Here is a 121,896-nt window from a genome sequence, read left to right on the forward strand (position 1 = left end):
AAGCAAAATAACAAACTGTGAAGTTAATGGGGGAAATGCAGGTTGCATCTTTAGAACAGGGGCATTTTTATCTCCACTTTCTCTCTACCAGTCTTCTGCTATTCACAGGTCCCCCGAGGTTTTGTGGCCTGAAAAAACAAAGATTTGGGGCAAAATGAGCCAAATATCGTGCCTGGGTTCCCTTTCCCCTCCCTCTCCTCCATGAATTTGTCAATCCTCTTTTAAAGCCATCCAAGTTTGTGGCTCTGACTGCTTTTTGTGGGAGCAAATCCCATCATTTAACTATGCACTGTGTAAAGAAGAACTTTATGTTGTCTGTCCTGAATCATTCATGGGATGATCCTAAGTTCTAGTCTCACAAGAGAGGAAGAATAACCCTAACCCTAAGACAGGAAGATCCGGCACTTCCTTATGACCCTGGGACATCTTCCAAGATCTCATAGGGTTGTAGGGTATATGTGTGCCATTATCCATCTTGACATTTTGTAAAATGATTACTATAAAGAAATAATGTAATAAACTTTTCCCCTGAGCCCCCTCCTGACTCTAGAGAACGTGGAAAGGAAAATAAAATAATGGCAGAAGTCTGATGCCCCACGCAACGCAATTCTACAGTCATAAGAAGGAAGAGAAAGTAATGTGCAGATATCGCATGCCAAATTAGTATCTTGAACACCACATTTTGGCCCTTTGAGACTAGACGAGCTTCCATTCCCTTTATGCAGAAAATAGCTTGTGTTTTACTCCCAGTTTTTGATTGATTGCCTTTGTTAATGAATGAAGCCTTTGAATGTAATTCAATTACCCCCAAAATGCTTGATTTGTAATAAGCAGCATCTGGTTTTCAGCAAATACCCACTTTTGAACCCAGGGTCATCCCCAGGGCACAGAAAACATGAGGCCTATCAATGTCCTCCTGTTGATGAGAAACATTGGGACACCATCCACCTGCTTGCTTGTGGAGAGAAAGATAACTGCGTTGTTTCTCTAACCTTCAACCCTCTAGTTATATGGGACATGGTTAAGAAATGGGTTCGTCCTTAGTAGCCACTGCTGTCATCAGAAGCAGGAATTGTTCACTCCTCAAAATCCCCAGAGTGATCCAGTGCAGAGGTGGAGAAACATCAGTCCTGGGGGCTGACTGTGCCTCTGTCAGGCTCTTGGGGGGCTCCACAGGCCACACAACCCTCATCAGGCCTGCTTGGGGCCATTGCAAGGCGCTCTTACCTGGAATGGGTCAGCAGCCAATAGGTTGCCCCAACAGTTGGCAGTTTTTCTGGAACACATACAAAATTTCATTTTACTCCCTTTTCACATTTTTAGACATTCGTCCCCCAAAAAATATGCATTCCTAGAAGTTATTCAAAGCATTTCCTCTAAAATGCACACCACCGTATGCCTCCCCCCCCCCCTTATAAAATATGCAGTTTCATGTGTGTGTGGTGTTTTTTTTGGGGGGGGGGTTGGCAATAAAACTGCTTCAGGAAATTTGGAGAGATAGGTCATCTGATTGACGGCTATGTTCCAGTTGGTATACGAATCCAGAATAGGCAGATCAGGTGGGTCCACTTTGATGCTGATAGTTCTTTGATCTTGACTATTGGCTTCTTTGCCGAACCCGTTTCCCCTTCAACCCTGATTACTCTTCAGTCCTGACTCCTGGTTCCTGATTTGCTCCAGACTGCTGTTCATTGCTCACCCTTGACACCTGCCTCTGATACCACCAACCTTCAAAGGAGTGGTGTTTGTGTGTGACAGGATCTCATATCTCCTTGCTTCAATTTAGAGCGTGTCGGTTCAGATTACTTCACATGGGAACCAAACCTGGCCTGACACAATGTAATTCCAGGTAACTTGATATGGAACGGCATTACACGATGCTGCATGTCACAACATTCAAACATTTTCTTCTCTGAATGAATCAAGTGCTATCAGATTAGGCGTGGGGAAGATACTTTCTACCTTCTCCTGGCCTGCACCGCCCCCTTTTCAATCATATTATTAAGGTAAAGGTAAAGGTACCCCTGCCCGTACGGGCCAGTCTTGACAGACTCTGGGGTTGTGCGCCCATCTCACTTAAGAGGCCAGGGGCCAGCGCTGTCCGGAGACACTTCCAGGTCACGTGGCCAGCGTGACATTGCTGCTCTGGCGAGCCAGAGCCGCACACGGAAACGCCGTTTACCTTCCCGCTGGTAAGCGGTCCCTATTTATCTACTTGCACCTGGAGGTGCTTTCGAACTGCTAGGTTGGCAGGCGCTGGGACCGAGCAGCGGGAGCGCACCCCGCCGCAGGGATTCGAACCGCCGACCTTTCGATCGGCAAGCCCTAGGCGCTGAGGCTTTAACCCACAGCGCCACCTGCGTCCCAATCATATTATTGCATGGCCTCAAATCTCCAAATGATGAGAGATTTCAGGGGGACAGCACACTTTCCCCTTTTTGTTTCCTTGGAATCATAGAATCGCAAAGTCATCTAGTCCAACCCCCTGCAATGCAGGGAACGATGGCTGCTGAAGAATGCGATTAGGGAAGGGTGATCTAAGCCAGCGGAGTAATTTAAAAAAGGGGGAAGTTGAATCATTATGTTCAACCCACTCTAGTTAAGCATACTTTAAAACAGTACAGTGGTGCCTCGGTTTTTGAACGTAATCCATTCTGGAAGACCGTTCAAATTCTGAAACGTTTTAAAACCGAAAACTCAATAGCCGACAGCTAGGCCTCAGGATCTTGGACTCAGTGGAAGCCACGTGGCATGTTCAACCTCCGAGGCATGTTCGAAAACTGAAGCATTTACTTCCAGGTTTAGGGCATTCAAAAACTGAAATGTTCATCGACGGAGATGCTTGAAAACCGAGGTTAATTTTAATTAATGCAACATTCAAGAGAATGCTTTTACAGAAGCACTTAGCTTGCAAAGGAATATCAAGTGAACTGATGGTTCATTTTGTTATAATAACCACCAAATGAATAGTAATCAATGTGTTATTTCCACCATTACCCCATAAACTTTATACAGCTGGCCTGTCCAACTTACAACCTACCAAGCAGAATGGAGCTGACCAGGAATGTGGGGTGGCTGCTGTAATTCTGAGATGTCTCTATCAAATTGGGACAGTGGAGGGGAATACATTAGGGCGGCTGGGACATGGAAGAGGGCATTCTCTGTACAGTGTTGGGATTATGGAGCTCCCTGGGTCAAGAGGTCCATTTTGCCCCTTTTCTCCTAGCTTTCCACAACCTACCCAAGACAACTCTGTTCTGATCATTATTTGGCTTGGCAGGCTAACAATATTTCACTGAACTGATTGCTTATTCTTAGGCTTAAAAGAAACTCCTTACAATCCCCTGTGGGTTTGGAACTGTCATTCAGGTACTTCTTGATCTAAAGGACACTACAAAGGAAATTAGGGAAGATGCAGAGGTGTCCCATCTTGCCATATGGCATATAATGTGGGGCGGGGCCTGGGAAGAGTCCCCAGGGCCAGATAGATGGAGGGCCAGAATTTAGCTCCAGGTCTGAAGTTCTTCACCACTGCTAGATTCTCTCAAAGCTTTATAATGTGTAGCCTACATTGAATACTCTTCCACAGCTCTCAGTGGATTAATGGAGAAATATCCAAGGTCTATACTCCCAGAGGCCATTCTGTTTAATTTTAATTAAGGAACATTTTAATAAAAGGAATCAGGCTACCTTAAAAAAAAAAAACCAGAGCTTTGTATCACAGCCAAATCCAAGAGTAAACATAATAAAATGGACCATGTGGTTGTTTACAACATCCCCCGTTCATTGTTAATATGCAAGCTTCAAGTGTAACTGCACCTCTAATTCCATAAAATGTTTAATATAACAGCTGAAGTCCTCCAATTATACAATGGGAATTGCAAGTAATTATAAAAAAGGCCTATTTAATGACACTCTGCAAGTCTCTGTTCATGTATGCTATATAAACAACACCATCTGTAGAAAACAGAAGACATTCAGCTACTGTATGATGACAAACACTCTAAACTGGGCTTGGAACACACACACACACACACACACACACACACACACATTTAGCCCTATTTAAATCCTGCAAGCTAATAATTATGATGATGGGAATCATTTACCCAGGTCAATGTAGAGTCCTGCTTCGTCACTTGACCGAATGCAGATTTCGCTTGGTGCCGTGTTTAAAGCTCTAGGCCTGCATCTTGGAAACAGTGCCACGAACTTGCCACAGCCTTTGTTTCTCCCCTGTGTTAAACCTTCTAATTTTCACCTGTGTATTGTGTTCCACACCATCCACTTTTGTGTTAATGATGATTTTAGCCCAGGAGAAGTTGACAAGGGGAGAGGTGGCCCTTGCATTTATTTACTGTACTTCCCAAAAATATTGCAGAGGCTTTCTTAGAATCGGCTGCCACTCTTGAATTCTGTCAAAGTGCCATTCATTCCACGGAGGGCCCCCTAAAGTCTAAAATGGCGAAAAAGAAAAGTGATAAAAATTGAAGGGCAGAAGAAAGAGAGAAGAGACTTGGAGCCTTAATGCTTTTTAGAATCAGGCAGTAAAACTTCACTTGATGGCTATACAACTTCTGCTTGTTCTCCTCAAGAACCTTGGAACTCGAGGGAGGAACAGAACAGTATGTGTATTTTGCTTTACTGTTAGACAAACACATTGTTCCAGCACATACACCAAACATAAACACAAAACACAACTTCAGATAATGGGCACAAAAATATCCACGACTTTTCCATGAAAACTTTGCCAAAAAAAAAAAACCCATGTGCATGCATGCATCCACCCCCACCCCCGGTTTTGCATGAATTTGCCTTCATATCTAAGCCTGAGGCAAAAGGTTAATCAAATAGGAACACTGGTGTCACTCCTCAGTTATTGATTAGCAAATGCCAGATCACATCATCATCTGACTTAATGTGTTTCAGTCATGAATATTTCCCCAGATGTCACTCCCTTCCCCTCGATTCCATTTCTTTATTTAGGCACTACTATTGTTCAGTAACAATACTTTTCATTTGAAACCTATGTTATAAAGTGAAAGCTTCTCCTTTAAAAAAAGTTATAAAAAGAAAGCTTTTCTTAGCAACTGGAAGGAAAACCAAATAAGAATTCTACCTATGTTTCTGGAACATTCCAGAACTTTCATGCCTCATGCTGATTTGCCACGTTAATGGATTGCATGAGAAAACTAACTGAATCATAGAATTGTAGAGTTGGTAAGGGATACATCTAGCCCAAACCCCTGCAATACAGTGGTACTTCGGGTTAAGAACTTAATTCATTCCAAAGTTTCATTCTTAACCTGAAACTGTTCTTAACCTCAGGTACCACTTTAGCTAATGGGGCCTCCCACTGCCGCCGTGCTGCCAGAGCATGATTTCTGTTCTCACCCTGAAGCAAAGTTCTTAACCCGCGGTACTATTTCTGGGTTAGCGGAGTCTGTAACCTGAAGCGTATGTAACCTGAAACGTCTGTAACCCAAGGTGCCACTGTACAGGAATCACAACCAAAACAGCCATGACAGTCAGCCATCTAACTTCTGCTTAAAAACCTCCAAGGAAGGGGAGTTCACCACCTTCCATGTGATTCCATTCCACTGTCGAACAGCTCTTGCAGTCAGAAAGTTCTTATAACTTGAAACCCTTACTTCAGGTCCACACTGGCAGTTGTAGCTCTGTGGGGGGAACAAAGGGGTCTCCTAACAACTCTCAGAATTCTTTGGGGGGAACCCAAGTGTTTTTAAAGTGGTACAGTGGTATGACACAAACACAGCCTTTGTTCCTGTTTGATCTGGGGCTGTGTCTGTGTGTGTGTGTGTGTGTGTGTGTGTGTGTGTTTATTTTAAAGTATGGTTACATGTTGATTATTTTTTTAAAAAAAATAAATGCATTTTCTTCCTTGCTTTTTTGTACGCTGCATTGAGGGTCGGAGGTGCGGTTCATAGATATAAATTAATGATATAAATACGTGTATAAAAATGCGTCACGAGGCCAGCTAAAATGACATTTGCTTAAGCCGACATTCTCTCATGTTGCTCCTGTCTCCTCTGTTAATTAATGCACATTGTTACAGATTCACATGTTCCTGTGACAGGGGGGGAAATCCCCATAGCGTACCAGACGACTACAGTGATAGATTACATGCGCACGCTGTGTCATATCCAATTAATTCAAATTGACTGTGCACCACATTATGTTGTTAGTGCATGGAAGATCAATAAATATGGAGAAAACCCAACAAGGCTCTCTTCATTCCCCCTCTGATGCGGGTTGGTCTGAGACAGATCATACTTCTGTGATCTGCGCTGCTGCTGTTGAAGGAGGCAGGTGGTGCATAGACACCATTCAGACTTGGCCTATTCAATCCAGGCTCCTCTGACTTGCCATTCATGCATCGCAAAACACCATCTGGTCCTCTTTTGCCTGCAGCAATCACAGCTGACCAAAAAACGATAATAACAGCTGTTGCGAAACAAAAGACAAACAAAGCAGGGAGGGAAAGGGTTAGAATGAAGTCCAGGGCTGCAGAAATACTCCATGAAGTGAGAAATGGGGAAGGGTGCTATTCATAAGTCTAAAAAACCCCATTGTGTGGCATCTCCCTGGTTAAACTTGAAATATTTAATCCATCTGTCTCCAAAAGGGGGGGGGAGGTAAGTAGACCCCTTCCAGCTACAATGGTCAGGTGATAGATAATATATCATGGAAACTTTGCCCGATAAAGGTATTTAAAGCTTTTGTTTGTGGTTGGATACTAATGACCCCGTTTCAGCTAAAAATGAAAACTCCTTATGTTCTTTCATCATATGTCAGCCTAGGTTATGTGGGAGCAGAATGTAGTTAACTGGGGTGATAAAGTGAAGAAACCCTGGGAAAAGGGGGGGAGTACTTATAAATGATAGGACGGAAAACATGATTTCACAGGTGTCGGGCAAAGAGAGAAAAAGAGAGAAATCACTTACGCACTGCACTGTTCCACCACAACATTGCGCATCAATAGAGTTTAAGGCTATGTTATGATCTCTCCATAGAGTTGCAGCACTGAACTATGGTGAAATCCACAGTGGCAGAGGGAGAATGGTGTGCAGGATTGCACCCCCAGTTCGTTGGGATATTTCTGATCTCTAGCAGGTGAAAAGGGCAAAGGGTACCATACTGCAGCCAAGCAAAGGCCCATTACCAGAAGAACACCTATACCATCGAAGGCGCCCTGGTCCATTCATGGGAAGTTCCAGTAGCATGAATGTCTTGCCAGCTGTGTTCAATCAGCTGTGGGGACCAAAGCAGGTCATTCTTGAAGAGGGGGGAGTTGGTGTGTCTGTGGATTCACAGGATCTGAAGGCCCCTCACCTCCCTTCCAAAAAGGTCATAATACTATACAGCCCTGGGAATCTCTTCTATACACACAGGGCCATGCCCAATGTTAACTATGCTCTAAGTCAACCCATTGAAATCAATGCACATAATGAACTCAGGTCTATCCAACATACAAACCATAAGGTAAAGGTAAAGGTACCCCTGCCCGTACGGGTCAGTCTTGACAGACTCTGGGGTTGTGCGCCCATCTCACTTAAGAGGCCAGGGGCCAGCGCTGTCCGGAGACACTTCCGGGTCACGTGGCCAGCGTGACATCGCTGCTCTGGCGAGCCAGAGCCGCACACGGAAACGCCGTTTACCTTCCCGCTGGTAAGCGGTCCCTATTTATCTACTTGCACCCAGAGGTGCTTTCGAACTGCTAGGTTGGCAGGCGCTGGGACCGAGCAGCGGGAGCGCACCCCGCCGCAGGGATTCGAACCGCCGACCTTTCGATCGGCAAGCCCTAGGCGCTGAGGCTTTAACCCACAGCGCCACCTGCGTCCCTTGCGCCACCTGCGTCCCTTGCGCCACCTGCGTCCCTTATACAAACCATAGTTGGATACAAAACATATTTGGATTGCTGAGTTAATGAAACAGAAAAGATGCAACATGGGTATCTATGATGCAAGTGAGCATGTATGTGTGCCATAATGGCACATATTAACCAAGATAAGGTTAAGAAACTGGCTCTGTTCACACAATAAAGTTAAAGCACTATGAAAGCACAGCTACTATTCCCCAGTTTCCCTGAGACTGATTCCCTGAGATTGGCAATTGCAGCTGCATGAGGGGAATAGGGGTTTTCTAACAACTCTCAGCACCCATAACAAACCACAGCTCCCAGAATTCCTCAAGGGAAGCCACGGCTGTTTAAAGTGCTATCACTGTGCTTTAAATGTTTGCCGTGAAAGAGGCCAGGCTGTTCCAAGAGAGGGGAAAAGCTTGATTTTAAACGTACACATCCACGTCAATGTTTACTACTTTAAAAGGGCAATCCTATGTATGTTTACTCAGATGTGACTCCCACCATGTTCAATGCGCTTAACTGTGTTTAGGATCACAGCCTATGTTCAGCTGCTTTGGTGATTACTATTTCCCCTGTCTCAGAACTGATCAACAGATCTCCAGCCCTTCATCACGTGTGATAAAACCCGGGATTTATTAAATCCTTTAATGAATAGACTTGCACCTGCTTCTTCCTCCAAACTGTAGAAAACAGACTTCTGTTGGCATTAACCCTTATCACTTGTGACATTTTCCCAAAGATGCATCCTGGCTCTTCAAGAACACAATTACAGGCCATATACACAATTCCTGTCACTTGCGGTTTAGCTTTTCTTTGTTGAAGAGGTTGGTTAAGAGATTTCAGAAGCTCCAAGAAGGGCACTGATTGCTACATTAAGTTAGTTGAAACTGACACATGGGTTAAAAACTAAATTGGACACAATCCCATGGAGAGTTCTCCCATGCAGGCTCCATTAAAATAAATGGGAGCTTCAGAACGCAAGTGCTTCTGCACCACCCTCATTCATTTCAATGGCTCTTGGCGTGCTTCACTTGATTGTTTTTCTTGTTGCAATTAAGTATTATCCTCCTCCAAATTTATTAGACAGCATGGTAAAATGAGCACTGTTCTGGTGTTGGGTTTAGCTACATGCCATGTGCACTGAGGAACAGCTCAGGGCATCACCTGCCGACCACATCTCAATATCTCCATTCCTATCATTCCTCTTCTGACATTTAAACCTGCCATGTGAAGGTTGGAAGAGGGATTCTAAGCATGTTCACCTGACTGTGCTTAGAATCTTCCTTGCAATTACAGTATTTTTCCAGGTATTTTGGGGGACTCAAAATTAAGAAAATGCACTATGCACTATCCGTGCATAAGACGGCCCTTTATTTTGAACTTCAGAAATTTAGGAAAACAAATAGTCTTATACACGGAAAAACACAGTATATATTGCTCCAGGTTCTAACTTGTGGGGAGGATTCTAAGAGCGTCCTACCTGAAAGCGAGATGAGCGCCGTAACCCCATAATTGCCTTTGACTGGACTTAACCATCCATGGGTCCTTTACCTTTTACCCTTTACTTGAATGCTCACTTCAAAGCTTTTTACTTTGGGAGTAGAGAGGACAGGAAGACTTTGGTGCATGCCCCTACTCCTTTTTTTCCATGTCCTCGGATTGTGAGTAGACCCAACACCCGAATAGGGCTGCTATTGCAAACATTGGCTTTTGTGAAATACTGTCTATTTGATCTTGGAATCCTTATGGGCCTTCCTGAATACTGAGTCAGAAAAGTAACTTTGGTTCACACCCCCATCAGAGGTCAAGTGGGTGACGACTGAAATTAGGACCTATTCAGTGGTGATGCCCTATCTTTACAAATTCAACTCAGTCTGCATTGAAACACAAACTTACCTAATTCGTACTTTCCCAAAATAATATGTAAATTGAAACACAGCCATTCTTTGAAATTTGCAGTTCTCTGAATTTTGTAACACAGTTCTCCAGCCAAGTACTGTGTTAAAAAAAAAGAGGAAATAAACTTAGGTGAAATGTGTGTATATATTAGTGAAACTAGTATACAAAATGCGTTATATTTGGAGAAGTTGTTCTGCAAACATGTATATAGTGCCAAATCTCATAAAAAAATATGTAGATTGGGGAAAATTCACACTAAAGTGCTGATAAATTTGTGTGGGAACTTAAAAATATATATCACAAATGGATGTGGAAATGTGGGAAATAAAATTTAAAATTGGTGGCAAATGAGGAACCGAGAGGAGCCAAAATGGACTCGTCCACCTGTCCAACTTGAAGCAAGCACTCCTTCAAGTTCCATGGGAGCAAAAAGGGGAACAGGAATGGACTTTTCTCTCTCTCCGTGGATTGCAGCTTTGAATGGAAAACCGGGTGGATTTGTATTTCTCTCCCCCCCCCAACCCCCTGGTTTGTGTGTCTCATGAACAGTAGCCATGGACACCACCTCGGCTCAGCCTCATTCTTTTTCAGATTAGGATTCGGCTCAGGCTCCTCGCTTGCTGTTTTTAATTTTCATTTTATCATAAGCAGTTTTAAGATTGTTGCCAGTGGTAATTTGCAATTTTTATCAAGACCTCTTCATTATAGCTTCTGACAGGACAGATGCTGTAATTAATCATGCAAGACAACTGGGGATAGTGGTCAAACTGCTCTCCTAGTGCAGGGGGAGGGAGTGGGGGGAGGGAGGGAGGGAGAAATGTGAATACAACAGAATCCTCGAGATCCTTTGGAACATGAATGCATAATGCATGCTGGCGCGTTGGCAGCAAAGGCACAGACTCTGAAGCAGGAGAGTGGGAAATATCTGTTCTCCCTCCATGATTTGTTAAAATAAGTACAACAAGTGAAAATAAGTGAGCGTGCTGGTGCTAACAACCACCACCAACACCACCAATGGTTACGAGGCAGGATGACTATGTTCTACCTCCATTGTTGGAGGCAGTAAGCCTCAGAAGAACAGTTGTTGGGAATCGCAAGAGGGGAGAGCAGTGCTTCACTCAGATGCTGCCCGAGGGTTTCTGGTGATTATCATGCTGCTACAAGACAAATTCACGGGGCATAAGACTTAATGGCAACTAGCAGCCATGGCTATGCATTGCCTCCACCAGAGGCGTACCTAGGGTCCCATGTGCCCTTGGCAAGGAACTGTATTGGCACCCACTCCCCCCAAAATCACTTCATGGCATGCCTTTGTGTCGTGGTGTGAAAAGGAAGCTTCTCCCGCATTTGATCTTGCTGCAACAGTGGCGTTGTGTTGCCGCACGGATATACGTCATACGCTCCATAGTCTGAGAGGTGATATTGTGCCCCCAGCCCCAGCCTGCACCTCTGGCGGGGGATGTTTTTTCCAACCCCTAGGCCTGCCTCTGGCCTTTCCTGTCATGCCTCTGAATTGCAAGTGGGGAGAGTGCTGTTGTACTTCCCACAGGCACATGGCTGGCCACTGTGAGAACAGGATGCTGGACTAGGTGGGTTTTGACCTCATCCAATAGGGTTCTTCTTGTGTTTAAATAATAACAGCATCAGAATCATATTAAGGCTGCAACCTCATACAGACTAAATTGGGATCAGTAGCAGCTATACTGGTGGCGTAGAGCTCTGGAACCACTTTTCCAACACCGCCAATGCTGTAGCTTCCCTAGATGGAGCTGGGTTGGGGCAATGTGCTAGCAAGAACAGGACTGCATGGATTCTCCAGTAAAGTCAATCTAGTGCTCCTACCGGTGGTTCCTCACAGCCCTGAAATTACTAACTTTCCGCCCCACCCCAGCTGTAGTGATGGTGGCATTGAGAGGGTAGCTATGTGGCTTTGCCCCACCACACCAAACACTACATTTTGGGAGGAAGCTATCTTGAAGTCAATGGAATATAGAGCCAGGGTGATATTGACCATAGGGTCAATCCAGGTTCTTATACCCGCACAGCCATGGAACTTGTTTACTGACCTTGGGTTTGTCACCATCTCTCAGCCCAATCTACCTCACAAGGTTGTCAGGTGGATAAACTGCACATATACTGGTGGATGAGCATGGTCTGGGGCAGGGAGTAGTCATCTGACACACCACTGCCAATTGCCAGGATATTAGGATTGAAACCTGATTCATGACAGACAATGGGATTAGTTCTTCACATTGCACATAATTTATGGGATGTGCTGTTGCAAGATAGCAAATGGTTTCAGTGCTTTTAAAAGGAAGAAAAGTCTGTTAGGATGCAATCCTATGCACACTTACCTGGGAGTAATCTGCTCATTTCAGCTCTCTCCATTTCTCATTTTCCCAGTCTTACAACTCAGTTCTCTACATATTGCAACAAGTGCAGATGGTTTCTTTTAAAAATCCTTATGAAAATCCACCATCATTTTAGTGCAAAAGCGCTCATGAAAGCTCATCATTTTGGACTTCCGGTCGGCGCCAGCGCTTAATGGCGGTCCTCTCTTCGATCTCCGGAGGAGGACTGCTTCACGAGTTCGGGTCTGACCGCTACGGCGAAGCGGGGACCCCTAAAATCACAGGCGCGGAAGCCTGTGAACAAGGAGACTCGGTGGGCACCATTTGCGCCCCCCTTACTGTTAAGGAGCCTTTTTAAAGGCTCCGGAGTGGCATCGGGGGTGCGTGCGGTGCTGAGAGTCGCTACCCAGCCCGTGGAGTGAAGCCGCGTCGCCATAGGCGGAGAGCGCCGATTCCTTCCTGAAATTTGGACTGAAATTGAATACCCGTAAGTAGGATTGGAAACCTTACTGGGACTATAAAAATTTCTTGAAATTTGGCCGAAATCGGGGACGGTAAATAAAGGAAGTCTGCCTCCCCCGGATTGCATGATTCTTAAAGCAACGGAACTAGAAAGCTGCAATTGAAGGAAAAGTAACTTTGAACTTTTTGAACTGTTTAACTTTGACATTGAACTTTAACTCCCCCCCCCCAGCAAGCAGGAGCAGGGGGGGAAGAAAAGGGAATTTGGCTTAACCTGCATGAGAGAAAATTTAATGGAAAAATTTCTGCTGTCTCTGACTCTGGGAACAGACTGCCTGGGTGAAGCACTTTGACAGGGGACTGTCAGATAAGACCTGCTGCAAAGCGGAGACTTTATTGGATATAATTTTTGGGACTCTACAGAAATAACATTGTTGCAATTAGAAGATTGAAAGATTGTTGTTAAAAACTTTTTCCCTCTGAGGGCTTTTGGTTTCTTTGTTTCTTCTGCTTATTGGATATACTGAATTGCTCCCTCTAGAGGGTTGAAAGGTAACAGTTGTAACATAGACTGTCAAAAAACAAGTCACTGGATTTTTCCACTTAAGAGCTGTTCCTGTGGGAACGACCTTGGGACATGAGCGGCTCCGCAGAAGAGATAGCAACAAGATCTAAAGCTAAAGCTGCACAAAAGAAAAGGGGCTCAATATCAGGCTTATTGCCAACAGGCGCAGCTGGACAGGAGAAAGGAATAAGTGTATTCATGGATTCAGTGACACAAGCACTACTTAAAATAAATGAATCTTTAGAAAACTTGACAAAGCAGAGCACGGAAAATACCAAACAACTGACAGAACTTACAACAAAATTAGATTTAAATACCAAAAGCATCACATCTAATACAGAAACTATAAATAAATTGGTTCAAGAAAACGCTACAATCCGAAAAATTGCGGAAGAAGCTAAATTTACTGCAGAAACCACACAGGAAAACTTAATACCAGTTTGTAAGAAGCTTGACCAACATGAGGCGGCCTTGTCTTTGTGGGAGATGCAGAGGAAGGAGAGGAATTTAAGACTTAGATTGGTCCCTGAAAGTGAAGGGGACAACCTAGTGGACTTTCTCACAAAAGAACTTTCAGAATTTTGGCAGGTAAACCCAGAGGAAGAAGAATTCAAGATAATAACCACCTTCAGATTGGGCAGAAGGCAAGGCAGGAAGATTCCAAGGGATTGTCTGATAACTTTGAGATCTAAAGAGGAAAGAGATAAAATACTAAACTTGCATTACCAGAGAACTCTTCAGATTGAAAATGCTTCTGTGCAAATTTACAAGGACATCCCAAAATACATTCTGGAGGTAAGAACTTATTATAAGAATCTGGTCAACCTGCTGAAGAAGAACAACATACCTTTTAGGTGGGAATTTCCACAAGGTTTGTCTTTTAATTTCAAAGGAAAGAAAGTTAAAATAAGAACAGTGCAAGATAAAGAACAATTCCTGGACAGAAACGAGGAGGACCTTTTGAAAGGAGTGCTAGAATCGACCTCTGAAACAGATCTTGGAAACCTGACATTTGGACTTAAGTCACCAACGGAAGAAGAACAGCTGCAGGGAGCAGCTGGAGGTAACTAATTAATAATGTCTCTGCAATTTCTAACTTGGAACTGTAATGGACTGAATCTTCCCAGAAAAAGGCGTGAGGTTTTTCACATTTTGAAAAGAGAACAATTGGATTTGATTTGTTTACAAGAAACCCACGTGACAAGGGCACATAGAAGATTGCTTATAAATAAAAGATTAGGACAGGAATTTATTTCATCAGACAAAGTTAAGAAAAGAGGAGTGGTGATCTATGCAAAGGAGAAATTGGCCCCAAAACTGATTTTTAAAGATGAACATGGAAGAATTTTGGCAATTGAGATACAAATCCAAGGAGAAAAATTTTTGACAGTTGGCATTTATGCACCAAATGAAGGGAAGGCAGAATTTTACAAGAAATTGCATGATATATTAATGGATTACTTGGACTATAAGGTGATTTTGTTAGGAGATATGAATGGCGTGGTTTCTACTAATATGGACAAAGCACAAAGACAGGTGGTTTCTAAGGACGGGAGACTACCTAAGACTTTCTTTGAAATGACTGAAAATATGGACTTGATTGATATCTGGAGAACAAGAAACCCTCTTGAGAGAGAGGGAACATTCTTTTCAGAGGCACAGATGACATGGACAAGAATAGATCAAATATGGACTACTAGTGGAATGGCTCCAAAGATAAAAAAAGTGGAAATCTTCCCAAAGACATGCTCCGACCACAATGCAGTAAAGATGGAAATGAAATTAACAACAGCTGGTTCCTTCAGATGGAGAATGAATGACACCCTATTCAGAGATGTGGAGATTTACAAAAAGGCCCAAAAAACTTTGAGGGACTATTTTGAGATAAATCTGAGGACAGATGTTGAGAAAAGAGTGATTTGGGACGCAAGCAAGGCCGTGATGCGAGGTTTCCTAATACAACAGAATTCTTTAAAGAGGAAGAAACAAAATGAGAAGAAAGATAAGATTCTGGAAAAAATAAAAGAAGGAGAAAAGAAATTGAGGTCTAAACCAAAGCCTCATGAGATTTTGAGAGAAATTAAGTTTTATCAGATGCAGTATATGGAATTGATGAACCAGAAGATAGAATGGAAAATTAAGCAAATGAGACAGAGGACATTCGAATCAGCGGACAAATGTGGGAAACTTCTAGCATGGCAATTGAAGAAGAGACAGAAATTGAACACAGTCACAAACTTGGAAGTGGATGGAAAGAACATTTTTAAACCAAATGAGATCAGCAACTGTTTTCAGAGCTATTTCAGAAGATTATATGCACAGGGGCCGGAAAACGAAGGAGATATAGAAGATTTCTTACAAAAAATTTCGCAACAAAGTATGTTGGTTTTAAATGAGAAAATAACAGATCAAGAAATAGAGGGTGCCATTCAAAATATGCAACTAGGGAAATCTCCAGGACCAGATGGACTAACCTCCAGATACTATAAAGCATTGAAGGAATGGTTAATACAGCCGCTTAAGGAGGTTTGTAACGAGATATTAGAAGGGAAAAAGGCACCTGAATCATGGAAAGAAGCTTTTATTACACTTATACCAAAGACTGAAACTGAAAAAAATCAGATCAAGAACTACCGCCCTATATCATTGCTTAATGTGGATTATAAAATATTTGCTGACATATTAGCAAAAAGACTGAAGAGGGTGTTGGTGGAGGAGATTCACAAGGACCAGGCAGGCTTTCTCCCAGGAAGACATTTATCAGACAATGTAAGGAATATAATTGACATTATGGAACTGTTGACTGTAAATATTAATACAAAGGCAGTTTTAATTTTTGTGGACGCGGAGAAAGCCTTTGATAATATTTCTTGGAACTTCATGAAGAAGAATCTCCATGGGATGGGGGTAGGCCAAAGGTTTGAAAATGGTATAGGTGCAATATATTCTGAACAAAAGGCAAAGTTAATTGTAAATAATGTGGTTACTGATGAACTTTCTATAGAAAAAGGGACACGGCAGGGGTGCCCAATATCCCCATTACTTTTTATATCAGTCCTGGAGGTTTTGTTGAATATGATCAGGGGGGACCAGCTGGTAAAAGGAGTACAGGTCGGAGCCAAACATTACAAATTGAAGGCATTTGCAGATGATCTAGTATTGACTTTACAAGAGCCAGACACTAGTACAAAAAGAGTTTTAGAGTTAATTCAAGTTTTTGGTCAGGTGGCAGGATTTAAGTTGAACAAACAAAAAACTAAAGTTTTGGGAAAAAATCTAACAAATGTTGAAAGAGAGAGTTTTCAAAATGAAACTGGGTTAACGGTGGCAAAGAAAGTAAAATATTTGGGGATTAACATGACATCTAAAAATGTGAATTTATTTAAAGACAATTATGACAAATGTTGGACAGAGGTAAAGAAAGATCTAGAAATATGGTCGAACTTGAAGCTTTCCTTGTTAGGCCGAATCGCAGTGATCAAAATGAATGTATTGCCTAGAATGTTATTTTTGTTTCAGACATTACAAATTGTGGATAAACTAGACTGTTTCAAGAAGTGGCAGAAAGACATATCTAAATTTGTCTGGCAGGGCAAAAAGCCCAGAATAAAATTTAAGATATTTACTGATGCAAAAGAAAGAGGGGGGTTTGCCCTGCCAGACTTAAGACTGTACTATGAATCGGCAGCTTTCTGCTGGTTGAAAGATTGGCTACCTCTTGAGAATGCAGACATTCTGGACTTGGAAGGATTCGACAATAGGTTTGGTTGGCATGCATATATATGGTATGACAAGGTTAAAGTTCACAAGGGTTTTAAAAACCATATTGTTAGGAAAGCATTATACAATGTTTGGATTCAATATAAGGATTTGTTGGAAAATAAAACTCCTAGGTGGTTATCACCAATGGAGGCTAAGGAGGTGAAGAAACTTAATATGGAATCTAAATGGCCAAAATATTTTGAAATCTTAGAACAAGAAAGTGGCAAATTCAAATTACAGAGCTTTGAGAAAATAAAGTCCAAGGTACGAGACTGGCTCCATTATTACCAAATAATGGAGACTTTTAAACAAGACAGGAAAATTGGCTTCCAGGTGGAGAAATCGAAATTAGAAACAGAATTGTTAGAACCCAGTACTAAGAATTTATCAAGAATGTATAACCTGTTGCTGAGGTGGAATACAATAGATGAGACAGTCAAGTCAGCTATGATTAAATGGGCACAGGACATAGGTCATGACATTATGTTTGCTGACTGGGAACAGTTATGGACCACCGGTATCAAATTTACGGCATGTAATGCCCTAAGAGAAAATATTATGAAAATGATTTACAGGTGGTACATGACCCCAGTCAAGCTTGCGAAGATTTATCATCTGCCCAATAATAAATGTTGGAAATGCAATGAGACTGAAGGCACCTTCTTTCACCTTTGGTGGACCTGCCCAAAGATTAAAGCCTTTTGGGAAATGATTTATAATGAAATTAAGAAGGTACTTAAATGTACTTTCCATAAGAAACCAGAGGCATTTCTCTTGGGCATGGTCGGCCAATTGGTGTCAAGGAAGGACAAGACTTTTTTTATGTACGCCACTACAGCAGCAAGGATTCTTCTAGCAAAGTATTGGAAGACACAAGAACTACCCACACTGGAAGAATGGCAGACGAAAGTGATCGACTTTATGGGACTGGCAGAAATGACTGGCAGAATCCGTGACCAAGAGAAAGAGACGGTGGAGGAAGACTGGAAGAAGTATAAAGTATATCTTAAATTGAGGAGTGCTAAAATGTCAAGGGGAAGGAAGATGCAGAATTACAGCTGAAATTGTTTGATGATTTAAGGTGAAATTGAGAAAGATAATAAGTTTAAATTTAATTGGCAAAAAGGGTTGCTGAAAAACTGTAAAATAAGGATGCAAAAAGGGTGAGGTATGGGGAAGTCTGAGAAAGGAGGTTTATGAAAATGAGGTTAAGAAACTACATTTGTATGTTTGTTTGTATTTGTTGATGTTTGCATGTTGTTGTTGACTTGTTTTAAAATTGGAAAACTAATAAAAATTTTAAATAAAAAAAAAATGAAAGTTCATCATTTTGGTGCCAGTTTCTCTGAACACATTTTTATATGCAGTTTTGACTAACGTACACATTTTTTGCAAGCAACTTTTTCTAATATAATGCATTTTTGAATGTTATTTTCACTAATGCCTTCATTTCTATGCACATTTCTGTAAACATTAGTCCATCTAGCTCATTATTGCCTACATTGACTAGTAGAAAGTCAAAGTTTGACATGGAGAATCTTTCTCAGACCTACCAGGAGAAGCTGGGGCTTGCACCTGGGTCCTTTTGCATGTGATCTGCCTCTGCCACTGAACTATGGCCTTTCCCCTTGTTTGTTTTCAGGTACTTCCCAAATCCACAGCCACTCTGTATTTCCTCCACTGACAGCAAAATATTATTGAGTCCCATCAGGTGCAAATCTGGCCTCAAAATTACCCCGTACCCCCAGCTGAGACATTAAGAAAGACTACGAACTAAAAATTGTTACTGAAATTAATTAAATGGTTTATTGAAGCAATTAAAGTGGCAGTCGTGATGGATATATGTCACTGAGTACCAGCATGCCTGCTGTGGAACAATGGGAGATGGTTACTAGTTCCATGCCTGTTTATGGACATCACTGAGGCTTTTGACTGGGCACTACAGTTCTGGACTAGATAAATGCAGGAGGGAGGGTTGAGCACCATTTGGGCCCCTTCCAACTCTGCAGTTCTATGACTCTAGGAATGTTTGAATGCATCCAGTGGAGGTTTTCTTACATGCTTATGCTTTTGGTGAATAATAATAATAATAATAAGTGCCCAAGCTGATAATCCAAAACTCCAGTTAACATAATTGGACTTCTTTCCAAGTAGGCATACATAGGAGGGTTTTTCGTTCTTGTTTTTAAAGGAATTAATTAACTAACTGAATGTTGCATCCCTGCAAAGCAGTCAAAATTAGGCCAAAGAATTCATATGCAAGACCAATTTTCCCATGTATGAAAGTATACGAAGCAATCCAGTGGGGATAACCTGTTAGCATGAGCTGCTATGAGGCACCATCCCAGCTTATTTGTGCATTTATCTATTCAAAAGCATTTATAAAGCGCTTAATATCTCTTCCTGGCTTTAGCCACCATGCCTAAGGCAAATACACCAATTCATGTGCAGCTTCAGAGGCTAGGAGAGGCTAGCACTTTAAATGTCCCCCATTGCCTTAACATTTAAGGGTAGCAGAGATCAATGCCCTCCCAGCTTACCCCCACTTCCTTCATGGGAAACCTCTTTTGTCAGAGGCTTGAGAAGCCATTTTACAATGTGAAGTGCAGCTGAATGGGAAGATAGGCAGAAGCCACATATATATAACTACAGGGGTTAGAAGCAGGCGAGAGATTTTACATTGCAGCAAGAAAAAGAGGGCAAAGTTGCTGCCACCCTGGACCTCCACTTATTGCTTCATCTTAGGATGATATGGGTGATGAAGGGCACAAGCTTGAGCCCTATGCAAAATCAAGAGACAGACAGGAAGCATTGGGAATTTACTACAAGTTTCCAGCGTCTTTCAGCAGATGTCAAGGGGTCAAGAGTGCTTCAGTAAAATTCCATTTCACTTGCAAGGTTAACCCTAAAGGGCAGATCAGCCGGAGATTTCTTCCTTGGAGAAGCATCTCCAGTGCAAAACTTCCCAGAGAGACCAACATATTTTCTTTAAGCTCTTTTTTCAGACTGTAATATGCCTTAACAATCATTTCTGATATATAAGACAAGTGTTCCAATGTGCTAGTGGCCATGACAAAATATTAAACCCACATCTCCTTCCCCGCACCTCCAAAACAAATTCTAAACACAGCAGCATCCTGAATAGATACCGGTAATTTATCAGATGCCAAAGAAGCTCTGACACAGGCAGTTATAAGATCATAGGAAGAGCCTGCTGAGTCAGGCCAATGACCCAGCTAGGGCATTATCCTGTGCTCACAGTGGCCAACCAGATGCCTGCGAGAAACCAGTAAGCAGGATTGAAGCACATGCGCATGCTCTCCTTCTGTGGTTTCCAGCAACTGGTATTCAGAAGCATTACCACCTCCAGTAGTAAGGCTGCAACCATAATAGATATTGATAGCCTTCTCTTCCATGCATTTGTCCAGTCCTCTTTGGAAGCCGTCAAGGTTGGTGACCATCTCTGCCTCCTGTGGGAATGAGCTCCATAGTTTTACTACACACTGCATGAAGGGCTTTCTTGTATCCGCCCCAAATCTTAGAACATGCAGGTTCATTGGATGTCCACAAATTCTAGTGTTATGAGAACCTTCACCATGTCATGATTGATGACTGAAACTTCTATCATGTTGCCTCTTACTTGCCTTTTTTCTTAAAAGTTCCAAATGCTGCAACCTTTTGAGGCAAGTTGCTCCATCCCCTAGATCAGTTTGGTTGCCCTCAACCTTTCCCAACTCTACAATACCCGTTTTGAGATGAGGCAAGCAGAATAGCCACCCAGCGAAGTCTGCAGTCCCCGTCTTGAGACTCTCCCCCTCTGGAAAACTTCTGCATTCCCCGTTCATGATTTGTGGTTGCTGCTCACTCAGTCATCCTCCTGCACCTCAAATGCAGTCTATTGCCCTTTCCTAGCTGTAAGGACCCTCCATTGAAGTGACAGGAGTTGGGACTTCGACTTCCCTTTTGCTGGTGGTGGCAAAAGGGCTTAATACAGACCATCGCTCCCCAGTGTTTTTGGATTACACTTTCCATTGTCCCTGACCATTGGTCATGTGCTGGCTGATGCTAATAATATTAGAACCCAATAACAACCACAGGGCAACCAACTTGAGAAAGGCTGATGCAGACCATGTTAAATAGACTCTCGCACATCCAACTTCCGGCATATGCAAGTGCTTCTGGCTTCATCCAGATCTTTCCAGATTCCAGGTAAAGCCTGCAATGCTGCACAGAAAGACTGCGGCCTCCATATGATTTCAAGTTTGTTTATATCTTAAGCTTGCCTCGTTTAAGCTGAACCTGCCATGGTGGAGGTATACTAACAGAGCAATTCTAGCTAGGACGCTGGCAGAACTTACACCCACTTAGCATAAACTGGCATGTGCCAAACCCCATTCAGGAGCAGGACAGCTGCTGGCTAAGACAACTCAAACCTGGCTGAGGGAAAACAAGCCTTTGAAGTAAAGTTTGAACTTTCACCATCCTTTTTGCCAGTGTCAAGTTCTGCTGAGTCGACAGGGATTTTGAACAGATGCAAGTCTGCCCCTACTACACCCTCCAGAATGCCCCTTTGCAAGATTACCCTACTTTTGGTTCTGCTGGCTTTGGTAGAACCCTGGCTAAGAGACTTATCCTGGTGAATCTCCAGCTGGGCTGCAATGAGGGGCTTCATGGCCCAGGCTCACTCAGCTATCCACCTATTCTAAACTCACTCATCCCAGTGGATCTTGGGTTTGGATGACACTGTATTAGTGAAAGCAGCCTTGGATGCCAGTGTAAATGTTAGAGCTGTGATCCAGGTCTGGAATAAATCCCAACTTGAATCAGGCCAATTGTTCTGGGTTCGATCAGGTGCACCCTGAGCAATCTTAAGAGTAGTGGTGGTTTGGCAACCACGTTTAATTAGGGTAATAATAATAATAATAATAATAATAATAATAATAATAATAAACCCTAATTAAACATGGGAGTAGTGCCAAGGTGAAGGGGGTGGGTGGGAGATGTAGATAGAAACTCTCACCTGGCCTACTTTTAACCCCTTTGCCACCACAAACATTAGGATTTAAAATACCAATTAAACTTAGAGCTAGATCAGGACATACTAGGTTGAATCAGGCGCCAAACCAGATTAGAGGTGGGCATGTACAGCCCTGCTTAATGTTATGGTATGAGGAGGAGGTGTAGCACAGGCAAGCTGGTATTTTGTTCAAAGGGTTAAGGATTAGCTGATTTCAGTTTTGCAAAACACTGGGGGTATGTGGTTGGATTTTTTTCTTCTTTTTTACTGAAATGTGTTTATTCTATAGCAAGATAAAAGCATTTGTTTTAGATAAGCAAAATACAAACAACTCAATTGCTGCTATTATAACTCATAAAAAAGTATAAAAACAGCATAAAAACACAGTAAGCAATATTGCAGTTAAATCATTCATGTTACCAGTGTTTACATTAAAGCCTCATTTATGAAAACTTTACAACACATGATATGAAAAACTTACAATTTTTTAAAGGAAATATTTACACTGATTATTCAGATGTAGCAATTCTTTTAAATAGTCTACTGGTATTACAGCATATATTTTTTAAAAACTCACATTTTTCCTTCTTACCTATTTTTTTTTTTGTAATAACAGTGCATTTAAGTGCATTTCCTTTTTTAAAAAATACAGTGTATTAAATCTGAAAGTTGTCACCCAAACACAGGATAGATTATTCACATCTTTTTTAAAAAAAACAACAACAACTTGGAATGAACAGAACAGGGTAAGAATATATTTTGTAACAAAGCACTGTAAGTGTTTAGAGAAATTATAGCTTTGATGGTAAAGATGGGCTCTGATATTTAAGAACTTTCACTTGCAGGTTCCCCCCCCCCTTTCTGGAGACATATTAAAAAGAGAAAAAGGAGCTTTGGCAAAAGTCTATGATTTTTACATTAATCTTTATATATATATTTATATTTATATATATATGACAGAGAAAAACACCGTCAACTACTCATGTCATACGAGTGTGATTGCATGGAATCCAATCAACATTTTACAGGTAGTTACAACTGTGCTTTTTAGGACTTCATGAACAAAAAAACACAAAAAAACCCAAACTGGTTTGAAGTGCATTCACTAATCAGTTTTAATCTGGAACTGTGAAAAAGGCCAAAACTTTTTCGTTTCACTGCCCAGGCATATCCAAGACTATGTAGTTCACATATTATGGGTAAAGCTCAAAATAAATAAAGAAAACAAGAGAGCACAGCATTTTCTTTAAAAAGATCGGAAAGAGAGAGGTGGGAAACAAATATTTATAGTCGGCTAAATGAATATACACAGCTACATTGTAGTTCTTTATTGCCTATCTAATAGACAGCTTAGAGGCTCACTCATCTGTTATGCATCCCTGCATAACTACCATCAGCAATGTACAGTTTCCAGCCGTAAACAGTTCCCCTTTGCTTAACTCACAATGCAAAGCAGCTTTGCAACATGTGTCTTCAGAAAATACTGGCCTGTGATAATAGCTGAGTCTGTGTCTGGGTTTGTATTTGGGACTGGTGTTGTTGGGGCGCTGGCGGGGGGCTCCCGATGCTGGGGATCGGAGAGGTGATCTGTGAGGCCACTGGGGAATGTTGCTGAGGTGAAGGCTGCGACTGGTGCTGCTGCTGCTGCTGCTGCTGCTGCTGTTGCTGCAGGTGCTGCATCTGCTGCTGCTGCATCTGCTGGAGCTGGTGCTGCAACTGATGCTGAATTTGCTGCTGGCTCAGCTGCTGCTGCAGGTGCTGCTGCTGCTGCAGGTGCTGCTGCATGTGGTGCTGGAAATGCTGCTGCTGCATCTGCTGCTGGATCTGCTGATGCATGTGCTGCTGGTGGAGCTGCTGCTGCTGCATCTGCTGCTGCTGCATCTGCTGCATCTGCTGCAACTGGTGCTGCTGGCTCTGCAAGGAAGGGCTGACCTGGGAGGGCACCGACGCCGACGTGCCCACCATGCTGCTTCCCATGGAGCTTATCAGTGAGGTGGAAATGTTTGTGGGCATGTTGGGTGCAATGGTGACCGAGGCAACTATCTGATTCATGGGCAGCCGCATTGCTAGAGGCTTGGGGGCGATTGCCCTGGGGAGCGACTGCTGGAGAGTCTGTGGAGAAGTGGCCACGGCCGCGTGCTGGGAGAGAGGGGCGTTCAGAAGGAGGGACGAGGACAGGTTTGTAGACGCCAGCGTTTGCTGAACAGAACGGATTGTTTGGGCTTCAGCTGACTCAGCAGCAGCCTGCATTTAAGAAAGAGAAGTTCATGAGAGTTAATACAGGGGCCGCCTCTTATGTTTCTATATTTATACGTTTATATTTATATTTGTCACATTTGCATTTCTCTCGCACCCGAGGAGCTTGTAACAGCATCCTTGGCATCTTCCCCTTTTTCTTCCTTTCTCTTTATTAATAATTAAAAAAAAAAACACTTTAACACAATTTTAATAACAAAGAACAATCCCCTTCCCACCTCAGGGAGGACACAAGGGGTGCCTAAACTAAAACAAAAGGCAAACAAAAATAAATAAATTAATCCATCAGTAAAACCCATCAGGAAGTAACAAGATTCAAGTCCATTGTGTTCATTGCAGCCAAAAAGTTTTCTATACTGTGGGAAGGCATCTTTTTACTTCAGCTTTGCTTTCCTAAACAGTTCCAGTTTGTGAAAAAAAGCATTTTGTTCCTTTAGCCAGTCACAGATTATTTGTTAATTTTTTCATCAAGGCAACTCACCAAACCACCTTATACTCATAAGGCAACATCCTTTAAGTCATATCAATAACTGGTCAGGCAACTCCCCATTTTAGGAACATCAGAAGAGCATTAGGCCAAAGGTACATCTAGTGCTGGGTTCTGTTCTTACAATGGCCAACCAGTAGCCAACAGGATGCAGGACATGAGTGCGATAGCACTGTTCCCCCCTCATGTTTTTCATAAAATAGCATTTGGAGGCATATGCTGATGCTGGATTTAATTATGCACTGTGTGAAGAAGAACATTATTATTTTTCTATTCTGAATCTCCAACCCTTTCAGGTTCCATTTTTATGAGGGAAGGAGATAAGACTTCTATCCACCTTCATGCATCCATATGAACTGACCCAGACCCTGTGATTATGATCAGAGGCCCTTCTTTGTGTACCTCCTCCACAAGAGGTCCAAAAGGTGGTAACACACGAATGCCCCTTTTCTGCAGTGGCTCCTCTTTTGTGGAATGCTCTCTCCAGGGTCAGTTGCCTGGCACCATCTTTAGATATCTTTAGGACCTCAGAGAAAACTTCCCCTCTATAACCAGGCCTTTGGCCTTTAACTATCTGAGGCCTTTTAGAAGTGGGTGCGGTGTCTTAAATGTACACATACGCCCATTTTAATGTATCTATGTAGGTTTTTGTTGGCTTGCTTGCTTGTAAGTTGCTTTGGGTTGCCATGGGCAAGATAAAGAGACTAACAAAGTAAATGAAGAACAGTAATAATAATGCATCATTTAATACACCTTTATCACACACATCCTTTATCCATATAACCACTGCTAGAGCCTTTTTGGGACATTTGGAGGGGAAGGACTGGATGTTTTTAAGGCATCAAGGAGGAGCCTGTTGCCAAGTTTCAATTTCCTTGCAAATATTAATTGGTAGAGTGGAGGAGCCCTCAAATATCTGAAGATAGCTTAGCTGATCAGGGATATGAAACCCACAGGCAAAGTCCAAGACAACCTATTACACCTCACAGACACGCTCTGCATCGGGTTCTGATTTCTGCAGATACCAAATTGCTTCTGCAAAAGAATAAATTGCCAACAGTCTCATACTGCTGTTTACTATAAGAGCTTTCACAAGAGCTTTATTCAATAAATAATGCAGCATATACAGTACCTTGATATTACACCGCCTTGTAACATGCTCTATGGTTTTGCAGTGCTTTACTTAAAGACCATTTCTCTTCTTTTTCCAAATGGATAGTGCCCAGTTATATTTATAGTACTGAAATTTTGCTGTTTTCTGGTATGTTGTTATATTTGTTATTATGTTGTTGTTCTGTTATGAAGCTGTGATTTGCAATGATTGATTTTGAGACCTATTCCTGTCTTCTTTGATGTAAGTCACTTTGGACATGATTCTTTTGTGGAAAAGTGGCATACAAATAAAATTATGAATGAATGAATCTGCAAGATGTCCTGGTTGCACAGAGAGCAAAGCAACCTGATTTTTGTAAGTGGAATAATGCAATTGTAGAGTTGCAAGGGCCTAAAGAGTCATCTAATCCAAACCTCTACAACACAGGAATAAAAGATGGATATACCAGGGACTTAGTCTCAGTCCGTCTGCATGCAAAGCAAGAGCCTCTAGATTACTGTCCTTCCCCAAAGATAAGGCTGGTTAAAAAAACAAATTCTCTGCTTATTTATTTATAAGGTGAAAAGAATCCACACTGAAGGCATTGCACTACTGGATGCGTAACTGAAGTCAGACTCGAGCTCACCTTGGAAACCAAACTTGCTCTGTAGGCAGCAAGTGCCTTAAGGTATTCTTTCTTGGCAGCTTCTGTTTTCCTTTTATATACCTGTTAAAAGACATTGCAATTAACACCACCTTCAGTGCTTAAATTTCACACCATAAAGTAGCTCTTGCCCGAAGAGGGATGTTATGGTCTTGTAAAACGAAGAAAGTCAAAAGGGACAATGCCAACTCTGCAACAAAAAGGTTCACAAAAGTATGTGACTCTCATCCCTTCTCTCCTTTAAAACAACGAGCCAAAACTGCTACTTTGTACATTTTCAGAATTAAAATGGGAAGGAGTTGGAGCTGAGATGATTTTTAAAAAATCTCCTGAATTCATCCTCCTCCCTCCAAAGGTTACCTCTTCCATTTCTGTTTGCATTCACATCACCCATCGGTTACTTCTTTGACTCCATTTATTATACAGTGGTGCCTCGCAAGACGAAATTAATTCGTTCCGCGAGTTGCTTCGTCTTGTGATTTTTTCGTCTTGCGGAGCGCGGATTCCCAGGGTATTAACGGCTTTAAGAAAAAGGAAGCAAACCTGCAAGACGTTTTCGTCTTGCGAAGCAAGCCCATAGGGAAAATCGTCTTGCGAAGCAACTCAAGAAACGAAAAACCCTTTCGTCTTGCACGTTTTTCGTCTAGCGAGGCATTCGTCTTGCGAGGTACCACTGTATCGCTTCCTGGAAGCAGTTTCATAGCCAATTAGAAATGACTATGTGATGATGTCACAGAGCATAAATTAAGCCAACACAGAGTAAGGGAACAGGCCTTGTGCTGAATGGGTTTTGTTTGCTCCCAGTGATGTCATCACAATTACAATATGTACTTGCTATATAAAAGCAGTAGCCTCTCAAGGGAGAACATTTCACAAGCAAGTTCACCTCGTTTTCATTGATGTTCTGAACTTGCTTGTGAAATGTTTTCTCTTGAGTTCCATTCAGCCCTCACTGAGATTTTAAGAACATGGACGTATGAAGTTGCCTTAAACCAGGCCACTGGTCCAGTTCAGTACTGTCTTCACTAACTTGCAGCAGGTCTCCAGGGTTTTAGACAGAAGTCCTAACTGGAGACAGCCAGGATTTAACCTGGGACCATCCACATGCAAGGTTAGTGCTCTGCCTCTGAGCCTTGTCATTAAAGGGGTAAACCCTTTAAATGCCTCTTAAGACGGTTCTTGCATTTTTAGTAAGTACTTACATTCAAAGCAATATTTTGCAGTGCAATGCTCCACCGTCCAATAAATCGGGAACTGTTTAGCCAGTCAAAAGTGTTTTTCATTGATTAATTGATCAATCAAGTCAATTAAAATATTGCAACCTTACTACTACCACTGCAATCAGAGAATGACAAGGGGATGATATGAAGCCAGATCCTTAGCTGGGTTGATAGGAAGCATAACTGTGCTCCAACCCGTTCTGCTGCATTTCTAATTAATGAAGTCAAAAGGACCAGCCCACTAGTGTTTAATTAGGACTTTGGCATCTTTCAGTGCATCACCCCTTTCTCCCCCAAAACTCCAAAGGGTCCCTTGGTTACCTGCTTCTGCTCTTCTCCTAGGCTATCCCACATAGACGCTACAATTTTTGAAACCTCTCCAAAGGTAGCATTGGGGTTCTGCCCTTTAATTGCTGCTTGTGTATCCCTGAAGAACAGGGCATATGCTGACACTGGCTTCTGTGGCTCATTGGGGTCTTTCTTTTTCTTCTTCTTTGGAGTCTTGGGCTTCTTGCCAGAATCTGGGGCAGCTCTCTTTTCTCCTGCAGCCTTGATAAAGAGCAACAAAACCAAAATCAGTGTCCAGCATGGGATATTAATTATAAAAATCAGCTATGCATACACAAAGCTATTTATGCTCTACTTGAAAAGAAGTATGCCAAAAGACCACAACATAGGGGAAATAAAAAGAAGACCTTTGCAGCAGGCATTAAAAAACAATTCAAAATCATAAGACATGGAATATATTTCTGATCATGAGGGCGGGAAACTTACATTTCTAGTTTATTTTTTAAAGTATCCATCAGAGGTATCACATTCACCATATCAGGTGCTCATGCACAACTGGAAATGCAGAAACAGTCTTGTCTATGGGAAGCATTATACAAAGTATTTGAGGCCATTATCTAAAGCTTGTTTCTGACAAACGTTTCACAGTGCAACACCAGCTCCCACTTAAACCATATACCAAGCTTGTAGCCCTCCAGCCACTCACTTAGAATGCTCTCAAAGAAGAAGCATAGGTCACTGATTTCCATTTTAAACAAGAGGTGTTTGTTTGTTTGTTTGTTGAAGCCTATCAAATGAGCTTCACATTTCTTCATAGCCCACCTACTGGCCCTGCCAAATGAGCCTATTTCCTCCACTAGCTCCTTCACCCTGTGTTGTCCCACAAGCAAGACTAGCCAGCATTAGAGGTTTGCATAGTTCCATATGGAAGCCAACAGCCTATCAGATGAGTTACAGAAATAAGATACTCAGTATGAAAGGAGGAGGAAACCACTCGTCATTCTTCTTTCAGCCTTTTTGTTAAGGCTGCTTACTATGGCTTTTGTTCCTTTTTCCGGGTCACAGAACAATTAATAGAGTCATTATTCAATCACGACTGAGCTCCAATGAGTCCCTCTGCAGCTGCCCTGCATAGCCTGTAGGCAGAGTTCTGGTGGAAATGGCATTTGATGGATCCATGCGATTAATTTCAGGCCTTCCACATGCTCAACTCCCATGGTCTTCATCAAAAATTCTGCATACATAACCTGCACAACCAATCTCTTTATTTAGCTTTCTATAACCTGCTCTCTATCCCTCAGGCTCAAGGCTAATAACTGCAAAGTAACAAAACAAATAAATGCAAAACTGTGCTATGTTAGACATAGATATTCCAGCCATCGGGCATCTGCTCTTTGTTTATATCCCAAAATAGGCTGTCATTGTTCAGAGATATTTCTCAGTTGGCTGTCTATCCTTTGCAAACCTATTTAATCTAATATGAAAAGGAATTTGAGAGCACACTCAAGGCTTTCCCAAAGAGGTGAAGGTATTTTTTATTGATTTTTTTATTGAAGAATGCTTAGGTTTTTGGTTTTGTAAAATGAAAATTAATTTGCAAGCAGGTATGTCAGTCAGAATTGCTGCATCTAGAAAATGAGGAAGTTGCTATAAAGAACCCTAGACCAGCAACTTTTTCTTTCATTTATTTCTCGCTTTTTTCTTCAAGGGGCTCCAGGTGCCATATACATGGTTTTCTCCCCTCCTCATTTAATCCGCACAAGAACCCTGCGAGGCTGGTGAGGCTGAGAGGCAGTGGCTGGCCCAAGCTCACCCACTGAGCTTCATGGCTGAGAAGGGATTTGACCCTCCTCCCCCAGTTCCTACAGTTAAGTCCCACACTCAAACCATTACACCACATTAACACACACCAAAAGCCACAGAATAGCAGCATAGCATCATTATGGTAAGCAACTAAATAAAGCTACTGGGTGATACTCAACTAAGTTTTATTCAGAGCAGACTCACTGAAATATTGTATTTAATTACGGGGTATAAGAGTTTTTAGGGGGTTAACCAGGCTGGGAGAGCTGGGATAGCAGGCTTGTTGGTTTTTTAATGTCTGATGTAGATTTTTTCAATTTCGTTGTTCTGTATGGGACAATGACAATAAAGATGATCGTATCGTATGAAATGATTCTACTCTGAGTAAAACTTACCTGAATTCCACTCACTCTTTTTTGCCCTTACTGAACTCCTCTTAAAAACAAAAACAAAAGTTTGGTGGTGGGAAAGAGATTATCTTTTTACAACACATGATAGAACTTACCCTGTTTGAGTCCTCCGCGTCTTCCTCATTTATAGAACTGGATGGAGAAGGGGTTGCCGATTTGCTCGCAGGAGGGGATGGGGAAGTGTGTGGCACATTGGTCCCACCCAAGTTCAGCCCCAGTTGAGCACTGAGCTGGGATTGGTTAATAGTGGTCAGCTGGTTAGGTGACATAATTCCCGAACGAGCAGCGTCTGTCATATGGACAATGGATCTCATAATCAAAGAGTGGTCCTGGCGATACTGAGGCACATCTGCATGACTATGATCCTAGAAAGAAAGAAAAAGGTGGGGAAATATGATATTAAGCTGCTAGAATTATCGTCAATTCCTGTGCCCTACTCCAACTCAACATAACTCAGCCTAAGGATGTGCAATGTAATCACTAGGTGTTATTTTCCGGTTTACTGTTCCACCCACTTCTCTCTCCATCACTTACTGTTTCTTAAATCTCCAATTCTAGATTGCATTCCCCTCAGGGAAGGGATCTGTTCTACTGCACTCTTGTAAAACACCATTCACCCTCATGGTGCTATATAAATTCAAAATAATAATCAGGATTGGCAGCAAGCGTTGGCATACTAAGGCATCTGCCAGGAGCCCACAGCCCAGCAGAGGGCCCACCAGCATGAGCCCCCTGGAGCTGCTCCTGCTCTTCACAACCACCTCCCAAATTTATGTATTTATAAAATTTCTATCCCATCATTCCTCCCCAACGAGCCCAGGGGAGCAAACTATAAGTGGGGAAATAATGAAAAGCTCTTAAAAAACAATTCCAATACAGATGCAGACCAGGGAAGATCAGAACGCAAAAGCCTTGCTGAAGAGGAAGGTATTTAATAGGTGCCATAAAGATGCTGCCTGTCTAATATTCAAGAGGAGGGAATTCCAAAAGGAAGGTGCCACAATGATAAAGAGCAGATTCCTACATTATGCAGACAGATTTCCTGATAAGATGGTATTTTCAGGAGGCCCTCACCTACAGAGCGCGGTGATCAGTTAGGTATATAAGAGTTGAGGCAATCTTTCAGGTATCACTAATAATAATAATAATAATAATAATAATAATAATAATAATAATAATTTATTATTTGTACCCTGCCCATCTGGCTGGGTTTCCCCAGCCACTCTGGGCGGCTTCCAACAAAGATTAAAAATACATTAAAATGTCACACATTAAAAACTTCCCTAAACAGGGCTGCCTTCAGATGTCTTCTAAATGTCAGGTGGTTGTTTATCTCTTTGACATCTGATGGGAGGGCGTTCCATCGGGTGGGTGCCACTACTGGGAAGACCCTCTGCCTGGTTCCCTGTAGCCTTGCTTCTCGCAGTGAGAAACTGCCAGAAGGCCCCCAGCGCTGGACCTCAGTGTCTGGGCAGAATGATGGGGGTGAAGATGCTCCTTCAGGTATACTGGGCCGAGGCCGTTTAGGGATTTAAAGGTCAGCACCAACACTTTGAATTGTGCTTGGAAATGTACTGGGAGCCAGTGTAGGTCTTTCAGGACCAGTGTTATATGGTCTGGTGGCCACTCCCAGTAACCAGTCTAGCTGCCGCATTCTGGATTAGTTGTAGTTTCTGGGTCACCTTCAAATGTAGCCCCACATAGAGCACATTGAGTAGTCCAAGCGGGAGATAACTATAGCATGCACCACTCTGGTGAGGCAGTCCGCAGGCAGGTAGGGTCTCAGCCTACAAAGCTGTATATGACTTTGTACATCAAAACTAGCCCCTTGAAATTTCCTATGTCCCAATGTTATAATGCAATAATTCTGATACATGATTACAGTAATCCTTGATTGCCTTGAGCTCTATTTATATTTCCAGAATGTTTTGCTTCTGGTTTCCCAGTGTTAAATTCACAAACTAAATAAACAAAGAAAGCTTGTAATACAAATGTATCTGAACCAGACAGGAGCTGAAGTTGCCTAATTCCTTCTGGATAACTTTCCTGTGAATTCTTACTGCTGCTTATAATAAAGGAACTCTCACCTAGGATTATTATTATTGTCGTTATTGTTAATTTGTGTATACTGCCCTTCATCCGAAGACCCCAGGATGGTTCACAACAGAAAAATACAAAATGAGAATACAAAATACATAATGAAACAAAGGCAAGCCAATAACTCCCACAAACACATTTAAAAAGCCACAGACTGTTAATCAGCTGAACACCTGGTTAAAGATAAATGTTTTTGCCTGGCACCTAAAGATGCCTAATGAAGGAGCCAGGTGAGCCTCCCTGGGAAAGCATTCCACAAATAGGGAGCCACTGCAGAAAAGGCCCATTCTCATGCTGCCACCCTCCGATGGTTATTGTAGGGTTTGGATTAGTTCATATGGGGAGAGGTGGTCCTTGAGGTATTGCGGTCCCCAGCTATTTAGGGTTCAATAGGTCAAAACCAGCACTATGACTTTGGCTCAGAAACTAATTGAAAGTCAGTGCAGTTGGGCCAGGATTGGTGTTATATGCTCAAACCATCTTGCCCCAGTGCCAAAACTGGACCTAAACCCTGATTGAACTGGATCTAGAAAATCAGTTTCCTCCAAGAGCATCTGGATCTGGTCTGCGACCATCCACTCAAGAACATTTCCCCAAAAGGGGAGACGGGCTGGTCTCAGGTTTTCTGAATCCAGGGAGGGTTTCTTGAGGAGTAGTTTTACCCCTGCCTCCTTCAAGCAGGCAGGGACCACCCCTTCTCACAAGGAGGCATTAATCACCTCCCTCGCCCAGCCAGCTGTCCCCTCCCTGCTGGTTTTTATCAGCCAAGAGGGTCAAGGGTCCAGTCACTCTGGCTGATCCAAGCACCTTGTCCACAACCTTGAGCCTAAAGAACTGAAATTCATCCGACACAACAGGACCAGACAATGCTCTGGACACCCCTTGAGATTCATCTGCTATAATGGCAGATTATATTGGCAGGGGTATCTGGAAGTCATTCAGAATCTTTTTAAGGATATCACTTTCCACAAATTAAATCACCCCACCCAAATCCTGCAATGCCACTGCCAATTCTGCAGACAGTGTCTTACTGCCTTAAGGAAGAGTTTTTTAATGTTAGAAAATAAAAAGACTTGAAGAGAATAATAATTTGCTGGGGGGGGGGGAGATAGGGTGTCAAGGCATACAGAGAGCTATTTCCTGGTGGTTTCTCACCTATAAAAAGCTGCTCTTTTCTCTGCCACAAAAAGAGGTTTCCCTTAGTCCTTATTCAAATAAATCATAATATAAAGACATGGTTTAACAAATGCTTTACTCTAAATCTTGTCATTTTGGTTCAGTTTGAGGCTTTTATTGAAGCTAAGTTCTGCTGACTTAAACAGGCCCAGAAACCAATTTCATAGGCAAGTCTATGAATTCTTAACCATTTCATCTAAGATGAAATGCATGGTACTGCTTTTGCCTCCTGTTCATACTTCCCTTCTCTACTTTTTTCTTGCAGTGGGAAGCTTAAGAACGTCCTGAATTCATTACGTTAGAGGTGGGGGACTTGTGGCCCTCCAGATGTTGTTAGACTCTAAATCCCATCATCCTTAACCACTGGCTCTGCTGGCTGAGACTAATGAGGCTTGGAATCCAAGAAAAACTGGAGGGTTGTAGGTTCCCCATCACAGATGCAGATGTAGATGCTTGTACATCTGCAGCAATGCATTTGCCCATGGCAACATGCAGACAAAACCCCAGTAGCCTAATACATAATTACAAGAGAGAAAAGTTACAGAGGGCTGCAAAAAGGAGATTTTTACAGAGGTGGAAATATGAGGGCACATAATACAGTATAGTAAATCAGTGTTTTGATATAATATTTGATATAAAAGCTGAACATACTTAACATAATTAGCATAATGCTAGCCCACTCACACATATACAGATAAGGCTTTAACTTACACATTGTTATGCCAAAAATTAATGAACAAAGACTGTTTTTCAATAAATCTATTCATTTTCTTGAATAAGGTCTAGAAAAATAAATCAATTTAATTACAGTGCCATATCCCTTTTTTCTTTTTAGCCAATTTGCAGTGCACATCCTGACAGCAACAAATAAGTTAAGTGATAGTTTTAGATCACTGTTTCTACCTCTCTTTTCAGATACTCAAAAGTCATTTTGTTTAGGTCAAGTGGGGTATTGCATTATGGCACTTCATTAATTTTATCTGAACCTATCATATGTTAAAGTTGTATTTAAGTATTTATTAAATTTGTTACATTTGCTCCCCAAAGCGTTCAGAGTGATTTTACACTTGAGTTTGCCACCCTAAGAAAAAAAACAAAAAGTCCTCTCAAAAATCCTGTGAGGTAAAATTGGCATGAGGCCACACTGAGGGAGGAACTAGAAGTTTCCGTAAAGGTGCCTTCTCATCCTCTTGCAAAGAGAAGAAAATGTACAGGATTACAGGACACAGCTTTATACCAAAGCCAGACCATCTTGGGTCCCTTCAAATTCAGGAGCTGAATCTTCAAACATTCAGCAGATGTGCTACCACTGAGCTACAGCTCTTCACCATGCACAATTCCATACACCTCTAACATGTCTCCTCACCTCACGAACTTCATATCATCCAACTTTTTCTAATCAAAAACTGGAATATGTTACCATGCAAGTTATGTGATCTGTACTGTGCTCTCGCTCCCCCAAAAGTGGGGGGGTTTTGCGGGGCCTGTTTTTGGGCACTACATGAGATCACGGTCCCCCTAAAAGCATTTTGCGGGGGGGGGGGGGGAGAGAGATCACAGCAGCCAAAAGAGCTGCCACAATCTCATGAGAAAAAAATGGAACGTCCCATTTTTTCCAGGGCACTTGGCAAGTAAGTCACTATCCTTTGCTAAACTAAAAAGCCCAAGTCTTTCCTCACACTCCCCTATTTTTTACCTATTCATGGGCTTGGGCTTGGATCTCATGCCTTAGGCAAGTACACTGCACCAGTCTTTAGGTGGCAACATAGCAAGTTGTGATTTTACAGCAGATCTAGCCCTGCACATTTGGATACAAGCAACCTGATGTACCGTAAATATCTAACACGATGCCAAGAAAAGTAATATAAAATATTTACAAATCATGTATTTGTCTTGTTAAATGTGCCGAGATTTAGGCTCCTGAAAAAGCCTGAAGCCACTGGAAGATTGGTTGTTAACTGCCTAAAACTTTCCAGTAGCACCTTAAAGACCAACTAAGTTAGTTCTTGGTATGAGCTTTCGTGTGCATGCACACTTCTTCAGATACACTGAAACAGAAGTTTCCAGACCCTTCTATATAGTGAGAAGGTGGGGAGGGGTATTACTCAGAAGGGTGGTGGGAATGGGTGATTGGCAGATAGCTGTGATGAGCCTGTTGATGACTCTTAACGACTGCAATGGGTCTTACAGGAAAAAGCAAGGGGTGAGAAGGTGAAAAATGGCTTTGTCATGTATAATGAGATAAGAATCCAAGGTCTTTGTTCAGACCAGGACTATGGCAGACCAACACGGCTACCTATCTGCCTAAAACTTGCAGTTCTGGAAGTATGGGGGCTTCTGGGACCCTGTTGCCATAAGTAATTGGAGAATTATGATTCAGGGCTATCATGAAACAATTCTCCATGTTGACACTGAAAAGGCTCCTGAAGCCATTGACTGATTTTGAAACTGGAGAGGTGGAAAAGGACAGGGTGGCAGAATGCCCAGGATCCTGAATATATGAAACTGTCTTATAATGAATCATGATGATTAATTTATCTGTACAGTACTGTGTGTAGCAATGTCTTTCCCCAGTAGCAGATCTCCAGGATTTCAAGCAGATATTTTTTCCCCCAGGTGTACCACCTGATATCCTTTTAAGTAGAGATGCAGAGTGTGTCTCTGCCACACAACCACAGATACTGACACTGCACCCAGATTTTTTTAAAAAAACATCAGTTCACTTTGTGCCAGAATCTAGTGCACAGTTTGATGCTAGCTAAAATGTACCTACAATTTTGCTTTAGAAACCCACTTTAAACTTTGTCTCCTTACAATCCTGCAAGCTCTGATATACATGGAATCCTAAGAACATAAGGAAATCCTCAATGGCCCATCTAGTCTGGCATTCTGTTTTTACAGTGCCCAATCATATGCCCTAATGGGAAGTCTAAAGGCAGGATAATCCCCTATGTTTAGACTAAAAAACCATGGCTGCAGAAATTATTTGGGACCAGAATAAAATGCAGTTTCTTTGAATCCTGACTTTTTGAACCTGTGTGGGTTATCTTTAAACAAACTGTTTAGGGGGCCTGGATTAGCAGATTTCTGTGGTGGTTTTTTTACTCTAAATAGCTGGCAAAATCAAATCAATCAATTTAAAAGTATTGCTTAACATGATAGGTAAATCACAGTATAGAATAATAAAACAAGAGAGACCTATATAATACAACAAACGTGCCAAGAAATGAAACATTAAGAATTAAGCATAAATCAATAAAAAGCACCTTAATTAAAACTTGGTAATTGATCTTTCAAATGGAGTAAATCACCGAGTTCGGCTCAGCCCATTATTTACCTAGATTTAAATTTCTTTCATACCATTTTCTAATTTTATTTTGGCCACGAAACATGCAGAAGTAAAACAGATACAAGAACCCCAGTTTCCCCAGTAGTATATTTTACATTTGCCTTCTAAAATTTGGTTTGTGCCTTGACTGCTTCCATTAAAAAAAAATGGCTACTCCGTATTGTCACATACTTTTTAAAAAGCAAGAATTCTATGTTCTGGCAAAATCTAATAATACAACACTGCTCTGTTCAGTTGGACTATCACCAAAAGCAACAACAATCCCCAAATAAAAGGAAAAACCATTGCCATAAAGACACATGTGAATCGAAAGCCGAGAAAGAAATGCCTCTCTGGGCACAATGTATGCATCTCAGTGTTCTGAGAACGTTTCAACTCTCATGCGGTTCTGCAGAAGGAAACCAGCAATTGCTTTCCCTTGACCCTTTCAAGTGCACCTCTGAGTGGGGCAAACCAATATTTGGCCCTGAATAAAATTGCCTACAAGGTTCTCACCTCTCCAAATGTCAGAATGATATTTTGGGAATAGGCTCACTGTGTGTGCAAATCTATGGGTCAATGCTCCCCCCCCCCCATTTTTTCATGTTCTACAATACTGAAGATTCGAATTACTGCATAATACACAGGTGACAGAAATGAGAGTAACCTCAAGGAACAGGAACCGTTGGAATGGCTTCCTGATTTCCCAATGCTTATTCCACAGCTTTCATTTTTTGCTACCCTTTTACACGGTTAAACTTCCACTTGCTGTTCTGCAAAAAGAGCAGCATCCTGCTGCCAGTGACAACTAACTTAGAAGCACAGGGAGGTTCGCCTGGTGCCATTTTTGTGGTCTTTTTGGTGCCAGGTGAAGACTTTGTTACTCACTCGCCTTTTAACATAGGGTATCTAATCTTTAAATCTGTTTTTAATGGGGGCGCGGGGTGTACAGAAAGTTCTGTTTTGCCACCTTTATATAGGTCTCCCATTTTTAAACAGGTTTGTGCTTCAGTTTTTATTTCAGTTGGGTTTATTTACTCATTGCAAACTGCTCAGAGAACTTCTACATTATGTGGCAGCGCAGAAGTGCCATAAATCAAACCAAATAAATAACAGGCTGCTTTTTTCTTTTTTTTAAGAACCAGAGCAATTTAGCAAGGACAGTATGCACACTGTCCAGCAAATCCCCGCAGCAAGGCCAACTGAAAGTATCTTGGCAGATACGCTTCTTTTGGCTCCACCGGTGCAGTCAAGGGAGGTAAGTAGGAGTCTCATTATCCTATCAGTGTGATGGCATCCGGAGTTAACTCTGGTAGGACACCACCCTTGTCTTCAGTCTAGAGATATGCCAAATATCCATTTTGCTCTGATGGTTACCAAAGACTGATGGTTACCAAATACATGGTATGCAAATGAGAGAGGAAATATGTAGGTGTTCCTACTATAGATATATGGTTTTATGATGTATTGTTGAATTCATCTGCCAAAAAATGTGTCAGAGATGTACAGTAGTACCTCTGGTTATGTAACCCTCTGGTTACATAAACTTTGGGATGCAGAAGTATTTTACCGGGTTTTGCCGTGCACGCATGCGCAGAAGTGGTCTACCACTGCATGCACATGCGCAGAAGAGGTCCTCAGGTTGTGGAAACCTCAGGATCCAACTGAACCTCTGGAACGGATCCCATCCGCAACCAGAGGTACCACTGTATATTCCTTTTGTGGCATGTTATATGTCCAATAAAAGTTTTCCTGGACAACCAGCTTGATAGGGATAAGTTCCACAAAAGTGTGTGGCTCACTGTTCTCAGAAGAACTGTGCACATGACATTTTCTGAAGCTTTTCCTCAGACCATTCTAATCCAGTGACTAAAAACCACATCTCATTTTTGTTTGTTCGCTGTGGGTAAGGGTGGGAAAGAAAAGTGGCACCAGGTGAGAATTGAGTATTTTGTTATGAGAACAAAAATAATCACCAATAGATTTTATATGTGCAATGTTTAAAAAGCTCTTGTTGTAAAACAATGATACTGACTTTTTTAAAAAAAAATGCATTATTTATGTTATTACATTTTTATTATGACTTTCCCTGAAGTACCTCAGGGGAATGTGCACAGCTCTCACCCATTTCCTTCTCGTAACCATTCTCCATAATCTATTGAACTTCATAGCTAAGTGAGGCTTTTAATCAGAATCTTTCTGTTCACCTGTAATTCCCAGCAACTGGTATTCAGAGATGTACTACCTCCAACAAAGGAAGTTGAACTCAGCCTTCATGGCCAGTAGATGTTGATAGCCTTCTCCTCCATAGATTTGTCTAATCCTCTTTTAAAGGCATCCAGGTTGGAGGCCATCATCACTGCCTCCTTTGGAAGTGATTTCCATAGTTTTAAGTATGTGCCATGTGAGAAAGTACTCTTATTTTATCTGCCCTAAACCTTCCATCATACAGCTTCATTGTATGTTCATGAGAAAGAGAGAACTTCTCTCTACTCACTTTCTCCATGGCATGCATTAGTTTTTAAACATCTATCATGTCACTTCTTTCTCTAAACAACAAAACTAAACTGATTGGTGTCTGATGATAAAATGCCACACTGAGCTGTTAAGTGCCTCCTCAGGTGAGAAACCGCCATCCTTATAAATGAACAAATGATTGAATTCAGTAATTAGTTGGGTTTCCCCCTCTTAATGATGACAATAAACATGTTCTTAACAACAAGAAAGGCTTCTTTTAATAAAGAGTTCCAGACACTAAACACATTAATGAACCATGAAATAACTGTTTTATTTGTAATATAGTAAACAATACTGCTGTAACTCTGTTGTAATCACAGTCCCTCTCTTTTCCCCTATTCATATCAAGATTGTAATGTGGATATTAAAAATAAATTGTGGGAGTTTCCTTGTAAATAAAATTAGAATGAATAAAACACACATTTTATGAAGGAAAATAACCTGAAACCATGCCTATCAGCCAGATTTGACATAACATATTGGTAATTTTCAATTCCTTGCTTTATTGAAAGGCTAAATCAAGAATCTGGATTATAAATGTCTATATTTAAATTGCCTTTTAAATAAAATTAAAAATCTTTCCTTCATATGATTATATCTATGTGAAATACTAAAGGTTGTTTACAGCAGTGTAATCCTATGCATTCCTACTCAGCGGTAACTCCTACTGGATTTAATAGGACTTACTCCCATGTGAACAGTGTGTTCCATGTGTACAGTGATATGGGGTGTAAATGCTCCAATACGTTATTTCATCATGTAACAGATTCCATTTCATAAGTTCATTAGTTAACAATGAATGGATGCCAATTGCAAATGTAATATTTGATAAGTTTTGCAGTTTCAAAGTTTTAGGTTTGTTGGCTGAATACAAATAAAATAAGCATACAAAATTAAATGGGTCTCTAGAGCATCAAAAATTTCCCAATGCAAACTGAAAATTTCCCAGTGCAAACTTCCATTTGCTAATTAGCCTAATTTGCATGAGAACGTTTTTCAGAAAATGTTCCAAATGTTATTATTCTTTCCTGAAAAACCCACATCATTGCATGTATATAAGATTTCAGTTGCTGAAATCCTATCCACATTTGCATGGGAATAAGCCTTGTTGAACTCAGTGGGACTGATGACTAGGCATGGACTGCATTGTGAGTGACTGATGCTAGCAATCCTTTAATCTTATATACCATTTATGTTAGCAATTTTTGTCCCATGGCATTGTGATAAATATATCAACCAGGATCCACAAAATCAAAAAACAATGAGCTCCAGGGAGCATCAGATTTGTTTTCTTCAGTTGTTCAATGCACATGGCCAAGAACAGAACAAACCCATTGGAATGAATGGTCTTATTACTCATGTGCATTTATTTCAGTGGAAATGCATTAGATGCAACCCATCATTAAGAATTTTATTTAAGAATCTTTATGCATTCAGCATTGACTCTAGGGAGGTTTACATGTTAAAACAATAAAAATTAGTAAACTGTACCATTAAGCAAGGAGGCTGCAGAGTTCCCAAATTTGTTTAAGATACCTGCAGGGTCTGGGAGAATTTAGAACAAAAACAAAACATTTACTGGGAACTTTCTCTGAAGGGCAGACAACAACTACTACTACTACAACAGAGAGCAATGTAGGCACTAGGTAAGCTTTTGTGGGGATAGAAGGCTAACACTCTGCCACAGGTGAAAAAGTCCTCTACTGGGTCACCATCCATCTCACCTCTGATCAAGGAGAACATCAATAGATGACAGCAGTGCCCTAGCAGGTTCTTTGTGATAGGATGTAAGAGAGAGTTGTTCAAAGTAGTGGGAGCAGGAACTAAAAATTTCCAGTGCACAATTACAGTCATGTGTTCAAGAATAAAAAAAAGGTGTGGGTGGAATCAAATCTAATCTAAACATTTTGAACACAAAGCGAAGTTCTGCTATACATTTTTGTGGCAGAATAATGATTATCACATTTTCATATAGGAACTTCTTTACACAGAGATATACCAAAAAATGATGCACTTACAGTTAACTCTATTTTTGTAGAGTTAACCAGAGGTATTTTTTTAAGGCAGTGAAAAATAAATGCAGGCTGAAAAGAGACAATTATTTTACCGTCTGTTTCTTAGATATCAGAAAGGGAATTTCGAAATTCATCAAAGCTAACCTTCTGTTATGTACAACAGGCTAAGCTGAAAAGAATGTTAACAAGTTCAATTTTCATTCAATCAGCACCACTGCTCTCTGAAATGTTTCATTGCAGGAAAGAAATAAAAAATAATCTATATGGTAATTATTAGGATGAATCCCCCAGTAACTTTCAGCAACATGAAAGGTCAGTTCTATTCAAGATATTTTATCAGTCCCTTGCACATACTCCTGTCCTGTCATTTTAAATCTGAACAGCATTTTATTTTCCCATTTACAGCTACCTGCAGAATTAAGTACTTAAGCCAAATAAGGAAGAAAAAAAAGAAGGAGAAAATGTTGAATGCTGGCAAAGGCTATAATAGCATGGAGATAAATCGTTCAGCTGCTCTCTCTCAAGCCTCTAGGGCTACAGATTTTTCTTCTCCTGATGCACTGTGGGTATTCAAAACTTGTTCAACATGATTTCATTTCATTTCAGGCAGTGCCTGAGAAAACTAAATTACAGAATCAATCATACAGAAGGTCAGAGTGAGACTTCATTACAAGTATTGCATGCTTGCATGAATATCTTTCATTTATGACTGACCCAATATGTCACAATAGCTGTCTAGTAAAAATAATCCACTTTCTGAAATTGATGTACTACTGATGTCAGTGCTACTCAGCAGGCTGGGTAGATTATAGAGAGATGTTTAAAGGGGAGAGGGGGGGAGAGAAAAGAATAAAAAGGAACCCTATAGAGCACAGGCAACAGCGCTATGGAATTGCCACCCTTTGTAGATTAAAATAATTTCTCAGGTGATCATCTAAACAGTCAACTGTGCTTTAGTCTGTAATGACTTTTGATAGCATATAGCAATTGATTTCCATCTATTTATGTGTAGGTCTATATATTTTCTCACATCTTGTTAAGTCCCAGGTGTTTTTCTGAACTCAAGCTAGAACTCGTTCATTCCCTGCCAGTAATTCATTTATGAAGCTTGATTTTTTTGGTATTAGCATATTATTAAAATGCTAATGCGAATCACAGTGCACTTCTTTTATCTTTCATTTTCTGTTGTGCTTCCTCATTTTGGGGTGGGGGAGTGTGAGGGAAATCCCAACGTAATAGCATACATTTAAACTAAGATAAATGTCCCTTTGTATCCTGTCAATAATAATGAAGCTAATCAGCAACATGACAAATTGTCACTTTTTCTATAAACAAAAGCAATAACAGGCTGGGTAAGAAATGTAGGACAATACATCAGGAGGTCTTTTTTTTTTTCTTTTTTTTTTACTGGTAGGAAGAATTGTTAATCCATCAATACATTCATTTTTAATAACCGCTGGGCTACATATACTTTGGTAATAAAACAGCTTGCTTGCACTTAAAATGGATTGCTGAATATAGCAATCCTAAGTCAGAAATGGAATGGAAAGTATTATTTATTATTCCAGCAGTCATCCTGCAGCAAATCTAAGAGAAGCCTGCGAAAGTACTGTTATGTAGCTGGCCAACTCCGCACCCTGAGGGAAACATCGGAGAACCTTGACATAACCTATTTCTACCCGTGCCTCTGGCGATTTTGCATTCAAGTTTATAGGTGAACATGTCAGGTACTGCTCAGAACAAAGCCAGAGACACACTGTATTAATCATAGCTCTGCCCAAGTACATTTCATTTCTTCTGTTTGTGCTTGAAAATTTCATGACATTTTCTTCAAGGTGAAATTCTACTGGACATTTCAACAGGGTCAATCTATAAATCCAATTAAAATAGCTATCATTTGCAGTGAAGCTGTCTAACACAGTAATGTTTCCAAAAGTGGCTGGGATTTCATTTGGTATCTTAAAAACAGAAAAAAAGGGCTGTGTTATTCTAATGGTTTCGGTTTGGAAAAAGTATTACTTGCCTCTATAGACATCTAGGTCTTGTCTATCATTACCGATTAGCAACTTCTCAACAATGCAGTAAGATTTGACAAGCTGAATGCTGCTTCGTGCAGGCATTGTTCAAGAGTGTAGATGAATATCATAATTATTTTATGGCTCCATATTTAGTTCTTTTAGATACAGTAAGCCCAATTGACCATGAAATGAAATTTCATAGTTAAAATGCCTCTTTTACGTTTTTTTTATTGCGGTAATAAAAAAAAAGTTATGGCTCTAAAGAAAGGTAATTCACGAAATATACAATCTAAAGATGGATTCTATTATTAATAAATATTTATCAGTTTAATAAAGTGCACATTTTCAATAAATGATGAGAGACATTTACTGCCACATCTATGGAATTTAGATTAGATGTTCAGACTGAAAGAGGGAACAGAATGAAATGGGGGAGAATTTAGAAGAGCTTTTCAAGTCACCACCCACTCACCACAACACCTCAAGCTTTTGCTGCTTTGAAATATCCAGGACTACATTCAATGCTAGTTTTTGCTGCCTTGAAATATCCAGGACTACATTCAATGCTAGTCCTACTCAGAGTAGACCCATTGAAATTAATGGTCATAAGTAACAAGCCCATTAATTACTAAGTAAAACTAACACAGCCCTTAAGCTTCACCTAGCTCTTTACATTATTTATTTATTTAGTTAGTTAGTTAGTTCGACTTCATTACAGCTGATACTGGGGAAACAGTAAGTATTTAGCACTGAGTGTTTACACTACAAAGCCTTCTGCTCCACAGAAAAAGCTACGAGGATAAGAAATTAACTATCAGGGTGTACCTTACAGTAATGCTATTACACCTATTAACCTGTGAAGCAGGTGTAATCTCTGCAAATGAAGATTACATCATACAACCAAATACACACATTACTGTGCCTTGCAAATGGGTTGAACGCAAATTCAGCTGCATTGCTAAAACACTGTCCTGGTTTGCACATTACACTAAGTACAGTGGCACCTTGGGTTATAGACGCTTCAGGTTACAGACTCCGCTAACCCAGAAATAGTACCTTGGGTTAAGAACTTTGCTTTAGGATGAGAACAGAAATCATGCTCCAGAGGCGCAGCGGCAGTGGGAGGCCCCATTAGCTAAAGTGGTGCTTCAGGTTAAGAACAGTATCAGGTTAAGAACGGACCTCCAGAACGAATTAAGTTCTTAACCTGAGGTACCACTGTAAAGCTAAACAGTGGCTTACTATGAATGTGCAGGCTCCCAGAGAGGAGACTGTGGCTATCAATCCCTTCCCCAATTCCTCCTGTTGCTGCGCTACTCAGGACTAAACTATTTATTGTTTGGCTTCATGCGTCATCTGAATTTGGGCTCGCTGGTTTCCTTGCTCCAGATTCATGCTCTGCCACCAGCTCATGACCCTGAATCTGCAGTCTGCAACTTTCTCCTTTCTCTCTACCGCCAGGAGCCTTCCGAGCAATGAAATGAGTCAGGGATGGGGAACTTGTGACCCTCCAGATGTTGTTGAACATCCACCCCCATTATCCCTGACCATTGGCCCTGCTGGCTGGGACAAGTGAGGGCTGGAGTCCAACAAAATCTGAAGGGCCGAAGGATCTCACCATCCCTGAAATAAGCGAATGCACATTATGGTGCCCACTGAAAATTTATGAAAATATCCAGCCACAAGACACTAGCGATATCGACTGTGCGTCACTACAACAAAAGACAACAAATAAGGATGCTGTATTGAGTGCAAGGAGTACAATCTTTTAGCAGCTGGATGTTATTTTCATGTGCTTGCCATATAAGTTATTGGAGGGGGTGGCAGGGGAGCATAAATGTTTGGCTCAGTACACAACACTGCAATTCTATGCAGCAGTAAGAGAAGTTATGCAGTCAAATGGAAAGGAAAGGAAAAATCCGTACCATATGTAACCCATTGCTTTGGATGATACCATCTTGTTCCACAAGATTTCGAGATATTGTAATGGAAGGAAGATCCAAGCTCTGCGGTGGAAACTGTGGCGTGAACTCATTCCCTTGTGCAGCCAACTGATCACTTAGACCTTGAAATGGCAACAGTATATCTGCCATCCCTAAGTTGGTGGGATCCAGTTCAGGTGGTGGAGTAATTGGTGGGATCTCAAACTCTTCATCTCCAAGACTTGGAGTGTGGAATGTTTGCTAAATGAAGAAAAAGAAGAAAGAACAGCAACTTCACTGCAACGAAACACTGCTAAATAAATGACTGCAGCGTGTGTAATAAAAGGGAGTTGTTTACACCCTGTAAGATTTAGCTCACAAGCAAACCATTTTATTTTACTTTATTTTGTAAATCACAAGTGTAGCAATATTCACATATGCCCAGCTTTTATGGATCCTTCAGATTAAAGATTTAAGTCTCATTATCATATGGCTTTAATGGTGTATCAGTATTAACTGTTTTTTAATGCACCCTTAATTAGCAACATCTGTCTTTGTTGTTGGTGTGAGCATCAGCTACATTGGGTTGTGGTTTTGGGTTGCTTGTTTTTTTGGCTGTATAACAAATTGCCAGTTTATTGATATGTTAGTAAAACAGCACAAACAGCCTAACCATTATTCTGATGCATCAAATAAAATGCTGGCAACTTTGGTAGTACACACACAACATTAATCTGGTAGTGAATACTTCAAAATTCTTTTACAACCCATAAATGTGAAATATTAGAATCCTGCTTTTAAGCTCCCTCCATAAGAGGAATAGGAGTATGATAGAGCCTTTGATATGAAGGTGGTTGTGAGAGACATGGACTTTTGGGGGGAAATGGCTTATAAATGGAGGAATTTTGGTTTGATTCAGAGCAAGGATTGTGGTGGGGAAAGGTAGGTTTCTTCTGAAAAACTTTATGAAACTTTTATTTCTAATTTTCTTCAAGGTATCTACACATACTTTTAACCCCTTTAGAAAAAAATCAAGGTCATTTGATGCTGAAATGCTGCTTATATCTGGCACAGAAATGAACACTTTTTGCTATCATTCCCTGCAAAACAATGAATAAATTATTCTGGGATACAGCTCTTTCTGGATTAAAAGTGGGGACATGTTTACATTCAAAAGTGTGTCTGTTCATGGGTGCTTATAACACCTCCACCCCTTTAATGGAGAAGGGTAGCAGGATCATGCCCACTAGGCATGCCTCCCTCTATACCAATACACAGCTATGCCCCTGGTGGCATGTACCTGTGTAGGGCTCTTCCACTTTAATGAGACCCCTGGCCAATCAGGCTGCCTGTGTGCAGTCGTAGTAGTCCTATGCATGCGTGCAGACCCATTCACCCTAAGGCCAAATGTGCAGTCACATGGAGTGCGTAAGCATGGAGGCGGTGTAGCTAGTGGGTGCCATTTTGTTACTCCATCACACATTCATTGTGCATGTGTGGATCTTCTGAACATCCCTTGTATTTCCATCATATTCCTGACTTTCTTCCTAATGCATCCTCCTTGCAACTGTTATCTCCACCTTCCAGCTTCTTATATTCCCTTTGCCCAGTTAGTTGGGGTTCGTGAACAAACCTGCACTCTCTGAGAAATTGTAATGATTCTGGATGTGTGCTTGTTTCAGAGGCTGAAGATTAAATTCACTTGTGTGTCTGTCTGAAATTCAAAGAGTTTGCTTGTGTGTATGTGGAGGGGGTTACTTTTAAATACATTTTGGCTTAAGGTTTCTCATTTTACTCAAAATAAAATGTAAAAAATCCTTGGCACCATGTCAGACACTGGCTTGGGTGCTCCTGGGACCATCAACCACCTTGTATTTATATGTAACTTGAACCTGGATAACCTTGGAATTTCACTGTCACCATCTCAATGTCTGTGGGGGACAATCTGTAGTGAGCTTATGTATGCTGGGAAGCACTTACTTCCTCACTTGGGGTGAAGTCACTGCAGAGAGACCAGGGAACCAGGTGCATGTGCCTCTATTGCTCTAAGAGCCACTCAGTGATAGAAATATCCAAAATGGTGGCTTAGTTTTTTAAGAGGTGGTGAAACTGTGCACCTCCAAATGTTGCTGGACTACAACTCCCAGCACCTCTAGCCATTGGCCATGTTGTCTGGGTCTGATGGGAAATGGAGTCCAACAACAACCCACGGTTTTCCCACTCTTGTTTTAGCCCCTTTGGTGGCACAGTAGTCTGGGAATTGCTAAACTGGTCACATTTTCATAAGCAATTACCAGCTGCTTGGGATCAACAGCAGGAGAAAGTTATCGCCTTCATGATTGTACATTTGCCAGAAATATCTGGTTGGCCACTGGGGGGTGCAGAACACTAGTGTATATGGCTCTCATCTATAAGGGTTCTTCTCATTATATTCTTAAGACATAATTAACCTATAGAACAATAACCTCAGTCTAAAGACCACTTGATCATCTCCACGTGTTCTGTGAGTTTTCATAACATGCCATGGCTACTGAAGCAGTCTGCAGGGTACAGCTGCTGTCTGGCAACAGAGAGGGAAGAGGGATTCCTACTATTCCAGTGCTGGGAGGCAGCAGCTGAGGAGGAAGATGCCACAGCTGAGTAGATAGTTGCCTCTACTGGCATCAGCAGCCTGTGATCACACCAATACAACTGTCAAGTGGAACCATGTGATTTCACAGAGTGGCCTGTGGCACTGCCCACTTCACTACTGCGGAAAGGTAAAGCTGGGAATTCCGTCACCACAGCCATAGTGGCCACTTGTGGCTTAGGGGAAGAGTAATAGCTTTGCAAATAGAAAGTCCCAGGTTCAATCCCTGGCATCTTCTGGTAGGGCTTGGAAAGGCCCCTCCCTGTCTGAAACCCTAGCAGTGCTTAATAATATGGGCTAATGGTCTGATTCCCTCATGCAGTTGGTATAATCCTGTGTTCCTATGCCTACAAACCACCTTGCCAGCTTCCATTGCTTCTGCCCACTGTCCCATTCCATAAACACTAACAAGCTACTGTGGAAATAAGCAGAAAACTCCAAACTTCTAAAAAGTAATTTGTATGGCAGACAATGTGTTGCTTTCAAGCACACAGGGGTGGGTGGATCTGTCAATTTAAGGTTTTCTCCATTTCTCATTTTTCCAATCTTACATCCAGTTCTCCACATTTCCATATCCAGTTTGCATTTTAAAAAAAAAAGTTATCATGAACATCCATCAGCATTTTAAGTGCACATTTCTTCCAACATACAGATTTTTTTGCAAAGCAATTTCCCCTAATATAATGCATTTTTGTGTGTTATTTTTATATTCTCAGCCCTGTACAGTGAGGTTTTTAATGTTTGAGGTGAGTTTTTTGTTTTAATACTTTGTTGGAAGCTACCCAGAATGGCTGGGGCAACCCAGTCAGATGGGTGGCATATTATTATTATTATTATTATTATTATTATTATTATTATTACTACTACTACTACTACTACTACTGCTACTATAATATGTGCATTACTTGGGCATTGCAAAATTCAGAGAAATCCACATTTTGAAGGATGGCTGTGTTTCGGTTTGCATATCGCTTCCGAATTAGGTAGTTCTGCCTTTAAAAGCGAAACAAATCAGATTTCTCCCCCAACCCTGCAAGCGTGCAATACTACTTTGTGATTTGTCTGCCTACACTGGCTTAAATTTTTACTGCAAAAGTGGAGGCTTGGGGTGCAGGAGAGGGGGGGGGACCCTTCCTTTAATGCATTATTTACATTGTCTGAAAGAATGACTTAATGCCAGTTAATTTAAAAATGATATGTTCAGTGAAAGATCTCATTAAGTGCTGGAAATTGTCATCCTTCAAACTGTTAATGATGATATAAATTAATAACCGCTTGAGAGAAAATGGAAACTGAAACACACACACACACACACACACAAAGAGAGGGGGGTGGAACCTTTGCTTGCATATAAAACCTGTCAGCTGTCATTATTGGTCTCACACCAGAAATGATGAGGTAACACACAGCTACAGTCTGCAGGAGTAATACTGACAGAGTCTTAAGAGACTTAAGCAGTCTTTCCTCAGTGCACAGTGAGCAAAGTGAGCACACACACGTTCAGAGATTGCAACTTAATTCTGGTTGCGAAAGCTTTCTCTTACATTAGGGATGCATTTACTGACGCTTCGTAGGAAGAGGGGGCATCTTCATAGAGGGAGGTGTGAAGTTCACCAACACAAAAGGATGGATTGGCCATGGAAGGCGGATGGCTAATGAACATAACCCTATGGCTACATTTGCCGTTACGTTTGGCACTAATGTGGTCTAGTAACAGATGCAATGGTAATTTGCGAGTCATTTGCTACCCCATTACTGCTTAATGAAATCTAACATATCACATTAACAATATGGATAAACACTCATTCCTGATATGTGGCATTTGGCTGTTTTCATTACTGCAGTAATTAACACTTGAAATATTATTTCAATAAATATTTAAGGTGCTTCAGGAATTAATGGTGGGGGGAAGCGTGGGTCACTGCCATCACGACACAGAAGCAAGTTGCAACAAAAAGGTGACATGTCAATTTCTCATCTTAGATGGTCTTGTAATGCTAATTCCACAATGACTGCTGCATGCATGGCATTATATTAAAAGCAGCAGCAGCACCAGCACGGATTTTCAGATTTGAGATGTCCACACTCAAAATACTGATGTTCACCTAAAAGTAAAAGCTGTGTAATTGAATTTGCTTATAGGGCAGTAATTGCAGAGTTATCCTCATGCTGCAGTGCAAATATTAACACTCAATCTTATTCCACTCCTTCAGTGTAATTAAACCAATAGTATAAGCTTTAAGCATGACATGGAGGAGGCAGCTGGATTAATTTTGAGAAGGGAACATTCCATGTTAAAAAAGAGAGAGAAATAAATCCATAATGCTTCCAGACATGTACAACCAAACTATACAATATCACAGCGTTTTCTCAAAAAATATATTTATCACGTTAGTAATATCTTCTTACAAGCATGTGGGGTGGGGAGCAGTATCTTGTATGCTAGTAAGGATTTATTTAGGTTTTTTAAAAAAGAAGAATTCAAAACATCAAACTGTATCTCATGCCATGATTGCTGAAAGTAATGTATGAATAAGTGGGTAAAATGAATGCAATCTAAATGGGGGGAAACCTCATAGTGAAGTAGTCTTATTCCAAATCACAGGGACTATTCACATTGTAAGAAGTGCCTGAATGGCATGTAATTTGATGGTGGAGAAAGGTACCATTATGTCCAGAACAGTATAATGTTTTTAAGGGGTCATGTTACCAATCACAATTTTAAGAGCTATTAACTTTTCATACATTTCTCTCTTAGATTTCTTTAGGAGAGCTAGGGCTTGGGTGGGGGGGATAACTCCACCAACCCTCAACAAAAACTGTGTGTGTGGTTAAATGCCATCTGCACTGAAATGTTCAAAACATTTGTTCCTTTTGATAAAAATGCAAATCTGGAGAGCTGTTGTATCAACATATAACAGCCAATGTCTGACACGGTGAATTATCACAGCTGGAATTAAATTGTCTTTGAACAGCTGCTGGCAGTAGAGCTTTCATCAATGTTTGATTCAAATGGAGGAATGAAATTCTACAGAATGAAACATCATGTTGTCATTACAGATGGGGGTTTGTGTTCATTATCACAACTAACACTGGAGCTGGTGCCAAGCAATCTTCCCTTATCTAAGCAGTCTTGTTGGAAGGAGAAAGAGAGACAGAGAAAGAGGCAGAAGGCAGCCATTGTTTTAAAAAGCTGCTCATAAAAATACTATTTGGAATATAACCACAGTTACTGTAGCATTGCCCCCACCAATAATTTTTCCTCCTTATACCCTCACTCCCAATGGGGAGGGGGCACATTCACTGGGGAGAATGCTGTTTTGGACTCAAAATCGTCAACCCACTCCACATTTTATTAATCTCAAGACTTTTTTTGCCCACGGTGTTGACCTCAAGCAGAATTCAGATGCTGCCTACTACTCGCTGTCACCTTCATTCTCTACCATGTGCAATCTCTATATTTCTGTAAATAAGAAAAGGAGAAGGAGGGGCAGGCACATCCATGGGGTAATGGCTACATATGCTTTTGTCCTGGTTGCAAAGGCATTTGCTTTGGCCAAAAACAGTACAGTCTGGAACTGATGTCACTACCACTGCACTGACATCCTTTAACTGGCTGTCATGGGGGTGGGTGGGAGAGAGAGAGAGAGAGAGAGAGTAAGAAGAACTACAAGAACAAAGTGGTTGGCATCCCTTTCTGCTTACTACCCCGCTCCCACCTCTCGCCCTCCCAGGCTAGAGGCCAAATTCATCACCTCTATGACCTAGTCAGGCCCCATCAATTCAGATCTATGGTTTCTTCTTAAGCCTGCTGTTGAACACTTTCCACTGAAAGACTCTTCCTCATTTCCCCAGGAAACAAATGATGCCACCAACTGTGCTGCTTTCCTTTTGTTTTCGTAATAGTGTTAAGAACCCAAATTAAAAATAAAATGTTTGTATCCATGACCATAATTAGCGCATTAGCTTCTAATGACTGCTACTCTGTTTGCTTTAAAGATGTACACCTACTGTGCCTTTCATTTGTTTCCTTCTGGTTACATTTTTAGGGCGAGGGAGGTGTTGTTTTTCCTGTGTGTGTGTGTGTGTGTGTGTGTAGCAGATTTGCTTCTATTGACATGCTATGTAAGTAACAGTCTAACAGACAAGTAAATTGACTGGTAATGGAGAGCTGTCAGGTTATTTTCTCTCTCATTAAAGTCTGTATTTTGTGCTCCATAAAACACATACCCAAAAATCAGCACTTTGCCCGTCATCCACTGAAAAGTCTGTAAAAATTATCAAAGCAAATGTCAGGGTTTGAGCATTAGGTGGAAAACGGGGGGAGAGAGAGAAATTCAACGCCTACCTCGTTTGCAGTGAGAAATGCATTGTTGGCCTCGGCCATGTTCATGTAGTTATTGTTGTTGCCGAACTGAAAAAAGAAAAAGAGACGCCTACATTTTAACAACATATGCCACAACAAAAACAGTCAAGTTCTGAATGCATAGAAGACTTTAAACACAAAGGACATTAGGACTTAATCTGCAATACCCTAACAATATCAGACAACCCCCATTCACTCTAAAACATAAATGTTACATGGACAACTGAAATTGTAAACTGGGTGATTTATAAAATTACATTGCCATACTCTTGACACTTCTTATATTTCCAAGCAGTGCCATGTGCCACTTAGGTGGACTGGAGCTGGGTGTAGAAAACTGGTTCTTAGAATTATTGGCACACAAACATAGTGGTCATTGGACCTCCACAGGAGTTGCTGGGGAGTTATGGTAGCTACATATGCATCACCAAAAGAGAGGAAAGGAAATTATGCAGATATCAATAAATTTTACACGTGCTGATAATGAGTATGACTATGCCAATTTAAAAATAATTCCTACAACTTAAAGAGAAATACAGTGCATCCCACTATAATGTCAATCTGCCCAGGTGCTAACCGTTGATGGGCCACTTCAGGGCCCCTCCTGCTCTCCCTTCGTGGTGGTTATCTTTAAACTAGACTTTGAATAGGCATCTCTTCAAATAGAGGACACCTCCAAATAGAGGGCTGTCTTCTGTGAAATGGGGCTTATGGTTACCCTACAGAGAGGGAACACTGAGACATAGGAAATTGTATCAATCCAGAGCAGATCGTTGGGTCAATACATAATTGGTTGACACTGGCTCAAGACAGTTTCAGATAGGAATATTTGCCACCACAGACGTATGGTGTCTGCGGCCAGTGCAGGGAAGACTGAGGAAATCTGCACAGGAGATTGTTATTGGGCTGAATCAGGCCACAATTTTATTGATTACAGGTAAGAGTAGGCATTGGACATGTATCCAGCATCAGGCAGCCTGCATGCTGGCTGATAGGAACCCAGTGGGTCAACCCTGTGTGGGGAATCGCACCCCACATGGATCAGGTGCCACAACCCCCCACAGGCCTGTCATTGGGAGAAGTGTTTTGGCGCATTGGTCCCCGTGTGGACTCCTGGACAGAGTCACCCATTCCTACACCCCTTTAATGGGATACCCACATGACTAAACATCCAGCCCAATGTGTTATCCACTAATGTTGTGGCAGTTGCTAAGAGGTAGGTAAAAACCTGCAAGGCATCCAATTCCTCTCTGGCCCCAAATATGGTGACCAATTAATCACAGAAAGGTCCTTACACCAACTTACCCGCTCCCCCACTGAGCAGGCCCCAACAGTACTGTTGGGTGGGAGGTAAATCCCACATTGAATAGGCAGGAGGGTGGGTTGCTTCATGTTGCCCTCCTAAATACACCAGGGATGGACAGATCACAGCCCTCATGCCCATGCCTGGCCATGAAGAACAAAGGCAATCATTCCCGGATCCAGTTGTGGCCATGCCGTTCAGCTGACACTGCCCCCCACCAAGCCCAAGTGAGCAGATATTCTCAACCCTATTGGAAGAAGAGGCAGACTGAAAACTCGGGGCTTCCAGCATAACTCTTCCTCTGAGCTACAGCCCCATGTCCTTGGGCAGAGCCTAAGCAAATTATTGTGCAGGCTATTCATATGGCCAAGCCACAAATACTGTGGCCTGTCTTTCTTTTGAAATGAAATTTGAAAATTTTGTCAACCTTTCGCTGGCAGTACATAAGAACTTGCTTGCCAAAGTTAATCTAGTCCATTGTGCAGCCCAATAATAATAATAATGGTGGCTGAGATATTTTCATTCCATACTTCTGCAGTCACATTCGGAGTGGGGTACAAAAACAGAGCTAAATACCTATATCCCATAATACAAAAAGTCCATACATACATACAATACAACAATAATGCAAGTTAAAAGAAACAATTCCACTCCATGTCAATCAATCTTACTGAAACAAATGGGGTTTCAATTTTTGTCTTAAGCTACATGAAACTCACTTGGAAAGGCATTCCAGAACCACAGTGCCACTACTGAAAAGACCCTGTCTCTTGTTCTAATATGCCAAATCGCACAAAATGGCAGAAAGGACCTCTGAAGCTGATTTTAGGGCTTGGGCAGGCAGTTATAGGAGTGAGGTGGTAACTGCAACTGACAGACCCACATACTACCCTTTCTGGCTAACTCTTTCAAGACACTGTTTGCCTGTTGATAGAGATGGTAGAAGAGATGTTTGTTATGTCATTCATTAGCTGGGCTGAGCCAGTTTGGCATACTGGTCAAAGTGCCTAAGCACAAGCCTCTCCCAACCCTAGTCAATACTCTAACGATGACCACTTCCATCTTTTGGAAGACTTACCAGCTAAGAAACAGCAACATACTAACATGCAATCTCTAGTCAGCCATGCCACTCAGTTACTTTTGGAAGACAGTGTGGTAAAGTGGTTAGAGTATCAGAGTAGGGTTTGGGAGACCTAGGCTCAAATCGCTGCTAAGTCATGAAACTCACTAGGCAATCCTGGACACACACACCCTCTCTCAACCTGACCTACCTCATATGGGTGTGAGGATAACATAGTTGGAGAGAAAACCATATATGCTACCCTGAGTTCCTTCAATGAACAGCAGGATAAAAATGTACTAAACTATCAGACAAAACTCCTTAGAAAAACTTCTGTATCACTTCAAACCACTTGACACATTCATGTCTTCACCATGTGATTATTCAACAGATATGAATTCACTGAAAGGCGGTATTTGGAACGACACACAAATTCTGCCTCCAAGTCTCTTGGATGCTAAGATCAGCAGAGGGGAGCCCCTTGATAGTTCCTCCACCATCAGAGGTTTGAGGAGTGGTGGCCTATGAGAAGGCATTCTCTGAGGCAGTCCCTAAGTTGTGGTACTCCCTCCTCACAGATGTGTGCCTGTCACCTTCATTACACAGCTTCTAGCGAATGCTGAAGATGCACATTTTTACCCTTGCTTTTGACACTGGATGTGAATTATTTTTAGGAGCCACATTATTTTTGTGCTTGCCAGCTATTTTAAACAGTTTTTTAATATTGTGCTTTACTGTTTTAACCTGCCCAGGGACCTTAGGGTGAAGGGTGGGTAATTAATTATAATTTGGACATGCAAGCCAATCCTTGATTCTGTAACCAGTGACAAATTGACAAAAATGCAGACTGATCCTTTGAAAACAAGGGATCAAGTGCCCTGGACTATCACTTTCCTTCCTATGGAGGGGCCATATCTCTCTTAGAGGTAGCTACAGGCAGTTGCCTCTATAATCTAGAAGTGCCTCTTCTTCTACTCCTGCCCTCTCTATCCTGACAAATGTAATCACTGCAAATCATGAAAAGTCTTCCTTCCATAGCTCATAGGACTGAATGATAGGAGAGGAGAAACACACTCTGCCTCATTTGAGATATGCATTGCACAGGAAAGCTCAATTTACCAGTTAGGAGCCAAATTGCAAGGTATAAAAATCTTGAACATATATGGATGTATCTTTATATTTGTTCCGAAAGCCATATTGTCATTTCACAAGCTTTGATTTTCAGGAATAGAACCTACTAGCAGGTGATTCTCCCACCAGCTAGAACAATAAGCCAGGAAGTTTCAAGCAAAGCCAAATAAACTGTCGTTCCAATTTCACAAGAAGATAGATAGGCTTTACTTGGCATTAATTGTTGACAGAGGCTTTAAAAAATGGGAGTTTAATATTAATATTTTAGGAATCATTAAAATAACTTGTTGATTGTTATCACTAGATGAAGAACTGCTCCTTTATACCAACTGAGATCGGTGGTCCATCTTGCTAAGTGTGGTTTACAAAGACGGGTGTCAGCAATTCAGAGGTTCAGACCGTCTTCCCCAGCCCTGCCTGGAGATGCTGGGGATAGAACCCAGGGCTTTGTGCAGGCAAGCTTTCATCAAAAGACTACATCAGGAGCCCTTCCTCTCTTGGTTGTGTGACTCAAACATATGCTTTGCTTTGGTTAATCTTGTTTAACAAATTTAGCCAGAGGGCAACCATGTTAAGATGTTTTTCAAACACTTTTTTTTTTTTTGCAACAACAACAACAAAATCTCCCAAAGGAATTTGCAAGCAGCTGCTTACTCCTTCACAGACTCTTCTAAGTTGTGAACAGTGAAGATGATTCACAGGACTACAACGTTATTGGAAAGTGCTGTGCATGTTAGCTCATTATCACTGCCCTACAACCACCACCATATACTGGAGGATAGTGCATGCTGCAGCAGGGTACCTTTTTCAGATCCAGGGCCGCATTTCCTTCTGTGCCACCTTCCAAGTGATGGGTGGAGAAACAAATGCAAATTTGACCTCTGTACAGTGTTATGTATGCCAGGGACGGCATTAGGTTTGGGGCCTCTTGAGTGCCTGTAGTTTGCATGCCTGTATACAGCAATTTCAAACAGCCACCAGAAGATCAATTGTTACGTGAATTGCTCTTGAGATCTTAGATAGTGTCTACCCGGGAGCACTGGAAATCTCCTGACATATGTTTCAGGTATTTGTTTGTTTGTGTGTGTGTGTGTGTGTGTGTGTGTGTGTGTGTGTTTAAGATACATGTTAAGTACAATCAGGAGAAAGCTGCAAGGCAGCACATACTTCTCTGTGTTACACGAGGCAGAATCATAATCCTTTTTGGTATCACAAAGTGCTTTCCCATGAAGACTTTTCTGTCATGGGAAAGCCCAAACCCAACACTTGCAAAGCCTTTAAAACTGGACAGGTTGATCTCAAATTCCCTTGTATATCCACTGCAAAATGACATCAGTCTTGCAGTAGGTGCAGTATTTGCAAGTTTACAAATGATCCAGAGACTGGATTAGAAGAGACAAACTTTACTGAGCAGATTCCTGCTACCAAACTATATACAAAACTACAACTAGTCAGATCTTGGCATCCTCTCCCTGCTGGTCTCATCCAGAACCGATTTCCCTCCAATATTAGTACCTGCTCACATTATACTGGGAGTGATAATTGTATGAACTTACCCAAAACACTTTCCACCACAATGCCAAAGTAGCAAAACACTGAAAATATAAGTTCTCCTAAACTCTGGTTGGAGTAAATTGCAACAGTTTTTTTAACACAGAGAGACCTCTCTGAAGTAAATGAATGCTACAGTGATTCTATGTTTGCAGGAACTCAAATTTATTGCAAGTGCATAATTCACAAGTAGTCCAAAATACAGTGGTACCTCTGGTTAAGACCTTAATTCATTCCGGAGGTCCGTTCTTAACCTGAAACTGTTCTTAATGTGAGGTACCACTTTAGTTAATGGGGCCTCCCGCTGCCACCGCGCCGCTCGATTTCTGTTCTCATCCTGAGGTAAAGTTCTTAACCCGAGGTTTGTAACCTGAAACGTTTGTAACCCGAGGTACCACTGTACAAGATTATGAACTGGGAATACATAATATTCTGTGGTTTTAATTTATGTTTTTAATGTAAACTGCACTTGCTTTAAGTATGTTTTTTGGTGGCCTGTTCTGGGGCCATTTGATAAATAAACATAGCCTACAAAAATTCCTGAGGGCCAGAGAGGTCTGTATCTGAGGTTCCCCATCTCAGAGTTAACCAATGGCATTCAAACAGTGTATTTAATTACTCTTATTAGATACACAGTGATGACTCCTATCAGTTCTACAAACAACTACTACTGGTGATTTTTAATTAATTATCCCAGTGGGATTTTTGTTGGTTATATGTGGCCTCTTTCTACAGGAAATTAAGCCTACCATAGTAAGACCAGGGCAGGGAACTTTTGGCTCTACAGATGCTGCTGAACTACAACTCCCCAGCAAAGATGGCCAATGAGATGTATACTGCAGTTCAGCAACATCTAGAGGGCCCAAGGGTGTCCACACCTAATCTACAGAATAATCTGCTCTGATCAGCTTCCTAGGGTCTTGGGCAGAGGCCTTTTCCAATACTGCTAAATGATATCCTTTTAACTGAGTTGTTGCAAATTAAACCTGAGATCTTCCTGTACACAAAGTATGTGCTTTACTACTGAGATACAGCCTATTTAATTATTTTTGTAAGAAGCACTCTCCTTCTACAGGCACAAAGAAAGAAAAACAAAAGAAGAACTAAGTTCTGGGCCAAACCTTTAGCAGCGGCTAGATAGACTATCTATCTAGGCTAGTATTGTCAACTCAGGTTGGCAGCAGCTCTCCAGGGTCTCAGAGGAGGAGTCTTTTCTAACCTTTTCTGGAGATGCTGGGGATTGGATTTGGGACCTTCTGCAAGGCACACATATGCTCTGTCACATTACCTCCCAGTTACAGGTAGGTAGCCATGTTGGTCTGCCATAGTCAAAACAAAATAAAAAAATTCCTTCCAGTAGCATCTTAGAGACCAACTAAATTTATTATCGGTATGAGCTTTCTTGTGCATGCACACTTATCTGAAGAAGTGTGCATGCACACAAAAGCTCATACCGATAACAAACTTAGTTGGTCTCTAAGGTGCTACTGGAAGGAATTTCTTTACATTACCTCCCACTTATGCTCCACTGATTCGGTGCTTCCCGTAGGATCATGCAGACTGTGCCTCTGGGATCTGATGCTCACATGGAAGACCCAGTTCACACTGTTGGGTTAAGGGAAGATATTGCACTGCCTCTCTACCACAATAATAGTGCCTATCCAAAAGAAATCATAACCTTCCCTGATGGATCATCATCATGCTAATGATTTTTAGTAGTAATGTTTTATTTGACTTCCTCTCTGTGGTTTTATCTGCTGATATATCTGTATATCTTCATTGTTTTCTTGTATGTTTAGAGCAGGGGTGGGGAATCTCAAACCCACGGGTCAAATGCGGCCCTCTAGGCCTCTTTGTCTGGCCCTCGGGACACTCCCTTTCTCTAGGCCACAGTCCCTCTCCTGAAGCCACACCTTTCCCCAGCCTTGCTCCATGCTTTCTTGTGTTTTTGCCTGTCCATAAAGTATCCTTGAAAAGTGTTAATATCACCCTCATTTTACAGTCTCTAACTCCTTATTGTGAAATATATATCTATATTGAATGTGGTCTATAAGTTTGAATAAATAAATGAACTAACCAGGGAAAACTAAAACCAGCATTTGCTGCAAAGATCCATTGTGTCTCAGGTTACATCTACAAAGATTTATATTTAACAAACAAACATATATATATATATATATAAACACGGTATAAAAATGCCATTGATTCTTTTCATGTTTCAAAGCACCTACTCCACACATTCACAGTAATTTATTCCATCCCCCAAATCAAGATTTCATGGTGACTTTTTGCACACAGTCTTATTACTCATTACTCATTCAGGTGCTGCAAAAAGTGACACGATAGACTTTTGCGTGTCACTGAACTGAGAACAAAGTAGGATTTACATGGAAAACACTAATGGTTCTTAAAAGAGCTGTTCTCTCAAACACTGCTTTTTTATATAAAAACACACACACACACACACACACTCTAAAATGAATGAAAGAAAAGATAGATGAATTGGGGGGAAAGCATCAGCACAGCCTGTATATAAGCTAAAATCCCAGAGAAATGCAGTAAAGTGCAGAATGTAGTACTGGCAACAGAGTTCAGCTTCCCAAGAACTATTATCCATTCAAGACTGGATTACTGCAATGCGCTCTGTATGGACCTTCCCTTGCGCTTGACATGAAAGCCACAGTTAGTGCAGAATGCTGCAGCAAATTACTGACAGGAATGAGATATTGTCAGCATATAACACCTTCACTCACAGATCTGCACTGGTTGCTGACTTGCTACCAGGCCAAGTTCGAAGTGTTACTATTAGTATATAAAGCCCTTACTGACAAGGCCACTTTATCTGCAAGATTGCCCTATTCCATATATGCCCACTCAACCACTTTAACCTTGAGAACTGGCACTCTTACAATAGATGTCACATATTACTTATTCCACATTGGTAAGAAGCCAATAAATTAGTATGGCAGCATCTACACTTTGGAACTCCCTGCCTAAGGATATCATGCAGGCCCCTTTACTGTACTCTTTTTGGTGCCTGGTAAAAACATTTTTCCTTAGATAGGGCTACCCAGGTATGTAGAATGTTGGTGCGTGTTTTGATCTGGTTTTAGTTTTGCTGATTTTTTTGAAGGTTTCGTATGATTGTTTTTAACTGTTTTTACTGATAATTGTACTGTTTTATTCTCTTTGTAAAATTACCTAGTGATTTATTTATTTTTACAATCAAGCAGTGTATAAATTTTATGAAATAAATAAATGTTAACTAAAAAACCATCCAAGTGCACTGTAGAACTATGAAATAGGACAGGAGAGCCTAACCACGTGGTTTAGGGCAACTGGAGAGCCAGGTGCCATTGGACTCCAATTCCCATCCGCCTCAGCCATCATGGCCAATGGTCAGGGATGATGGGACTATAGTGGAAGGCAACAGGTTCTCCACACTTGCCTTAGTGGAGGATAACATTGTCCCAAAGGAAACTTGCAGTCTGAATAGAAAGAACATGCTGCCAACGTCTAGAGAGGTAGGTGATGCAGAGGGCCACATGGAATTAGACCAAGGGCCTATGCAGCTCTCAAACTGCATGTTTCCAACCCCAAATCTAGACAATAAATAATAATAAAAACCAGAGTGAAATAAGGACTGGGTAAGAAATCATTCTCTGAACTGTTAGCACATGAATGTAATTACTGTAGAGTCTACGGCTAATCAGCTGTGAATTGTATCCATTAATTAGTATTGGCCCTGGAGAAATGAAGGGAAGGAATCAGTAACAATGTTAACACTGAAAAGCTCTGCTGCCCTGCCGAAATGTGGGTCTCCTGGCACCTGAAGTCGAGCAGGTAGCTCGAGTGGTCCTCACCTGAAGCAGGAATTACAAACTGCTTCTTGCACATCTTTTGTATCTATACAAGGTTTACATTTAATGGCTTTTAATTTAAAGAACTCTTGGTGATCAGCTGGGAACAGCTATAAATCATGCTAAGTGGAACAAAAGGTTCCCATGTTTTACTCCTAGTAAAATATTTGATTTTAGAGAGATAAAAAAGCTTAGCACAAAATGGTTCTTACACTGCAACCCACTATTTGCTGCTTTTCATTTTAGTGGATTGCACACAGGGGAAGAAACTCAATGGATTACAATTGTATTTCCCTACCCCACACCCCACTCACAAGTTTTGACCATCATTTAGCCAGATCACTGAACAAATAATTGGGAGCAGATGCGGCAGAAGACCAAGAATTGCATGCCACTGACCAGAATCACAGTCTTTAACATAGAGCCAGTGCAGTATAGTGGTTAGATTGCTAGACCTGGGAGAGTTCAAATCGCCACTTGGCCCATGCATCTCACTAGGTAACTCTCAGCCTAACCTACCTCACAGGGTGGTTGTGGGGATTAAATAAGGAGAGGGAGAACTATGTACACCACCTTGAGCTCCTTGGAGAATAAAGGTGCAATATAAATGCAAAGAATAAAATAAATAAGCAAACATGGGCTAAACCAGTTGTTCCTAATTGTTCATCAGGGCATTGCTTTGAACAGATGAAAGCTAATGATCACTCAGCGGTAATCTACTGCAAGAATTAAAAGCAGTCAAAATCAGTAAATTATTTAAAAGGCTATGGTCAGTTCTGGAGGAAAGGTGATTTACCGTAAGTGTCACAGTCAGCACCTTTGCTGTGAGGAAAATGGAAGTGGAGTGGCTTCGAAGGAAGAAGGAGCAGGGGGAAAGGAAGTTCAGAATTAGGCCTTTTAGTTAAACAATTGATGGCCTTTTAAACTGTGGAGAGGGTATTGTTTTTGTTTGTTACTATGTTATGTATTTTATTTTGTGAAATATAAATATGTGATCCTCAGATGAAGGGCGGTATAGAACTTTTATTAACAAAAGTGTGATGATTAGGCCAGACTCAGATTTTTTTTCTGCTTGAAAATAAATAGGATGGTTATAGGTCTGCCTGAAATGAAATGGGGTGGCACACCACCCCACAATGAACAATGGGGACCATGATCCACAAAGCAAACTGCTAATTTCAGTCCATCACAAAGCTGTAAAGTTCTTTAATACCAAGTGAATCACAGGATTTCAACTCCCCATCCTACCACTTCCAAGACTGAGATCCTAATGAGCCTTTCTATTATAATAATAAAATAATAATAACAATTTAATTCTTATACCCCACCCATCTGACTGGGTTGCCCCAGCCACTCTATTCTATTCAGCAGAGGAGATAGGAGTCATGAACCCAGCCATTAACCATCAAATAACTCTTCCATATTTTCACAGCTAGGTTTGTAAGCAACATCTACAACTGAGGTGGGGGATCCTTTTAGCCAAAGAGCCACATTTTCCTCTGGGCAAATTTCAGTGCTGGGTGGGGCCTGAGGCAAAAGTGGGAGGAGCAACAAAATGCAATCTTGTTCCTTGACCTTTGCATGATAGGCTAGTTTCCACACACACTCAAAACACCCCTCTCTATCCACCGTGCAAACCAGTGATGTATTTACTGTACTGGAGTTCAAGGACGAATTGCAGCCAAACAAAAACACGTAACATGTGAAGCAAGGCCAGCCAGGGGTGTGGCCTGGAGAGAGGGAGTGTGGTCTAGGGAGAATTCCAAAGGCCAAATGGAGAGGCCTGGAGTAGATGCACTCACAATGCACTCACAATTGGCCCATGGGCCTGAAGTTTCTCACACCTGATCAACAACATTCCTCAATAGGTTCCTAATATTTGCAATGCACTCACAAGCTTAATCAACATAACCTGTTGCCCTTCCCTTCTCAGAGCCAGGGGTTTACACTTTCAGGGAGCCTGGTTGGCATTTTCAAGGGAGATTTGGAGAGCTAACATAAGTGGGAGCTCTTGCCTCCACATTTACAATCATCCATTTGTGTGTGTGTGTGTGTGTGTGTGTGTGTGTGGTTTTTCTCTCATCTTTCACCATGAAGACCTGTTTCTACTGATTATCACATTATAATAGCTTTCACCCAAGCACAGCTGCCTTCTATCAGCAATGCAAGCCATTCTCAATGGTAATAGCCACTGATTTCTCAATGACTGATGCACAGTAGTGCTCCAAACCTGCAGCTTCTTTCAGCTGTAAGAAGTCTAATGTACACAAGGATTCCCTACATTCATAGCCTTCCTTACTCACCCACTCCAACAAAGGAGAAAGCTCCACAAAACCTGCTTTCATAAATGTAAAGCTGCTGGCTCCCACTTAAGTGAATAAGTGAAAAAACTCTGGATGTGTGTCAGAGGTCACATGGAGCTGTGCACTGGAGTATGGGAGTGCCGTTCAGTGCTGTATATAATACAAATATTTCCTACTATTTGTGCCATTAGGTGTCAAACCCACAACTGGCTCATTAGTGTATAACTTCCTTTGAAAAGGACAATAGGCGGCAAGGGGTTATTATGTTAATCTGTCTGGCCCAGGCACCATTAGTTGCAATATCACAATTTAGAGACGCTATATAACAGAAAAGGGGGAGGGGGGGACAGCACCAGCCATAACAACTGTATTTACATTGCATCTGATTATAAATATCCAAATAGGTATTTTGAGGATTAAGGCTGGTGGCTCTGCCATACTGGTTTCAACAAGGCTGTAAGAATGATTAAGCACTTTGCAAGTGATTGAGGGTGATTAAATTGACAAAGATGCTAATGGAGTGTTACATGATAGCAAGTTAACTTTTTTAAAAAAACAACACCCACATGCAATCCTAATAGCAAGTTTTTATTATCTTTATCTTCTTATTAAGTTATTTATGTAGGATCATATATTGCTATTACGTTGTGACCCATTTAGCAATGTTTGGGTGAAGGGTGGGATGTAAACACTGAAAATAATTTTTCAAAAATTGGGCCCTAATTTGAGACATTTCATATAATTTCTTTTAAGCAACAAGCAATTCATCCATTTCTTTGTGCCCCCCCCCTCCCCCTGCTTAACTGTTCTTAGATTGTAGAGCTATGAATAGAGACTGGTTATTTGTATAAATATGTATCTTCCTGATGTATCAATTGTGTAAAATTGCAGTGAGGATCAATTGTATCCATAGAATTATTGAGGTGGGGAAAACTAGAATTCGGTGCTTTAAAAAAAAACACTAAAAAAATATAAATGGTATATTTAATATTACTCCAAAAAATACCTTCTTTGAAAGCATTCATGCTCATAATATGTTTCTGTCTCCATTTTGTTAAACTCAAGTCATAAGAGGTTGATCTATCCTTATGGGTAAAGGAAACATAATGATCCCAAAAGATGTAATTAAAGACCAGAACTAAATTACTTTACAGGTTTAACTACTGTATCTTAATAACTCCAGTAGATAACATCTTTTCCAGCATTCGAGTGGGTTTCATTACGTTGCTGGATGTCTGATAAGGGCATGAATTAAGGATGAGTATTAGGGTTTTTTATTTTTGTTTGTTAGCTCACCATGTTCATTCTGATTGAATGAAATGCCAAATTAAATTAATGGAGATGGTTAAGTCTAGTTTGCTGGTGGGAAGCCACATGGAAAGTGGGACAGCCTAGACAATAAACTGTCTGTAATTAGAAGATGAGAAGCTGAATGCTGCTTCAATAAGATTATCCCAAACAACTACAACATACACTAACATTTTCATGCCTACAATAACAAAAAAAGGCAAGCAAATCAAATGGAAAGTTTGCTTCAGTTGAGCATCTTAGTCACTGCAGTAGGTTTAGATAAAATATATTTTGTGCACTGTACAGCTTTCACTAGTCTTCACAATACAGTGGCCCAGTTCCCATGTGATGCTAAGCCAAACCATGGCTAAGCATGAATGAGCAAGTGTGTGGATAACCACAGCAAAAAACTGCAGGCACTTCACTCTTTCACATAGTCCTGCTGCTGCCATGCTACCTGGAGCCAGGGCCAGCCCAAGACATTTTGGCACATGAGGTGAACCACAAAATGGTGCTAGAGTCATGTTCCAGGAATAGTGTGCAAAACCAAAATCACATATCAAAACTCATGGGGGTCAATGGCAGGTGGGATTGAAAAAACAGATTTCCCAGCTGTCCGCTCCTGTTTTACCCCCCTTTAAGTAGCAAAGTGCGTAAAGCTGAATGTGCACAAGTTAAATGTGTGTAAGTTGTGTTACCTGCATATATAATGGAAAGTCATTCATTAGAGCAAATGGGGCACGGCCCCACCAACCCCAGTCTACCCTCAGTTAGTCCACATCTGCTTTCCATGGGGTGGCACTGGCTGTCAGCTTCCTTCTTCTTTGTCTCACTGTTGCTATTGCAAAAGGTAGCAGGGAGGAAGATGGAGGCATAACCAGAATTTGTTGGCTCCACCTGTAATTAGCGCTGGCTCCCTTCTTTTCCACCCAACCAGTCCCAATGAATACCAATCAGCAATGAATACATGCCACAGATATGGATGGCTAATGAGCTTTGCTGAGAGTTTCAAGATATGGGAGAGATGGGTATATTTACAAGTCCTTTTGGCCATGAATCATTGTCTTTACCAAATGTGGTGTCCTACATTCTGAGGAAATGGGGATAGTCACTTCCAGCATTTTACAGAAGCTTGCGGCTAGTCTTAAACTCCAGAGGCCTAAACCAGGGGTGAGCAGCCTTTAAAGATCAAATCCCCTCAGCAGGGGGATAAACCTGTGATCCTCCATTTCTTGTGGTACTCCAATTCCCACCATCCTCAGTTAGCACTGGTCAATGTTCAGGGAGGATGGGAGCTGGAGTCCAGCAACATTTGGAGGGCCTAGGTTCCCTAGCCCTGAAATAAATAAGTGTATGCACTATTGTATTTATGAATGGAATCTTTAATTTCACAGTATTTCTCACAGATGTGATCATAAAAGAAGTTGATATAGGGTTGTAGCCAATGCCAGCCGAACTCAGAGTAGGCCCACTGAAATTAATAACCAATTTAGGTCCCTTAATTTCAATAGGTCTACTCTGAATGAAACTTAGTTGGAAACAACCCATAGTACTTAGTGTGGAAGCAGAATATGTGGGTCTGGTGTATACACTGACTTGGGCCTATAGTAGGCTGTCCCCTGTTCGGATCTTATATTGATGAAGGTGGCAGAGAAAGTGAAAGAATGAAAGAAGCATGGAAAGTTGAAGGTTTTGACTTTGGCAATGCTGATTTTCTTAAGCAAGTTTCTTACAGTTTCTTATAAACTGGGTTGTGACAACTTTCTGATCCCCATAAAAAAGCTTTTAGCGACATATGCAAGCAGAATGTGAACCCTGTTGATCAATTCAGAATATATTCTGGTGGATGGGGATGTTCTCCAACACAGTTGCTTTGTCTTAATAAACAAAGTCTTAAACAAAGTTTCACTCTAATCGTAGTGTGAAGGCTTTGTTTTCTTCAGCATTAGGTACTGCCATAATATTGCTTACATGCCTAAAACCTGAGGGGGCTCTTGACACCAACACCCTCTAGTGAATCTCACCATACATAGGGGCCCTGTTGTGAAGTCTGTTGGGTTTACCTGGTGGTACAGATGATGGGCAACAGCCATGTTGCTCTAATAAGCGCTGGCATTTGAATTTCCCACAATACCCTGGAGCACCCTTACAGATGGGGTGCTCTGGGGGAAGTTAATTGATTCTCGAAAAAGGTGTAATGGGGCAGTCAGTTGTTTGCTTTAAAAAAAGAGGGCTGCAGTGTTTGAAGATAGCTGTCTGAGATGCACGAGTAATGTCAAATCTTATACCTCCCCACCTCTTTTTATTCACATGGACTGATTCCCATACTGATTTGCGTATAGAAAAGGTACCATACGCTATCCAGGCCAGCATAAGAACAACCCTTCTGGAAGTGGCACCCTCAACAGTATAGATATGTATGAAGTGGTTAGTGGTGGGTCCAGCCATCCTACTACCTGCCTGGGGACACCAGATGCTCACTCTGGCATTGCCAATCCTCTCTGAACAATATGTTTTAAAGCTTCTTTTCAATTTAAGAATGTAGTGTATTTTTTTAAAAAAAAACCAAGGCAATGTCCTTTTAATGTGAACATTTACACATTCTCCCATTACCTTCAAAGTGCTCCTCTAATAAATGTATGAACTTCAGGTCCGTAATAGCTTTTAAAATATTACATGCATGCGCACACACACACACATAAAATAGACAAGACGGATATGAAGGGACTGAATCTCGTTTCTAAACATAATGACAGCATTTTATTCTAAGAATCCCAAGGAATGGTTTTCTACCACAGTATCTGAGATTACTGTAATATTTTCACACTTGAATTTCAAGGAATATATGATTATACTGCAATTGGACTATAAGTAGCTTTTCTTAGACTCATATCAAATTTCACTCACTTAAGCAAAAAATATGAATTCTAATCTGAAACGTTATTTGGCTCAACTGCACAGTTTCAAATTATACTGAGTTATAAATGTAAAAAAATTAATATAGGAAGTTTGAAGCAGATGTAGGTATTTTATTCATAATGAAAGATTAGTCGAGACATTTTTAGGCTAAACACAGCAGATGAATGTACTTACAAGTGTCTTAGTTCTTCTATACCTCTCTTCTAGGAGAGGATAAAATCTGCAGAGGCCTTTAAGACTGTAACTGCTAGCCATATAATGAACATTTCACAGTGAACTGCATTCCCTGAAGGTGACCAGGAAGATAAAATGAGGATACTCTTTGGGAGTAGATGGTCTTCAAGGAGGAAGATGAGAAGGAGAAGCAAAAACAGAAACAACAGGAGGAGGTGATGGCAGAGCCTTTAAGATGTGAGAACACACCATGCCTGGCATACCCCACACTCAGGGCAAGAGATAAGATGGCTTCTGTGGCACTCAGTGGATCTCCAGCCATCTAGGGAGGGGGTAGAATGCCTGTTCCTCCCAGTGATTTAACTTGCTCAATGACATATACAAATTAAAAGTGCCATGATGGTTTTGGCATTTGTCCATGCCCTGGCAAATTCAAGATTAGATTTGCACTCTGTGCAGGGTTGCAATGCACTCTATGTGGAGCTATGATGGAAGCTGTTCTAGATTCTGCAGCTGGTGCAGAATGGGGTGGCTATGCTGCTTATGTGGGCAAATGGCTGCCAGTATATAACACTTTGCTTGGGGGATCTGCACTGGCTTTCAATCTGCTACTGGGCCAATGTCACAATATCAGTACTAACAAAGAAGGCGCTGCACAGCTCAGGACCAGGTTATCCATTATATAACAAGGTAGGTCACTGCAGTCTGCAGGAGAGCTTCTCCTTCAAGTCCCAAATATATCTGAAGCCAACTCCTCCATAACTGAGCAGGGCTTTTAGTGCGGCTGCCCCAGTTCTGTGGAACAGTATCCCTTGTCAAGATGCAACAGGTGCCCACTATCCACACTTTCTGGAAACATTCGAAGGCATTTTTGCTCTGACAAGCTTTCCCAATTAGATGAGAAGGTCTCTTCTATGGGTGTCTCCTTTGTATTAGAGATTTTGGTAATTAAGCAGTATACAAATAGTCGAAATAAAACCAATTGTTTTTAAAGGAAGGGTTGGTTGAATGAGGAAAAACAGGAAATAATTAGTGCATATATAACTCATGAAATTTACTTCCAAAGTATGTGGTGATGGCCACCAACATAACAAGGTTTTCTGCAGGGGTGCAATATGCAACACCTACTAGGATATGAAGCTTTGGGTAGGTATCAAGATTTGCTAAACCTGTGGCAACAGCAGAAAATTCAGTGGCAGGATGGCCCATAGGGATTATATTGAGGGACAGCCCAGAGAATTTCAGTCATTGTGTAATTTTCACCCACCAAATCAGAAAAAAACTAATTTCCCCAAAACTAAATATTGCATGTGGGGTGCTGGGTTGTAAAATGGCATCATGAATTGACCATAATGGACAACTAAAAAGATGCTTGAAAAACAGCAGGAAAACTAGAAGGACAAGTTACATGATCCTGTATTCCAACTTTTATGTTTGTTCTAGAAGATTACTTTCAGTGTTTATTAACTACTGTCTCACCAAGAATGTCATTTTACCCTATACATCTCTCCTCCCTACTAATGCCAGGTTTGGGTGAAGGTGAGCTGTCTATAGCCATGTGCCTTGGAAATCCAAGTCATATCAATAACATTAAGAGCCATTTTTCTACACTGTTCCCCTTATCCTTAGCATCCCACTGTGAGCATTTTCCTTCTAAGCCCAGCTTGTAACAACAAAAACAGTAATTCAGATTCTGTTAACAGACTTATTTCTGTCAAGTTCTCAGCACTGGTATTTTACAGCAACATTTGGGAGCCTGGAGAATTCCAAAGCTCTGAGAGGAGCTGACTCCCTAGTAAATCAGTACTGTATTGTCTGAAGGCTAATTTAATATTCCTTAAAATCCTAGATATAAATAACCAAGGCTCAGGAGAAGTAACCAAAGCTCAGTGGTGGAACATCTGCCTAGCATGCAGAAGGACTAAGGTTCAATCACAGAAATCTCCAAGCAGGGCTTATAAAATCTCTTGCCTGAAACCCCAGGGAGCCATTACCAGGCAGAGTAAACAATACTGAACCTAGGTGGACCAATAGACTACGTATAAGACAGTCTCTTATGTGTCTATGTGACCTGGGGTGGGGGAAGGGTCTATTATGCATCTAGTGCTTCTTCAATATAGCGTCCAAACCAACTTCCCTTCAGTTGCATCAACAGTAGCAGTTCAGGAATCTTGAAACTAGCAAAAGCCCATTCATACATATCTTCAGAGTGGTACCTTGCCTCTAACTGTACCAATATGGGAATAAGATAGGTAAAGTTAAGGTAAAGGACCCCTGGGCGGTTAAGTCCAGTCAAAGGCAACTATGAGGTGTGGCACTCATCTCGCTTCTGGCCAAGGGAGTTGGCGTTTGTCCACAGAAAGCTTTCCGGGTCATGTGGCCAGCATGAATAAACCACTTCTGGCACAACGGAATACTGTGACGGAAGCCAGAGTGCATGGAAACACTGTTTACCTTTGCACCTATTTATCTACTTGCAATGGTTTGCTTTTGAAGAGCTGGGTTGGCAGAAGCTGGGACAGAGCAATGGGAGCTCACACTGTCATGTGGATTCGAACCACCGACCTTCCAATCAGCAAGCCCAAGAGGCTCAGTGGTTTAGACCACAGCGCCTCCCGCTCCCTTATGGGAATAATCAAGTATAAAAAGTCACTCCCCATCCTTTGATGATCTCTCTCAGTAGTTTCATCTATGTGTTAAATAGCACAGGGGTCAAAACCAAACCCTGCAGAACCTCAAAGGCCAAGAGGTTCAATCCAATTTCCTCAGCACCTCCTTTTGAGACCTACCTGCAAGGAAGTATCAGAGCCATGCAAAGCAATGCTCCCGACCACCAGCAGCAGCCAGGGGGTCCAAAATGTGCAAAAAATTCCAGCAGAACTAAAAGGGATGCCCTTTCCTGACTAGGACCCAGAGAAGATCTACTAGGACAGCCAAGGCCATTCCATTCCCAAACCAGGCCTAAATCCAGATTGAAATGGGTCCAGATTACCAGTTAGAAGAAGGAGTTAGGTTGGAAGGGCTCATAGGCTGTACCACCACCAGCAGCAACACTCTCTCTTCTTTTGCTGTTTAGAGTTTGTTTTTAGTAGAAGAATACAGCAAGTTAGAAAAGAAGACGAGGTACAGCTATATATCGTATATAAAGGGTTGGTGTCTTGTTGCAATTTGGAGCTAAAATTGGGTCTTTGGACTGATAAGACTTTAGGGAGAATGATGTCCAAACTATTTTCTATTTTGGCTTCTGAGTCTGGTCTGACCAAATGAAAGCAGAGCTGGTGAAAAAGTAGTAACTAGTAGAAGGTGGATCAGGAGATATGGAGAGCTGAAGAAAGGGAAACAGAGAGGCACCTGGCACACTGAATGGTATTCAACAAAGTTTTACTCAGAGCACAACCACTGAAATTAGTAGACCTAACTTAGTCAATGTGCATTAATTTCAGAGGATCAACACTCGAGTAAAACCTAGTTGACTTCCACCCATTAGGTCGTATCCAATGTTAATTCTTCTCAGAGTACACCCCTTGAAACTAATGGACATTGCCAACATAAGTTCATTAATTTCAATGAGTCTACTCTGAGTAGGACTGGCACTGGATACACCCCATTGTTACCGGGGTAAATGGGTCCTGAAGACAAGGCAATTTCCCACAGTGTAGGAAGTATTCAGTAAACTAAATCTTTGCTATAAGTTCATAGCAAGGAATGTTGCTGATAGTGTCAGTGATAAACCTTATGGCTTCCAGACTGAGAATGTTTCAAGAGCCTGTGGCAGTATATCACACAATCAGTAACATCCTTGCCAACCAGCATGTATGTATTTATATATATATATATATTGTGTGTGTGTGTGTATCCTGCCAGACAGATCTTAAAATGGAGTACTTCAAGTGATCCTGTCAGTGGCAGGATTAGCTTCTAACAAGCAGAATTATATATGTACGAGTTCTAAGTTTTTAAGAACAGCATCTGGCTTATATCAAGTTGACACTTTAAGATAAGATACAGCAGTATAACAGGTTATACTTGCAATAATAATTTTTGATTGGCATATCGTTTATCTTAACTACTGTTTGGCATCATTCCAGAGGAGGGTGCAGTGCACTATAAACTGTTATGAAAGATGTCTTTGTATCGTTCAATATTTACACAGTGTGTGCTTTATTTTGTAAATGTGAAAGCCGTCAGAAATGGAAAGCATTGTAAGCTGTTCAACTCTGAAAGATCTGCACCACTATCCCTGACCAAAAAAAAGAAAAAAGGGAAAAATGTTTTAATAGAGGCAGGTGACAATTTTGTTCAGAAATGTTCACACCATGGCTAAATAAGCTCTCGGGGTTAAGAGAGAGAGACGGAAAGAAAAGAAAGAATGAAAGAAAAACGGATTGCTTTTGTGCAGCTGCTCAAACAGATTTCTATCTCAGCTAGATTTGCATATTTCTGAATATTCTCTTTCAGACCCCGACATTTTTGTGAGCAAAATCAATTTTCTGTGGGACAAAAAGTGAGATTTGGTCTAATGATTTTAAGCTTTTAAATAAACATGAACTGCAGTGGCATGAGGAGGTTCCCTCTCCTTTCAAGAAAAGCCCCTCGTTGTTTGAAAATAAAAGATCTCCTTGCTTCCATGGATATCAATTGTCAGTGACACATTTTTAACATGCAAAGGAGAAAAAAAGGAAACAATGAACAAGGCAAAGGCAGCACAACCAAAAAAAGACCAGAGTCCCAATTATGTAGCCACAAACACAGATGGATACTAAATTTAATTATAGAGAAACATGATGTGCCAAACTCAATATTTATAGACACAAAGTATGAGAAACAACCAACTATGATGTCTAACACAGCTATCACTATCTCTTTAGTCCTGCATGCAACAAAAAAAATATGTTTATGGCCGGGGGCAGGGTGGACCTTTTCCTACACCCAAGTAAGTTCGGGGGGGGGGGGACATTTTCAGTAAAACCTTTAATACCAAATCCAATGCAAGTTTTTCCCCTCAAACCTTTTGCAGCCTCTGCTAATAGTTACTGTTTGCACAACTGTAAGTAAGTACATTACCATCCAGTTCTTCAATCTATACAAATTTAAGAAACATGCATTGCCAAGGAATGACTCATCTATCAGTCTATTATATGCTACAGGACTGACTGTATTAAACAAATCACTCTCCCTACTGTTGAGGAATACAAGCTATACACAGAGCAGAGGTTATTGTCTAATTTAAATCTTGGCTTGCTTCCCAGTGCTGTACAAGACTCCAATTTGTGGAAACGCTGCTCTCTGCTACTGCCAGAAAGCCTGCAGAAAATGGTATTGGTTGCCTTCCAGAAATATGTCTGCAAAATGCCAATCAACAAGTCACAAAAGATTAACAGTAGGACTGTACCGAATTAATTTAAATTATAGAAACATATGGCTACAATGTTTGCATTGCACTATAAAAACACCTGCTTAAAACAGAAAGAAAGAGAAGGAGAAGGTTGCCTTAGCTGTATAATATAACATTTATATCCATTGTTGAAATTTCCTCCAAAATCTCTGGGGTGGGGAAGAGAATTGGCTAGCAAATTGCTAACCTGCATACATTGAGCCAGAAACCGCCATTTTGAAAAGATGCAAGAATGGAATGCCCTTATCTTTGAGGGGGGGAAATGAAGAAAATCAACTCATTCATGATTAGTTTGGTTTCTTTCCACCAAATAAGATGAACATGTTTAATTTGCATAATTGGGATACTGGGGGGGGGGGATAAAAGAAAAAAATTATTTATGCTTGAATGGGCAAATCCCAAATTGTGTGCATTTTAAATGAGCAGGCTCTTTCTTATTCTCCTCCTAATCTCTGAGTTTTGACTTGCTTCCCTGGAAGATTATTAAATGAATGTTCTCTCACTGCCCTTTCTGCACAGAAACATGATATATGGGAGAGGTTCGTTGAAAGTATTCAGAGATAAAAATTTACACACTAGCAGTAATATATGTTATATTTCCTTCATGCTGTCCATTATTTTCACAGGAACCTAATATATATATGATCATGTCATGAAACATTGGGGTGGAGGGGAGTCGGTGACAAGCTTAGCAATACTGGGCATTAGTATATGTCGTATTTCACCCCCCCCCCCAAAAAAAAAGGAGGAGGAGGAAGCTGTTTCAAGTTTCTCTCCAGTGCTTTTCTATTATTGCCTAGCTAATGGAAATACATCAAGCAAATGTTCTACAAGAGCCATATATATTAAAGTTGACCTATCCATCTAGGAAGAAAGAGAACAATGCTGTTCACTTTTAGCCCAAATATGACACTGATAAATGGCGCCTGGGGGTTCCATCACACAATTTCGCCAACCTGGGCTGTTCGCCCAACATATGACTCTTATACGGGCAATTTTCTTCATTCATCTTCATTAGGCAGTCACTTCACCCGCTTCTGAACATCCCTGTCAAACATGAACATTTTCCTTTATTTATTTTGTAAAGTTGAGGAATCTTTTTAAAGGACTTTAAAAACCTTGATTTCTTTTTTTTCTTATTTTTTCTTTTTTGAGGGGTGGGGTGCTTACATATTGCAGATAACTTAATGTTGCTCTGCTGTGCTCTTTCAGTTCTTTTGCAGTTTAAGAGTAGATCCACTGAAATCAATGGACATGCCTAACATGGTAATTAGTTTCAATGGATCTATGCAGAGTATAGCTTAGTTGGATAGCACCCATTATTGTGACTTCATTGCATGTGTTTTAGATTTATATTGTAAGCTAGCTCGGGGGCTCATGAAGCCAAAAAGGATATAAATCATGAAACAAAGACTGTAATTCTGCAGAAGAATTATTATCTACTCACATTTTTCCTCATAATTTACAAATATACACACACAAAGCATCTATTGATAGATAAAGCGTATAAACCAGAGACATTGGGGGTCTGTAACAGAAAACCCAAATGCCCCAACACACACACACACACACACACACACGTGTGTACATGGTGGCAATTTATTTTATTTATTTATTTTGCTTTTATTATTATTTATGTAGCACAATGCTTAAGACAGTATAGTAGATCAGGTCCCTGCCCCCAGGGCACTTAGAATCTAACATTTGACACAAAAGTGACAACAGAAGAAGGCAAAGAAAAAGAAAAGAAACCAGAAGTACATTTCTTTGCTACAGCGGCGTCAGGTTATTGAACCTATTTTCTATATATATGTGTGTTGTCTGCAGCTAACCTGTGCTTTAAGTAGACCACTGAAATGAATAGCCCTAAGTTAGTAATGTGCATTATTTTCAATGAGTCTTCTCTAAGTATGACTTATGCTGGCTACAACCCAGTATTTTATTTTATTTTTTAAATCAAGGCCAGGTCTGCAACATGCATTTAAAGCACTATTATTCTGCTTTGAACAGTGATGGCTGGAACCATACTTTGGTAAGACTGCTGAAAGTTGTTAGGAGGTCCCTGTTTTCCTCACAGACCTACAATTCCCAGAGTTCCCTGGGAAGAGAGATTGACTGTTAAACCACTTTGAGAACGATAGTTCCCTGAGGGGAATAAAGGCCATCAGCACCCTTCAGGAAGGAACTATAGTTCCCTGGATTCCTTGGGAGGAAGCAGTGACTGTTTAAAGTTGTATAGCAGTGCCTTAAAAGTAGTGAGTGGAAATGGCCTTTGGCTATCTTATCTCCATTTAATTAAATGAGACTTACTTTTGATCATGCCATAAATAAGTGGCCCATGGCTGCCCTTCAGGGGTACCTGAAATCTGCCACCTGTGGGTGGCCTTTCACAATCTCCTTAATAGTGGGTCTTACTCTGATCAAAACTAATGTTCAGGGCTAGGACAGATTACAGTCCTCTTCCTGAGCCACCCATCCCGTTCTTGGCCCTGAAAAAGGCAACTACGCATTCAAATTAGTATGTACATGGCAAAATGAAAATGTCTTCTATTTTCCTTATTCAATCACTGTTTCTAGTGAGCTGGAACCAGCAGGTTTAGCATTCTTAATCGAATACAATGAGAGTTTCATTACATTAGGAGATTTATGTTACATCCCCATTATTTCCCTTTTTCAATGCCCCAGTAATAATGGTGGGCAATTTGATTATTCTGTATTAACTAAAATGAATACCAATTCACTATATAAAATAGCTATTACATTTGAGGAGAAGGGGGAGCGGAGCCTGAGCACTACAAAAGAGAATTCATATGTAACCCCAAGAATTTTATTTAATATATTTATATACCACTTAATACTATTTCCTAAACAGTTTACAGGTAGATAGAAAGATGATAATGATGATAGATAGATGATAGAATTGTAAAGGATAAAATTTCCCTTAAAGAAGAAGTGGGGGGAAAGCAATAGCACATTTTGAAAGCAACTTAATATTCAGAGATCCCTTCCCAGTTCTCTCTCTCTCTTGCGAAGGCACATCCTGACTCACAATATACAAATATACAATGCTCACAAATATACAATACACATCACATGTAGAAACCATCTTACAAAGCATGCAATTCCCAGTACTCTTCCAGCACCACGAAATCCAGTATACTCCTACACTCTCCTTCATTGGAGTTTTTAAAGCAGAGGTTGGCTGACCATCTGTGACCATCTGTCATGGGTGCTTTAGCTGTGATTCCTGCATTGCAGGGTGTTGGACTAGATGACCCTCAAGAATCCCTTCCAACCCTACAATTCTATAATTCTGTTATCTCCACCAGTAAACACAAAGGCACCATTCACCCAACCACTCCAATATCTCTCCCTCAGTTGGCAAACTTCTCTCCCCAATCACTCTTTCCACTCTACCAGTGATGGACCAAAATCCCCCAACTATCACAACTTAATGATTGCCCGTGGGAAGCATGGGGGGAGTCACTGAAAAAGAACACTTTGATACCAAATAATTGTTTACTTATAGCATATGTTGGCTGACAGATCAAAAATGTCCAAGCAACATGCAATTAATGCATACACAATATTAAAACTTTAAAAATCAATTGAAGCCACTTCCTGCCTAAGAACTTTGGATATTCATGAACGTATGCCAAGTAGAGAAAAATCCTGTCTTTAATCAGATTTAACCTCACTGGACATATATATAAACATTAAAACCACATTTATCTTTCAAAGCATATAGTCTTGATAATGCATTGAGTAAAAATTTATGTACGTTCCTCTCCCTGAATCCAATTCTATCACCATTATTGAAACACAGCACTTTGAAAAAGAAACAGTTGATCTTGGGTTGATTCATATATTACTTTGCCTACTAGCAGGGAGAGCAGTACACAGAGGGAAGAATAAATTTCAATTTTCACTTCCAGTAGTGTCAACAGCTAAAGCTCTCCCCCTTTTTGTTTTTGGACTAGTTGCATAAAAAGCGAAGTACAAAGCTGCATAGCACCAGAGTCCACAATGGCTATACCTCCACTAATTCTAAATATTGTTGGACTCCAATTCCCATTAGCCCCAGCCAACATTGCAAGAAAAATGCTCAAGGTGGCTTGCGACAGTTTTGATAAACACACACACATTGTCATCAATAAATGTGACTGACCCTTATATTCCTGCCTGATAACTTAAGAGTTTTGGGGGAAGTATCTGTTCATCTCAGCTGGGAACGAGCTACAGCTCAGCAGCACAGCTTCACTTGCAGAAGGTCCCAGGTTCAATCCCTAACATCTCCAGGTAGGGCTGAGAGAGACTTCTTTCTGCCTGAAGCCCAGGACAGCCACTGCCAGTCAGTGTAGACAATACTGAGCTAGACAGACCAATGGTCTGACTTGGTATAAGGAAGGCCTCAAGGCTCAGATGCCTGGCTTGCATCTACTAGAAACTGTACATTTAAGTATTCTGGGCCCAAATCCTATGGAACTCCCTCCTAGCTGAAATTAGACAAGCTTCCTTCCTGTTGAAACTTGGCAAGGAACTTTCTCTTTCAGCAGCGTTTTAAGAAAATTTTCTGTTTCAATTATTAATTTTGCTTCATTTTATTCACTTCACTTGTTTTATCATTGTTTATGTGCACCACTCAGAGCATAGTTATTAAAAACTAAAAAAAAAAGCATCAAATATAATTTCACTCTCTGGTGGACCAATCATATACTTTCAGAAAAAAGCAAATTCTTCACCTGGTGGCCGAAGGTAAGCATAGAAGGAACCAGGTGAGTCTTCTTAGGTACACAGTTCTAGAGTCAAGAGTTGGCAATACTAAGTTAATAATAATAAAAACACCATAGTATTTATTTCATTTAGTTAGTTACTAAATTTATATACCACCCTTTGCCAGAAGCCCACAGGGCAGTTTACAACATACAACATAGATGTCACAACTTAACATCTGTACAACAGAAGTATCAAACCAATTATATAAATATAACGACAACATAGTAATACAGTGGTACCTCCAGTTGCGGATGGGATCTGTTCCGGAGCTCCGATCGGTTCCCGAGGTTTCCGCAACCAGAGGGACTGCTTCTGCACATGTGCACGATGCAGTAGAACACTTCTGCGCATGCGCACACAGCAAAACACTTCCGGGTTTGCCGCTTCCGCAGCCCAAAGTTTACGTTACCCAAGGGTAACGTAAGCCGAGGTGCTACTGTATAAAGATTATCTTAACAGCAAGAGCATAAAAAGAAGAGAAACACAGCAACAGGGTATCTAAAATTCAAAGCACACAAACAGAATCTTCACTCAAAAGTATCTCTTTATCCTGACTACCTACGGAAAATGATGGACCCTCCCAGATCTCCAGTGGGAGCTTTCACTGCCTCTCCCAATTTTCCATCCTAAAATATATCCTCAGGATCGATCCAGTCCATCAAGTCTATTTGCATGTATTTATGCACTATATACACATTGTACTTCTTCCCCAGCCACCCCCTAGAGCAGCCATGGCCAGACTTGGCCCTCCAGCTGTTTTGGGACTACAACTCCCATCATCCCTAGCTAACAGGACCAGTGGTCAGGGATGATGGGAATTGTAGTCCCAAAACAGCTGGAGGGCCAAGTTTGGCCATGCCTGCCCTAGAGTAACCTCCATAAATTTTCCCATTCCAGACTTAAACCTTTTCTATGCATGGACATTTTTTTCCCATAGGGAACAAGAACCCACAGAAGAAAATGACAGAAGTACCTTGCTATTCATGGATTTTGAAGATACTATTGATTAAGTTATTCCATGTCTGTGTACTGTGTACAGTTGAAATGCTGAACAGGCCTTCTGGAAAGTACTCTTTTTGAACCTCAGAGGAACGGCATCTCCTCACAATGTCACTCAATCTACTCTTGTTGCTCAAATTAGAATAAGAATGGGTACCAAGAAGAAACCATCCTCAATTAATCATGATGGTTGTGATGGTACAAAGGGAGAAACTAATCATCTGATAGTTATCTTCAGTCTCAGACCATTTGTTGTCTCATGCCTACGTTCACCTTTATTGGCAACACAATATATTTGGAATACATTTGCTTTCAAAATTCACGTGATTCCATCACTCCTACTTTTAAAGAAATACTGCAAATCAAAGCCACTGCCAATTATCATAGACAATACCAAGCCAGATGCAGCAGTGGTCTTACTAGTATGAAGTGGCTATCTTCCTAAGTTTACACATGAAGCCCTTGTGACTCCCATTTCCCTTCCATAACTTTGTTTATTTACAGTGCCCTTCCAAAAACAGCTTCTTCGTGGAGACTCTATCACTTTTAATGTAGTATTGTTTATCTCAGAACTCCGAGGCAAGGTTATCACAGCAGGTTAATGGATTTATGTTGGAAGAAGCCACGATTAGAATAGGGTTACCTGCAAGGACCTGCAGTCCACATTATGCAGTGGAAAACATAACAGCCTGATTGTTATCAGCTATCAGAATGGATAGTAGGAGTCTTATATACTCAGCACACCCAATTCAGGCATGTTTGGTATACAGTACTGTGGTAGTGTTTCACATGTGAAAGCTCTGGATAAAAAGCTCACTGTTAGTATCCATCTCTCTAAACAAACAATGTTCCTATTCTTTGGAAGTAACAGAAAAGTTAATAGATGTTGCAGAAGTCCCAGAAATATTTGTTTCTGAAGGCCATTCATATGAGGCTCATGGGTATTCAGAACATTGCATGCATTTTTGCTGTTTTTCATCTCGTACGTCATATGCTTTTGCATTGTCTGGGTCAACTATGCTGGCATAACATATTCGGTACCAACTGCAAACTCCTTTCAGGAGTGGGGCTCCCCAGCTGAGTGAAAACAAGCCTTTTAAAAAGACCACCCTTTCCATGAGTGTAACTTCTGCTTAGTTGCTAGGTCATGTGTCCTAGCTGAAAGGAGTTTGGAATAGGGGTAAGTCTCTCCTTGCCCTGTCCCCACAACACCCCTTTGGGGGACTTATCCTGGCCTTGACTGAACCAGCTTTGGCTGAGTTGGGATGGAGGGATTACACCAGTTTATCTCTGGCTGAACCAGTAGGGGGGACTTCAGCTAGCATGACCCAAGCTCAGTTCAAGATCCACCTACTCCAGACCCCCTCGGTATGCCAGATCTTAAGTTTGGATTGCTGCCTACATTGCATTATAAAATAGTGACACAACAAGATAAAAATGCAACCAGATAAAAACAATTAAATGCCAGATAAAAATAAAGAACGTGCAATGGAAATTTCATTAATGCTCAGCCAATAGGGACAAATCCTAGCTCACCCTGCTAAAAAATGATCACCACAATAGAGGCCAGCTTAACTAGTAAATGTCTGGGTAATAAAAAAAAATGTCTTAGTCTGGCACCATCTAGTTAGCATTTCTATTTTAATATTCTAATCCATAAGGAGCAGAATCATCACCTTCTGCAGGAGGCATGGGAAATGTTTTTTTTTCTGTCCAAACACCTTCTTTTTACTATATCAGTACTAACATCTATTAACAGTCGCTGTCATAATCTTCTGGTGTAGGGTCATGTTTGACCTAATGCTTTGGACACAGAAAAGATGGTCAAGCAGGGTTCCAATAATAGCCAATGTAGAGAGTAATATATAGAAGGACCTGGGGAATGTACCCACACAATATTCTCTGGTTTCTCTTATGTGGCTGGAGTGGTTGCCCCTATCCACCCAGTAATAAGACCAGCCTGACAGTGCATCAGGATGGAGCTTAGCTCAGTGGTACAACATCTGCTTTGCATGCAGAAGGCTCCAGGTTCAGTGCCCAGTATCTCCAGATAAAGATGGGAGAGAACCCGGCTTGAAGCCTTGGAGCCTTGGTGTCTGACTCAGTGTAAGGAAGCTCCCTGTGTTCCTATGTTCCATAAACCTGGGCATTAAAACTTTTAGTATTTCCTCTCTTTTTTATCAACTTTATTACATTTTCAAAATTTACAGAAAAGAATAAAAATAATACTTGATCCTCAACAACATATTCTAAGATGAAAATAGATGTTACAAAATACATAATCAGAATATTGAGGAATAAAAAATAAAACTTTTAGTATTTTCTTTCTAATGCTAGACTGATGGTTGTCTCAAAAAAAAAATTTAAAGCTTGTGTGTATTTTTTATTTTTATTTTTGCCTTTCCTTTGCTATTGATTCTGCATTCACAGCAAAAACCAAGCTTGAAATTGATGTAACAACATTTGCTCATATTCTCCCATTGTTTCCCATGTTCCTCCTTCCACCACCCATCTAAATCTGTACTATAAACTCCTCAGGGCAGAGACCTATCTTTTGCTGACGTTGCTTTCTAAATCATTGTGTACACTGCTTGAACTATATAAATATTAATGAAAGAGGCTAACATTCTATCTCCCCGAACCCTGCTAAAATATATGCAGGTACATGTGGTATGTGAATGTAGAACAGGGGCGTTAACGTCATCACTGGTTTGTAATTTCTGCTCATTCCTTATCTACATAGCTTCATGACAAAATGGAACAATGTGCATAAAGAAATCCACTCCCCATCCCCCCCCCCACACAAATACAAGAAATTATTTAAAAGAAAACGGCACATCTTGGCATTTCACTGCAAAAAATAATAAATAAATTAAAAATAGCCCATTTGCAGAGCATAATATAATTAGCCCTCCATTTCAATAATTTCAAGAAACAGTTAACCTTAGACAACTGTGCAGAAACCTTTTAATTAGCATGTTATCTTTGGTGCAATTAATACCTTGTCGCTCATATGTTATCTTCAAATTAAAAAGTTTTACTAGCTAATTAACCAACCAGCTCTAAAAGAGCATCAAGAGAAATCAAGAAGAATATAGTTACTGGTATTATCATTGTTGCTGTTGTATGGAGTGGGGAGACTTTGGGCTTGTCCGATCTGCTTTGTCTTTTGTTACAAGTATTGTACCCTATGCTATTTCAGAAACTGTGAATTAAGTAGGTTCACCCAATTATGTGCAACCCAAAGCAAATTTCTCCTCTAAGCCTAAACTGGAAAAATATGTCTTCTTCAGACCCTAAAGGCACATTATTAGTCAGGGGACACAGTTTTGGTCTAGTTGCATGTTATGGAAGAAAACAAAATATAATTTATTTATTTTTACAAAAAAAATAAGCATCTACTTCAAACCAGAAGATAAGGTTCAATATTTTGGCATGGCAGGTAGCAATACAGCAAGGGATCTCATATAAGCCCCCCCCCCCGGCCCGGTTATCTTGGTTTACTTAGAGCAAAAGAAACTCTGGCAAAAAAAATTAAAGATGAGGGGTGAAATAGGATGAGGAGATAGCCACACAGTTTCAGAATTTTTTTTAAAGGGTTTTGTTTTATCCCACTTTCCCAACAAAGAACATTCCTGTCACCATGCTTACATATAAATGCTGTTGGCGATTTAGTGGAAAAAATATGAACTCTGTGATGCACCATTTCTTTAAAAAAAAAAAAAAGTTTCCTGCAATACATAGCAGAAGTCAGCTGGCAAACCATGCCTTTATTTTTGGAACAAAAAACAGTGAGGGCCATACTCTCCCTGCTTGCCCTATACAGTGGAACCTCGAGTTGTGAACGTAATCCATCCCAGAGGCATGTCCGTAACTCGAAGCATTCACATCCAGAAGCACTGTGTCTGCACACACACACGGCACAATTTAGCACTTCTGCACATGCATGAGCGGCGAAACCTGGAAGTAACCGTTCTGGTACTTCCGGGTTGCCATGGGACACAACTTGAAAAGACGTAACCTGAAGCAGACGCAACATGAGGTATGACTGTACTAGGTTTGGTGTTTCTGAGACTTCTCAGAGGACACAACATTAAAAATAAAATAAAAAACTTGAAAACTTTTGTTTGGCAATGGTAGTTGATCTCTGTTGAGACAGTAGGGCAGAAGGCAGGGAGACCAACAATAGATGGAGCCAGAGAGCAAATGGCAGGCAGAGACAATTAGTTTTAGTCCGTCCCCCCACATCTTCATCCCTGGTGAGTTCCACAAGGACATCACTGAGACTAAGGAGGAGGAAGGTGACAGCCAGGGCTGCCCCCTAGGCTTTGTGCAAACAGTAAGACAGACAGTTATGGGCTGGTTGATAGCAGACCAGCCTCCACTGTTGCATGGTAGTCTACCAGAACCAATTGAACTCTATAAAAGAAAAGAAAAAGTTCTTAAAACCACCACAAGTCACTTTCAACACCCACACCCCATGCGCTGCCAAATATTTCCAATGGAAAATTGGAGAAGCATGGAGGCAGCTCTCCAAAAGAAATCCAAAGTTTGGGGGGGGGGGTGGAGAGATCCTATGGCAAAATCTGCCAGGATAAGCAGTTTAGGAGGCAGCAGATTTCTGGCTCTGCCAGGTGTTTTCCTGCTCAGCCAGCATAAAATCCCTGGCTCAGCTGTAGACACATCAGCATAGCTTGAGGGTCAGGTGTGACAACCAAAGTTGGTTGAGTAAAGGCCAGTTTAAGTTTCCCAAAGGGATGTAGCTTGGGAAAACAGACTGGATCCCAGGCCCATTCGGGTTGGTCATGCAGCCTGTCAACCCAGCATAAAACACTACTTTTGGCTTGCTCTTCTTCTGTCGGGTTTACGCAGAGCAGCAGCAGCTGGCCTGCTGCTGAATGGGGTTTGGATCTGATTTAACTTTACACTGATTTGCTTTATGTCAGCTTCTACTCCCTTAGCCTGCACTTAGAAAGAAGATTCTGGGATGCCTTGCATCCAAAGTTGTCCTGACAGATGACACATCCGTCCCACTAACATTTAAAAGTGGTGGGATGGAGGAGGGAAAGACCTCCCTCCCCCATCCCTGGTTTCCAGCCTTGCAGCCCCCTGCCATCTGCTCCTTCTCCTTCCTCCTCCTCCTCTTACAAATGTGTCCATGACACAGGAAGCCAAACTTTGGTTTTTCTGGGACCACATGGATTCCGGGAGAGGTCACAGGTACTTTATTCCTCCTTGGTATTTTTTATTCTTGCTCCTTGGCTACAGCTCATGGTTAGCAAGGACAGAGGAGGAATCTAAAAACCCAGGCATTTGATGGTTGAAACATACTGTTCCTGGAAACCTTGAGATTATTAGCTGTGAGGATATGTGACTGTTTTAAAATGTTTTGATGTTACTCTTCATTGTACTGCTTTGCCGTTTGATGCCCAGGGGGCAACAGCAGGATAGAAATTTATTAAATGACAATAAATAAATTGAATCTGAACAAACGGAAATGTTATTTCCAAGTTTAGAAAAAGTCGGGATCTAAAAAACATAGTTTGAGTTAGGTTTAAGATCCTGTCTCATTCCGAACTTGGTTACCATAGTTCACAAGTTCAGACGTAACAGGAAACTATGGTTAACAGCAGACTTCCAGGCAGGGCTTTTTCAGCTGGAACTCACTGGAACTCAGTTCTGGCACCTCTTAGGTGGGTGCCATTGCCATTATAAGAGAACGAGGGAGGAGTTTGTGGTGATTTCCAGCACCTCTTTTACTAGAAAAATAGCACTGCTTCCATGGTTAATTGTGGGGTGCCAAAAAAGGATGAAAGAAGGAGCATTGTGCATATGCAAAACATTCATTCATTAAGCCAGTATATGATTGTCCAGAAAATTATCTTCCTCCATTGCTAGAGCCAGCTCTCTCTACTTGCATTGGGGTAGCAACTGCCATTACGGCTTTGCACTGACAAAACATTGTAAAGGGATGAAAGTAACTGCAGTGCTTTTAATTAGCAAGCAGAAGAGGACTGGAACTGGGTTCTGCAACCATTTATTGGACAGGGATGAGGTCTGAGCTGTGCTGTGGGGAAAGCATGCTTAAAATTACCCACCTGTTGTACCAGACTGAGGCCACAAGCCAGGAAATCCATTTACCTACCATTCAAAGCCAGCCTGCAGTGTGCCCTGAAAAAGCAGTTAGGTTTGATTCATGTTCACAAACACTATATTTGTATTACACTGTGTATTTTAGAATTTAAAAAGCCAAAGTCTTAGTTTAAAATTGTATACTCTAGTACAGTATCACCTTTGCGGTTGTAAAAAGATGACATTTATTAAGTGATGCAGTATTCTTGTTCCGCCTTAAGTAACTGCAGGTGAACTGCATCTTTTCTCCTTTTATACTTAACCTCTCACATATTTACTTGATTCTTAATAATTACTACTCTTTGGGCAAAAAGGCTTTCTCTCTCTTTTTTTTTACAGTGTACTGCACTCTTACAAGCTGCCCACTCAGAGCATTTTTCACAGATCTCTGCCAGAACTGCATAAATTTGATTCTTTTTAAATTTAATAAGGATCAGAATATATCACAAAGCACAAATACACATGGGAGAAATAGTTATTTTGCATAGTTATTAAGTGCCCATTCAGAGATAGGCAGTGCAACTGAATATACACTTACTTGGAAATAAATCTTGCTGAATTCAATGGAGCTTACTTCAGAGTAGACACATATAGCACTGAACTGTGGATGTGCTAAACTAGAACACCAGACCAGAATTAAACAAAGGGAGAAAGACTAGTTGCATGGTAATTATTGGGTTATCAATGGCCAATTAATTGAAAAGCCTTTAGTAGGCAGAGTGAGCAGTGTTTGGCTAGTGAATTTAGGTTAGAGGGTAAACTGTTGCAAATACAGAGATACTTGTAGGCAAGAAAATACTAAAGTTGTAGGAAAATGTATTGTAGTTGTATTGAAGGAAATACATAACGTGGGTTGAAAAGTTTCTAGTTCTAGTCTAACTAACTAATCTAGAGAAGAACAAGGCTGCCATGCTTGCTCCTCTGTTATCTCAGAGGATAGTTAAAGATGACCACTAATCAGTGAGAGGAGGAGGAGAAAATTGTAAGCAGGATACAACCTAAAAAGTACCAGTCTAAACAACAAGGAAACAGAGAAGTATGCTGATAGATTAAAGGTACAGGAATAGTCTGGGAATGTAGATGCCCCTCCCTTAACTGATGCAAACCCCTTTTTCTGCTAGCTGAGTTGTACCCCCACTTCAAGCAATCATGAACTTTGGAATTAACATTTGATAAACATTATTAACCATACCGATGCATTAAAATAGAAACATGGCAATGATTCTTTAGGTGTTTCTTTTATCTGGGTAGCAAGAAAACAGGCAAAGCTAAAGTAGGCCTTGCAAAGAACTATCAGTTACTGCTGCAACACAACTTCTGAACACAACTTCATTTATGAGTCACTGTAACATGCAAACTACAGGAACCCAAAATGCTAACTCTGAACCACAGCATCCCTATCACATAACAATAAGTATCAATACACAACATCTAGTAACTTCTGTCAGGCTCCAAACTGCACTTCTAAACACACTTCCTGGGGCGTAAGTCACACTCTAATAGAAGACTGTTCTCTGTAAAGTAGGATTCATGACCCCTCTAATCAATGCTAAGGTAGAGTCATGTAGTACAAGTGCCTTCTGGGTCACACAACTGCTAGTTCTATTTCTCAAATACATACATGTGTCATATTCAAATGACATAAGAAGTGAAGAGCTTTGAAATGTATCTGTTACTCTGGCACTCAGAGCAGACTCACTGAAACTAATTGGCTGCTGCTAGCCATGGACATTCATTTCAACGGAAGTACTCTGACTTTCTCCTTGTTCCTGACGTAGATCTTCACTCACCCCCTTTTCCCTGGCCAGGGAAGAGGAGGGTGTCATTTTGTGGTGTCCCTTGAGTGCCAAAATGTCTTCTGGCCCTGTATAGTGCCTCTGACAGGGGAAGTAAAGCACAACCATTGTGGCTAGGAGCCTTGAAAGCCTTATCAATAAGCACAGAAGCCAGAAGAAAAAGATAACTCTTTAAATGCATCATAAGAGTCTTAAAATTGAAAGTAATGTATAGGTGAGCCACTTTCTGAATCATAACAGATGCAAGCAGTCATGACAACAGTCTTTCCCATCACGTTAGCCATGAAGATTGTCATAGAATCATAGAACGGTAGAGTTGGAAGGGACTACAAATGTCGTCTAATCCAATCCCCTGCAATGCAGGAATGTTTTGCCCAACATGGGGCTTGAACCCATGGCCCGAAGATTATGAATCTGATGCTCTACTGACTGAGCCACACACTTTTGCCCTGTATAATCTAAAAGTACCTGTTCCAAAACCAAAGGTAAATATTGCCCACTAGTCATCATCATGGAATCTATCGATCGATCGATCAATTGTATTAAACAACCTGACTTTAAAATTCATTGCAAGACTTAATTTGCTTGCTTTTCTGAGTTTGTCGGGCAACTCTAATGCTATTTCAACACACTACTTTGTGTTTATTAAGAGAACACTCAGCTATATTATTATTTTTTCACTTCATGAAATTTTCAATATAGGGGGGAATGAGGGGGAAGTCCTTAGATCCCTATTTTGTAAACCAGACTGCCATTTATATTCAAGGCTGTATTTTAATATACCATCAATATTTAACTACTTCATGAAATGAAGTGTGACTTTTATAGTGAAAATGTCAGTCTTTGCAGTTCATTAAATTCATTTAAAGCATAGATGTCTGATTTTTTTCTCTTCCTCCTAGAGAAATAAAGGACTATTAACTGAGACATAAATTTTAAATTTAGTGTGTAGGTTTTTTTCTTCATCCTCAAAATTAACATTCAAGATTTCGCTGTGAGTTTTGCAAATTTAAACTCCTGTGTTTTCTCCCCATTATCCCTAAGCTTAGAATATGCCAGTCATATAACATATGCAACTGTTTATCACAGTTGGATGTGACCAGTAGGAAGCCGCAAAGGATATTAAGATGTCATATGCTATTATGAATCTGCAGAATTCCACGTGTAGTATTAAAAGTGCATTATTCTGAACTGCAGCATCTGGAGAAATAAACCGTATATGAGTTGAAATGTAATAACTCACATATTCCAACAGGGGTTTTGTGAGTGGCATACCTCTGTCCCATTTAAAAAAGAAATAGTTAAGGACTCTTTGGCAGAAAGGAGGAGCTAATAGCTTTTAACTTCAGAGAAGAGTGTTATGACACTCCTTTTTTATTTTACAAGCTTATTTATCACTTCCCCATTTTACAACAAAAATTGTTTAACAAAACTAAAAACACACATCAAATTGACCTCCTCCACACACACCCTCAATATGGAACACTCAATCTGTTCCATTCACAAGCCTTGGGGGCAGAGCCAGCCCAATACATTTTGGCACCTGAGGCAAAACATACAATGGTGATCCCCACACACACCCTGCCAAGAAAGAAAAAGGGTGAGTGAAGATCTACATCAGGACCAGGGGAGGAGGAGGGGAATAAAGATCTACAAAAATTCAACATGCCTTAATATTACTCAGTGGGGGATGGCATGGTAAGGAGAAGGTCCCACACCGCCACACTGTCACTGCTACTGGTATTAGGCTGTGTTATCATTGCTCTCATTGGAATGTAGCACTCTCTCGCATAACACAAGAATTCATGGACATTCAGTGAAGCTGAATGGTGGAAGATTCAGGACACAAAAAAGAAAGGACTTTATCCATAGTAGTGAAACTATGGAACTCCCACAGGAGGAATGGAGTGCCCCAGATTGGACGGCTTTAAGGAGGATTAGATAAATTCATGGAAAACAATGCTACGTATCAATGGCGACTAACCATGATGGCTATCTTTTACCTCCACTGTCTGGGGCAATATGCCTCTGAATACCAGTTGCTGGGAATCACAGGTGGGGAAATTGCTGTTGCACTCATGCCCTGCTGTTGTGCTTCCCACAGGCATCTGGTCAGCCACTGTAAGAACAGTATGCTGGACTAGATGGGCCATGACTTACTGCATCTCTTTGCAGTTTTCACTCAGGTATATATGCAAAAACAATTTCGGCAGAAAAATGACATTCGGTCACACACACTTCCACTAACTACATTGCATCATACTAGGTCAAAATTCAGGAAACCTGCCAATATTAACTTTAAAAATTAAAATATGATTGCTACAAGGCATCTGAATATGCATAAAAGTCATGGCCAGATATGAACACAGCAGGAAAAAATAATAAGCCTCTTTTTCTCCCCACCTCTGTGCCAAAAATTGGAATTCCCCAAGCATTCTTAAAGTGTGTTCACAAGGGCACCTAGCCACAGGTTTCCTCCTGGAGAGTTCACAACGTACTAGCAGTTATTTGTTGTTAACACTTAGCAGTAATTCACTGATATTTTCTTGGGAATGGCTAAAAGTAGAGTGGTCTGTTACACCTGCATAATTTTCTTGTCCTCTTTTGCACCTGGTGGCCTTATCTGAAAGACAGTGCAGAGAGTTCTGAGTTACAGTGTGATGAACTTTATCCCACCACCACCAAGTTTGCACCTAGATTTTCAAGCAGGAATAACTGACTCTATATTAACTTCATCAGTGAAGTATTTTCTGCACTGACATTTCAGTGGAGATTAACACACTTGCTGTTGATCATGTTTCCCCTTGTATTGAAGATCCTGACTTAGAAAAAGCAACTCTATTCAGGTCTGCACAGAGGATAAAAGCAATTACACTCTACCCCACAATTGCCTATACAGATGAACTTCAAGCATTCCAAGGGAAATACCAGTGAAATACTGCTGGACATACACCATATATTCATTCATTCTCTTGTGTGTGTGTGTGTGGTGTGTGTATTTATGAATATGAGATTTCAACACATTTAAGGTTGCATACACACTATATCTTTACAGTTCCCAGCAACCCTTAACAAACTACACTACCTATAATTCTTTGAGGGAAAAGGATGTGCTTTGAAATTCCGTTAAAGGTAAAATGTGTATGCAGCCCACATCATACCTATACTAGATTAAAATTGACAAAGATGACTAACTTAAGTCCAGTTTGCTTGCCCAGTCCAACACATTGCATGACTGAAATGTGGAAGATGTGGCAAGTAGAAAATGAGAAACAGCTACATCAAGCACCATCAAAAGTATGTCATATTTGCTTCCCCCCCCCCAAAAAAAAGCCTAATCCCCCAGACACAAAGGTCTGCTCCACAAAACAGAATTTTCTCTTCCATTATCTAGAGTAGAATAAATTGTTCAAGATGTGTCTGTTTTCAGTCCCTATCTGGGTTATGAAACACAATGTTGATGACATTAATTATTAAGGTAGACAGGCTTGGAAAATCACCACAGCCAATCCAGAATAAATTCTGTCTAAAATAAGGTGAAACTCCCACCCAGCACATGTACATCAAAGCACATTTACTAAACAGCAAGTCCCACTAAATTTGATGGACTCCCTTCTCTGTAGACACTCTCAGATCACACTGGCTTGATACCATTTAAATAATTTGTTTCAGACTGAAAATAATTCACATTAAGAACACATGCATTAACCGCTACATTAAAAAGGGAGGAGAGGCTTTTTTTACAGACATAATTACTACTTATAGTAACTTTATTGCACCTTTAGAGTCAGCAATGTTCCATCATCTTACAAGAAGCAACAACTATGGGATGCTGATCCTTAAGATTTGCTCTAATGGTTACAATGTTCATATAACCTTACGTTTTCTACCAGTATAACTACTGATGTGCACATCATGTGTCAGTGTAGCAAGTCTTGGGACTGAGCTGTTGTTACTCATGCCAGCTTCTATTAAGACTGCAGGCCTATTCCTAATATAGGAGTGTATGGTGAGACCTCTGAGTAAGGATACATGGGAATGAACAGCACATCCATGCAATTCAATGCAAATATATGGGTTAGCCTAATTTGCAAATGATGGCTTTAGGAATCAGTCTCAGGCACACTTAATTGGGATGAAATATTGTATCATGCTGGGCAGTTAGTCTTCTAACCCGGAAGCTCCAGCTGGTGCAAAATGCAATGGCTAGACGGTTGATGGGGAGAGATTACCTTCAGCACTTAACACTGGTGCTTAAGAGCATCTACTGGGTGCGTATATGTTACTGGGACATGCTTAGTTTTCTTGTAATAACAACTTGAGTCTAGGATATTATGGACAGCCTGAGATCTTTTGGGGAGTGTCTGTTAAGTTTTCAGATGCACAGCTTGTAACTATCAGAAGCACTGCATTCAGTATGATGGACCCAACACTGTGGACATCCATCCTGACTGTGATTAGGCAGGTCCTCTCTCTCTACTGAACCCCAGGTACTTGGCAATGCACATTTATAGCACATGGCCTCCCACAAAGAATCCTGGGAATTGTAGCTCTGTGATGGGTAAACTATAGTTCCCATGATTCTTTGGGTGAATCTGTGTGTTGTGACATGCTTTAGACATTCCTATTTCATCTGTCATTTTAAGGTAGCTTCTGTTTCTATGGTGAATTTTATTTGTTCTTATTCTTTGTATTTATTTTATTACTTTATGTTTTTTTGTGTTTTTTTAAAATAATATTTATTACTTTTTCCAACAATTTAAACACTACAAAAAAGAAAAACAATACAATACAAAACAAAAACACTACATAACACTAACACATTAAACTAACAAAACAAAACAAACACAATTTAAAACACATCAAATAATTTCAAGATCTTATCTTTCATTCACTTATTTCCGCAACCTCCTCACACCTCCCTTTTTGTATTCCACTTCTGTTAATTTTTTCAGCAATTCCTTTCCATCTTCCTCTGTTTTCAATCCTATAATTATCTTAACACATTCTAACCTTATTTTTCCTTTAATACTCTATTAATCTATTTATCCTCAATTCCTTATAACATTTCTACTAAAGCCATATAACTTCATTCCCACATTTTTCTAGCATTCATTAATTTTACAATATTTCCGTAAATAATCTTTAAACTTTTTCCAGTCTTCTTCCACCGACTCTTCTCTCTGGTCTCGGATTCTGGCAGTCATTTCCCCCAGTTCCATATAGTCCATCAACTTCATCTGCCATTCTTCCCGGGTGGGTAAATCTTGTGTCTTCCAATACTTTGTGATAAGTATTCTTGCTGCTGTTGTTGCATACATGAAAAATGTTCTATCCTTCTTTGGCACCAATTGGCCGACCATGCCCAGGAGAAAGGCCTCTGGTTTCTTCAGGAAGGTATATTTAAATACCTTTTTCATTTCATTATAAATCATCTCCCAGAATGTCTTAATCCTTGGGCATGTCCACCAAAGGTGAAAAAATGTACCTTCAATCTCATTACATTTCCAACATTTATTATCGAGCAAATGGTAAATTTTTGCAAGCTTAACTGGTGTCATGTACCACCTATAAATCATTTTCATTAAGTTTTCTCTTAGGGCATTACATGCCGTAAATTTCATACCTGTGGTCCATAACTGTTCCCAGTCAGCCATCATTATGTTATGTCCAACATCCTGTGCCCATTTAATCATATCAGATTTCACCATTTCCTCCTGAGTATTCCATTTCAACAGCAAGTTATACATTCTTGACAAATTCTTAATTGGAATCTAACAATTCTGTTTCCAATTTTGATTTTTCCACCTGGAAGCCAACTTTTTTGTCCAAATTGTATGCCTCCATTATTTGATAATAATGGAGCCAATCTCGCACTTTATTTTTCTATTTTTCAAAACTCTGCAATTTTATTCTGTCTCCATCTTGTTCCAAAATTTCCCAATATTTCGGCCATTTGGCCTCCATATTGAGTTTTTTCTGTGCCTTCGCTTCCATTGGTGACAACCATCTTGGGGTTTTCCTTTCTAGCAAATCCTTATATCTTATGCAAACATTAAGCAATGCTTTTCTAACAATATGATTTTTAAACGCTTTGTGTGCTTTTACCTTATCATACCACAAATATGCATGCCAACCAAATGCATTATTGAAACCTTCTAAATCCAACACGTCAGTGTTTTCAAGAAGCAGCCATTCTCTCAGCCAGCAAAAAGCAGCTGATTCATAATACAGTTTAAGGTCTGGCAGGGCAAATCCACCTCTTTCTTTAGCATCAGTTAATATCTTAAGTTTTATTCGAGGCTTCTTGCCCTGCCAAACAAATCTGGAAATATCTTTCTGCCACTTCTTGAAACAATCCATCTTATCCCAAATTTGCAATGTTTGAAACAAAAACAACATCCTTGGCAGCACATTCATTTTTATCACAGCAATTCGGCCTAACAATGATAACTGCAAATTTGTCCATATTTCTAAATCCTTTTTCACTTCAGTCCAACATTTTTCATAATTATCCTTAAATAAATTCACATTTTTTGCAGTGATATTAACCCCTAAATATTTCACATTCTTAACCAATATTAGTCCTGTCTCCCCCTGAAACTTTTCTCTCTCATTCACAGTTAATTTTTTCTCTAAAACCTTAGTTTTCATCTTGTTCAACTTAAAACCTGCTACCTGTCCAAATTCTTGAATCAGTTCCAATACCCTTTTAGTACTAGATTCTGGCTCCTGTAAAGTCAATACTAAGTCATCGGCAAATGCTTTCAGTTTGTACTGTTTAGCTCCCACTTGTATACCTTTAACCTCTTGGTCCTTTCTAATCATATTTAACAAAACCTCAAGGACCGATATAAAGAGCAATGAAGAAATTGGGCAACCTTGTCGTGTCCCTTTCTCAATCTTAAACTCTTCTGTCACTACATTGTTCACAATTAATTTTGCCTTTTGTTCTGAGTAAATTGCACCTATACCATTTTCAAAACCTTGACCTACCCCCATCCCCTGTAAATTCTTCTTCATAAAACTCCAAGAGATGTTGTCAAAGGCTTTCTCTGCATCCACAAATATCAAAACTGCCTTGGTATTGATATTCACTTGTATTTTTTCTAGAATATTAATTATATTCCTCGTGTTGTCAGACAAGTGAGAAAGCCCGCTTGGTCTTTATGAATTTCTTCTGCTAAAACTTTTTTAATCTTTTAGCCAAAATATCTGCAAAAATTTTGTAATCCACATTAAGCAGCGATATGGGGCGGTAATTCTTAAGCTGTGTCTTTTCAGTCTCTGTTTTTGGTATAAGTGTAATGTAAGCTTCCTTCCACGACTCTGGTGCCTTTCTCCCTTCCAATATTTCATTGCAGACTTCCTTCAATGGTTGTATTAACCATTCTTTCAAAGATCTGTAATATCTTGAAGTCAAACCATCTGGTCCTGGAGATTTACCTAATTGCATGTTCTGGATGGCCCCTTCCACCTCCTGATCCGTTATTTTGCAATTCAGCATTAGCTGTTTTTCCTGAGAGATTTTGTGTAGTCCATTTATTTTCAAAAATTGATCAATGTCCATTTCTTTCTGCTTCTCCTGTGTATAAAGTTGTTTGAAGTATCTCTGAAAACACTTCCTGATCTCCACTGGGTTCTGTATATTCTTCCCTTCCACTTCCAAATTCGTAATGGTATTGAGTTTTTGTCTTTTTTTCATTTGCCAGGCCAACAATTTTCCACACTTATTTGCCGATTCAAATGTCTTTTGCCTCATCTGTTTAATCTTCCATTCTATTTCATGTGTTTGTGTGTTTATGTTTCACGCACACTATATATGCTGCATATGAACTTTTGCAAGTTTTTATTCTGGCTCTCTGAGTAAATAAAAGAAAGCTCTGACTTGGTTCTAAACGTGCATGCCTCACTACCACAAACAAAAATGATGCAAGTAGTCAATTTGTTAACCAAAAAACCCAAAACCTTAATGTACTGGCTGTGCAGCTAAACAATGTTATAAGAATAGCAACAAAGGAATTGTTCTTCATTTCACTTATTCTGGCTACCGTATATATTTCCGTGGATAAGGATTATCTTTGTGTGGGAAAATTGTGCAAAGAAAACCACAAAAGTTAAGAAAGCTCAACACTATTTATTTATACTTTTCAAGTTCTCTTTAAAGTATTTCTGTTTCGGGAAGATGCCAAACCAACATCTGATTCAAAACAACCACCTTTGATGTGGTGAAGTCACAGAATTGACACTTTCCTGAAATTCTGGCATGAGGGAGCATTTGAAGACTCCATTCCTAGCCCAGTGACCCCAAACAGCATTGCAAAGGTACGCAAAATATCAGGAGAACCTCTGACTGCCAGTTTGCTGAGGACAAGTAGTGGAGTGCTGTTCCTTCATGCCCAGCTGATCCATCTGGCTGGCCACTGATGGAAGCCCTGTGGGACACAGCACAGTGGAAAAGAATCTGCTTTACATGCAGAAGGTCCCATGTTCAATCCCTGCCATCTCCAAACAGGTCTGGGGGAAACCTCTTCTCTCAACACTGGAGAGTCTTTACAGACAATAGTAAAGTTAGATAGATGAACCAGTGGTCTGATTTAGTATAAGAACAAGACAGATCCGTAGCCCAGTCTAGCCACGCTCTTATGTTTATTTGCCTCCAGATCTGCCCCTCTAAAACAATTCTGTACTTTCATCCTTGCTACATTTCTTATGCGTGGAGCTCCTTCTCAAAACACCAAGATACCACCTCACTGCTATCTTTTTAAACTTTTAAACTTCAAGGGACAAACCTATATTCTATTGAAGTTACTCTTTAAAGGACAATCTACACCAGGGATGGAAATCCTGGTTCCTTCAAGATGATGCTTAACTCCAATGCCCATCAGTCCCAGCCTGTGTGATAATGGGAGTTGTAGTCCAACAACATCTGGAAGGCCACAGGTTCTCCACTCCCGATCTATAAAGGTGGCATGATATAATGATACCCTGCTAACATTCAGAGTTACAACAGAAACTACAGTTTCTTAATTTTAAAAAGTAATAAATAGAAATTCGGTGGCCACATACCTGTCTCCACAAAAAGGGAAATGCATTACCAAAAAGAATAAAGGACAAAGTGCACAGATCTGCATAACATTTCCATATGCTAATTTATATACAAATATATAAATAACAGGTTGTATTCAACATTGCTGTTCAACTCACACAACATAACTTCCTCTTTTTTCCCTTACCCCTGTGGCCATCCATGAATTCTTAAAAATCTGCACCAAAGGGTCAGAGGTAAATTTTGGAGGTGCACAGGTGAGGAAAGGAGTGGGAAGTCCCAACATTTGAGGATTAAAAACAGGCATAGGCAAACTTGGCCCTCCAGATGTTTTGGAACTACAACTCCCATCATCCCTAGCTAACAGGACCAGTGGCCAGGGATGATGGGAATTGTAGTCCTGAAACATCTGGAGGGCAGAGTTTGCCTATGCCCAGTTAAAAAACATAAGAAGACTCTGTGCTGGATCTAGTCCATTATCCTGGTCTCACAGTGGCCAACCAGAAAGCTACAAACAGGACCCAAGCACTAGAGCATTTTCCCCTCCTGTGGTTTCCAGCAATTGGTTTGCAGAAGCATTACTGCCTCGGACCATGGAAGCAAAGCATAGCCATCACAGCTAGTAGCTTTGATAGACTCATACAGCACTGGATACAACCAAGTCACTGTGATTTAAATGGAAATCTATATCACCAAAGTGAGGAAGGTCAGGTGCACACTCAGTCTGCTTTCCAGGTGCTGTTAATGAGCAAATTCAAGGCCCCTGCAGGTGTCCTTTCTCGTGGTTCTTTATCTTTAAACCAGACCTAGGCTGGACAGCCATTTAATGTCTGGTAATGTACTGAGTGCAGGGATTTGAACTGAAAGAAGTTGACTTCATTTGGGGGCAGGGTGAGATGAAGTGGGTAGGGATGAATCTGCCTACGACTTCATTTTTCATTTATTGCCATGAGAATTCATTAATTTCCCAAATTTAGCAGCACACAGTACATGATAAGCAAGCAAAATTGCTATTTTAAGGAGTATTTGCAAAAGTACACACTGTACCACAAACACTGATTGCTTTAGACACAGGCATAGTTACAACTGCTGCATAGTTGTTAATTACTCATCTTGCCCAACCATTCTTTAAAAGCAAAACGATCTCAATCCTCAAAGCATTCTGCTATCACAGCCCCATTTAAATGAACAGAATCTTTGCCAGAAAAACATGATTTGAGGTTCCAGCTGCAAGGCAAGAGAAAGCTTCTAATTACATGCAACAATGCAAAAGAAAAATAGTCATTCTCGTGTCGTGGTAAGAAACCATAACCGCAAAGGATCTCAGAAGAATCCATCTATGAAACTAGAATCTTGTTCACGTTGCACGGTTGTAGTTTTTTGTTAAGCCATGTAAAACTTTCTGGAAAGGAGTATTGTATTGTCCAGCATACTTAAACATCTTAATGAAATTAATATTAGCTTTAAAAATCTTGTCAGTTGGAGACCACCTTTATTAATAAACACACCATTAGCACATATATAGCTCCATGAATAAACTCCATTAAGGGGATTTTTAAGCCATTTCAAATGAAGCTATTTATAGTGATTACTATACAATACAGTAATTTAAAAAGAGCTTAGTCATGAACTATCTAGTTTTCAAAATAAGCAGAATTGCAAGTCCCTTGAACTTGGGTTGTTCTTTTTCTGTATGCTATTGATACTGAACACAAGTGGGGGGGGGAGAGATAAAACAAGATTTGTTTTCATTGTACAGTATGCCTAATTCATCCAAACCTCACAGCTGGTATGCTTTGTTTCATTTACTGAACTAAGTCCACAATCGAGTAGAATTCCTCTCATGTGAACATCTATTATTTGCAGAGTACTCTGTTCAACAAGGTTGGAGGCAGAAGCAATGCTTCTGAACACCAGCCGCTGGAAACTGCAGAAGTGGGGGGGGGGAGAATGCTCTTGTGCTCAGCTCCTGCTTCTGGGTTCCCACAGGCATCTGGTTGGCCACTGTGAAAAGAGGATGGCATTCCAGAAAACAAAGAACCACTAGCCAAAAGGCCCAGTTACTTGATTTTCCCAACCACGGGGGAGGGGAAGTGGGAAAGTGGCTAGTTGCTGTAGTTATTGTGAGGTTCAGTTTAATCTTGAATTCATCTAAGTGTGGACATATGAACCTTAGTTGCTGTAAATCTTGACTGTATTTTGACACAACACCGCTCCTACCATCTTGCCTGGTGTTGCAAGGAGTGTAGTATTGCCACGCAACAGATGAAAGACATATAGTAGCGTAACTGGTTTAGAAACTCATAAAGCTCAAGCCCTTTGCATGCTTTAGGGCTGGCAGTAAGGAAAAGCAGAGCGGTTGTGCCTTTAAAGTTTGTATGGCAGAAAGAAATGCGAGAGGTTAAGTCTTCCCTAGTATGGAAATCATGGAAAAGGCTGCTTCTGTTGATATTGTGTCTGTCAGACATCTTATGACTTTATTTAAAAGGATTTGTAAACCATGTAATATATCAAAAATATTAAGTGGTTTACAAATAAGTGGCTCCTTCTTATGTGACACTTCTGGTTTCTTTTCAGGACCCTACACTCACCCCACAAGTGGAGATACAACTCTGCATATTGTATGAAGTCTATGCAAATATTACACAAATTTGTGTCCTCTTTTGCAAGTGGAGTAGAGGGCTCAATCCACATATAGTGTACTGGGCCCAGATAACCTGTAAGAAAAAACACATAGGCACCCCTGGGTTGAATTTTCATGTCTCCCGACATCCCACCAAACTCAGTTGTTGTTTTTTTATTGAGGCCATCACACATACAGCTGGGAACTACTGAGTACTGATATAGCATAATGCATAATCTCAATCTTTGTGACTCAAGAGCTGAGAATCTTTAAAGTGTATTTCCCTATAGGTTCCAATTTTTCAATCACACCACATCCTATGCAGTGGTGGTGAACATGGTGCCATCCAGATGTTCCTGGGCTACAAGTATCATCCTCTTTCACCGTTGGCCATAGTGGCTGGGACTGATGGGATTTGGGAGTCCAAAAGTATCTGGACAGCAACATATTGGCCACCTCTGACATATGACAAACAAATGAAAGGAGCTTTGGTCAATAACAGTCAGATCTCAGGAGGAGGGTGCATGCTTGGCATGCTGAAGGCAGTTGGTTGAAACCCTAGCTCTTGCAGTTAAAGGAATCGGACACCAGGTGCTGAAAATGAGAGCGCCATTACCGTCAAAAGTAGAAAAGGCTGGCCTATATGGAGCTACAGCCATCTCAGTATAAAGCAACTTCCAATGTTTTTACTTATAAAAGTTTCTCTCTCTCTCTCTCTCTCTCTGTGTGTGTGTGTGTGTGTGTGTGTGTGTGTCAGTCATTTATATCTCACCTTTTTCTCCAAGGAGCTCAAGGTAGCATACATATCCTCTCCATTTTGTTCTCACAACAACCCTGTGAGGTAGGTGAGACTGAGCAAGTGACTGGCCCAAGGTTAGCCAGTGAGCTTTAAGTCTGAATAGGGATTTGAATCTTGGTCTCCCAGGTCCTAGTCCAGCACTCTAACCACTACATCACACTGGTTCTCCAAATATACCAGCAAGTTTATTATGGAATAAAATATCATTTTAAAAAACCGTGTAAGCCTATACCGCCTGTTCAAAAGTAAATTCCATCGAGGCAAGTGTTTGCAAGATTGGGGCTCTGAAGGTTCATTTATTTTAAAAAAGTTTTTAGCCTTCCTAGAAGTTTGCATCCTTCCAGTTACTGAAAAGATAATGAAAAACGTGGTTGAACTGTGTGCCCCGGGCAATATTTCCTACTCTGCAGCCTGATCCTTTTTTGCAAATAGGTGATTCTTTCCCGTAATTGCCATGTTGAATGAATGACTCTGTTAATTGGTTAAGCCGTAGGCCTTAACATCAAAAGATACAAATAGCACATAACAGATTGTCAACGATATCAAAGTAACAGAAGCTGACTCAATTATACACACAAGATCATTCTGACAGCAACATTAGATTTTAATAACAATTAGCCATAATCCTAACAACTGCAGTAAGCAGCATAGCCTTATGAGTAATTGCCAATTCCCTACTGCTGACTAAATAATTTGCTTCTGTGTGGCAAGCAACAATAATTCTGTTCAAAAAAGGGCTAAGGGTATTCGTCAGGTAAAGAGGAAAGAGCGAAAGAGGTAACTTCCATAAAACCATTTCTAGGTGGGTGGGTGGGTGTATTTAATGAGCATCACCAGGAATAGGGAACCTTAAATAATGCTGACAGGGTCCAGAAGTCCTAATAACTCTTTACTGGGAAAATTTAACAAAAACATTATGGCAAGAAAGGAACAGAGAGCAAGAAAGGAACAGAGAGGTGTGTTGTTGTTTTTCCTTTCTCAGTTCTGGCCTTGTGTACAGCAGGGACATACAACCAAACATACAGAGGAGGGAAACTCCCTCAGAATAATAGGTTGATAATAGGTCTGGTCAGGTTGATATGGGAAACGGTGGTCTACCAAGTCCCAAGCCATGAAGGGCTTTTCAAGGTCAGAGCTTTCTCAACAGTAGCACAAAAAACTGCTAGTGGATGGTGAAGTTTACTTCACTGAACATAAGAAGAGCCTGCTGGATCAGGCCAATGGTCCATCTAATCTAGCATCCTGTTCTCACAGTAGCCACCCAGAGGCAATCAATCGTGTTTTACAGGACTTCTAGAGATATGTGAATTTCCCTATGAAGGTCAAGTCATTGTTTTGTTTTTAATTCCCCTATGAATTGAAATCCTTTGTTTTTGTTTTTAAAGGGAGATGGCAAAGCAACACTAGTTTGTACTGGTGAACTCTTTCTATTTCTTTTTATTCATATTGTTGTTGGTTCTTTTTTTCTTAAAGAAAATTGCAGGGAAATCATTTTCAACAGCAGGGTGCATTGGTTTCTGCTACATTAATTGCTTTCTTAAAAACAGCTTCTCTGCATTTATTCAATGCAAAGGAAGTTGCTTAACTTGATAAAAGAGAGGAGAAAAACATGGTACACAGCACAATTTAAGTACCATCACACCATTATGCAGCCCAAGGGTTACTATAAACTCTTGATACAGATAGGTAGCCGTGTTGGTCTGCCATAGTCAAAACAAAAAAAATTCCTTCCAGTAGCACCTTTAAGACCAACTAAGTCAGTTCTTGGTATGAGCTTTCGTGTGCATGCACACTTCTAAGACGAAAGCTCATACCAAGAACTGACTTAGTTGGTCTTAAAGGTGCTACTGGAAGGAATTTTTTTTGTTATAAACTCTTGAGTTGCTGCCATGGGCATATATTTTCATCCCTTTTCATTTCATTGTTTTTTCTTACAGAACCTTCACAACCAGGAAGCCAAAAACAAACTCATAGTTGCTACCATTGGCATATTGTTTCCTTTTTTGTTTCATTGTTTCAGAAAAGATTGGAAGGCATTGAATAAGGGTGGTAGCAGTATTCAATGCTAGTCCTGCTTAAATTAGACCCATTTAAGTTAACAGGGATGACTAATAAGTTAATGAACTTCAGTGGATTTACTCTGAATAGGACTCAAGGTGACTACACTCTAAGATTCCTGAGGACTCATAAACTAGAATGTATGCACAACGCTCATGGATCTCCAGCACCCAAGCCCATCTCCACTGCTGCAGATAATTCTTTGCTGCTACCCAAATATTATCTCAAGCAGACACAACCGTGTTGTGGACCACTCACAGTGTTGTGGCAGAGTGAACTAATTCCTCCCAACAATGACCTTGAGCCGGAACTGCCAGTCTCTCCTGGGAGCTCTCCCAGATACTGAACAGCTCACTGTATTATCCAGTGTTGGACAACTCTTACCCAAACACAGTCTCTCATCTGAAAGACAACTCCAGAACATTTCTGTTTATGGGTGGGGGGAGGCAGTTCTGCCACACATTCTTGACACACTAATAATGCATTAGTTGTAAATTTATTCTGCTTTATTAGTTGTCCCGTGATGCTGCCCTGATGCTACTACATTATTGCTATCTGGAGGGACTACAGCAAAAATGAACCAGAATATCTGTGCCATAAAAGTTAATGGGATTTCAGCAGGAAGTTATGAGCTATGCACTGATTGGAAAGGAAGCAGTATGGGCATCAAAACTTTTGCAGGTGCAAAGAGTAATGAAAGCAGTTGTGTGTGACTGCCCCTATAGTGGCATGAGCACAGATCATCACTAATGCACAATGGAAAGGATGTCTGGAGAAGCCCCTAGTCTTGCTTAACACTTCAGTGCCTCCCAAGCTTGTTAGAACTAGACGAACTATCCCTCCATTTCTGACACCTTCTTCCATCCCAACCAGGGTTTAAAATTAGTAGGGTGCCAGGTGCATTTTGCACCCAGAGATTCTCCATTTACAAGCACCTCAAAAAATCTGGGTGCCATTTTTTTGTGCCTAGCTGACACTCCAGGATTACTGAAATGTATGTGCTTTGAAGCCTCAAAGTATATGTTAAGGATAGACAATATGTTAAGGAGTTTAACAATAAAGAGTAGAGTGTTTTGAAAACTGAAGTATGGTACCAATATTTTTATTGTAAACACCCAATTAAACATATATTAACAATTTCTGCTAAAAAAAATGTGTCACTTATGTAAATTGCATATTAATTCATTCTTATCAAAATAATAAAAAGTGTTGCCAACCCCCCCCCCACACACACACACACCCTGAGGCAACTAGACATTCTGTTTTGGTACCCACAACCCAGGTCCCAGAAGCCATTTGGCTCCTAGCTTTTCTATCCCAGTTTCTAACATTGGTACCAACACAATGTTGCTGGAACAGACAAGGGTAAGGAGCTTCCGCACTAGCTATAACTTTTGTCAACTTTCCCTTTCCTTCATTTTTAATTTATTTAAGGTATTTATATACCACTTAATCACTGGCATTTCTAAGTGGCATGTATAAAATTACAAAACATAAAAAGCATACAAAACGCAATACAAATTCATCTTAAAACCAAACACTACCTTAGCATGCCTGCTGAAATAATGAAGTCTTTGTCATGCACCTGAAGTTCAGCAAGAAAGGTGCTTTTCTAATCTCAGTTGGGAGAGACTTGTACAGCCTGGGGCCCACAACACTGACTGCACAGCATCTCATAGTTACAAGCCATGTATCTGAGCCATAGGGGACCGCCAGCAAAGACTCTGGTGATCTCATTGATCAGGCAGTGATACGAAATCAGACAGTTATTAAAATATCCTGGCTCACAGTTGGACCTTATAAGAACATCAAAGCAGATGAATTATTGCCTCTATTTCAACCACATCTCTGTGGGCTGCATCACCCCAAACTGCTGTTCATAAAGGCCAAGTACAACAAATAATGCACTTGCATAGTTTTTAAGATGTTAATGTGGCACTCAATCACTTGTTTTTCCAAGGCTATCAGCCATCTTTATCCTAGAAACTAGGACAATTTGTTGTGATCCACAAAACCTCAGTGTTCACTTTCTATCTGATAAAATAGAAGAGTTCTCCCTGGCTGCCGAGGTAACCTACACAATTGCTCCAGGCAAACTAAACATGTTATATGTTCATGATCTCATTTCAGAGGTATTTATTGAAGGATTTAAATACTGTTTAATCACCCATAACCTCTAAGCAGTTCATATAGGTAGGCAAGTATCCTGTGGACAACCACAAGTGGACAGTCAATGGCCTTTTGTTTTTTTCTGTCTTTAATATATGATATAACTGTGAGCTCATGGGGGACAGCTCATTATCAATTTAATGTATGACCCATCAAAATTTATGTAGGATTAACTGCAGCAATGCAAGCTTTAAGAGACAGTCTCCTTTGTCAGGGTTGCTTTTATTATGGGTAATCAGTGTTCCTGATTTACAGTTACCTTGACCAAGTCCTTTATATGAGATTGTCGCAGATTCATTTAAGTCCTACTCACTAAGTAGTGAGACAGTGAACCCCAGTCTTCAGTAATGAGGGCTAACACCCTGCCCTATGGCTCATTGCTTCCAACCGGGCAATTTCTGGAGCTCTCCCCATTCCAAAATTCAGTATCATTCTTCCTTATGCAACTTCAATATGAAATCCATTTTAAATTCTTCTCTATGACATCCTGTTTGCATCCAGCCATGGACACAAGAACTGAGGTGATTCGGTGCCAATGCCAAATAGACCTGTCCAGGCATTGATATGTGCCTCAGACATCCTGCTCATGTAAGCCCACCTGTAAAGTCAATTTGGCTGGTGGGCATGAAAGGCAGGACCTTTTCTGGAACTCCTCCTCCTCTTTGGGAATGCATGGCCTCACCGGTTTTTCTTAATCTCTTCTTTTGAACTGCCTTTTATTAAACAAGTTCTTTTGAGGAAGGGCCATCGCTCAGTAGAAGAGCATCTGCTTTGAAGGCAGAAGGTCCCAGTTTCGATACCTGGCACTTCCAGGTAGGGCTGAGAATGTACCCTATCTGAAATCCTGAAGAGCTGCTGCCAGGCAATGTCGACAATAATGAGAAAGATGGCCCAATAGTCTGATTCTTTTTAAGGCAGCCTCCTACGTTACAGAGAGCTATTTTACAGAATATAGCTCTGTTAGCTGCTATATTAGTCTCTGTCTCAACTGGCCTTTTTAATAACTGTTAACATTGCTGCCTCTGTCAGTTCTGATTATTTTTAGACTGTGTTTTTATGACACCATGAACGACCCCTGGTGGGCTATGCTCCAAAAGGCAGCATATAATTTTAATTTTTTTATATTAAAAAAGCTAAAATGAAAGTTTCCCACTGGTGTTAAGATCATTCCAGCCACACCATCCACACCAGCATGCAAGTAACTAGCATTGCAATTCTAACTATGTCTACTTAATGCAATAGGGCTTACTTGCAAGTAGGTGGAATTGGGATTGTAGCCATGATGCTTGCCACCCAGAGCAATTGAAATAGGTTTGCATGTGGCATCCATAATAATGCAAAGCTGCTTTCAGGTAGTTCTGGTGGGTGATCAGCCAAAATAACCAAATACATGAAATCAGCTATCCTGCTGCAACCACAGTGCTGGCAACAAGTCAGAATTAAAAGCCCCTCTGACCAAATGCAGAGGATACACACACAATCATACAAGCTGTAGGCAGAGGTGTCTGCCTGGAGGCGCTAGAATAAGATGAGCAGTTCTCAAGGAAGAAGGAGAAAAGGAGCAAATGTTAGAAAGCCCCCCGGGCCCCCGCCAAAAAAAGCAAAAGCAACACAAAGAAAAGGAAGAGCTGGTAAATGAGTGGGAAGAGCAGAACCTGGAAGAACTAAAAACCTGGGGGGGGGGTATCTCTGCTTCTATCAAATGTGGGCACTATTTTTTCTTCAAACAGATGAATGTTTTCAACAGAAAATGGAAGAACACACACATTGTCTCCAAACAGGCTGTGTACACACCATACAGTTAAAGCACATAGTAAAGGTAAAGGGACCCCTGACCATTAGGTCCAGTCACGGACGACTCTAGGGTTGCGGCGCTCATCTCGCTTTACTGGCCGAGGGAGCGGGCGTACAGCTTCCGGGTCATGTGGCCAGCATGACTAAGCAGCTTCTGGCTAACCAGAGCAGCACACAGAAACGCCATTTACCTTTCCGCCACAGTGGTACCTATTTATCTACTTGCACTTCATGCTTTTGAACTGCTAGGTTGGCAGGAGAAGGGACCGAACAACGGGAGCTCACCCCGTCACAGCGATTCAAACTGCTGACCTTCTGTTTGGCAAGCCCTAGGCCAGAGGTCAGCAACCTTTTTCAGCCGTGGGCTGGTCCACCATCCCTCAGACTATGTGGTGGGCCGGACTATATGGGGGGGGGGGGAGATGAACGAATTCCTATGCCCCACAAATAATCCAGAGCTGTATTTTAAATAAAAGCACACATTCTACTCATGTAAAAACACACTGTTTTCCCGGACCGTCTGCGGGCCAGACTGAGAAGGTGATTGGGCCGCATCTGGCCCCCGGGCCTTAGGTTGTCCACCCCTGCCCTAGGCTTTGTGGTTTAACCCACAGCGCCACCCGCGTCCCTTAGTTAAAGCACATGGCTTCCCCCAAAGAATTGTGGGAGATGTAGCTACAATTCCTAACACCCTTAGCAAACTACATCTCCCAGGATTCTTTGGAGGAAACTACGTTTAAAATGTTTGGTGTGTATTCAGCCAGAAAACTTCCCTTTCCAAGGCATAGTATACAGGCACCGTAAAAGGTGGGGGAGTTTAGTGCAGCAGTAAGATTAAAACACACTACTTAATATTTTTAAAGTGCACATGCTAGCAGCATGCAAGCTGAGGCTGTTTAACAGACCGTTTAGAACTTTGGTGGCTGCTAAATATTTTCAGCAAAAGGCATGTAATTGACTCAATAACTAAGAGGGGGAGAAGGGTTGTTTATTTAAAAAGCTACTGAACTAAAGCCAATGCCCAGAATTAGTTTCCCATCAGCAAAACCATAAAAGGGCTCAAGATAGAGCTGGTATATTTCAATGTAGTGCAATTTATTTTTATTTTTGCAACTTTTTCGTGTGGTAATTCCCCATCAACCCCCCCCCCAAATGGTACTTAGAGGGCAAAATGTTCCTTGCACAAGCTCACTACATCATCCTGCAAATTAAAGGTAAGCTTAAACTGCATGCAAGTATTAGAATCAAGTTGCACCATCAGCCAGTCCATACAGTACACTCACCAAAGAGATGCTGCCAGGAATACCATCTTAGCAAAGTATGCAGAATGACTTCATGCCCCTGCCATACATCTAATTCAGAAATGAGGATCATGTGGTTCTGTAGGTATTGTTTGACTCCAATTCACATCAGCCCCAACCAGCATGACCAATGATCAGGCATGATGATGCTTGCAGTCCAACAACATCTGGAAGGCCACAGGTTCCCCATCCCTGGTCTAAACAAACTCCAACATTATGTCTGGGGTGAGGATTACTAGCCACTAGAAAGCCATATTTTGAAACATTTCCATGGCAGGGAAAAAAGGTATAGTGGCCTACTACCTACAGCTCAACAGCAAGTGTTTCTTTGCCACCTGCAGTTATACAGACAACCAGTTTTGACAAGGTTACAATTTGATAGAGAGATCCGTAGTTGCTTTTCTAGCCCTGGTGACCAGAACTGCGAAATATCCCAGTACATCAGATGCCATAAGTAGCAGGCATCGCCTGCCAACACATGTCCTAAAAATGATCTAAAACTATTCAGTCAATTTGTACCAACATGGTGACATTTAAACATCACAATTCTCATGAAGGTAATACTTGAGTACTTTAACCAATGTTGGTCATAGGTCTTCCAAGTTCTAACAAATCCTACTCCATAATGAGCTTCCTAGCCCAAGGCTACCCCTTTATGTACAGGACCAGAGATGGCAACCAGAGGGGGCCATGACAGTTGTCCTGGGCAAGCTCCACTATGATATCAGAGAAGAAATACCATTTGTGGTCCAATGACACAACCATGGACCACTTTTGTGTTCAGCATTCTACAGAAAGCAAAAAAAGCCTCTTGACCCAATCCTCAATTAGGGCTAAGTGACTGCAGCTGGTATTCGATCCAGGAAAGATGCAAATGGCAGAGATCCCACCATCCATAGCTGTCCTGTCAGCCTCTTACGGACATCCCAATGTGGCTCCCACCAAAACCAGCTGAGGTACAACCTCACTGGCTCCTGGTCAGGCTGATCGCAGCCACCTTAAAGTGACACACAAATGTTTTAAGCAAGATATTGAACCCTCTTCAGAAAGTCTTTCATGGCTTCTGCGTGTGTGTAGCAAGCAATGTAGCATCTTTGTTGTCTCTGAACCATTGTGAGGCAATGATTCACTCATATGTATACAGTGGTACCTCTAGTTACGTACTTAATTCATTCCGGAGGTCCGTTCTTAACCTGAAACTGTTCTTAACCTGAAGCACCACTTTAACTAATGGGGCCTCCCACTGCTGCCACGCCGCCACCACGCGATTTCTGTTCTCATCCTGAAGCAAAGTTCTTAACCCAAGGTACTATTTCTGGGTTAGCGGAGTCTGTAACCTGAAGCGTATGTAACCTGAAGCGTATGTAACCCAAGGTACCACTGTAGTTTGTTCATGATGTTTTCCTCCATTTCTTCTTCCATGTCTTACTTTGAATCATCATCTGCATTGGCTACCAGTGTTAGAAACCGAGATAAGGAAAGCTAGGAGCTAAATGGCACCTTAAACCTAGGTTATGGGTGCAACAACAGAATGTTTAGGCATTTTTTTTAATAACAAGAATACAAAGCTGAAAATGAATGAACTGAAACTAAAATATTATGTTTATTTTTCACATGGTCTAGTCCTTCCCCCATGCCCACCTCGAATATTCTTAAGAGGGTCTCTTCTCCAGCCTTCAGAAGTGGGGAGGCAGAAAAAGGTCCTCCTTTCCTTCTACTCTGCAGTTTTAATCTGAAATCTTAGGCACAGTACTGCATCCAGAGCTCAGAAACTGCTTGCACTAATGAAATTCCCTGTCGCAAAATGTGCCTAGAACAATGGGAGTTTCGAACACTGTTAGCTACCTGTTCACTTCTGGGCCCAATTCAAGGTGCTCATGTTAGTTTGAGGCTCTAAATGATTCAAGCCCAAAAGGTCACATTCAGCAATGGTCCTACTCACTGAAGTTAACAAAGATCACTAACTTAGGTTCATTAATTTCAATGGGTCTACTAGTGTTGAATACCACCCAAAATATCTGAAAGACCTTCTTTCCTTCAAACCCTCTTGGGGTTGAGATCAACAAAAAGGCCCCTCTTGGTAGTTTCACTGCCTGCAGAAGCTTGGGCTCTGGCCCAGGAGGGTGCACTCTCTGTGGCAGTGCCAAAGTTAAGAAATTCCCTCCCCACAGAGGTGTATTGGTTACTTTCAATATATGGTTTTTGTTGAATGCTGAAGATACACCTCTTTAATCCAGCCTTTTGAGATATATACTTTTAGGACCTACCTCATCCTTGTGATTGCAATTTGTTTTAAATCATTTTTAATGTTGTATTTTAAATTGTTTTAAACCACCCTAGTGGCTTTGGATGAAAGGCAGGCAATACATCAATTTAGTAATCATCATCATCACCATCCACTTCCTTCTATTCTTTTGGAATGTATGCTAGTCACCAGTTATTTCATCTAAGTTTGTAGTCCTGCTAAGAGGCTCCTTTTTAGGGACGATGATGCACTTCCAATGACACCACTGCCTTTTGCCACTATACCCTTGATCATTTTCATGCAGAGGTACAAGGTCCCCAAGTATCTACATTATGCCCTACTCTCTCCTTTGCTTTATGTTCTTTCAGAGGCATCTACCCCTGCGCTGCACAGTAAAATAGATACAATTAAAGTATACAAATGACAACTCAATAAAACCATGAATAAATGTAACCAATCCAGCAGTTATAAAACCCAACACAGATGGACAGGTTAAGTGCTACTGATAATGAAATATTTTGATTTAATTTGATATTTGTATTCTGTTTGCCCAATAACAAATGTTGAGCTCAAAGTAGCTCACACTAATCACAATAGCATTTAAAAAAAAACCCAACAACAACTATTGCAATCATTATACTACCAAATGCAATAGCATATAAATAAAGCAAACAGCAGCAACAAATTCATCAAAATAATACAATTCAATAAAGCCATATTCAAAATGGTGGTAACCCCTTCCATGGAAGTGATGATCAGTATAGGGTCTCAGACTAGTAGAAATTTGTGTTTTTATTAATGGTTGACATGATGCTTGTCAATTATTTACTAGAAGAACAGAATAGATGAATAGCTGCAGAAGGCTCTCTCACTGACACTTGGCCAGGAAGAAAGAATTCAGAGTTGCACTGGACAAATCAGTGTATACTATCTCAATAAATTAGCTGCATCAGTCTAGCAGAACAAACTGAGTTCACTGGTGATTAATAACAGCTCAGCTTCATAATGTCTTGATAACATTCCCTTTGGAGGTGCACTTGGAAAGGGAGTGCAAAAATCTAGGGAGAAATATCATCTTCATGCACACCAGAGTCTTAGGCTTGTGTGTAATGGAGCACTAAGTTAAAGTCCTATAGCGTCCTACCTGTTTGGCTGGCAAACTGTTTTGCACAAGTTGAATGTTGCTAGTAACTTTTGCTGTGCAATAGATTGTGCAATCTGTTGAATAATGAGTTTCTGCTAGAGCAACTGTTGTATTGGATTATGTTGCACAACATGAAAACTTGAACATCTGCTAGTGCAAAAGTCCTTGCGCCAGCAGACATTAGATACAGCTTTATAATTCCCCCACCAGTTATGAGCACAAGTTAAAACAACCATCTCATGGCACTGGACTCTAACTGATGTGTATGAGATTTGTGGGGGTGACTGGCAATCTGACTTGGGAAGAAGAGTCACTGCTTTGTTTGAAGGTTTCCCTTTGCAAGGTTTTTAAGAGGGCAGTGGCTTAGAGACATACTGCTTCATTCCACTTTGGGTGCCAGTGTTTGCAGTAATGTCTCAATTTACAAATTCTCATATTCAGAAGCAAAATGAATGCATGTCACCTGGGGACAGATAGTTTATTTCAACTTCAGGGAGACCAAAGCATAGGTTTTTATCAAAGGACCCAACTTCTGGAAGTTGGAGAAACATTGTGCTAGCTACTAATGAATGTAATTTGAGTCTGGAAATAACGTGATGCAATGAATACTCATCAGAGCACCCATAAGACCAGGTAACAAACCTGAAAGCCAATTCATATCAGCTTCACAAGAGCAAACACTATCCAATAGATCAAAATGTTGAACACCACACAAAGAAAGTACAGCTGCCAACAAGCAATCTGAAAAATGTCCCTTTTTATGTAGAACATCTAGTTAGTCTTTAAAAACAAGACAGGAAATGACGATTATTTGGTTGGTATATAGACTTCTCTGGGCAAACATATTTGATGCAGTTCACAAAATGTCCAAGCTTAAAACAGTAAAAAGCACACCGCAGAAAATAGAAATTGTAACATCATCAGAATGAACCAATCTCTAACGTATTGTCAAAATAAAAAGGAAGCTGTGTGCACTAAAAAATCTAAAATCACAATACTTCCTATGCTTCTGCACCAAGTCAGCACCATGTCAGAACAAGTCAAGAAGAATCAGCCCAAAACCATTTGGAAATGTGAATGACTTGCTGGCTATACTGTGCACTCGGTCTAATATTTTGCAATAGTGTTGGCTCAAGCTCTTGGTGGTTTCACTACCGTAGGCCAGGCTTCCTCAACCTCGGCCCTCCAGATATGTTTGGCCTACAACTCCCATGATCCTTAGCTAGCAGAACCAGTGGTCAGGGATGATGGGAAATGTAGTCTCAAAACATATGGAAGGCCAAGTTTGAGGAAGCCTGCCTTAGGCTATATAGCATAACCAAACACTATCACATTAAACATGGCCAGTTGAGGATATGGGTGTGAAAGCCACAAAGCTTGACACTGTAATATGATGTCCTGTTACACAGGGGCCACTAGACTCCTATCGAGTTGCCATTTGTACACATCTGAAACAAGATGTTTGTCCAGGGCAGTGTGTGTGATCTGATAGCTAATTCCTCTATTAAAGACAAACCTTTAGAGGTCCATACAGTTACAGTCACAGGCACTGGCATTCCTCTCAGTGTGTTTAGGTAGCTTCCTGTCGATTTCACAAAATCAACCACCAGCAACTGATGCTCCTCTTGCGTAGTAACCAACACCTAGTTACCAAGTGCGCAGCAGTATGTCATGGTCCCGCATGGCTTGTTTGCATCGTTAAGTATTTGTGACATTTTCCCTGGGGTAAATTAGCTTAAGCCAGAATTGTTGCCACCTCTCTTCATGTTAGAATACAGGGAGCTTGTGCTTACTTCCTTAGCTATTTTGTCAGCAGACTTATTTATCAAGAAAAGCAAAAAAATCAACAACACCCATATAAGTACTGAACAAAGCAAAAACACCAGCTCAGAGCTACAACTCCTAGAGTTCTCTGGGCAAAGGGATAGATTGTTAAACCACTCTGTATTTTGTAGCTCTGGGAGCAGAATAGGGGTCTCCTAACAACTTTCAGTGCCCTTAACAAACTACGGTTCTCAGGATCCTTTGTGGGAAGCCATGCCTGTTTAAAGTGGCATGATACTGATTTAAATGTGTATCACAGAGAGAGCCTAAGTAGTGATGGGCAGCTTAGCTTCTAGGAAAGCCTATCCACCATTACTGATTGTTTCATTGAAGAAGCTCTGATGAGCATCCAGGGAAGCCACCAAGTTCTCCAGAACACAGTTTGATAAAACACCAATTTAAAACACCACTTTCCAAAAGTGGTAGAAAATGATACAGTTTGTTTTACTGGAAAAATAAGAAAGAACTTAGCAAAAGTCTCCTGGAAAGTTCAGTGAAGGTATAGAATCATCACACACATTCAAAGTTGCCCCAGATAAAGATGCAGTAATGTTCAACCTTCGACCTCAACACACTCATATTATCTCCCTTTACCTCACTTTTGGCAGGACTAAAAATTCTGAGAGATGACAAACTAGTCTAGTCTATATTGAAATTGAGTGCACACTATTCAAGGTAAATGCACTGCATAGATCTTCTGTGGAAAAATTAGCCTAATAGTCTCAAGAGTCTATCATTACAAAGATGTTGATGCTTTTCAGATGAAATGCAAAAAAGCTGCATTTTAGTCTTATTGTTTCTCCTCTCCACCCCACCCCACCCCACCAGCCAAAAGGATTCATGGAAATCACACCCCACTTTCAGTTCTATCCTAGTTGTTACTGTAGGAAGAGTACAATCATACAGAATATACAAAGCTACAGGCCGTACTGCAGCCCAACCCCCAGGAAACAATGCCACACGGATAGCAACTGTTGCTCTCCATCTTACACAGGGTGAAAGTTTAGGCAGGTTCCATAGGCAGGAAAGTGGGGAAAATTAAATGGTTCTTCCTGGTTACAGAGCGTAAGCAGGTAAAGGGTCACCACAGTGTAGCGATATAGCCAAGCCTCGCACTGCAAGCTATACAAGCATCCATTGGCCATCTGCTCCTTCTTTTATCTGTACCATCTATTTACCCAACTGTGGTGTTTGCATTGAATGTTTTAGATAACTGCAGCTGCAGAAACTCATTTGCTGTGCCTTGTCTTGTGAAACATCATCTGTATTATCGCTCTCCCTCTTCCTCCCCCCAAAATTGTCTATTTATGAAAGCAGTGTGCCACAACCCACAGCATGCAGCAATTTAGCTTATGCCACATACAGTCTTTTTCCAGATCAACCCAGTTGTTTGAGAGTGTGTGAGAGGGGGGTAGCAAAGGCATAATGTCCCCAAAAGGACACCAACATACTCGTGGTAGCATTGTTGATCAAATGAATGGGGTGTCAGCCTGTCTGCTACTATCCCTTAACTGATCATCAGTTGTAGTGTGGGAGAGATACACTTAGAACCCAGTGCCACCTGCTTCTCTCCCCCTACCCACCATCATTCATGTGTTTTATAGATTCATATGCCACCCTTCAATATGATTGTTCGAAAGCAAGCTTTAACAGAGAAGTTTTAACAACACGTGGTACAATAATATATTGCAGGTGGAAACATTCTCAAAAGCTCAACAGAGTGTGTGTGCCAGGGAAGAGGACATACTTCAGAGGTAGCATGCATGCACCTCGGTGGTAGGGCACATGTTTTGCAAGCCAAAGTCAGAAGTTGAGCCCCTGGTATCTCTAGTTAGAAAAGTGGTTGGGAAAATTGTGACCAGATGTCCAGATGTTATTTGACTCCAGTTCCCATCGGCCACAGCCAGCATGGTCAGGGGTGATGGGAATAGTAGTCCAGCCATATCCAGAGGGCCACAAGTTTCACACTTCTGAGTTAGAAGAATCAAGTAGCAGGTAATGTGGAAAAAAAACATCTGCCTCAGACCCAGAAGAGCCATTGCTAGGTAAGAATGAATATACTGGTTTGAACAAACAAAAATTCTGGTGTAAGGCAGGTTCCTGTGCTCCCCCCCCCCACTCCCTGCTGTATATTTTTCCATGGGAAGGAGAAGAGAAAAATCTGTCCTACTAGATTGGTGCAACAGTATTTATTTGGCTATAAACCATATGAAGCACCAATCCTAATGAGATTTGACTAGTTTGCAGACGGACCTGCAAATGCAAACTTCTGAAACCAGTAACTCTGGAACAACCCCATCAACTTCACCCTACCATCAAACAGGACTGAAGTTACACATTATAATGTCTTAATATGGTACACTAGAAATGTAGCAAGGATGAGGCAAGGACAAAGTCACTCAATCCCTAGTAGTCCATATACAACCCAAATAGCATAAACTTCTTAACTATGAACATGTACAATGAAGCCTTGCACAATTGCCTAGCCTCAGAGCATTCACTCTAAACAAATCCTATTAAATTCAGAAATTCCTGAAGTTACTCTAACCCAGGCTTCCTCAACCGCGGCCCTCCAGATATTTTTGGTCTACAACTCCCATGATCCCTAGCTAGCAGGACCAGTGGTCAGGGATGATGGGAATTGTAGTCTCAAAACATCTGGAGGGCCGAGGTTGAGGAAGCCTGGTCTAACCCATGAGCTATTCTAGACACACCCAAATGATGTATTTTGTGTTATTGCCCATTGTATTCAACTATATGTAGAAAAATGTCCTCCCTACTATGTTGCCAGTCAATACTGCTGGCCTGTTCTTAAGCTTTGCAATGACTACAGCAGGAATGCCAACTTGAACAAAATATTGAAGGGGGGGTAAGTAAGCCCTATCCTGCATAACTGATCACACGATGTGGCACACGTACACCATTTGAATGGCAATGCCCATCAAATTTTTTTGGGGGGCAGCCCCCTCAAATATTTTATTGGGTGGGCCAAAGAGACATTGGCCCCTAGGAGTTGGTTCTTATGGTCCACAGTATTATTGCCTTAGACACTGATTTTTATTTGCAATGCAACTACAAACATTGCTGCAACATTGTTACAAATGGTGGATACACATCTTAAGAACGTCAGCTAATAGCTATGTATGTAAAAATACACTAATGCAAAGGCATTTTAGATGACAAAGCAACCAGGAGCAGCTTGGATGAGCTCAGCAAAAGAAAGAAGCAAGGTTCATCTGAACGAGTCATCAACCACCCAACCATCTGTGGTTTAAAACTATATGAATCAGAATGAGATTTGCAACCACTGGCTTCAAACTGTTTACCCTAGAGTAAACCCATAGTAAACTTACTTTTTAAAAGTGCAATAAAATTATTGTCTTAACATCCTGCTCCTAAACATATTTTCTTACAAAGCTTATTGATTTCAATGATCTTTATTTCAAAGTGTGTTTAGGATCACAGCCCAAGTCATATCCATCCTCCACCTTAATTGCAAGTTGGCAATACAAGTGTTTTTTTAACAGGGGCAGGAAAAGTGCAACAGAGTTAATAGCTTCCTACCAGTTTAGTGTTTTTTTGGTTTGGTTTTGTTTTGAGGAGATTGGTGTTGTAAGAAATGGTATCCAACAGCAGTTTCACACTTTCCTTCCTCGTGATGCTGAAGATACAATAGAACATTATTCAAAAGGTACCTACAATTGGTCTGCTTCTGCAAATTTCTAATTTTGGAGCCATTCCCATGTTGTAGAGGCACACTCTGTAGAGGCACATAGCAAACAAAGAAGAATGTACACAGTGTATTTTCATTATCACCAAGGATAAATAGCCAAACAAAAAAATATGGCTGGTATGTAGTTTAGCTCAAAAATGTTCATGAATTAATACAAAGTGCAGCAAACATCTAGCCATTCTCTAAATGATGGCGACTTTATACATTTGGCTGCCCTAACAAGTGACTGTGCAGAGTTATTCAGAGCATTGAAAACTCTTAAAAATCAAAGGTGATGCTCTAGCCCCTAATTTGTGTTGAGTCCCTCCTCTCTCTCTTTTTTTTCCTTTTTCATACTATCAAGGCAGCAGAGTGCTCATATTCTCAGTGGTGTACCTCCCAAGAGCACGCTCAGGCATGCATTCTCCAGGAGCAGCTTAACATAACCTTGGTGAAAAGGAATTGGTATGCTTTGGCTACATGGGACAAGGCAAACACCAGTTCAGCTTCCATCAAACATGACCATCATGCCTGACCAAGCACATTCGAAAACAGAGCCTTCTTTAAAAAAGGGCTTGCTTTGGTGACATCCTTTTTTCAAGCAATCCCCTAGTAAGAAACTTTTGATAACCACAGATATTGTTTTGAAAATTCCGTCTTCCCACCCCCGACCAATTCCTTTTTCTCATGCATTACCTAGGTAATCATCATTACATTCTTCATTCAGTTAACCATTTGCACAGTATCTCAACAGGCAGTATCTCACAAGGGGCCCCAGAGGCTGGGCAAAGGCAGCATGGTGGTGGTAGTGGAGGAGAGAGACAGCTAGCCGTGAAAGGGATCTTTATATACATGTATGAAGGCCCCGTGCTAATAACTCCGTGAGCTATTGACACAGCCTAATGCAAACAGTGAAGTCCCTTTCAGAATAGCATGAGTCACCATGTCTCTCTTTAAGTTTGCATTTCCCTGTTCCTTCCTGGTTGTTGGCAAAAACAGACTAGCTGTGGTTGAAACATTTTTATTATTTGTAAAATGCATTTAGGGTAGGGAGTGCCCTTCTCTTCTGCTGGCTGCTGCTGCTGCTACATCTGCCTTCTCATCTATAAACTGCCACAAGAAAGATGTAAATAAGCCATGGAGCTAAGTAGTACCAACAGCTTCTCCGGCAGACAAACAAGTCAAATGAAACAATTCGCTTGCTTTGTAATGTTAGCAGGCAAGGAATCATGCATCCACTGAACTAATTCCCACTTGGAATGACCTTTGGCACCCAGATCCTAAACACATTTTTTTCTGGGATGTGGATCCCACAGATTTCAATAAAACTCCACACAAGCATGCTTTGTCAGAACTAATGCCTTAGTTAATGTCTTAACTGTGGCGGAATGTGAAAAAAGTGGGACCCAAATGAGTTGGGGGGGGGGGAGTGGGCAGCAATGCACAATCTATGATCAGCATTACATTTTATCCTACTCTAAATACCAAGGACTGTAAGAAACGAAATAGATCTGACTTTTTAAAAAAAATTAAGATTTTTTAAAAATAAATACAACACAACAAACTGAAAGAAAGAAAGAAAGAAAGAAAGAAAGAAAGAAAGGCAGACAATAGTGGCAGCTGCTCACTGGCTGCAATTCCCAAAGTACTTCTTAGAGCCTCAGCAAAAACTGCCCATTGTTCCAGGGATTCCAAGTAAAGCAGAAAGCAGCATCTTTGCAAACTGCACAAGCCCATTTTTGCCCGGATACACCATGCACACACTTTCCCTTCATCAGCAATTTCCCCCACCGCCAATGAAATAGTAGCTATTCCGCAAGCCCTACATTTGTATGTGTGTGTTTACAAGGGAAACTGTGCTTTATTTCAAAAGAATTGTGAGAAAATGATAAGGGATTATCCCTCCAAAGTTGGGGAGGGGGAGTAGTAACAACAACAACAGCAACAGCAACAACAACAACAGGAGCCAGAGATGGCTTTTTGTACAGGCCATGGAAAGGAGCAGCGAGGCGGTAGCGTTGGAGAGAACACTTGAGAAAGTTTTGATTAAAAAATTGCTGCCCCATTTAACATCAGGGAAAGAAAGTTTCAGTAGTTGCAGTGCCCTTTCCCCCTCGTTCCACCTACCCCCTAAAACAAAAACAAAAAATATACTACCGCAAAACAGAGCACCACCAGGCACAATATTATGAGGAAAACTAGAGAGGCACACCAGAAACAAAGGTATAAAACAAGAAAAGTGGGGAGGAATTAAAGAAGTAGTCACCTTGTTGTAGTTGTAGTAACCCAAACACTGGGCAAAGTCCAGATTGGAAGGGTCTCCAGGAAGGGAGCTTCCAGATGCAGCAGGATAAAATCTTACATCCATGTTGAAGGGATGGGGGAAGGATTGTTTGGGGCAGGGGGGGTGGGGAAGGAAGGGGGTGTTGGATGGAAGAAGAGTTAAAGAGAGGAGGTCCGTGTGGTCCAAAAAGGGGTGAAGTTCTGAGAGGCTCTCAATAGATCCACCTTCCAAATAATAAAAAATTAAAAAGTGCCCGGGTTTGGAGGGAAGAACGTTGCTCAAGTTGTTTGGGAATCTGCGAGAAGTGGAAAGAGGCGAAGCTTCCTGGAGGACAAGGAGGGAGGGAAGAGGAGGGAGAAAGAGAGGGGGGGGGACAAAAACAAACAAGGGAGGGGATGATAGAGACGGGGGAGGGGAGGGGGCAGAGCGGCAGGTGAGCCGAAGGCGGGGAAGGAGAGGCACAGGTGAGGGGGGAGCAAGAAGGGGGAGCCTCTCGCGCCTCTGAGAAGTGGGGCGAAAGCTTTCTCTCAGTCCTCTCTCTCTCTCTCTTTCCCCACCCCCCTCCAATGGCAAGCCCCCGGGTTTTGCCTCTCTCTCTCTCTGCCTCCAGAACCAGCTGCACCACACAAAGAAGCCACGCGCCCGGCTCTGAGGAGAGAAAGAAGCAGAAGCAGCGGCTCTCTCGCACTCTCTCGGCTTCTCTCTCTCTCTCTCTCTCTCGGGCCCCCTCCTCCCGCCTGCCTCAGGAGAGGGGGGAACGGCGACCGGGCGCGCGGGCGGGCGCGCGCTCCGCCGCCGAGGCAGCCGGCGCAAGGGTCTCTCTCTCTCTCTCTCTTTATGTGTCTCTTTCTTTTCCCTTCCCCTCTTCTGGAAGTGACTGTTTTGTGTGCGTGTGTGGACAGAGAGAAAGGGCAGAGGAACTCGTGAGGGGAGAAAGAAGGCGCCAAAGGAGCCCCGAATAGCTGCGGAGAGGGAGGGTCGCGCGGCAGGCAGCTTCGCTGTCTCCAAGCACACACATGCCCCCAAAGTGCTCCAAAAGCGGGGCGACGGTGGCGGTTGCTCTTGGCACCGCCCAACTTGAATGAGGCTGAAGGGGGGACTTGGTGGTGGGGTCGCCGGGTTCTTCGCCGCCGCTTCGCTCTCTGGCAGTACTGCCCCCCCTCTTTTTTTCTTGCTTTTTCGCTCCCTTCAGCAGCACACAGCCGAGGAGGGTTACCTCGCGCGCGCGTCCAAAGGGGCCGGGGCCCGCTCGCTTCTCTCCCGCCCCGCCCTCCCGCGCGCGCTCCTTGGCCGGCCGGCCGCCTCGAAGGTTAAGGGAGAGGGGAAACCGAAGCGCACGTGCGCAGAGGAGGGGAGCCGCGGGTGGGGGAGAGACAAGTGCACGTGTGAATGGGGACCATGGGTCTATTACGCACCGCAGCCAGAGCTTTCAGCAGTGCTTTGCTACGGGCTCCTCTGAGCTTGCTGGGCCGCCAGGGGAGGGGAAATGAAGAGAGTGTAATACACGTGTATGTCTGCAGCAGACTTTCTATTAGTAGAGAGGAAGAGGGTAGGCTGGCTCGCAGGCAGGCATCTGAAGGGAAGCCTTCGTAACCGCTTGAACGTGGGAACCAGTCTGAGCTGGGCAGAGCACCCTAAAGCGGGCTTTTACTTCGTGTTGCCTCCAATCTAACGCTCCTCCGTCGAGTTTTCACCCGCGGTCTTCTGTTGTTTTAACAAATTTGTCCGTTCTAAGGATAAAGGAAGGTGGTGGGTGGGAGCAGGATTGTTGAGCATCTAACCGCAGCAGGTTCGTTTTTTACATGTACTCTGTGCACCTGGAGTGCTTCCCCACCCCCCAGAAACCAGCATGGAGAAAATGTGATAGAGAGCTGGATATATGGGTCTCTTTCAAACATCATAACAAATGTATTCAGGTGATACACACAATCCTGCTGCCCACTGTTATATATGAATACACTGGGTGATGAAACAAGTAATGTGCATTTTAAAAATTTATTTATTACATTTATATCCTGCCTTTTTCTCCAAGGAGTTCAAGGTGGTACACAAGGTCCTTCTCCCCCTCCTCATTTAATCGCCACAACAACCCTGTGAGGTAGGGTTAAGCTTGAAGATGGTGACTGACCCAAGGCCACTCAGTGAACTTCATGCCCCAGTGGGGAATTTGAACCCTGGTCTCCCAGGTGCTAATCTGACTCTTAACTTCTCTCTGTGATGTTCATCCATACATGAAAATCTCCATGGGTGCTGCAGCCAACAAGTGCTGGGTGTGCATCAACATGCACAGAACAAGAAGCATTCTCAATGAATTTTCAAAGCCAGGGTCGTTGAGAGGGATGCCCTAGGGAGAGTACTGAAGGCAAGAGGGGACATTTGGCCCCTAGGCCTGAGGTTCTCCCATCTGTGGCTTATCAAGAAAGCAGTTGAGAGTAGAAAATAACATGAATCTTCCATGCAGGATGGTGCTTTATACTGAGAGAGGCCATTGGGTCATCTAGCTCAACCCTGGAACAGCAATAGCATCCTGGAACAGCATGCTATTCCAAGCCCAGCCTGGAGATGCCAGGGATTGAACATAGGACTGTACAGAGTCATATCATTGGTCCATCTTGCTCATCATTGTCTACATAAGAACATAAGATGAGCTTGCTGGAACAGCCTAGAGGATCATCTAGTCCAGTATCCTGCTATCACAGAAACTTGTGGAAAGCTAGACATGAGCACACAGCACTCTGCCTGCCTGTGGTTTCTGAAAACTGGTAACTACCCAGACTGGCAGCAGCTCTTCAGGGTTTCCAACTTTCCCAGCCTTACCTGGAGACACCAAGAATCGAACCTGGGACTGCCACGCTATGGTCCCAAACCATACATTTGCTTGTGTAATCGTTTGTAAGTTGATCAAATCCCTCCTCAGCCTTATATTCATTTCAAGAAGAAAAGTTTGGCAGAGCCATATCTAGTGCACATCAGTGCATTTCCATTTTAAAAGGACCATTTTCATACATCCAGGTCCACCCTTCCACACACATTTAGCATCACACAGAAGCTTAATAACAGCATTTCTTTTTCAGCGGCCAACTATAGAACAATGGAGGTAATGAGGGCACTTCCTCATAGACCAGACAAATATTTGATATTTCAAACATTTCAAGTGCTCTGGTTTTTGTAGAAGATAACAACAGAATTTTCAGAGAGGAAAGGAAGTTAAAAAAAGAAAGCCCACTGAAAAAAAAACGATGTTCAGTAACCTTGTAGTAGTAAAAACCTAACAGCATACTTCTGCTAGACTCTGTTGTGTGTTCTTCCCAGAAAGCAGAATTTACATGTCCTAAATCAACAACTATCCATAACTAAAGTACAATCATATGAGTTCAGTGGTAGTTAACTTCCAGGTTAAGTGTGCATAGAACTGCAGCCCGAAACTGGCCCTGTAATTGAAGGGAAGAAACATTTGTCATAGTGTCAGCAGTGCTGAGGCCAGGCAGCATTGGATACTTTTCATAGTATTACACATGTCAGTGGTATTGATGCTGCAGTGTCCATTCATCCTTTGGCTTAACACTCCTACTGCCATGGAGTGGGGGATGGTAGCTCCCAATCCCAACAGGAGAGTTTGGGGACTGGGAGAGAGTGACTGACGTGAATGAGGAAGGCTTGACTTTCGATAAGATTACTGATATAGAGTAAAAATGATAGAAATATTGCACATGAGGAAGATATGTGTTCCTGACAATAAAAATCAAGTACTGGGTCATTTCTGCAGTGGATTTTTGTTTCTCTGTTCTTTGGCAGGGAGTGTAAAAGTTCTTCACACAGAAGTTTTCTTTTCACACTTTAACATTTTGATCAGGTTAGTAAATAAATCAGTATGGCCTGGGAAATTCTTGCAAAAAATTACCGGATCTCAACAGCACTCCTGTTTGTCTAAACATCTGACCAGATAAAATGTTTCCCTTGTTATCTTAGCCATTC

The 121,896-nt window shown here is 41.1% G+C and overlaps 1 protein-coding gene and 1 long non-coding RNA gene across 2 annotated transcripts; both read right to left on the minus strand.

Moving 5' to 3' along the window:
* Nucleotides 1-6,153: 6,153 nt before the first annotated feature.
* On the minus strand, nucleotides 6,154-7,447 carry LOC307221890. The gene is made up of 2 exons (XR_013841584.1): nucleotides 6,966-7,447; nucleotides 6,154-6,465 (listed from the first exon to the last, which is right to left on the minus strand). It is a non-coding gene; the product is annotated as an uncharacterized lncRNA (long non-coding RNA).
* Nucleotides 7,448-22,215: 14,768 nt separating this feature from the next.
* TOX3 (TOX high mobility group box family member 3) lies at nucleotides 22,216-118,029 on the minus strand. Its single transcript, XM_079988816.1, has 7 exons — nucleotides 117,904-118,029; nucleotides 52,213-52,278; nucleotides 45,239-45,496; nucleotides 30,258-30,527; nucleotides 27,983-28,210; nucleotides 26,424-26,504; nucleotides 22,216-24,185 (listed from the first exon to the last, which is right to left on the minus strand). Exons 1-7 carry the CDS (start codon nucleotides 118,003-118,005, stop codon nucleotides 23,415-23,417), a joined length of 1,776 nt encoding a protein of 591 aa, XP_079844942.1. The 5' UTR covers nucleotides 118,006-118,029; the 3' UTR covers nucleotides 22,216-23,414.
* Nucleotides 118,030-121,896: the final 3,867 nt, after the last annotated feature.

The sequence above is a fragment of the Podarcis cretensis genome, assembly GCF_951804945.1.
Source record: "Podarcis cretensis genome assembly, chromosome: 8".
Lineage (NCBI taxonomy): Eukaryota > Metazoa > Chordata > Lepidosauria > Squamata > Lacertidae > Podarcis > Podarcis cretensis.

Bases quoted from the DNA above. Each gene is read 5' to 3' on its own strand.
- TOX3 (XM_079988816.1), bottom strand. From the start codon at position 118,005: ATGGATGTAAGATTTTATCCTGCTGCATCTGGAAGCTCCCTTCCTGGA. The intron at 52,279-117,903 runs GTGACTACTTCT...TTCTTTTTTCAG, and splicing joins GTTACTACAACTACAACAAG to TTCGGCAACAACAATAACTA. The intron at 24,186-26,423 runs GTGAGCTCGAGT...TCTTAAATGCAG, and splicing joins GAGCAAGTTTGGTTTCCAAG to GCTGCTGCTGAGTCAGCTGA.